The sequence below is a fragment of the Peromyscus eremicus genome, chromosome 6 (assembly GCF_949786415.1).
Source record: "Peromyscus eremicus chromosome 6, PerEre_H2_v1, whole genome shotgun sequence".
NCBI lineage: Eukaryota > Metazoa > Chordata > Mammalia > Rodentia > Cricetidae > Peromyscus > Peromyscus eremicus.
The window spans coordinates 103,178,865-103,322,588 of NC_081421.1; the positions used below are offsets into that span (position 1 = coordinate 103,178,865).

The 143,724-nt window shown below is 38.8% G+C and overlaps 1 protein-coding gene across 1 annotated transcript; it reads left to right on the plus strand.

The window, feature by feature from the left end:
* Window positions 1–21,835: 21,835 nt before the first annotated feature.
* Dkk2 (dickkopf WNT signaling pathway inhibitor 2) lies at window positions 21,836–120,941 on the plus strand. Its single transcript, XM_059265017.1, has 4 exons — window positions 21,836–22,732; window positions 111,077–111,227; window positions 115,092–115,247; window positions 118,676–120,941. The coding sequence occupies exons 1-4, from the start codon at window positions 22,511–22,513 to the stop codon at window positions 118,924–118,926; spliced, it is 780 nt and encodes a 259-aa protein (XP_059121000.1). The 5' UTR covers window positions 21,836–22,510; the 3' UTR covers window positions 118,927–120,941.
* The last annotated feature ends 22,783 nt before the right edge of the window (window positions 120,942–143,724 follow it).

Here is a 143,724-nt window from a genome sequence, read left to right on the forward strand (position 1 = left end):
AATGCACTTCCATCTTCAACTAAAAAATATCTTTATATTCAGTCTAAATTTCTTACTTCTGAGCCTCATTGTGATGTCATATAATCTCTAGATGTTTGAGGATAGATTACTTATACTTTGTATGTAGTTGTTCAGAAGTTTCATCCATGTCCCATCAGGTCTGATGAACATTTTCCTATCAGGCATGTGTAAGTTATATACTTTGCTTATGGTTCACATTCTGTCTACCTAAGTAGTGGCTTCTACCTGTTGCTATATAAATATTTTAGATTTAATTGCCCTGAAGGAACCAGTCTGATATTCACAAGATTTGTATTTTCCCTGTTGTATATAAGATAAATAAGTTAAGAATACATAGAGAAGTTCTATAGAATTCTCTACAATATTTTTTGTTTATTTATCTTAATTTGGGAAGTAGGGATAAAGATGAGAATAATAAATGAATATGCAAATGCTACTTATCTCTCTTGTTTTCGATGTGTATATTTAAATTTTTCCAGGTATAACTTACTATTATATAAGCACTAAGTTGCTGTGGGGTGTCTTTCTGTATGCTGTGAATATGTGTGGCTTCCATTGGATAATAAATAAAGCTGTTTTGTCCTATGGCAAGAAGCTTACAACCAGGTGGGAAATCTAAGCAGATTTACAGAGAGAAGGGTAGAGTTGAGAGAGACACCAGCTGCTGCCCAAGGAGCAAGAAGATGCCAGCAGACTGGTAGCGCCATGGCCATGTGGCAGCATATAGATGAATAGAAATGAGTTAATTTAACATGAAAGAGCTAGCTAGCAAGATGCTGAAACCATGGACCATACAGTTTGTAATTAATATAAGCCTCTGAGTGATTATTTTATAAATGACTATGGGATCGTGGGGTGGAGAAACTTCTGGTTACACTAAGTTTTTCTGATAACCATAAGACAGAGAAGTCCAGATGGATATGTGTGTAAGTAGATAGATAGAGACATACATTTCACGTAACAATGATCAGTCGTATAACCCCATATTAATAAAATCACAAAATCACTTTCTGCATTTGATTTGGATAAAGGGGTAAAAACCACTTGCATTGCATAGAGTTAAATGTTTTCATAAAGAAAAATAAATAGCAAAATAAAATATCTAAAAAATATTTAAAGTGATTTTTAAAGTAAAATGGCCTCACATTAACACATTATGTCTTTAATGGTGTGATGTTTTACATCATCTTGTGAAGTAAAAAGTTATAGAGTTTAAAGGACGCCCGGTTTTAGTTGTCATTTTAAAGAGGAGATGTTGCTAATGGCGTAGTGTCTCGTGCCATGCTAGTAGCAGAATTCTCTTGACTCAAAGGGCAAGCTTTGTTATTTCTAGGTAAATAAATCAAGAAGACACATTGAACTTTGCATTGTAATGAATTTCATTGTTGTACTTACTAACCATGGATCTTTTATGTAGTAGACTATACATTTGGCTGTCAGGATTACTGTCAACAATGGTCCTTCTGCCTATATGCAGAATGTCACTCTTTTCCCATTCCTTTATTCAGTAAACATTTTTAGCATTATGTACATCATGGCTACCCACTGAGTACAACCACATGGATGACATACCCATTGTCCTAGGGAGACACTGAGCTGGTCACACATTCATAGATTTGCCCAAGTTTAGAAGGTAACAATTTTAGAGGCTTGTACCACATCTAACCTAAAGCTTTCCTGGAATTAATGCTTTCAGAATCTCCACGTGCTGTGCCCTACTCATTCAGGACTATGTAGTTCTTCACCTCCCGCAATGTTTAGTTCCCTTGTCCTCAGTTATTTCTTCCACACCATTATTAAAACATTGTTTAAATACTATTGCTCTTGGAAGCATTCTTTTAGCTCTGCAAAAGCTCACTGCATTGCTCAGGAATATGAAATGTTATTATGATGATATATTATCATAAATACTAGGTTCAAATGAACTATCATCACAACAGCGTGAAATCACAAGAAGGCAAAGCCCCTACATCAGAATTTTATGATTGAGTTTTTTCCATTGCTCTGTGGATTAGTCATTGATGTTTTTCCCATCCTACAAATGTCACATGGCTTGCATTTGGAAGAATATATCCCCTTCCTCAGAAACTGTATTTCTATCATTTAAATTCATCCATGATTGTTCTCTGCAGTGATTATTTTAATATTCACCCCATAGAACACAGCGACAGGTTGACAATAGTTCCTTTGAGGTTTGTTAGTTTTCTGACTTATTGCTGTGTGGATGAGGAAATTTGAGTCTCTCGGTGTGGGGTCTGAAACCTTAATCTTTGCCTTGCTCGGGAGATTAAACAAACCACGGACCTCAGGTAAACACCACCTGCCTCAAAGAGTGAAAACTTTGAAGCTCAATCTATTCCCGAACTTTTCAACAGTCTTTGAACGTAAGAAAATTATTTTCAGGTTTGAATTTTCAAATTGGTTTATGAATTAAAATATTGTCATAATCACCTTAATAGATTGGGAATTCCAGGCCATGTGAGAACCCTAAAGAATGATAACACGTGTGCTATATGGTATTTGTCCCTTTCGTTGACTGGGATACATCTCTTTTCTCTTTCATCTTCTGAAATGGCATCTTGGACTCCATGGCTTCATCAGTACGCTTTTTAGCAGAGATTATTTCAATATGTCACCCTCCAGAAAAAAAAGAATTCAAATCTTGGAGAGCTTGCATTTTTTTTTGCTTTCGTTTCCTCCAGAATTGCTTTGCATATTAGGTCATAAAGATTTCCTAAGCTGAGCCAGCCACATTCAGTTGGGGATGGTTATCGTTTCTATGTTTTAGATAAAATTATCTGTAGCAATAGGAATATGTTTTAAATTATTTATGATGTCTTGAAAAATTATATCCATTGTAACATCAGAAACAATTTTGAATTTTTTCGATTGATCTGTGGATTAGTCATTGATGTTTTTTCATTTCCCTTTCCCCCTTCCCTGAACTTTCTGGCAAAGCCAACATCTCTAAGCAATTATCAGAGTGAATGTGATGTCTGGTTTGTTTCTAAAGGCTTGATTTAATCCTAACATACATACGTACACTTTGTTTTTCTAGATACTATAGTGTTAATATTGATTTTAAAATTTATGACATATGATAACTTTGAATGTGTCTCATGAATCCTTTGTGATACTTATATTTTATTTTATCCTGTAATGCAAACCAAAGTGATCACTGTAGAGCATTTATCACAGTGCTCTTTTTAAAAGGTATTGTTACTATCATATCTATCTACTATTCATTTGTTCATTCATTCATTCATTTATTTGGTAGGTGTGTCTTAGGTAGTTAGGTTGGGTGGTAAGTGTCTTTACCTGCTGAGTCATCTTTCTGTTCCTCAACAGAACTCCTAAAAGACAAATTAATGATTCCATATTATTTTTTTTCCTTAATACTGTCTCATGGTTTATTCTGTCTCTCCAGTAGAATGTCTCAGTATGCCTGTGATAATCAGAATAGTCTTTTCATTACTTTGTAGAGTTGGACAGCATTAGTCTTTGTCTTCCTGCCTCCATCTATTGTGAAAAGCATCTTTCCTTCTGGGAAGCTAAAGTGATGATGACTCTTAGCATCTATTTGTACCAGACACACCTGCCTCAAAAGAGAACAGGTCATGAGCTGTTAGAAAGGAACTTGGAATTTGGAATGGTCAAGTGAGCAAGCTTGTTGAGACCTGAGTCCTAAGATCCTAGAAACCGATGAATGGGAAATGCATTCAGCTGGAGTTTAAGTGACAGAGAGAGGAAGCCATGCATCAGCAAGGAGAGGTGGTGTTTCTAAAGGAAGCAGCAGGGTGAAGCAGCAGAGCAGAGATCAGACCCAACTCATGAGCAACAGGGGCAGTGCTGGAGCTCAGCCCCAGGCCTGATGCTCAGCTGAGCTGCTCTTCATCCTCAGATGCTTGGGAGCCAGTCATGTTCTAACCACTGGATTTCTTCCATTTCTCACTTCAAATTCATTATGCAAAATTCAGAACAGTTTTGCTGTGTAACCTTTTAAGCCACACAGATAGATTTATAAAGGAAGAATAAGAGAGATAAAATACAACTTTATAGTAGCTATTAAAATTACCCTATTCAAAGTATGTGAATAATGAAACATATAAATCTGAAAAGAAACTTTTCAGTCTTAACACATAGATCCTTACCAGGGAATGGTAAGCCTTTATTTTCCTATGATACCCATCACACAGTAAGTCCTATCAGATATTATAAATTCTCAAATATCGTCTCCCAATCAAACTTGGAATCTCTCCTGACTGTTCTCTTCACAGAGCCTTCCTTTACAGGCTGTCTTTTTTTTCAACCTCACACCCTCCCAGTTGAGATAGTTTAGCAATTCTAGGGATTAAGCCCAGGGCATTATGTATGCTAGGCAAAGGCTCTACCACTGAGTCACATCCTTAGGTCCCAAGGCGAGCTATTTATTCCCGGTGTTTCCAGCAACATCCTTCCTTGCTGCCAAAAATACATCTTTTGTGGGCCCAAATAGAAGATAACAAATTGCTGGTTCTTGATCCCCTGTCCATTGTTGAGACATGAAATGAGAATGAGAAGTGAGGCAGGCAGGAGCTGGGGGGTCATTCTACAGCGAAAATCCAGAATGCTTTTGCTATCAAGAGGGTGCATGCTACTGGGAAACCTGAGTAAAGATAGCCCCTGTATCTTCCAAACTTTCACCCGTTTCTATACTACTTGAATTCTAGTGCTTGTCTATTGGTGAAATTATTAAGGCCACTCCACGTAGTTAAAAGGAGATTTATTTAATGGCATAACTTACAAATTAAGGGATAGGTAGGTCGCTGGGTCTGGGGAAGGTGTATCGCAGTTCAGCAGTGTTCTCTGGAGCTCTGCTTGGCCCACCTTCACCGTCCAGGGTCCCAGACCAGAGACAGCGCCCCCCCCATCCAGATCTCGGGTCCCCAGGTGCCTCCCTTGGCCCCACCTTGTAGGCGTGACAGTTCCCGGAGTCTCCATGGGGGTTGGAACTTCCAGATCAAAGCTGGAATGGTTAACCACTACATCTCCCCCTTTTTGTCTAAATAAGAAAGTTCTAACCTAATACAAGACTATATACAAAGGAATGGTTATCAAATATTGTCCAGGAATAATGAGGGATAATGACCTAGATAAGATGGAACTACAACCAATGCAAACAATATCAAGCAAGAAACACATACTAAAATCCAGAGAAGTATAGAGCATAGGTAAATGGCATGTTACAAAGATCGTTCCAAAAGTTGTCCTATCCTAAAGAACCTGAATCTAATACTTAATATGTTCTATCTACTAAGTTGTAACTATAACTGCTAGTCTTCAATCCCATCAAAGACCTGAGAAGGAATATAATGGTACCTGAGAAATGGTAGATGGATGCAAGCAACTTTCGGGAATCTTGCAAGAGTAGACCGAGACAGCTGGCAGCCTGGACAGTCACCTAATGTTTCTCAGCATTGTTGGTGCATTCAAATTGGCTACAGGCCTAAAGTATCTGACAGACCATTTTCAGAAGCAGGAATTCTGAAAGACCATCTTACCCTGTCTTGGCAGAGTACAGTGGTCGCTTTCCTTGTGTCCCACTTGTCCAGAAAGGACAGCACTGCATTTGTACTGTCAGCCATTGAGGCAAGGGCAGTTCTTTGACCAGTAGGCCATTTTGTGCCAAGAAGACAAACTTCCAAAAGGAAATGTCTTAGAAGCCCAACATTCTCTCAGGATCAAATTGGTGCAGCCAGGAGCAATTGTGTCTCACGTCAACAGAATTCTAAGTTATTTAAATGCCATATTCTCTAGGTCTATGAAGTGTTTGAAGATTACCTGTCCATCTGACCTATGTATCTGTAAATCTCGATAACCTAACTAACGTAACTATAGAGATGACAAGCATAGATGATTATAAATCTATAAGTCTTATCTACCGAAATAACCTAAGGACTAAGGCTTCACATAAACAAGGTAAACAGTCTATAAGCAAATGTATGGTAAAGAACGATGACTTTAAAATTGTGACAATACACAAGATATTTATAACAGAGGTAGGAATATATAGTGCGATATGCAATATGACAATAATCTTAAATATATATCAATATACCGAATAGCCTAAACAGAAGTAGAACATACATAAAGTATGACAGATATAAATTTACATTTGTATCAATATACAAATATTTCAAATAAGAGTAGAAATATATGTACATTATTAACAAATATAGTTCTGTATTTGTATCAATATACAAATTATCTTAAACAGGAATATAAAAATAGTTTACATTTGTGTCAACATATAAGAATCCATAACGGTGCAAATTACAGTGCAAATTATCTAAGGCTGCTATTTTACTAAATTTGTTTACTAGTATATACAATAATCTACCATAATATCTTATACCTATCCATTCGAAGTCTCAATGGGGGTTGGAACTTCCAGATCAAAGCTGAAATGGCTACCCACTACACCTGCCTCAACTCTAACTTTTTTTTGTTGTCAGTCACCGGTTGTTGACCAGAACATTATCTTCCGGATGGGATCTACCAACACAAAGGCCTTTTATCCTATGACAGCCTCAGGAGCTTAAACTTCTTGTGTGACATGATTCAAAGAGCGTTTAGAGAGCTCTCCATCCTGTAAGACATTCAGTCTCACAGAGTTCAAGCTCATTTTTTATTTTAATTTTTAAAGAGATTTAAAAACTTCTATTTATGTGTATGAGTGTTTGCCTGCATGCATGTATGCTGACTGTGTGTGCTTATTTGCCTATGAGGCCAGAAGAGGGCACCCGATTCTCTGAAACTGTAGTTACAGGTTACTGTGGGCCACCATGTGGGAACTGGGAACCAAACTCAGGTCCTCTGTGAGAGCAGCCACTGTTTTAACCACTGATCCATCTCTCCAGTCCCTTAAGTTTTTTTTTTTTTATTAAACACAAATATTCCCTAGAATAGTAACTTAAGCCACTGAGAGTTGATGCTGTACCAGGGATTAGTTGATGGCTAGTGATAAAACAATTTTCTGAGGGATAGTGTCTAAAGGAGACAGACTATTAAATACTCTTTATTGGTACAGCATCAAAGATTTACTTGATCTAATGACATGGTTTTACTTACAGTTTTCCTGCTTTAAGACTTTTTGACAATGTGTAACTATAATAAAAAATATAGGTGAATTTTAAATGAAGAAAATGACAAGAAAACCAAGATTTTTTTTTATTCACTGGAACTGAGAAAAATGAAGGGATTTCAAGTGTCAAACCACAAGGAAGCCAAGAGAAGGTGGCCATCCATCAGTGTTGGAACGTGTTAAGACCCTGTCAGAGAAAGATAATGGCATTATCTTTATAAAAATGCACTTTACAATAACAGATGTTGAGATCATAGCATCATTATTAAAGAAAAGTACAAAGCAGGTATAGTTTAGAGAGTATATTTGAAGAAGATGAAATATATCCTCTACATTCCAGATACCCATCTGCCTAGAAAACAATTAAATCTGATTAAAAAGTGAGCTATGTAGATGGCAGAGGGACAAGCCCATGCCAAGGTGACAGATGAAGACACATAGAGAGGATCCAGATGGGGCAGAAGGAGCCACAAGGATATCATTGCGTTTTTTAAAACAAAATGCTTTGTATCAAATGATGTCATCCTCTGAGCTTCTAAAAGTTTAGCTATTATGTTTTCTAAAAACATAATTTAGGGGACTGGGACTGTAGCTCAGTTGGTAGAATGCTTACCTAACATTCAAAAGCCCTGGGTTTGAACCCCAGCACCATATAAACAGGACGTGGTGGTACACACCTGTCATTCCAACACTCTGGATATGGAGGCAGGAGGATTAGAAGTCATTTTTCAACTTCATAGGGAATTTGAGGCCAGTCTGGACTATATGAGGCCCTGTCTAAATCAACGAATGAATGAATCAGTCAATCAATATTTGCTTTGTAAATATAATTAGGTTAACAAAATCTGGGCTATGGTTTACCTCTGTTAGATACCTTTAACTGTAGATGTAACCGTCTTATTAAATAAGAAACACAGAGCCAATACAGAGATGAAAGCCAAGAGGTCAGAGCAATAGCTAAGAGCTAAAAACCTTAGCCTTCACTGTCGCTGTTGTCCTACCTCTCCGAAAAAGACCTACTTCCTGTGTGTTTGTGCTTTTTATTGACTTTCTGTTCTGCCTTCTCATTGGTTGTAAACCCAAACACATGACCTCCTCGTCACTGCCCGTCTGTACAGACCTCCAGGTCTTCTATGGTTGGTATTGAGATTAAAGGCGTGTGTGTCCATGCTGGCTGTATCCTTGAACACACAGAGATCCACTTAGCTCTGCCTCCCAAGAGCTGGGATTAAAGGCATGCGCCACCAACACCCGGCTCTGCTATGGCTTGCTATTAGCTCTGACCCCCAGGCAACTTTATTTATTAACATACAAATAAAATCACATTTCAGTACAAATAAAATATCACCATACCTAACTATGTTAAATTCCTCCATTTAGATTATCCTTTTGTAAGTAGATGTGGACTACTTCCTAGATTGGTATTTTTCCCCCATGTATGGTAAAGGAGTAGCCATAAAAATATATTGTGATGAGCTCCAAGGGTACAGAACTGCCTTCTGTGGCTTACAGCCAGACCAGAAGAGAATGGGGAGAGAGACCATCACTTTGCTGCAAATATGCCTTGAAGTGGGTGAGTGCAGACAACCTCCCTCTAGTGTCCAAGAAGGAAAATGTGCAAAGGACACCACTGGAGCTTCTTGGAAATAGTGCTTGCAGGGCAGCTTAGACCTTACCATAACTATTGGGAGCAACGTGGACCATTCTTCATCTGACTCCAGTAAGCTCAGGGGGTTGATCTGTTCTTTACGACTTAACATACTAGATACTGAACTTTATCTGAGATCAGCTTGGACTGCTGTGTATCTGGTTGTCATCTGTAATTAAAAGGATGTGTATGATCACTTGCCATGTAAACATTTATCAATGCCAAATTTTGTGCGTGGAACTAAGGTATTCTGGAAACAATATTTTAAGGACAGAAAATCAGAGTTCCTTTTCTTGTATCTTACAATGTATTTTGGATTTTCTGTTGTAAAATTTTGTTCACAGCCCTCTCTCTACACCTAAGTGATACAATGTATGTATATTGTCTGGTTCCAGAAACATGTGAGTGCAGAGGGAACAGAGTTCATTTTCCAATAGCCTAAGCACAGCATGAGAAAACAAAACCACAATAAGAAATAAAATGATATGCCCCAAAGTGGGTCTTACACCATTTTCTTATTTGAGTAGTCAATTGAAAATGAAAGAGAACTTTTAATTAATAAATATTTGGAGTCTTTTACTTGATTGTTAAAAAGCCAATCTTTTGTCTCCCCTGGGACATTATCGGTCAGTGTTTTCTAGATATTTATTATTAAAATGTTTCAGCATTCAAATAATAGTTGAGTATGCTAACATCAAAACAAATAGAAAAGAAATAGAAACAAGCTGCAAAAAACTTAAATAATATTGAAATGCCTATAATAAAAGGTTTAAATATATGCTTAACCAACCTAAGTTCTCTGATTCCTACTTCCTGTCTACAGCAGATAGCTACTACCACACCCAGCTTTTTAGATGTGTGCTAGGGTGTGAGTTCAGGTCTTCACACTTCAGCTGCGAGCCCTTCACCGTCTCCTCAGCCCAGAGGTTGCCCTTCATTCTAGTGTTTGCACTGGTCATACATATACGAGCACAATACAGCTGGGCTATATTTTTAGGCAGTGGGCTTTTCTTAACCATGTAACTTGGAACTGGCTGTATGTGACAATTATTTATGGCATACTCTATCACTATCTCCTTCCATATTTACTTACCTGCTTGCCTGCTTATCCATTTGTCCACGTATCTCTTATGGGTTTTCATACTATGCAGTTTACATTGTATCTCTACATCTCTTTGTGCCTATTGTACCCTCCTGTCTCTTCTCTTCCTGTTCAGTAGGTTGAAACCCCTTCCAGTGAGTTCCCATTTGTTTTTCTACCAAGGCCCTCGAAAGTCACACCCTGTTATTTTTACAACAAATACATGGCCATACTGGCCATGCAGGATTGGCTCACATGTGACACCAAACCTATCTTCTGTGCTTGGGGAGGAGATGGTAGTCTCCAAACACGACAACCAGGAATCCTGACTCTCAGTCACAAGAAGAAAAGAGGCTGAGGGAAATGGGATTTTCTTAGCCAAGGGATTTTCTTTCTCAAGTTCAATGGTCTAACTAGAATACACTATGATATTCATCTTGGAAGAGTTGTTCTTGTGAAAGTTTTATGGTCTGTAGTTTCAACTCACTATGTTTCTGTTGTTCTAGAAAAATTTCATAAATTATTGCTTTTAGTGTTTCATTTGCTGTATTGCTTGGGCTTTTAAAGCTTTTTTGAATATCTTTGTTTCCTATCTTCTGCATTTATTATTTCACATAAACCCCATCTCCTCCCCTCCTCCGGATTTTGCATTTTTCTTGTCCTGCTTTCCATTTATTTTTTTTTTACAACTTTACATGATACTTGGTTTTTTTTTGAGTTGAATATTTATTTCTGTATAATTCCTTCATTCTGCTGTTTTTCAGTTTCAATTTTTCTCAAGCATACCAGAAAAAGTCTTCTGCTAATTGGCTTATGATGCTTGCTCATGGTTTCAATAGTTTTCTCCATTTCTTTTGGAGTGTTTTGAAATTATGAGGTTACTGTTTTGTGTGCTTCCCAAGCACTGCACTTTGTCCTTCCTATGGTGACTTTTTTTTTTTTTTTTAGTTATTATCCCGATTTTCCTTAAATTAAATTTGTACAAGGTTGGGCCACAGTCTTTTTTGGTTGCCCATTTTTAAAACATGTTTTCTTAACTAATTAAGAGAAGGTTTACCAGAAATACATTTCTGGTGTTATTGCTCTTGGTATTAAGATCCCTTTTTTTTTTTTTTTTTTCGAGACAGGAACTCACTTGGTAGCCCAGGCTGGCCTCGAACTCACAGAGATCCACCTGCCTCTGCCTCCCGAGTGCTGGGATTAAAGGCATGCGCCACGGGATTTTCAAAGGTCTTGTGCTTTTGCGATCTCCCCTTCCCTTCCTTTTTCCTTCTCTGTCTGTGTTGTCCTTGGCCTGCTGACTTTACAGGGCAGTCCCAGCAGTTTCTCCTCCTCAAGGCGCACCATTCATCTGATGTCCACAGAAGCCACCCACTCCTGGTGTGGGTGAGTCTTTTTCAGATTCTCCGGGATCTCCGCAGGGGTCCTGTGGGAGACTGGAGGGATGACTTGTTCTTGGAACCCCATTAATTGCCCTCAAACTTCTCTCACAGAAACTGTCATCTTGCAATTTGTGATTTGGTTTCCCTGGCTCTAACCTAATGTGACCGTCGGTGTTTCTCTTTGTGTGTGGTCGTCTTGGTTCTGTTACCCATGTGTCCCCTTTCTGGTTCTATGCTGCCCATTGCTGTGGGGATTAGAACTGCTATGCCATAAAGTTTTCCCAGGTTCTAAACATCCCTCCCCGTCCCGCAAGCCCGGGCCACCCTGTGCCCATGCCATTTCCCTGGACGGTTCCTCTTCATCAGGAGTCATGACGGAGTGCGTGAGGAGTGGGCAGCTTATGGAGGTTGATTTTGGAAGAACCAGGATAAAATGATGTAAAGGTGTGGGGATGATTGACAGCTGCAGCAGCTACAGTAGGGCGGGTGCTGCTGGTGATAGATTTTGTTGTTTTCAACGGTAGCCAAAGAAAGTCTGGATAACTTGAAGCATTTTACAGTGTCTCAAGAACAACCTTAGCACAGACTCTGACACAGACAGTCACCTGTATGTAAAGCTTCCTGAGTTTACGATTGCTGATCAATTATTTGAGGAACATTTCTAACCCTCTATATGGGAGGAATAACTGGATTTATTCATTTACTCTTTTATTCATTTAACCTTTGATAACTGTGATATAGTAATGACCTTTTAAATACTTTTCTCCAGAAAAAATTATTTGTTCATAAGCTCCTTATCGTTAGTCTTCATTTTCACAGGAGAGCATTAGTGCATGAACCTGGGGCTCTCACAGTATTTCCCACTGGTTTAATGACCTGACATTTTTTTTTAAACCTCATTGTTACAGTTAGCAGGAACTCTTTGGCTTCCAGGGAATAATATTATAGTGTGTTATAATTTCCATCCCCAACTTACATAGACTTACTTAAAAGCATGCCGTAGAACGATATTGTTTCACATATTTTATTTTATTTTATTTATTTATTTATTATTATTATTATTATTTTTTGGTTTTTCGAGACAGGGTTTCTCTGTGTAGCTTTGCGCCTTTCCTGGAACTCACTTGGTAGCCCAGGCTGGCCTCGAACTCACAGAGATCCGCCTGGCTCTGCCTCCCAAGTGCTGGGATTAAAGGCATGCACCACCACTGCCCGGCTTGTTTCACATATTTTAATATTAAATGGCTACTCAAATAAAATAAAGTGGTCATACTATATTCAGGAAGAGATTTCCTAGTAAATGTCTTGTATATTAGCATATGTATGAGTCTCAGGATTTGTCTACATTTGGCTAAAGGAAATGTAAGAGTTTGAGCTGTTATATAACTTTTGGTTGAACCTTATAGCTATGGGAATTTTAAATAAATTAACCCATGAAGTATTACAAATCTATAAGCAGAGAAATTCATGTGATTCCATGAATTTGAAAGTAGCACCGAGAAGGTTCCGGATGTGCTTTGCTCTGTGATGTCAAAAGTTGTTCTGCACATGTCTGGCCTCAGTGAGTTCCAATCTAGTGAGACTCTGTTTTTAAACACCGAAAAATAAAAAGTTTACCAATTCTATTACGTTCTATGATAATATTTATAAAATTTGAAGTATAAAGGCATTGATTGAAGATTTAAGAATTTCATTTTAATTAAATACACAAAAGTGCTGTTGGAAAACAAGGCTGACATAATTTTATCAGTGCTATGCACAGTTGCTGTGTCGTAAGAGAGATTACTTGATCTTTGGCACGTATAAATCTGCACATATATTCTCAATAATATCCACCAACATGTGTTTTACGATTTTAGATGGGATCACAGCACAAAAACCAATACTCAATTTGAACTTATTAAACCTCAGATTTCTTGATAATTTAAAGACTTAATGGTCAAGTGTGCATATGTTAACAAATGATTTCATGAACAGTTTCAGTGAAATTAGATATTCCCCCTGCTTTCACTTATTTAGTGCTGCCTTGAACTAATTAAAGGTGCTGTGATTCCAGGCAACTATTAATTTACTCAGCAAATTGAACAAATCAAATTCAATAAATGGACAAATTAAGTTAGCAACAGAATGACTTGCTGACTGCTAGACCACTCACTTTCTGATTGCTGCTGCTTTGTTCTTTGATCTGCGATGATTTCATTTTTGTATCATGTACTGCTGTTTTATTGTTTCCATCCTTCATTAGCTAGGAACTCTTTAAACAATGTAGAAATGACCTTATCTTCTTGGAAAATAGTTTTCATTATTTGATTTCACTTTCAAGGCCCCAGTGGAATCTTAAAACCACACTTAGACTCTGTTGATTGAGCTCAAATTTAGCCACAAGTCACATACAGAAAGAATTTGAAGAACTGAACATCAACACTGCTCTGGAGGTCAAAGAGCAATAGAAAGACATTTATATAGCACATGTTAATAGATATGAAACAAAGCTTCTCCATTACATATCAGAGCTGGGGTAGAGTGCTATACGGATTTTGTATGAAATGTTAGCTTTTCCCAAGTGCTTTATTACATACCACATTTATAAATCCACCTGTGGTAGCCTGAGTTGTGTTCTCTTCTCCAGAAATTTACATGTTGAGGACCTAGTTCCCGGTATGTAGCCAGACTTGGAGACAAGGTCATCAAAGAAGTAACTAATGAGGTGTGTAACTGGTGTGTCCAAATATGAAGAAATTTGGGCAAAGACCAAAGGATGACCATTTCAAGACACAATGAGAAAGTGGTGATCTAAAAGCCAGGGAGAAAATCCTCCAAAGAACCCAAAGCTTTTGATCTTGATCTTTAAATGCTAACTTTCAGAATAGTTATGAAATGAAGTTCTGTTGTTTAAGCCACCAAAGCATGAGAAGCACTGTGTTATGGCCATCTAATCTACCATGCTTGAAGTAAGGGGTCTTTTCCTGCCGGGCATGGTCATTTTTTTTTCTAAGAGTTTTACTATGGTAGGCAAAATATAACGCTTGTGCTTATCTACTTAGGCATGTGCAGCTTTCATAGTCAAAGGAGGAACCTTATTTTCCTCAGAAGAGTCCATGTTGGGACACGCTATAAGAATACAAAGGCACCACCCTTTGTGTGCATTTCCCTGGGACCATATTCTTTGCTCAGTGTTATTTTAATGTTAGCTTATATGCTCATTGTTTTTGAGGTATGAACTATGGGACCCAACTAAGAGATAACGCATGTCATATGTTTAACAAACCTGGCATATAGAGTGGCAAGCAGTTATGATATCTCATTATTATTATTTTCATTTTTATGTATTCTTAATCAGTTATCTATAAAACTCCACAGACTAATTGGTATTATCTTGACTCTGTTACATTCCAAACTATTTCTGAGCTTGAACATTAGTAATTTATATTTTTATAGTCTGAAAAGCTGAGATCTAATTTAAGATGATCGTTCAAAGGGAAATTGAATACATTTTATATTTTCTGTTACTAAATCCAGTTGTACTTCAAATACAGATGTCAAATCACTACTTGGAAATTTTCTCATTGTTTGAAGATAATCTCATTATTTTTCCTCTCTCCCTCCCTCCTTCCTTATTTCCTTCCTTCCTTCTTTTCTTCCTCCTTCCTTTTTTTTTTTTTTAGTAGTTCTTACTACAAATGACCAATAATTTCTGACAGAATGAACTTTCAGTTTGAATACTTTCCCCATTTGAGTAACATTCATTTTGGGAATGTTTTTAATAATAATAGGGCAGAAACAAGCCGGGCGATGGTGGCGCACGCCTTTAATCCCAGCACTCGGGAGGCAGAGCCGGGCAGATCTCTGTGAGTTTGAGGCCAGCCTGGGCTACCAAGTGAGTTCCAGGAAAGGCGCAAAGCTACACAGAGAAACCCTGTCTCGAAAAACCAGAAAAAAAAAAAAAGGAAAAAAAATAATAGGGCAGAAACAAATCCGTCTTGTGATTGGCAGGTTGAGTTTAAAGTATTTTACCTACTCACTGTGGTTCTCAGACCTGAGCAGTCTGGTTTCTGACTAAAGCCACCTGTCCATCAAACATTGTCCTCTTCCAAAAGGAACAACAAAAAAGTAGGCATTTTACGCCTATTCTTGCTGCTTCCTCTTTAAAAAGTCATATAAAAATACAGCTCTCAGCCAGTTCTAGCAAATGCAGGCTACTCAGAAGGCTGAGGCAGGAGGGCCACAAGTTCAAAGCCTTCCTAGGATAAAGTTCAACCTAAGCAATTTAATGACACCCTGTCTCAAAATAAAAGGTAGAAAAGTGAGACTGGAGATGTGTCTCATGGGTAGAGCACTTATCTAGCATGTACTGGACTCATGGTTTCAATACCCATATTACAAACAAGAAAGATCACAACTCCTGGCTTTTTTGTGTATAAATTTTGCAGAGCCCTGGAGTTCTAAGGATCCAAGTCCAGACAACTTTAGTCCAGATTATCTAAAAGTTATTGTTTCCCAGGATGAGATTTCTTAAACCGTACTTCACAAATGATCAAACCATTTCTGATAGAATAAACTTGAAGAACAGAGGACTCACTCTTCTTTTTCATGTCATTTGTACCTTGGTACTTCCATACTGTTTTCTTTTTACTGTTGTTTGAGACAAGGTTTCATGGTGTAGGCTAGGATAACCTGGAACTCACAGAACCCCTACTACTCCAGCCTCCTGAGTGCTGAGCTTACTGGTGTGAGCCACCACACTCAGCTCTAGTATTCTTTCCAAAGATGAGTCTTAACTCCACAGGAAGGATAAATGTATTACCAGGAAGGACATTTGTTGTATACAAACAACCAAAAATGTGTATCAGAAGAAGAAATTTAGATTTGAGTATGTGGAAATTGTTTCTGATTCCAATCCCATGTACAGTCATGTACATGCACGGGGATAAATACAAGTCTATCTACTTGAGTCTTAGGTTGCATTATTTGGATAAAAAAATACTTGTGTTCAGACTGCAAAGGAACAAGCTACAGAGCAATTTTCTTTCATTTGGATATTAGGATGAACAATGGGAGGATGACTGATTTTTCAAGGTTCAAGTTAACCAGACATTGGCCAAGCAGCTATGCTTTTGATTGTTTCTTTGTAGAATCTTCTGTTTCGTTTGTATGTGTTGGTGTCAAGCCCAGGGTAATGACTCACATGTACGTGCTGAGGTTACCTCATCTTTTGTCCATCAGATGAAGGCAGGATGCAGTTAGTGGTATAAACTAAAGCAAGCATCAAATATGAGATTCAGGTTTTTTTCATATCTAAATTTATTTCCAAGGTTGTTAGTGCTCATTAACATCTATTAAAATCAGTTTAAACATTACTGATAGGAACATATGTTGTTGCTGTTCTTTAGGCAGGATGAGTAACTTCAAATTCACATGTATTAAGAATCAAAGGGTGAGTAACAGTATCAAGTGGTTTGGATCACTATACGTTAATGAAACTCCTAACCATATTTTCTGGATTCTTAACAACCACCAAGATTCATCGATATCACAAAGGTCTTCCATATCCATTTTGTATATACAAGGAGATTTGGAATCCTGTGGGCCTGCAGTATTGTAGCCTCCCTTCCCAAGTTGGCCAAGATCTAATACTTTATTCTTAATGACCTTATTGTGGCTATTTGTGAGGGTTCAAACTCAAACATGTGAAGTATAGGCCATTCTTAAGATGTATGTGAAAGTACTATGGGAAGAAAGTCTCTAGGGGATGTCTTTAATCATCTTTATTTCTACAGTCACATGACTTCACTAGCTTGGAAGCTGTAGATAACCTAGGAGAGACTGAATTCAGAGAATTCTGCTTCTGACCACCATTGTGCAAAATTTTAATCTGAAATCGTTGGTTGACCCAAAGGACATTGACACTACCCCATTGGCCAGTACTTTTGGCCGCATACCACCCTCATACCAGCTGTGCTTCATTCCTTGTTAAAGAACAGACTGGCTGATGCCATGCAGGTGTCTGTGACTTCTTCCCAGAGGCATGGTCCACCTCCTTCCCCCTATTAGGGATATCTTTCTCTTTTATTCTCTCACATCTCTCCATTCCCCCACAATCCAGTGAGCAGCTATCCTTCTTTGAGAAGATTATCACGAGTTATCATGCAAATTCACCCACTGCCCCCTTCAGTCTGTAACTCTTGCATTGACCATGACCTGTACTGACATAAATGCTGAATTATTAATATGCTATGAGTGTAATACAGAACAGTTTAGCCAAGAGCCATCTCTGCTCTGCTTGGTTCAAAATAAAAAAAGTTATTAACGGAAAGACAGTTTCAACAGTGGGCAAGAACGGAAGAGAGCTCAGAGCAGCTAACCCTCACAGGTGCTAGAGGTAGATGTCAAGGGCTTGACAGTAGGCTGTAAGCTTCAACAATGTCACGGACTCCATCCATTCACCTCTGTTTTCACATGGCCCCACACTTACTGAATGTGCAGCAATATCCTAAGGGACTGCTAAAGGAATCATTAAGGGAAGTCCTAATGCAGGAGGCTTGATGATAGAGTGCAATAGTAAGGAGCTGCAAATGAGAATAAAAAGGGCAAATGCTGCTTTAGGGTTAAGTATTAGAAGGAAACCTGGTTTCTGAACAATTGCCGAGAAGTTGTTTCTTTTTTAATGGAGCCAAAATGGCTCAAAGCTAGAGGAAGAGAGAGGAGAGGGCAGGTGTAGCCAATGAATAATACACACTTTCTTCTGGGCAGGAGAGATCTGACTTTTCCTATGTACAATCTTCTTTTGATGCATTTTCTCTCTAGTCATGTTATTGCCCATGACCTAAAAATCAGTCCTCCCAAGTGAAATATGATGGTGTTTCTTCCTATTTAAGAAAACACAAGGAGAAAATATGTGTAGATTTTGACAGCAGCCCAAGGCATGGGCTTATTCAGTTATTGATTTTTTTATGTTTGTATCTCTTTGTATGTATAAATTATGTGTGTTTGTGTATGCCAAATAACCATATAGGCAGCATTTTGGTCACCGATGAAATCAGTTTTTGCTCCCTTTTTAGTCTAAGGTGTGGTTGTTCGTATTTAACTGTTTTATTCCCTTATATTTGATTTCATCTAATGTAGGAGAATATTTGCAAAAGGAAATTTTATGTGAACTTTTTTTTTTGGCCGAGTCTCACTGTGTATCCTTGGCTGGCCTGGAACTCACTATGTAGATCTGAGTGGCCTTGAACTCACAACGATCACCTGCCTCTATCTCTTGGGTCCTTGTGCCACTGCCACGCCTGATATGACCATGTGAATCTTGAGTTTAACTGTACTTTTGTTTGTTCCTGGAGTTTATTTGTATTGTGTTGGCTTCTATATAGACTCACTATCATGGTCCTCAGATCAGAGGGATTTATTCAGTAAGTACACTGTGATGGACATTAATTTTCTGAACAGAGTGCATATGGAGACATGTGTGAGTGTGTGTGTGTGTGTGTGTGTGTGTATATGTGTGTATTATATAATTTTGATTGGATATAAAGTGTGAAGTGACAAAAACAGGCAATTATTCTTCATATTTTTCTTTATTAACTTGATTTTTTCTTCAACTAGGGTCAAATTTTATTTCTTTTCAAATGTACGTATGGCGAAGTGTTGCATATAAATTTAAATACATTGTTTTTCTTCGTTTTGCTCTAAAATATTTGTCAGAGGTGGTTCAGCTAATAAAAGAACCTTTTGTATGAGTTTTACGACTGGAGTTTGATTCCAAGAGGCCATGCAAAGATAGAAAGACTGAACTAACTCCATCAAGCTCTCCTCTGACCTCCATAGATGCCATGACACATGGATACCCCTTATACATGCACTGATAACAAGTAAAAGTTGTAAAAAAAAATTCTTTAAAATATCTGAATCAATACATTTGTAACTTAACTTCTTGCATTTTTGTAATGTTTCCTGATGGGTGATGTTGCTCTGTATGCTGTGAATGTGTTGCTCTTATTGGTTGATAAATAAAATGCTGATTGGCCAGTAGCTAGGCAGGAAGTATAGGTGGGATAAGCAGAGAAGAAGAATTCTGGGAGAGGAAGGCTGAGTCAGGAGACGCCAGCCTGCCATCCAGGGAGCAGCATGTAATAGCACACAAGTAAAGTCACAGAACACATGGCTACATATAGATTAACAGAAATGGACTGAGTTTAAGTGTAAGAGCTAGTCAGCAATAAGTCTGAGCTAATGGCTGAGCAGTTTTAATTAATATAAGCTTCTGAGTGATTATTTTATAAGCAGGTCACGGGACCTGAGAAACTTCTAGCTACAGTTTCCTGACTGGCAAATCAAATCAAAACAAAAGCAAAAAATACTATCCATTTGTAAAGACTAAGAGCTTATTCACAACATACAGACCATTCTTCTGCCTGTCTTCCGGCAAAGACTTGCTTATCCTTAAAGACATACAAATTCATTCTTGGGCTCACACAGGCACACACAAGTTTTGCTACCAAAAATTATGTGTCCATGTGTATTGTTTATTGTAGTAAGGCCATTCACCAAGAGATCTTCCCTTTAGACAATGTTAGATGTTCATTTCATTATCTTTTGTGCTAGACGCTATGTGATTTAGCAAATATCCAGAGTTTATTTATCTTGATGTACAAAGACTTTGTGCTTCTTGATACACTAACTCCTAACCCTTTCTTTCTCCTAGCCCTTGATAAGTACTATCTTTAACTATCTTAAATATGTATGGCCGATGGTTTTCACTGGCATCATTTCTTCAAGAGTTATCCATGTTATTCTTATGCATTTTAAAAAAGAGAAGCAACCATTAACTATGAAGACCTAATGAAATCGATGGCAGTTTTCTGTAATCTCAATACTTTGGAGGGGGAGGAGGAGAAGGCAGGGGGATTACTAGATTAGAGTCAGCTTTAGCAATATAACCAGAACATGGCCTCAAAAACAAACAAACAAACAAACAAATTTTACTACAAGGCAATAGACATCCAAAGATAAGACATGCTTTATTTCCTGTTTGGTTGTATATTTTAAAAACAACAACAACAAAAAATCATGGCCACCACCCCGTGTTCATGGAAAGTTTCAGGACAGGCTGATTCACAGGTCGGGAAAGCAAAGTGCGTAGCTGCCTCTGCCAGGGACGCCCCAGCTCTGAATGCACACCTCAGGTCTTAGCATGTTTGGTGGAAAATACTGGAGTCACTAACCTTCCCCTTAGCGACATGTTAAATTCGGCTCCTGGACAGACTGATATATGCCAGAATCAGGTTTGACAGAAGAGAGTTAAATCCAAAAATTCCAGAGTGTGCTGCTGGAATCTGCTCCTCACAGAAGGCCACCCCACCCCCCCAACCCCCGACTCCAAGTTGTGGCTCAAGGACACTGTTAGTGATTGCACGAGGGAGCTCCATCTAATGAAACAAGTAAAGACCTTTGCTCCATCACCCTGGACCACCAAACTTCTCCAAACCCAGAGCTTGCTGGCAATGCTTGTCTCCAGCAGTGTTTGTGAGCCGGGCTGATGGCTGCGGCTGGCGCCCCCAAGTGCTGCAAGCCGGTAGGCGCGTCCCGGTAGTTCCCTGCGTTGTCCGTGGCTTTTTTAGAAAAGCCTCAAGGACTGACTCAAAAGGCTATCCAAGGAAGGAGAGGGAGGGCGCAGCGCAGGAGGCAGTACCAGAAGCTTCCGGCCTATTTAGCCACTCACCCGGTTCCCCATTAGGCTTTTTATTCCTGCCTGGGATTTCCTCTTTGCAAAGAGATCGCTTTGGCATCATAAAGGTGCCTCATCAGGCGGTGAGGTCGCACACCCAGGGATATTATCCCCTTCCTCCCACTCCGTGGATAGACAAATGTGTAATATGTGTGTGGGAACAGGCAGGGGATGAGGAAACCAAAAAGATGCCAGCACTTCAAACGGGAAAGAATGGTCCCTTATCCCTCTCTTTCCTCAGTTCTCTGGTCCCGGTTTCTACAGATTCCCTCCCCCCGCGCCCCCCCCCCCGCGCCCCCAGGATCCGATGTGCACCCACATGATACACCTACAGCGGTCAGCCTCACACAGCACATTAACCGAGAGGCAACAGGCTAAAGTCAAACTAGGCTGCACACAATCCACCAAGTTAACTTACAGATGTTCTCCAGGGCTTTTCCAGAGCTCCTAGTTAGAGGCTGGAGCTGGGTGGGAGAATTAAGAAACGGTGGTTGGTGGCAGTCATCACAAACGGGGGACAACTTTTCCTCTTCATTTTCTCCCATTTCCAAACTCCCAATCACTCCCAGAGCAGTGATCAGCCACGAAGAGCTCCCCACACGTGGCTCTGGAGGCGAACCCCAAGTCTTCAGTTGCAGGGTGAAGGAAGGGTGGGAGGGTAGGAAAGGTGGGGAGGAAGGGGGGGCAGTCCCAGAAAGAGCGCCTACTGGGGGGAGGGGAGGCGGGAGCGTGGTGGGGGGAGTGAGAGAAACGTTTTCACTCTTTGTCACTCTTGAATTGGGGGCGGAGGAAAAACCCACTGTGGAAGCTATAAAAAGAGAAGAGGGCGGGGGAGAGCAGAGAGAGAGTACTGGCCCTCTGTGCAGCGCATCACTGCATCGCTGGCAGTGTTCGGTGTGAACCAAGGGACAGCTCTTCACCGCACCAGTGGGAGTGTGCGTTCAGGGACCTCGGCTAGCCTCAGATCTCCGGAGTCCGGTCGGGGGCGGGTGACTCTTGATCACCAGTTATAAAGCGTGCTGACTTGGAAGAGAGGGAATTGAGTGGTGCAAAGGTTGAGAGCTAAAGCCCAGGAAAGGAAGGAACAGCAACCGAGGCCGAAGGGAAAGAAGCTGGGGAAAACCCAGCTTCGTGAGCCGCTAAGAAGAAGGATTCAACCGCGGAAAATCGGGCGAGAGCTCAGAGGTGTAGAACTCGGAGCGACGCCGGCCGTGCGATCTGCCGGGCTGGGTCTCCTAACACCTTGGGTCACGCCTCCTTGGCGAGAAGGCGCCTGCCCTTTGATTGCTTCCAGGGACTGCAGAACTTCCTGCCCGCCAGAGGAGCGGGTCTCTGTAGGGTCGCGTTTGCTCCCCGCTGGAAGCTCGAGACGGAGTTCTAAAAGTCCTGGGCTCCTGGTCCAAGAAGGGCTGGGGGAACGGTGTCTGTGAGGAGCCCACGCGCCCCACGTGAGGGGTTGAGTGTCGGCGTCCTCCTCTCTCCTGGCATTCACATCTCGGGGCTCCACCCCACCACGGGAACCCCTCACCCGGAGATGGCCGCGTTGATGCGGGGCAAGGATTCGTCCCGATGCCTACTCCTACTGGCCGCGGTGCTGATGGTGGAGAGCTCACAGCTAGGCAGCTCGCGGGCCAAACTCAACTCCATCAAGTCCTCTCTGGGAGGGGAGACTCCTGCTCAGGCTGCCAATCGATCTGCGGGCATGAACCAAGGACTGGCGTTCGGCGGCAGCAAGAAGGGCAAAAGCCTGGGGCAGGTAGGAAACCCCCTCAAACACACTTTCAGCCAGGAGAAGTAGGGACCAGAGCTTTTGCGCCTGCAGTTCGCCTTTACGCCCCCTGAAAGAATCAAAGCCTTACCCTAGCCAGGTGTGGCGCTTCTGGCTACTTGGGAGGGGGTTCATGAAGCTGGGTCTGCATGGGCACCCCGACCTGGGCGATTTGCTGGTCTCTGGGATATTTGTCTATAGCGGGAACGGGGGTAGATTTGCGTTGAGACATGGGTACTTTACAAGATCTAGTGCGTTTCTTTGGCAGGGTGGCCAGAATGGTCCTTCCATCTAAGAAGCGGGTGCAATGGATGTGAGCAGCAGCTGGCAAAGCAGCTGAGATGTGCCTGCTAGCCTTGATTCTAACGCTTTGGGTGTTCACTGGTTTAATCTTCACAGCTCTGGAAAATAGGGCCTGTTGCTTCCCCATCTTCAAATGAAATGTTTGTGTGCGCCCCAAACTCACAACTGGTGTTAAGTGTCAGCGCGGGATGAACAGTTCAGTGAGAAGATGAATCCCAGGCGCCCAAAACATTTCACACTGCCTAGAAGGGGACCTGCTTTCCTTCGCGTTCTCTCTCTCTGTCAAATTTTTTGCACTGGCAAGCAAGATCTCCAATATACTCGCATTTTTTTTTCACGCAAGTAGAACTGCGCATAAATCAACTGTGAGGCAGAAAATAACTAAGGGACAATGACAGCCTCTTAGGTGCCTGCAACACAGCAGCGATACCAAAACTGATTTTTAGAGAGGGAACTTGCCACAGGTGTCTCGGTGTCTGTCGCACAGGCAGATAAATTGACAGTCATTTGTGAAGGGTCGCACACACCCAGAGCTAAGCAAGCCTGCGCACTGGGCACCAAGTGTGGTCGGTGCGCTGTGGCCAGGAGAGGGGGCTCTGTGGGCACTGGGAACCACCACAGCTCCGCCAGTTTGCCAAGCAGCACAAGCACCTCGCACAAGTGTCAACCACAGGGGGAGTTCCAAGCTCAGCAGATGCGGGTTTTTCGGGTTCCTCAGAGTTGAGGCTGCACCCGCTTTCAGCGCGCTGTCTGCAGCTGTGGCAGCCCACAGCCCAGGAGGCAGGGAGAAGACTGGCAGCTAAGGCTGGACAGCCAGGGAACTCTCACTCTGGCCTGAACTTGGCCCCCTACTGCCCTCTCATGGTCTGCAATGCCTGGTGTGTGTGTGTGTGTGTGTGTGTGTGTGTGTGTGTGTGTGTGTGTGTGTGTTTGGTTTCAACTCCTCTCTCAAAGGACTGCAAAGTCTTCAAACTCAGGACTTTAGAAGAATTTACGGAGAGTAAAAAAAAAACAAACTATACATATATGTACATGAGTACATACATACACAATCTTTGCACATCCTATCTCTCTGACACACACATGTACACCAACATAGCCACTTCTCTTACTATTTCTTTTTCCATGGGATATACCCCAACATTTTTAACAGCAATTAACCTAACATTCTCTTTGGAAGTTCATCACCAACGGGGGCCATCATGAGCTGGGGTCCTTGCTGAGAGGACATTTACAGATAATCTACTGCAGAGTGCTCACTTCTAACTCCATCTTAGTTTGAGGGAGCTTTAGCTCTCCCAAGAACAGAAGGACATAGCTGCTCTCTCTTCTAATCAGTGCGTATCCGGAGAGTCTACAATGTACCTTTACTTCTGACATAACTTTGGGCCCCAATTCCTGATGGTCCTCTGTCAAATCACCTGTTGTGCCTTACAGACAGGACTAAAGAACGTATCTCTGAGTCTAATTTACCCTTTATATTTTGCTAACATTTTGCTATGGCTTATCTTTTCTGTTTCTGAAAGACCTTCTTAACTATGTTTTTTTAAAGAGTTTGCAACTACACTTCATCCCTCAAATTGAATATCTAATTATTTATTTTACAAATAAGTTGAATTCCTGATATGCCCTTCAGAGCTTTGCATAATAAAATATATTCCATTTTAGGTTCTTAACTATAACTAAGAGATTCTTAAAATGTGACAATAGCTTTGTGAAAAAGTCTAACCAGCTGGAATTAAGAGTAAGCAAAACAAAATGTCAGGGTATGTGGCAGGAGGAGAGTCGATATCCAGGAGGACTTATCGTATCTATTCTGTCTTCTCACTTGTGGTTTGGTCTAAAGCATGTATTCACATCAAAAGAGAAGTGATTCTTCTTTGAAGAAGAGAAGTGAATTATTTAACATTTATTATTCTATCTTCTTTATTCCATTGAATATGTAGTCTCCAAAAGTCTTAGTATTCATAATTTCACAAATAGGATATAAATTAGAAAATCAACCCAAGAGAAATGACGCTGCTTTTTTTTTTTTTAAGGTGGGGGCGAGGGGAAATCTATAGAACAGTGATGTCGGTGCCCAGAAAGTTTTGCTTGCCATGATAGCAAAGTTCAGTTGAGAAGACTGAAAACAAAGTGTCAGCTGCTGAAAACAGCTGTTTACATATTACCACCCAAGGCCTAAGAAGTTCAGTTCTGTCTATGGCCTTTAGTGGTGACTGGTGACATTGAAATATCTATCTTTAAGATACAGGGGGAGCTTTTCTAGGATAAAACCCCGCTCCAATCGGGAGATTAGAATCTGAGTCTTTGATCTTCTTTCTAGTAAACTGAAATTTAACAACTATCTATTTTAAAAGTTCAGAATAGGGAGCTAAAATGAGTTAAAATGTAAATTTTATTGACGTTGCAGAATGATTTTTTTTAAAAAGAAATATAATAATTTTCATTAATCCGCAAAAGTGAAAATGGGACCGAGGAAGCTCCAGGGTTTCCCAGAATCGGTTCAGCCCGATTTCATGGAAGAGAAGCGTTCTTAATTTATAGATTCTTTCTTGTCTGTAGGAATTGTGGGTGGGTTGTAAATTACTCCTAGAAAACACACCCTTGCATTTTCAGAAAGAAAGAGCACAGAGGGAAAACACACATTGCTGACCAGAGGTGTTGTAGGGCCCTAGTGTCGCTGATGGTGGGAACTGACACAGAAACACTTCAGCTTTCTTTCCAAGACACCATGATGGCTTATGGTGGGACCTGACAAGGAAAATTGAGGGTGGTACTATGTAGGTAATTGGTACAAATTAACTAGGACAGGTGATTTTCATGATTTATTCAGAATTTTTAACTTAACTTTCTCTTCTGGCACTGTGAATGGGTTTTAAAAAATAGTGCATGCCGTATACGTGTACAGGATAAATCAAGTTCCACAACTGATACGTATATCTCTGTATTTCAGTTCCTACGGGGAGTATTTCACATGTTTGAAACCAGAAGTAATTTTAAATACTATCTTCAAAATCATGGAAATAAATACGCTTTTATGCTATTGCCTGATAGCTCCTCTACCATTTTCCATATTGAACATTATGGGCCACCTCTGAAATGAACTTAAAAATATACCAACGCAATTAAACAATCATTTTATCCTTTACAGTTCACAGTGTTTTGTGTGTGAATGAAAAACCTTCTAGATTTGTGTTTCTAAGCATTTCTGTTACATCTTATTTGGTCTTCTTAGTAGATGTATTTAACTTGAATGCAAGCTATACAATTTCAAATATTTCTAACAGTGGTAGGTAGATTGATCAGTGACAAAGGGTTATATTTAAGAACTTGAAGACCATTGTTTTTACATATTTGTAAAAAAGAATCTTCAGCTAGTTCAATGTAATCCCGATTCTGTGACTTTTGAATAGAACTTGGATACTTGAAGGGCAGTTGCTTGGATGAAATTATGTTTTGAGTAAGGAATTATTGAAATTCACTGAACTTAGAACTTGGGAGACTTGGTTAGAGATCACTAATATTGGTAGATTTCATTTTCTTTAATAAAAATGCGGTATCTATTTGCACTTGTGAAGAATCATGAGAGCACCCACTAAAATAAACTACACCGTCGTCTTTTCTTTGTAGCGGCTCACCTCGCTTTCTGAAATTATCCAAGATTTATTTTAACCCTAGCCCACCTTCTCCCTGCTAAGAAATAAATAACCTGCTAATACTTGTTGGATATCACAATTCAAGTGTGTCATTTTGTAGTTAAGTTTTCAAAAATAATTTAAAATATTTTGAAAGAATCTACATTTATATTCCATCACTTTCATGGTAAGTCCTACACAGTTGGGAAGGTCACCATGACTAGCAGGAGAAGCATTTCAATGATAATCTAAGTATAAGCATCCATCATTTTATTTTTGTGCTAGACAAGAGTGAACAAGAGGACAAGGTGACTTAAATTCACTCCAGCTGTGACTCTTACTGAGTGTAGACTTTTTTATTATTCCGTCGGATACAGATTTCTGCCCTCTTCCCTCCTTTCCCGACTGTTTCAAATCTATGGTTAAAGTTAATGTCATAGAACAGTAACAGCATATTCCATCTCAGGAGAGTGTTTGTGTCCACTCTTTTTATGCATGCAATCGACTAAAATGTGCGTTAAAGTCATCTGTGGAGTTTTAGAAGAGATTTATAGTAATTATTAGATTTGGCATTTAAAGTCAGCCCTCTCATGGGTAGTTATTCCTTAATATAAAGATAATGTCAATGTGAATTACAATCTTATTTCTTCTGGTGACTCCCTGAAAACGTATTAAAGTTGATTTGCTTCATTATACCTCTAGTTGCTTGTATTCATCTATAAAAAGAGATAAACCCACCTCCTGTTATTTATCTGATAATTGGTAAGATTTATGTCACAAATTGTCTGCATGAGTCTCTTAGTAATTTTTATTATTTTTCATATATTTTAATCATATTCTTTCATTTTTTCCAGTTCCTCCCAGATTCTCTTCACTTCCCTATCCACCCAACTTAGTGTTCTTTTTCTCTCTTTTTCGACCCTCCCCTAAAATCAGAAAATCAAAACAGACTGAAATTAGTAACAATTAATGGATTTATTTTTGCATTCTTTGGCATTGCATTTTAAGGTTGCATAGAAAGATTTAATATAGAATGCATAATGAAATTTAGTATTAGTGTTTCAGGTAAGTTATCAATATTTTCTTCTTTTTTTATCGTCTGTGCATAGAAATTGGAACAGAGCATCTTATTTTCCCTTGTTGTTGGTTTTACTAAAACAAATCCAAATCATTCTTTCAAACAAAGAGGTCAGTTGATATAAAATTTGGGAAGCTTTTTTTCCCCTTTTTTAAAATAGGAACATCTGTCCACAGGATAAAATGTCACCATCCAAATATTTAAAATAATGGCTTTTCAATGAGTGTTTCATGATGACAACTTTGGGTCACTGCCTACTTTGGTTCTGATTCAATAATAAGAAGGCCGCAGACAACACCAATATCTAGTCAGAATCATTCTGGAGTGTTTATGCTGTGAATTATTTTCTGGTTAATGGTAAATTGAATCAGAGAGATCTTTAAGATTAGTGACTTCAATCTGATACTGAAATTATTGTACTGTTAATTAAGTAACTAGCTTAAACTATAATAGCATTGTTCCACAACCACTGAATCTATAAAGCAGATTATTTTTGTGAGATCTTAAAATTAGTTTTGATTTAGCTTTGGACTACAAATTAGAATTGCAGAAATCAAGTCAATAAGACTACATGGAAATAGTAAAATTTTAAGAGATTGCTAGCTAACTTGCTTATATAACAAAGTAACAGGACCAATGTGCATTACTTCTTTCAAACCTTTAGCAGCATCTAATTTAATTGATTTGTTAATATATTATAATTTGGTACACATAATAATTTAAATTCAAGTATCTCACAATTACCCATTAAATGGCCCTATCCTGTACAAAACAAAAATTTAAAAAATCAATGAGTGAATAAGTACATCACATGATGAGATGAATCAAAGCCTCACAATGAGGGAAAGAGATATCAACTTTCAATATTATGATTTATAATCTGGATAAGATAAAGCACATGTTCTTTCCCCTGGAGACAAGAAGAATTAGTTATTATCAAATGTATTAATTTCTTAAACAGCTTGCAAATACTTAGAGCACATATTAAATTTTACTAAGAGGTACTATTGATTGACCATTTTGTGTCAGACATGACTCCAAACCCCTAGTTGCATTAACTCTTTTGATCTTCTAGACAGCTCAAAGCTAACCTTAATATTCTTACTTTTCCAAATGATGAAGATACATGAAGAAAACATGGGGCTAGATGGAGAGATGGTTCAGCATTTAAGAGTGCTTGGTGCTCTTCAGAGACCAGACTTTAGTTTCTAAAACCCAAGTCAAGTGGCTCACATTTGCCTTATGAACACTTCCAGGGGATCTAATGCCCTCTTCTGGCCTCTTTAAGTACCTGCACACAGGTCACACACACACACACACACACACACACACACACACACACACACACACACACAAATAAAATGTAAACAATAGCTGGAGCTAGAGATTATGCAATTTGTATCGTTTATAAAGTGGTTAGTGCAGAAATCAAAATTCCTGGACCTAGAATGTCTGATTTTTGAGCTAGTATATTTAATCACCAGGCTCTGATATTAGTATGATAAGCTTATTCTTATTCTGTATTTAAGAAGAATATGTAGCCATTTTTTCTAGTGTCTCTTATATTGGGTAGTGATGTGGGTTTACCCACAGCTGTGTTAAAACACACAGTGAAAACAAGCCATCTGTGGCTGCCAACTGCTACTCACTCTAAGTAGTCCAAAGCTTGTGACTATAAAGGCAGACAACACAGCAGTATATTTTATCTCTGTCTCTACTTACCTCTCACAGATTTTATGAGTAAGGAAAATTCATGTGTGCCCAAACACTCATACACCCACAGCCACAGCCATACACAGCCACACACAGCCATACACAGCTACGCAGCCACACACACACACACACACACACACACAAATAAAATGTAAACAATAGCTGGAGCTAGAGATTATGCAATTTGTATCGTTTATAAAGTGGTTAGTGCAGAAATCAAAATTCCTGGACCTAGAATGTCTGATTTTTGAGCTAGTATATTTAATCACCAGGCTCTGATATTAGTATGATAAGCTTATTCTTATTCTGTATTTAAGAAGAATATGTAGCCATTTTTTCTAGTGTCTCTTATATTGGGTAGTGATGTGGGTTTACCCACAGCTGTGTTAAAACACACAGTGAAAACAAGCCATCTGTGGCTGCCAACTGCTACTCACTCTAAGTAGTCCAAAGCTTGTGACTATAAAGGCAGACAACACAGCAGTATATTTTATCTCTGTCTCTACTTACCTCTCACAGATTTTATGAGTAAGGAAAATTCATGTGTGCCCAAACACTCATACACCCACAGCCACAGCCATACACAGCCACACACAGCCATACACAGCTACGCAGCCACACACACACACACACACACACACACACACACACACACACATACATAACCACCCCTTTCCCACCTAGGTTACAGTAGTGCCATCAGCACTACTTGAGTAGATTTTATTTTCTCATGCCAATAGCACATGTCCCTCTACACATGTTTCAGAACATAAACACGTCCATGAGACCAGGACTCCTCCATGGTGTTTCTTCTAGGGCATCCCTTATTCTCATGGTATATGGAGGGAATGATCTATATTTAGACTTTTTATTGCTTTTGCTTTTTCCTTGGATTTCTTTCTCCTAGCCTCCTGCTAGAGTATCAGATTGCCCTATAGTTTCCTAACTGGTTTTGAGTGGCAGCTCACCACTGCCTAGCTGAATATTTTGGAAAGTGTCATTTAGTGTCTCTAGCTCTTTTTATATATGTACAATCAGCATGATGACAGCATCATGATAACAACAGGTAGCCAATAATAATACTAATTAATGTGAATGGGTAAGAATGAGAATCACACAGCCTAACATGTATAAAAACATCTTAGAATGCTGATGTCATTACTTCAGGCTGTACAGAAACAGGTACAATCAAGTATCCATGCACCAAAGAAGAGTCTGTTTAATCTTCCTTAGCAAGTACAGGAAAAGTGACTAAACTATGTGGTGTGCATGGAGGGAAGAATTAAACTCATACGAGGCTGAGAACCACAAAAAAGACCAACTAAGCAACTTAGATATTGTCACATTTTTCTCATTGAACACTGGCATTAAGTGTGACTACATCACTGTCATACAAGGGAAGCTAGCTCATTACTGGTTAACTGGCAAAATTATGGAATGAATATGAAAGCAAGAATAGCTCAGACTTCAAGGATACAATCATAATAAGTTGGGGTTTTAATACCCAAGGCAATATTAGTTACTTAACCACAGGAATCAAAATAATTGAGCATATTCGTAGAGTCTGCTCCAACAACATTAATCTGATGCTATTTAAAGCTAAGACAGTCTCTCAAGTGCAAGACTCTCAACTGCTTTTGAGTGTCTGGACCCACATATTGTGCTCAGAATTCAGAGCACTGACGTTTGTCTTTGCATATCTGCTGCCTCTATCAGAAGGATCCATAAACTGGAGGTGTCTTATTTCCACACCATCTCCTCTAGCTTTGACATTTCCACCTTGAATGATGTTTTCATAATTCATACAAATTAGAAGCATTTTTAATAATGTTGAGAAATAAATCCAACTCACAGAAGGGTGTAATAAATAAATTTCTTTTAACAGGGCTCTTACAAACAATAGTATCAGCTGATAGTGTTTCTATCTGGTCAAGGATGACATATAAGCCTTCATCCAAATGGGAGCGCAGAGGAAAATTTCAGTTTCAAACCACCTGAAACTGTGGTCGTCTGCAAACGATGGTGTTCTCTTGCACAGCCTTTAAGTGTGGCTTGATCTGCATTTGTGGTGGTCTAGTGAAACCTAAAGTCCTTGTCTCCCCAACAATTATCTTTGCATTCTAGGCTCTGCTGTTAATTCCTTATGCTTACGTTTTCCCTCTATCTCAATATTGTGCTGTTTCTGTTTTCTCTATTTCCTCTATTGATTGCCAGCTGTAGCCATCTACCTGTAAACATGGGCGCTTCTCACAGTCTCTTTCTGTTTGTTTCTCTCCTGCTTTCACTCAATGAAAGATAGGACCTTCCATTTTTAGAGTCATTTGCTACTTACGCAGATTTCTGCCTTCCCCTCAAGTTTGGAAACCACATCGGAAATGACAGCAACAACAAATGAACCCTCAGTAACGAAGTGCAAAGCTTTCGCTCCTAACATCAAATTGCCAGCACTTAGGCCACCAAGCACTCACCTTTGTGTAACTGTCTCTGTCCTGGTGATGAAAGAGCTAGGGGGTGCCTACCAGGATGGGTGCTTTGCTTTTGTCTTTTTAAAATCTCTCTTGTTTTGAAATCTTGGGACTTACATGATTTTTAACTTTGCTCTGTGGTGCATATGGCGTTTGTTTGATCAGAATGCACACATAGCGATGATGATTTATTCCTATAAAGTGTTCCATATTATAAAATGTCCAAAAATAGTTTGAATAACAGATTATTTTTCTGTATAGCTTGAATGAGATAGTAAAGAATGACTATTATTTTTCGCTCTATCCTATAAGATCAGTTGTTATTTTCAGTGTGAAGACTCTTAACTTTTTTTTCAAATGGACTGACTCTTAAAGAATGCTTGAATATTTGATAACCAAATAAAGTCACTGTTATGTGTTTAACCATTGTTAAGATGGATGTATTTATAGAAAAAATCAAAATAAATTTCATCATCTACAAATTTAAATGCTGCAAGATCTCATACAAGAGATTAAATGAATACCTGAGTCGCACATGGGCAATCATTTAGTTTTACTTCATCCTCTTATATTTGAGGGAGTGAGGTTGAGCTCAACGGTGCACAGATGGTACCCACGGCAAAAGAATTCTCACTAGATCTTGGCTCCTCTGACTCTAATACAAACCTTTCAAATAAGTAAAAGCCATGTTTTCAGTGAACTTTGTGCCATCTGAGCTCTGTGTAAGAATTAAATTCATTCTCTTGAGTTGATTAAAAAAACTGGTGGGAGACAAATTATGCATAGTTCTTTCAACGGTTGCAAACTTGTGTATATTCAAATGTGTTATCAAAGATTACAGTGTCGTGGTGACAACTGTATCTGTAGCTTTTCAACAAAATTAATGAAGGGAAATGGCTGAGATTGTGTTGTCCTCACTTCTTTCTCAGGCTTGACACTTCATAATGTGATTAGCAAGAAGCCTGGCTGATCCGCACTGCAGTGGCCAGCATCACAAAGGAAGCCAGGACGGATGCTACAGAGGATGCAAATTACTTGACTTTGGTCCAAGCCTCACCAGGATAGGGGCCAATGGCTTTAAAACTTCTTCCTGAGTCAGAAATGTATTTTACAGTGTGATCCAGTGTGACCTTCTACTGTCACAGTCCTCCAAAATGTTTCAAGTATAAATTCAATTATAATTGGCAATGAAGTACATTTAAAAATTTCATTTTTTCCTTTTTTTCTGTCCCATCTTATCATCAATTCCTTCTCTTCTTCTTCCTCTGCCTTCCTCATCCACCTCTTTTACAAATGCTGGTTATCACAGCTTGAATTAGTGATTAAAACCTATTGTTTGAATGTCACTGAGCCAATAAACTATTAGTTGTGTTCCTCAGCGACCTCAGGCACTATTCTTAGCAGCCAGCATCATTTTCTGAAGACATTCAGAATTCACCATGGTAGTATTAGAGAGAAAGTCTTGTGAAGAGAAGCATCCATCTCTTAAACTTCTTCCATTGTCTTATAACTCAGCCAGCCATGGGCCCAGATATGCTGGATCTCTTCACTTGCAGATATATTTAATGTCTTTCTCTCTCACTACCAGCAGATGTGAGCAATAGTTATGGGCCTTTGCTATTTCGACATTTCTGGCAGGTATCTGTAAACCCTGTATTAGCATCCTATTTCTATGTACAGGTCATCTGCACTATCCTACAGTTTTTCAGAATTTGCTATTGAAGATGGTTACAATTTCTACCTGGCACAGGAGGTGAATCAGAAAGAAGACACATGTATAGTAGTCAGAATTACCAATATGTGTTGGACCTTAAGAAAATCAGTTAACACCCAATGCTTTTTTATCATTGCATCTTCAGTAGTTTTCTGTTCTGTCTTTGTAAATCAGAAAGTGTTACCTCTTTGCAGTTAACATCATTAAAAGCTGCTTTAAAGAGAAACATATGACCTTCTCATCTTAAATTTATGAATGTTAATTCCAAGTTAGACAATCAGCCCAAGTAAATTATGATTCTGAAATCATGACTATAGTTTCCACACTGATGATTAACACTTTTTTTTTTCTGGAAAAAAAGGTATAGGTATAAGAAAATAAAAGTGGAAAGTATTTTCAGGTTTTAAATTATTTTTATTATGACCTATGGGTTTGGGTTTTCTTGAATTTTCTTTTAAAATCTCAGTGTCATGGTAATATATTCACAGTTCTGATAAAACACTTATTTGTTCATATGCTTGTTTCCTACAAGCAGCTTCCCTGCCTGCCACTACAATGCTCTGTCTGTGACTTTCAAGAAGAGCCTGCTTTTCTTCCTGTCATACCTAAGATGTGTTCCTTGAGTGCTATATTTTGGACCCATAACAGACCACAGGTTTAGAATGCATAAATTTCAGGGAAATGACTCCTTGTAAAGCTGAGCTTCATTAATGTGAAGCAACATCGACCAGGACAGAAGAAAAGTGGGTGGACTGGGAAGAGGTTCTTTTTCAAAGCTGTTGAAAATATATTACTCTGTTGAGTAATATCCTCCTCAATTCCATAGTAACTCATTATCCATGTTACATGAGCAGGCATCTCAGAGTCATAAATATAATGGAGACACACACACACACACAAATATTGGGGTTAAATTTATTTTCAGAAAATTGATATGATTCTTTAAAAAATTATTATTAGTTTAACAGACCTCACATTCAGAACAATTTCAGTGTCACAGGAAAATGGAGCAGTGAAGTAACGTGACAATAGACCTTTAGCCTCTGCCCTCTCCAAGTCGTTGCATTTCTCACTCTCCCCTGTCCCCTGCCAACTAGTGATAACTTTGTGCTGTCCAGAATCTTAGTCAGGTGGAATCATATAGCACGCTGCTCATTTCTTTTTAAACTTAGCAACATGCATTTAAGTTTCTTCCATGCCTTTTCACGGGGGTTTTGTAAAGTAAAATTGTTCTCCAAAATAAGTAAACAGTCTTAATTCAGGTTACTGGGAGCATAATTTATGACTTCTGGTTTCCTCGTTAAATGAGAACATGTAATGGCTTTTATAAACATGATCATTCTTCAATAAAATAAAGAAAATAAAATGATTACAATCTACTGAAAAACCATAAAATGAGACTCTACACTGGCAAAAATACAGGAAAGTAATCTAGGCTATTTGGTTATAAGTTTAGATTTTCAGGCACAGATCTATGTATTTATTTTCTTAGGAGTTATATATGTTTGGACAGCTGATAGATGACTTAAATCAAATATATTCAAAACTAAATATTATTTATTTATTCAAAACTTACTTTGCTTATTATACTCCTTACAAATTTTGTTATTGTCAATATCCAACTAATTATTCAATCTAGAAACATGCTAGGGATTCTCTTTTTTATCCTCCACCAAGGCAATCCTCCTTTAATTCTCCTATCTTATTGCTAGTCATTATTTGCTGCTTTATTGTCATCTAGTTGCTGTCTAGATTCACAGGACATCAGTATCATTCTCCATAAAGTATTATCAATGTTTTATACTTCTGCAAGATGTCTTCCACATTATCTCTGAATGAGTTTTCTAAAGTTAAAATCTGATTATCCTATTCTCCATCATCTGACCATTTCTAAAGCATAAAAGGTAACCTTAATGTTTCATATGGTTATATCACTTCCCCCATTTAGTCCCTCAAATTATATAGTACATGAGTGGCGGAACTGGAGTGTAAGTCAAGCAGTCTTGTGGCTGAGAATGCAGTTCACTGTTTGAGTGCTTGTCTTAAATGCACAGGGTTCTGGGATCAATCCACAGCACTGCAAAAATTAAACAAAATAAAGTCAAATAGTCCTCCTTGAGTCTGTATAGTTTATTATTATACTGTGCCACCTCATATACATCAGAGGCCAGAGAAACAAGTTAAAGATCTTTTCATTGATACACCTGAAAATTCAAATGTAATTAATTCTTTAGGTAAATCAATCAGCTCGTTAATTGCTTTCTTTGTAAGTGTCTTAGAGTCTTAGACACTGTGATTTCAGTTAACCAGCATTTATTAAGACACATATGTTATGCTGGGTCATTCATATATGTAGCAATGAAACCAATGTAGCGTTCTTGAGGAATCCATTGAAATACTGAGGTTGACAGAGGTTCCCAGTTTCACGTAGTATAGAAATGGCCCTGGAAAATTTAATGAGTTTTCATCAAGCTTTCTAGGGATGAATACTTAATCTGACTCTCTTAGTTATCTATCTCACTTCAATTATCTAAAACTAAGTCCATTATCCCTTCTGTTACACATGAATGACACAAATCTGGATATTAACCACTGTGAAAATAATCTTTACTTATTAATATAAAATGCAATGAAGCCATTTTAATCATTTTTGACAGACTATGCTGCAGATGCATCAATAGACAGTGAGAATGACCTGTAGGAACAGACTGTCACTATAAACAGCCATCAAAGATCTGATTGTCCCTGATACTACAGTGATAAATAAAGAAGTGAGCTCTGCCTTTTATTTCCCAAATATTTTATCAGGAGTTAAAGTTTAACTGTTTTCCTCTTTGTAAATGTTTTGCTGTTCCCCAAGAAAGTCTGATTCTAATTTGATAATTTACAAAATACCAAAGAAACTTTAGTGGGAGGAGGCAGCTTACAAGGAATTAGAAGTATGAGAAGAAATAACGAAGATGGAGTGTGAAATCTTCGGGGACCTCAGCGTGGGTTGATGGAGGCAATGGCAGCACCAAAGGACCCAAGATCTCACCACTGGGAAGTGCAGGAGCAGTATGTGGGCTGAAATACAGTACAGAAAGCAATTTAATAGATACATTTTAAACTTTGTCATAGATTTTTTTTTTTTGAGACAGGGTTTCTCTGTGTAGCTTTGCGTCTTTCCTGGAACTCACTTGGTAGTCCAGGCTGGCCTCGAACTCACAGAGATCCGCCTGGCTCTGCCTCCCAAGTGCTGGGATTAAAGGCGTGCGCCACCACCGCCCGGCTGTCATAGATTTTAAAAAGTATATTCACATATATTTTTCCAAATTAGCTACTATGAAATTTCTTTCTCATGACGTTAGAATGTAGACCTTTGTTCTGAAACTGACTTCAGAAGAAACTCACATGTTTATTTTTTCTGAGCCCTATAACCAATGTCATGCATATTGATTAGTATATCACATTCAAAATACCTGTCTCATAGTGGCTTTTTGTTATTTTCATAAACTCAATGCCCATACTCAATGATGTCTATTTCCAAAAACAATTCCAAAAAGTTCCCCAAGCCATTCTGAGTCAAGGCAGTATTGTGACTGTAATCCTCTCAATGCCAGTTTAACACGGAAAGCCTCATTCGGCTTTATAAAATCTGAAACTTAAAAAAGAAGATCTCAAGTATTATCCTGTAAACTGGTCTCCATTAAAAAACCTGGGAAGAATTTTTATAAGATGCTCTCCATTTCTGAGAGAATCACCATGTTCCAGTGTAGGCTAGAAGTATGTTCCCCACCCCAGGCCCACTCTCCCTGAAAGAGGCAGGAAGAGGTCACACCCAGTATAACTCCCCGGAGTCCAATCTGGTGACACAGGGTACTTCACGTGTAACTTGTTAGTTAAAACACATGCACCAAGAAAAGAAAACAATGTCTGTAAGAAGATTTTGGGTTAGTTTTTAAATGTAAACATATTATAATTTCAGAGGAAATCTGGAATTCTTAACTGTGTAAAAATGTCTTTGGAATTGCTTAACTAACACAATGCTTCCAAAATACTTTGGAAATCCTTGTAGACTTCCTTGCTTGTCTATTTGCTCCACAGGTATGTTCTCCAACGTGTTTAAAAAGGGAATAGCTTTAAACAAGAAAATCCTCTTGAAGTGACATTTCCAAGGGGGTCCTAGCCACAGCAGCTGCAGGGCATTGTAGCTGAATTTTAGGGTCTGTTGGTTGTTAAAAGCATGAGGGACTGATGTGCAGGTCTTAGGGTACAGGTCACCCACTAATTGATTACAAATTGCACTGGAGTGTGTACTGTGATTTTTCTTGTTAGAAAGTACAAGCTTTCAGTACAAAAGAGAAACTATATTTGATGGCCTAGAGCTTACAATATGAAGGACAAAAAAAATACAGCAGTGGTTCATTGAAGACATGAAAAAAGAATAGTGTGGCTCAACCACACCAATAATTCTATTTGAAAAAACATATTTCACTTCTGGGAAAGCCAAGAACTGGATGGAGAGGATGCTTTGATGGTGGGAGGAGGAAATTCTGGAAATTGAAGGAGCTGTTTAAAATATCTTAAGAAAGAGCATGGCCAAAGCAGTGAACAGATTATTGATTTCAAATCCATGCTATCAGGTTTAGCAAAATGCCAATAGTAATCATCACAGTGGGCTTGACTGCAGGGCTCCGGAGGAGTGATAGTCTGCAGCTAAGATACATGAAAGGGGTAGGAACAAAACCACGGACAGCTGCTTGTGACTCAAGCACACACAAATCAAATAGAATAAATGCAAACCATAGTAATTGTTTATCCATGCATAAAGCAGCCTGGCACTAAATGTGGTCTCACTAGAAAAATCCTTTGTATTTTTAGCAACACCCTCCCAGCTAGTGTCAGTATCATCAGATATCTGAGAAGAAGAAGTAGATGTCTGTCGTCTAGAAGCTGTACGCAACTAACATTGGTTGAACACCTATATTTTCCCAGGGTTTTTCTTTAAATCTGGCTTAATCTCTCTCTACCCTACCAGCTTCTGGGTGTCCTGTAAAGCACTCACTGAAAATCTGAAGAAGGAGGGAACAAAGGCCTCTGATTCTCTGGAGGTTCAGCCTTACGGTCAGAATTACTTTTTTCCATTTAGATACAAGATGCTTTTGCTTTGTTAGGTTAAATGGAGGGGCAACTTTGTTCCTCATTTTTGTAAAAGTGGAAAAGGTTGTTTTCACCATACTGGAGCTTTGGTTTGATTTATAAATTTAAATAACTTTAATAGAATTTTGCCTGTAAACTTTGAAAATTATTAATGTTCCTGTCTTCTATCCCTGGAAGACAATTATAAAAAGGATGCATGTTCTAAATCTCCATAAAAATTAGAACAAACAAAACAAAATATCCCCAAAGGCTAAGCGAAAGAAAAAAAACATAATATTTTAAATACAAAATAATTACTCATACCTACTGAAAGATGGGTTATTAAATAGGTATATGCTGACGGTTTGTAGGTGATTAACCCTTAAATTCAAACAAGTATATTGTTCTAGGTGTTAGTGATATGTGTGGTGGGGTAGGGCAGTAAGTTCTGACGATTCTATGGAGTCTGGATTGTCCTCCATGTTCTTTTTTTTTCTAACAGGAAGTGAAGGTGTGGGCCAAGAGTCTTGTTATGTGTCTGATGAGCTAGAGAAGAGAGCTATTCCCTTACTGGTCTGATTGTTGCAAACCCAGGCACAGGAACACAGAGCATGTTTGGAATTTGCACATGCTTAACACCTGGAATTTTCCAAGAGTACAGTCATACTTCATCCGTCACCAGAGGGAAAAGCCAAATGCCGATCTGAAGGAGGACTTCTGAGGCAATGCTTCTGGAGCTCACAATATACCCTCCTTGTCATCTCTCAGACATAAGCCTTTAATCCCCTCTTCCTAAAATTGTTTATTTTAAAATGTGAGAAAGTTTGAGGATGTCACAGCCGAGCTGTGAGCTTTCTCTTTAAAGACTCTCATCCTTCAAACCCATCTTCAGCAAGAAACTGGCATTTCATGTGCCGAGCAGATGGTGTCAGGCAGCGCTGGACGGCCCTCGGGTGCAGCTGGGTGGATCTGGCACACAGGTGTCCTGATTTGGACCTTCTTGCAATTCTGACACCACACTCCCCTCCATGGGGAAGTATGGCTTGACAATGATGCTATTTTCCCAGTACAACAGCTTTACCTCCCTAACTAAATCAGCTTGGACCAACCTAGGTGATAATGTAGCTCTGGCTTAGATGGAGCATGGACAGAGGATGTGGATGGTTTGGTCTAAGTCTCAGGACCAAGTGTTTGGTATTAATTTCTTTGTTTATATTCTGTATTGTCCACTGTGACTTATTCCTTCACCTCTTAGAATTTGGGGTGCTTCTCACCAGGGCGGGGCTGTCCCACTGAGAGAAACAATACTGCAGTACTCAAAAAAGCAAGCAAGCAAACAAACAGCTAAAAATTGCACTGGAATGGGTGGCTTTTGTAATCATGGGTGATGATTGAGCAATCCCATGCCCAGCATAGAAAGTCTTCAAGGGTTTCAAATAAGTCTCATTTTTCAACGAGGAAAACAGGACAGGTTTATTACACATTTCACAGCATTTGACAAACGCTACTGTGAAAGTAAAAGGTTCATAAATAGAATAACAAAGAGACCTACTGTCTGCTCCTTCTGCATAATCTTTTACATAATCATTTCAGTCTCACCAAAACTATTTCCCAGTGCAGAGCCCAGATGTTTTTAAACTGTGGCTTTTTTTTTTTGAAAGCAATATTTAAGAACTTTCCCGTTCCTTTCTATCTTTGTAAGAGCTGTTAATAGTGCGTATAGCCAAGTGGGAAAAAAGTAATTTGGAGATGCAAAAGGGGAGTGGTGTGGACCACAACTCAGACATGCAGATTTTGCTTATGTCCTGCTTCTGTTTCTCTCTCTTTCACAAAAACACAAATTTGAAAAGTACGTCTCATTACTTAAACCTACCTATTTTCATTCAACTATGCCATGCAGAGTCAAGGGATCCTGCTTAAACTAACAGGGGCAGATAATTGGCTGCACTGGGAACAGGAAGTTCATCTTCTCTAAGTGCCTTCATCCCTCTCTTGCCCTTATTCTGGAAGGATCATTTACTATTGAAGAGCAATCCTGTTTCTCAAAAAGTGTGGGTTGTTGAATAAAATGATGAGCTTGAAGTTCATTCTGAACCACATTACGAAGCACAGTTTCATTTTAAAAGTTGAGTACTGAGGGAAATGGATGACCAACAAAACAACATAGGCTTGTTCAGAATAAACCAGACAAACTCATCATATGTATTATTTCTTGTGACTTAATGATAATTTAGATTTAAATGCCTGTATGTACATACCATTGACTCTCATATTTCTAGGCATAACTCCTTTCTTTTGAACTCAAGTAGCCACATAATAGATACAGGAATCGATAATTGCTTCTGAGCACATCCAAAAATCTATCTTTTTCCTTAACAATCCCTACCCCTGATTTCTGTATCACAACTGCTGGAAGATCTGCATTGGTAATTGCTCTACAACAATTGTATCCATCTGTACCCATTATCCATATTCCACCCATTAGGAAAGTTCTTTAGCTAAGAGTTAATTAAGTCTCTTAGCTCTGTCTTTGAAATACATTCTTAGATTTAAAAGGGCCATTATCTATTAAGGTATGACTTCATATTAGGCTACAGGGAGCTACCCTAGGGATTTAAATCAGGCTGATGAGATACACACAGGACAAAGCAGATCTTTCTAAGAAAATAACCTCAGATAAATGTGAAAAACATCTTTATTTTAAAGTCTTGCATCTGTTCTATCTGTTTACATTTATAACATTTAAAAATGGATATTCTAGAAACCAATTAAATCATCAACTCTACCACTGCAAAGCAGAAAAAGTACTGAAATATCATTTGTTAACCATATCCTATAAAAAGAACGGAATGTGAAAAGCCTGTTCTGTGGTGGCGAGAAAGAGAAGTGTGAAACATTGCCTGAAGTGGCGAACCGACATCAAAACTCATACACAACTATCTTCTTGATGTTTTCCCAAATTAGTCTTCAGTTTTCGTGTATGTTTTAGTTTCTCTGTATCTGGGCATACATCCAGCTAATGTTAGCAGCTAAACAATGATGATTGTGTATTGGTAGATTAACATCATGAAGTGCTATGGTAACATATGACTCAGACCCTAAACCAAGATTTCCAAATACCTTTGTTCCAATTTGACTCATTTAATGGGCAGGCCTTGCTTAGGGTTAAGGAAAATTATCTCACTTAAGAAGTGTCAGGGCATCTTCATCACATTCCTTATTGTAGATAATAATTTTTTATCTTAAGTATTAAGTCTCTTCTTTAATTCTACTCATGTTCTCAATATTTATTCACAGACATTTAAGAAAATTGTATCTCATCTGAATGATTAGAACTATTTTCTTCTGTCTCAACCTCAAGTCAATCTCGCATCCCACTTCTAGGAACCAGAATTTGCATGCTTAGGTGAAAAAAAGTGCAGGTTGTCAAGTGGCACTGTGGCATTAACACTGACCAATGAAACAGACCAGAATACATAGATCTAAACCAACACATAGATCAGTGAGGAAGTAAGGCACCATTTAAAAATGATGCTGAAAACATTGGGTAGCATGTGAGAAAAATTATACCAGAACACTATCTCATAATTTTACTATATATAAAAATTGAATCTAACTCCTTTAAAAAATAAGAATGTGCTGGGCAGTGGTGGCACATGCTTTTAATCCTAGCACTCAGGAGGCAGAGCCAGGCAGATCTCTGTGAGTTCGAGGCCACCCTGGGCTATGTACAGATTTCCAGGAAAGGCGCAAAGCTGCACAGAAAAACCCTGTCTCAAAAAACCAAATAATAATAGTAATAATAATAATAATAATAATAATAATGTACTATAAAAAGGCAGAAAATTGGCACTAACTTGGATTTGTATTTAGCACAAAGAGCCAACCAAACTTTTGTATGACTAGAAATTACTGTCCAGAGTATACAACAAATCTCTGTAAATCCCTAGGCATTTCTTTTAGGCATTACTAGGGAGATACATATTTCCCTAACCATTACTACAGAGATAAACAATTGTAAAACTAGGTAAAGCCCCATGAACAACCATTTATCAGACCAATAAAAGTAGCTAGTAAGTATTAGAATAGAGCCCTAATTGTATTAGTTTAAAATAACAAATGAAAATTGAGATATAGATCCTTCAATTTACAACATTAGATTTTCAGGTATTAAAACTGGTAACATGAAGCAAATAGGTGTATGTGTGAAACTTTAATACATGGTTCATGAGGATGAAACTGTTTCAGTCATTTTGTCATGACTTGTAACCCTAAACACTGAAATACTTACTTTCATATTTGATGACCTAGGTAGGGTTCTTCTGAGCATATTCAGAAGCAGCACCCAAGGTTGACTATGGAAGTACCACTTGTAATAATAAGACAGGAAACTGCCTAAAAGTTTATTGTCTACAATGAGAAAATGTCTACATAGGTTATGGTATAGTCACACCATGATGTGTTGGGGGATTGAACATGTGTAAGTGAATTACAGGTAGAGAGGACTATAATGAGGATCAGAAATAAAGCGACTATGGCATTATATGTAGCATATTAAATTTTCAAATTAGTTAATAAAAGAATAGTTAATATGGAGAATAGTGTTAATTTTGGAAAGAGTGAAGGGAGTTGGAGTGAGGAAGGTATTTCTAAATAGAAACAAGATACTAGTACATCCTAGTTCTTAGGTTGGATGGTGGCCTCATAGTCTTAATTGTTAACCTAAAACACTTAAGAATACTGTTATGATAAAAAAAAAATCAACACAAGGAAAGCATCTGTTACTAGGCAACATGGGCATCTTCCACTCAGGTATGTTAAGTGTGGATGAGAGCATGAGGAAATACCTTTGAGCACATGGGAGTGCTGAAGCATAGCTCTTCAGAGTAGATGGTTTCTGGTGTATGGTGAAGGATGGGGAAGGACTCAGTTTTTTTTAAGGGGATGGCCACTGGGATTTTGTACATGCCCCAATGAGTATATGGGCAACACATTTGGACTTGGTGCATATTTTTTTCTCTTTTTTTTTTCCGTGGGTGGGGAGGGCACAAAGGTGGAATGTGGACCTGGTGGAATGTGGACCTGGGAAGACTAGGAAGAGAGTGTGATCTAATGGGTTGCATTGTGTGAAATTCCCAAATATTGAATAAAAATATTAGGTTGGGAGAAAAGTGAGATTGTTGTAAAAGTATTTTTAGAGGCCATATGTTGAAAGCATCATGATAAACAGTGTTGGGGAAAGTTGGGTGAAAGAACTTGGAACTTAGAGAATACAGCGAAAGTTTTTATGAGTCTCCTCCCTGGCTAGTGATGAATCTCTTTCCCATTCCCACACACTCCACCCTCTGGAACATTCTCCTGACATATAAATCTTGTATCCCTCTGATTCTTCACCATCTCTGTCAAAATGATGTCCTGAGTATTTTCCACCTACCCTGGAAACAGCCTTTTTTCAGAAAAGCATTCAAAGCTCCCAGAAGCAGCCTCCTCTGTAAGGCATGCCACTCCCCTTTTGCTGTTGTTTCCCAGGAAACTATAAAAATATGGAATAACTTATAATGAATGAGGGCAGAGAAAAATTGTGAGCGCCTAACACTGAAACTGACATAAACATGAAGTCTATCAAATATGCTTACAAATAATGCTCCTGAATCGTTGTGCTGAAATGTTACTGAACCCGCTTCTTTCTTTTATGCAGAGGGTAATAATTCTTAAGTTGCAGTAAAAAAAGTTAAAATATTTTTAAATAAACTTTAAAGTTTACATAAAATTACATTACAGTATATGAAGTATTTCAGGAGGAATACTTGGGCAGTCAGCTGAACTGGTACTTTCTTCATGGACATCAAATGTTACCTGAAAAAATGGCAGGCAAATACATGAAGGGTGTCTAGACTGGAGTATTTTCTCAGAAATGAATAAAGCAAATCTACCACTTCAAAGACAACAACTCGCAGTATTGGTCGCTTAATTTGGGCTTTCAGGCTCTACACAATCATATGAACCAATATTGTGCAAGTGATCAGCAGATGCTGACAGAAAATCAGACTGAATTGTGGGAAATAAGATTTTACTCCCATGTATTCCCTCAATATTTATTCAGGAATTTTGACATGATGATTGTCCAAGAACCAGCAGCATAGAAAAGGCATAAATGTCCCCTAAATAAGCTTGAACATAACACTATTTTTCTAAAATTATAACAGTGAAAGGTTTTGTAAAGATAGTGATAAAGGCTAGGGATTTGGGAGGCAGAAGCAGGTGAATTTCTGTGAGTTCAAGGCCAGCGAGGACTACATTACAAGTTCCAGGTCAGCCAGGACTTCATTGTGAAACACGTCTAATAAGAAGAGAAGAAAAAACAAGAGAAGAAAAACACTGGTATATATACTTGTAGGTTACTTTGATCTAGAAAAATAGCAATAAAAATTGTCTATTGCCCCATGGTTTTCACATTTAGCTGTTTTGTTAAAGGTTAACCTGCACCTTGAAAAGGAACCATGGGACATTTAATAATTTTTTGATAGACAAGGATTTACTCAAGAATCATGATTGTAATTTAGATAAAAAGGTAATCCATTGTGTACACACATTTAAGTATTACAGGGTCCTGCTTTTTAAGAAAACAGTTTACTGGTAGATAAATCAAATAATTTAAATGAGAGGACTAACACACACACACACACACACACACACACACACACACATTATTTGAGTTTATAATGTGATGGCAAACTTCACAGATGGCAAAATTATTTGGGACTCCCAAGAAAAATAAATCCTTCGAACTACAAATTTTAGGAAGAGAGGGACAGTTACTATGGGCTAAAATGTTATTACTCTATAATTCTAGGAGCATTCTCACAGATTACAGAGATCTAGAAAATGGACAGCCAATAGTCATTTAAAGGAATACTTCAGCTTAGCCAAGAAGGCAGAGATTATTTTGTGTTCAACAGAATGCCTGATTCCACTTTGATCTGAACGCCAGTACATCCTTTCCAATACTGTGTCAAAGCAAGGGTTCAGATATTTATTGGAGTGAAAAAATGTCACTGTCCCTTTGCCCCCACCCAGCTGCAAGGTCCCTTGTTGAAGTGCAATTTCATGAATTTATTCTCAACTAAAATTTCAGTTTCCTGCACTTTCCAGCTGCAAACTCCTACCCAGCTTTGTTCAATAATTAATACATATGCTTAAAATAAGAGCACATCTCCCCTCTCTCCTACCAGCTGCACATTTCTAGTATTTTTTTAATGGATTTTAGGGAGTTTTTTTGTTTGCAATAATATTTCAAAAATATAAACCAGTCCAGATTCTCCCATCCCTCTTTCCAAGCCCACACTGCTGTGCCAATTCTCAGGGGTTCTGACAGCTGCCAGTGGCAATCACCCCAAGCTCTTCCTCAGTTGAGCGTTACTTTTGAATCCCACTGTTTTTTTTTAGTTTTGAACATTTCAGAGCTTAAAAACATGACAAAGTAAGCATTAGTCAAGGAAGTGCACATTAAAAACTTCTTGTGAAACGATGGGAACTTTTTTCTGTGCTTGAATATAACAGCAGAGTTTATCTTTTGAATTATTGCTTAGTTATTTGTTATTTCTTCATTTTAGACATGTGTTTGTAAACATTTTAGGTGCCAGAAAAAATATATTTGGTTCATCTACAATAACACATAATGTTTATGATGATTTTCATTAATTTATTAGATTTGTAGGCAGAAGATGTCTTGCTGTTCAGTCAATTCTGAAAAAGAATTTCAAATTATCAAGTATTTCTGATATTGAAAAAGGATTGGTATTTCTGTTAGATAACCCAGTATTATTTATTTATTGCTATTTTATGTGCCCTCCTACGTAGACTTCTGAATAATAAAATCACATCTTCTGTTTTATTACTATGCAAATATTTTTATTTGACATGACTTTTTTAGAGTTTTAAAGAGTGAGGACTTAGCAACACATGTAGGCCTAAATGGATTGTGGGAAAAAGTGGGTAACTCAATGGAAGCATTCTCCTCAGCCTCTGGGTAGTCAGAATGTTGAATGCTCATGGTTCCACAACACTTCAGTTGAGTCCATTGCTTCTGAGTTCTTGTCTCTTGCATTTGAAGAGCTTGAGAGATTGAAGGCAGAGCTCCTGCATAACATGGCTGAGTCCCCAGAAATGTTGCCAATAGGCTACTGGTCTGGGGTCCATTTGTAGATTGAAAGCAGAAACTGGTGATGCTTGAGATCAGTCAAGTTGACCACCCTAAATGGCCAGGTGCTTCCGCTTGGTTTGGGTCATGTCCTCATCCTCATATCCTCATATCCCCTGTATAGCTTCCAGGTAGTGGGTGCTCATTTGGAAGACATAACAAGAACCCAAGAGCCAGAATTCTCTTCTGATATGTTCTGTCTCGTGCAGGGACATTCTCAGGACTGCAGCTTTGTGGTCATGGATCTAACTGACCAAATTGTCTCACTAGTTCTCATCAATATAAAGTCTAGAGGAGGTTCTATTTGAGTGAGTGTCTGTGTGCATGTGTGTGAGTGTGTTTAATACTTCTTGTGTGTGGAAAACATTCAAGATGCCTTGGCCCTTTCTCTTGATCCTCCATATTATGGTTGTGATAGCATGCTCAAAATTGCAAATTGATTATTTCTTTTAAAAGAAAGATGGTGGTTTTGTTTTTCTCATTACAGATTTTCCTGATGATCGACAATCTTTCTTATCTTAGTCTGCCAACCTATATCACTTTCTCAGAAAGCCTTTCATAACTTTTCACATCAAGATCCCCTTCTAGATGTCCCAACAGTACCTTGTATCTTTCTGAACATTTTGGGTCAATGTTACTGAAGAATAATACTATACTCTCATTAAAAGATCCTATCATGTTCACCATAGCAGACTCAGTGCTATTGATCTGCAACCATTGTGTACCCACAATAGCAGGCCTATAGGAAATGTCAGCCATTACTTGAATAAATGAGTAAATGGATACTGAATTACAAATCCCAAATTCTTTTTGTGAACCAGAAAGTAGAATTTTTGAAACCTACATGGCCTACTCAGGAATGAGTGGTTGTCATGATCTATTTCATTGTGCCTTTGTTTTTCAGAGGCAGAAGCATCAGTAGGAGCATAACTTGTAGAGCACTGGAGTTGACTCAACATTCTACAAGAAAAGGAGTAATGGGTCAAGGGGAGAAACAGGGTCATGTTTGGGAAACTTTCTCATCCTGACAATTGATGTGTCCCAGAGAACCAGCACAACTGTGCAACAGTGAGCAACTGAGTCATTCACTGTTCTTTCCCTCCATTCTTAGCAACATCTAATGTATCATTAGATGCAAATGACATAACACGGGTTCACTCACTGCACACCACCAGCTCCTAGATTTAGGTATACTTGACAGCTCCGAGTAACCTAAGGTTGTGCTAGGCCAAGTTAGCTAACCTCTTTCCCAGACCCAGATCTCAAAGTCACCCACATGAGATCAGACATGCTTCAGGATGATGGCAAGACTGCTGGTTTGAAATGATGGGAGTCCTTGGGTTAGAAAAATAATCTCAACCTGTGAGCATATCTCCAGCATTTGATTCTTTCTCAAACAATTTCTTTTTTTTTAGCACAGTAACATAGAAATTATTTGTATTTTAAAGCAGCCCACTTCTTTATTGCCATCTTTTAAGCTATAATAACAAAGAATTTAAAGTGTTGCATGATTGAATAAAAAAAAAAAACACAGCTTTTATGGCTCCCAATGCTCGTGGCTCAGAATGGCATAGACATTCCATGCAGGAGCTCCAGCTTAAGCAAAACTTTAAAAGTCAACACAAGTCATCATCTATTTTTTTAAAAAATAAATCCTTGATAATTAATTGGAGAAAAAGTATTATTTATTTAAGAAAAGCAAAGTTGCTATAAGAATCACTCCTTCAGGGTATGGGAATGCATCTGTGCCATCTATTAATCCTGAAAATGAAATTCTACTTTAAACAGTATCTTCCCTGTACATCTGGGACATTGAAGCCCCCAAAGGCTGCTCAATGTATCCATGTTTGACATAATTATCACATTAATATTCTTGAACTCACCTGACTACACCTCTTTTTAAATGGGTGCATTTATCATCAGGGAAATTAAAGCTTTAATTTAAGTAGAGCTTGGACAAGATGCTGTGCTTTCTAAGCAAAATTTGAGAGCAACAATTTGACTCTCATTCAACAGTAGCTATTTCCTCGATTTTCACTTGAGTTGTCTTGTATCCTTCTGCACAGTACACAAGTCACAAATCATCACCTACCTTTTCCTTTGTCCTTCACTTGAACATGACTGAGAGATGCAGTGGACACAGGGACAGAAGAAAATCTTAAAAAGAAAATATATCCGCACTCAACTCAGCCACTATGAGACTCATATAGAATTTTATCTTGACAAGTAAGTGCAATTAACATGATCTTGAAATCACTAAAGATTTCAACCAGCTCCTAGAAATTTGACCCAGGCAAACAAACTTTCACGGATACCAAAAGATTGTTTGTTGAAGGTCCCCCACCCCTGCCACCTTTCCCCGCCCTCCCACAACCAGGTGCTATTAAGCACAGAGGCAGGATCTGAGGCCAGGGAGGGCTCCCGCCCCAGAGCTTAGTCAAGAATTCAGAAAACCCGACTGTTTTGAACTTTCTTTGAGATGTTGAAATTCTTCCTTCTGAACCATGCTGCCCCTATTACCAAAATCATACATGAAAACATAATTACCATTAACAATACAGGGAAGACTATTTGTCTTTGTAAAAGTCATTGTAGTATAATTCTGGTTCAAACTATAATTTTCCGGCTCTTTCATTCTGATTTCTAACTTCTGACTTTTAAGTCATTAGCTACACTTTGGGTCTTTGGTTACCTGCTAGCACTTCAGTACTTACTTACTTACTTTTGATGTTTTCTTAGATGTTGCTGCTGAAGTCATGGGTGACATTAATTTTAAATTCTCAATGTTGTTGCAGTTCTAGCTTTTGCATATAAGTTGTTTTAAAATAAGATAGTAGCCTTTTCTTGAGAATTTCTCTGCTGGGCTGTGGCCAGAGCTAGGGACCCATTGCAAAGTGTTATTTTAGGAGGAGTTGAATAAGATCATCCCAGGAGGGTAGCTCAATCTGTGAAGGGAAATCCTTCACAGAGCTCTTCAGCTAATTGGGTGACCATGGTCCAGTTTCTTGCTTTATCTAAAGTGAAAAGGATGATCAAAGTACTGGCCTCCAGAAACCTCTTCCTTCTCCTTTAAAGTGAGCAATAGGAGATTGAGGTCTCTCTAAAACTCCTTTTCTGTAACACGATATCTTAGTAAGATCTCCTTTTGGCTCTAGCTTGGAAAGTTTTTCCAGTTTTAAAACCCCTTGTGATTAGATTGGACCCATTCACATATTCCACTCAAGTCACCAAACCAGATCAGTAAAATCCACTTTGTCATCTAAGACAGCATATTCACAATATTCAGATATCAGGTTATGAATGTCATTGTAGTCCACTATTCTGCTGACTATATGTGACATTTAAGTGGTTATTTTGTTTTGATACATTTTCTACAGTTTCAAAGGATCATAAATTATGAAACTAGGTAAATACAAAGGTTTTATTGTTAGATTTTTTTTAGTGATTTTATCTGCAGTGAATTATCAGGATTAAGTTGACTTATGGTACAACACATGATGAACACTCTCAATTGGAGTTCAAAATCACAATTGAAGTTTTCTTAGGAACAATTCATTATCTATCAACAATAGCCAACACAGACCTCCAAGGTAAATCACCACAACAATAATATGTCTGTGCAACAGATAAATGATCAATAGATGAATTGATTTACAAGTACTGATTTACAGTAAAATTTTGAACTGAGACAGAAACATATAATAGTATAAGCACAAAAGATGGGGAGTTGCTCCTGGGCAGGGGGAACCAGGAAGAAACTGGTAGAGATCTGTAGTGGTCCTGATGATCAGTCATCTAAGCTGAATATTGAATGAAAGACTGAAGCTTTTGTAGCTACTAGCTCGTTCTTTCTTAGTGCCCTTCACAGTATCTTGCAGCACAAAGAGAACGATATGAAAATGTGAAGGCAGAAACTTATATGCCAATGGCTATCAAAGATTGTTAGAAGACCACCAGAAACTACAGTAAAGTCACAGGACAGTTCCTTCCTCAGGTACATCAGAAGGAACCAACATTGCCACAAGTTTTTAATTAACAAGCTTCTACTGACTTGAGCTAAGAAGACTCATTTTTTGCCTATCCACATCCTGTAATAATTGCCACAAATTAGATATCATCACCCCTATAGAATGTGATTATCTGGTGATCTTTGATACACTTTGTACATGTTATCTAATTTAATGACCAATTAGAGGGACAAAGCATGAGCATCATCTCCATTTTCAGAAAAGGAGGTAAAGGTGAAATCAGGTGATCTAAGACTACACACTTAGTGGTAAGTGAATTCAAACATGTCTATGTATTTCAGAACCTGTATTGTTAATCAGTGATACTGATTAATTTGACAGAAAGTATTGCCAAAACTTTGGGACAGTAAGTAGAATGGTATGATAGGACTGATTTTAAGCTTGGAATGCTAATCATAATTTGCTTTTGACTCAACATTTCTTCAGAGACCAGTCATTTACACTTCTCTCTCTTTTTTCTTTTCCTCTTTGGCATGAGAACTCATGAAGCCAGTAAAGCAAAAGCATGTGAAGCCCTCCAGCAGATAAACATTTTCCATTCGCATTTTTCAGAGAATAAAAAAGCCAAATTAAAAAGAAAAACTAAATGGCAAACACTGTAAAGCCATTCCTTCCTTCGTAAAAATAAATGTTCAGTCAAGAGGTCTTTCATTTGGAAATTGGATCCAGCTTCTGCTTATGGGCAAAAGCAAGTAAATGGATGAGACAGTCACTAGGTCTGCTGACTGTAGAGCCATGGGACGAAGCTAAAGGGTTCAGCAATACTAAAATGAGGGCTTAACGGGGTTGAGCAATTTGTTCACGTATCTCCAAACTGTGTGAAATCCAGTGCTGTAAAGGAAGACTCTTGCAACTAGTTCAGAAAGATCTAATTCAGGACAGACCCCCCCAACCCCTGCTACCCAACACATGGTTTTGAAATCGAAGATTTCTTTTCTTTGAAGGAAGATGGAAAAGTCATTATGTACCCAAGTGCAAAAAATTAAGTTCAGACCAAGATTTTCATGGAATGCAACATTTCACTTCCTGCTTAACTTTGATTGAGTGACTGCATTTCTTGTCAATAAAGACAAGTTAGTTTTTCAGGGTTAAAGTGTACAGTAGTTGGAAGGATGGAGAAATTGGAATGATAACTATCTCACTTTAAGTGAAAATGATTTATTTCTGCCTTAATTCTGGAATAATTGATTTTTTTACTAATTATCTCAGAAATGGTCTTTGAGGCATTATTCCATGCATTTTTTTCTCACAGAGAATGAATGAATGTTCATTATCTTCTGAAAATCAGGCAGCATATCATATGGTGTAATGGATGGTAAGTTATGGTCTAGCCTTTGTGACTTTAAAATCTGCAGCTAGGATACAATAGGCAGAAACTACAAATAATATACTCTGTCCTGTGCCCCAGGCAGGATTGACCCTAAGAGGTTTAAGGATGCTATCTTCTTTTACCTGACAATCAATATGTAGTTGATGTAAACATTGTTGTGGTTTGCCTGGAAAGTGTGTATCCTCACAGCTACCTCTGCCAGAATGCTTGGTCTCCAGCTTCTGGTGCTGCTTTGGCAGGTTTTGGAACCTGCCCAGCTGGCTACTAGGGGCAGTCCTCTGAAGGATACACTCAGCATAGGTTCTGGTCTAGTGCTCTTTGCTTCTTGGTCTGGCTGCTTATGTGAGAAGCAACAGTTCTACACTCGAACCGCTACAAAGCCACTCTGCCTTGGATTCCCTGGAATGATGAGCTGTACTTTCTGAAACCATGATGAAACCCTCTGAAACCCTGAGCCAAAATGAGCCTTTCACTGCTCAAGGTGTTATTGTTACGTATTTTTTCACAATAATGAGAAAGTAAATAACATGAACTCGAATTCTGCTGCTTCCATACTATTTTTGTTTAACCATGAAAGAAGGAATATCATCATATGAGAGCTAAATTGTTAATATAGAAATTCTTGTAGAAAGGCAGGAGAGATAGCTCAGAACTTAAGAGCACTTGTTACTCTTGCAGCAGACCTACAGTTAGTGCCCAGTATCCACATGGTGGAATACAACCATCATAACTCCAGTTTCAGGGGACCTGATTCCCATTTATGACCTCCACAGGCACTAGGAACATACGTGGTACACCTACATACATGCAGGCCAAACACTCATATATATATATATATATATATATATATATATATATATATATATATATACATTGAAATAAATGAATCTGAGAAAAAATTAAGAACAGAAATTCTTGTTGAAAAGAAAAAGCTTTAGGATTATTCAAGTCCCTATGAACATCATGTGGTTTAATTCAGTGTATGTATTCTCCTATCAGTGTGACTCAGAGATGCCTGGCATCAAAGTGGCATTATAACCCTGTTCCCTCTGCAGGTTATGGAACAGTATTCTTGCTTGACTCTGCCCACCTTCTCATGGTTGTAAGTAATTATTGGCATTTGATGTTCTTTTCTTGTTGTGTGGGTTTGTGATTCAGAGAAGTCATAGTGCCGGCCTAAGTGAGGCTTAACATAAAAGAGAGGAGAGAGAGAGAGAGAGAGAGAGAGAGAGAGAGAGAGAGAGAGAGAGAGAGAGAGAGAGAGAGATTTTAAACTAGTCACGTCTAGTTTTCCCAGGAAGTGTCAATTTTACGACATGACAACCAGTTACCATTGGGATGGTTCATGTAGCTATGGAGTTGAGAATATTTACCTCATTTCAGGGGTTTGAAGGGAGTGAGATCTAAACTTCCCAGCTGTGTGGCCATGGACAAGAATTATTCACATTTCAGTCCCATGTGTAAAATAGAGATATAAACCTTGTGTGAAACTTTATGAGACAATGCATACAGTCTGATGTCATCCCTGGCACACAATGGACCATAGAAATCTGTCCCCTTTGTGGTTTGGTTTAGATGGGTGCGTTGCATTGCAAAGAGGTCACTATTTAGGAATCTTGAGACAATCATAGAGCAGGAAAAGCAGGAAAATGGAAAAGATTAGGATGTAACAGACTGAAAAGGTACTAAATAGTTACCAAGAGTTCCTAACAAGTTGAAATATACAGGGTAAGTTATCCTTTTGCCCCATAAGTGGAATGCTCCAGTATGAATAATGGTTCAGGTAGTTAAAGTGCTTTAGGGCCTAGTGTACAACAAAGTTTATCTTATGAACTCATAATCATTTTGTCCAAATGTTGTAAACAACATTCTTTATTATAATTTAAATAAATGCTGTACTATTGATGAATTAAATAGAAACACTTTAATTTAATCTCCAGTCATTAGCATCATGTCAAAACTAGTACCTGTGGTTTTCAAATCCATAATACCAGCAGAGAAGAATACACAGTAAAGCAAAAAAAAAATTGCTATTAATCAAGACCTGTGATTCTTTAAAGTAATAACACATTACATGTACAGGCAGGCTTAAGTCCAGTAACTAATATAAAGTGAGCTTTGGTTCTGGCTCCTCCTAAGACTGCATTGTTTGTGGTGTTGGGTGTTGCTGTTCCTGCTTTGATCACAGTTACACATTTTCCTCCAATTGCATGCTCTTATCATCACGTTCTGTATTTCTTCTCACACTGCATAGTCTCTTATCACATTTATTTATTCTCATAATGATAAGATCTCAAAACAATCTCCTTCCATTCACAACACAGTCCTTTCCACCAGAAGGGTTGAAATCTTAAACAGACTCTAAATAATCTAGTTGGCACTAAAAATCACAATTAAATGTGTTTGTAGAACACAACAGTTTAAAAAAGATGTGAAAAGACAGAAATTGGACTGAGATTATTTTAATTAGCTACTTGTTTCATTACACAGCATTATCATTTCTAACTAAAGAAAGGAAATCAAATCAGAAATAAACTTTGGTTAAAATGATAGATACACGTATGCACATTTATATAATTTTAAATAAAATTTTCTGTATGAAGTATGGGCACCACTATGGCATTCTGAAGACCCTATTGTACATGATGATGCAGTACCTGCTTGGCAATCTTCATGCTTCAACTGAAATTCTCACAAGAGTTCTAGGAGGTAGGCATAGAGAGGGAATAAAGTGAGGTGTCAATGAACACATCCTTGAAGCCAATTCTTTTTGTTTACTTTCCAAAAAGAAACTTAGAGCATCTGATTCCACGAAGATGCCTATCATGCCGCAGTGGCTGAGTCAGTGATGTTATATTTTTTAAAATTTATTTATTTATTTATGTATTTATTCATTTCTGAGGTTGCTGTTTTTCCTGTCCCTGTTTTTTGATAGAGAATTTCCTGTGAAGCAAGGCTAGCCTCCAATAGCCTTTCCTGCCTCTGCTTCTGAGCACTGAAGATACAACTTTGAGGCTCCCAGGTTTTAGAGCCTCAGATGTTCTGTTGTGAAATGCCTCAGTATATTCAGAAGCTCATTTCTATCAGCTATAAAATCCCATACTTGTAAGATGATTAGCCTGTGAGGTAACATGAAATTAGTTGGGAATTCATTGCCTCAAGTGAAAACTTTTTTAGTATGGTCTCCTGTATTTTCACAAATAAACAGATGTATTTTTTTTTCAAAAATGAAGGTGTCTTTTTCTGACTTTACAGCTATACCTATCCCAATACGGATCAGCTTCAGGGACTGTGACAGCACATTGACTATGCACTTTGGGGATGAAGCATTACCACTTTGATAAAGAAATTTGGGTACACAATTTTTTTTAACAGAGTCTCACTATGTAGCATTGGCTGACACAGAACTCTCTGTGTCAGTAGTAGACCAGACTGGCTTCAAACATAGATATCCACCTGTCTCTGCATCCCAAATGCTGGGATAAAAGACATGCATTACCATGTCTGGCCTGATAGATCTTTTTTTTGTTTATATCTTTTAATAATGTTTTGAAATTTTTATACATGAATACTGTATTTACATGATTTCCAACCCTTCATTGTCCCTCAACTCCTCTCCTGTCCCCAGTCCCCTCTCAAATTATGGCCTTCTTTAATTATTATTATCACCACACACACACATACACCCCCCCCCCCCCGCTGAATCCATTTAGTGCTGTTTATATGTATGTCTTTAGGGTTGACCACTTGAAATTCAGTAACCTTTGACCTATGAGAGGGACTTGTCCCTGGAGAAGACTGATTCTCTCTTTCTCAACAGCCATTGATCACCTGTAGCTCTTCATTTAGGGGTTGAGCCTTATGAGACATCCCCATCCCAGCTGGCCTATCAATCAGTACTGTCAATGTGCAGGTTCCATCCGCTTTTTTTTAAATCCAGAAGTATTTAAAGCAAAATTGCTTATTTGAGAACAAAAATGGGGGTATCATCTTCAAAGACTTTTGTTTTAACAGTTTTTAAGGTAGGATGGAAGGTGATGAGCTCCACATATCATTTGCGTACATCTGTGCCCTTATGGTTTGCTCCTGTTGGTCTCCCTCCCTCTTCCCCTCACCCATCTTCCCTATTGCTGTCTTGCTGAGTTCTTTTCTTAACCCAAAAATTTCTCTTCTTTTTCTTTTCTTTCTTGCTTCCTTCCTTCCTTCCTTTCTTTCTTTCTTCCTTCCTTCCTTCCTTCCTTCCTTCCTTCCTTTCTTTTTTTTTCTCTCACGCCATGGATTCCACCACCCTATCTTTTTCATCCCTTTCTCCCTCCTGAAAGATTTCTTTCTTCCCTCTAATGGGGACATATACATGCACACCCATGCAGCACATAACACACGCACACCTATTAAACCAAGTCACATGAAGGCAGCTCCCACCCCGCCATGTTGCTCAGCACAGCCGAGAGATTCCATCTTTTGAAGTCACAACCCAATTGATTAGAAAATAAATTGAAAATACAGTGCCTTTAAAAATAGATTAGAAGAATATGATCCAATTATTTTGTTGAAAAAAAAAAGACACAGTATCTTGTTACTAGAGAAGAAAAGAGAAAGTTCCTTTGCTCGGATATTTTCTGTCCTCCATGCCAGTTGCTCAGCATTCTCCTGCCTCATCTATTTAAATATTCACCAAGTTCATATGCTCAGTGATTTCTGGATCTTCCTTGTTCTTGAACAGTTCTGACAGCTTTAAGACTGTAATTCTAGAAACAGGAGCCTGCTGCTGAGCATATGCATGTGTTTTCCATTATATCCTCCAGAAGAGAACAATAGCTGGGTAAGATTACACACTAATGGAATCCACTTTCATTAAATAGGTACATTTAGTCAGTTATAATTTGGTAGACCATAAAAGAGAAAAGGAAGAAGCTATTTAAAAAGAGGAAGGCAAGTGTAAGGCTATTAAAACATTTTGGAGTGACTGATTTCAAATTCATTCATAATTGTAGACCTAAATATTTATTTCAGTATACCTAAAGTCTTGTAGATTGTTGAGAATAAAAGTTAGATTTAGGTTACGACAAGCTTTATTATGGATGTTGTTGGTTGTAGATTTTCTATGTACCTGCTCCAGTTAATTTTTTCAGATAAAACTATAAAGAAGTTTTTAGTTGATTGGTTAAAAAATAGTTGAACTCCATGGAAATTTGTAAATATATCTCTTGGGTGTCCACATAGCTGTTTGGCCCCAAATTGTCTTGTTGACACTCTAGGTGATCTCCTATATCAAGGGAGGGATTTAATTTCCTTTCATATCTGCTTGGTGTTTATTCCATAGTCACATACAGTATTCAGCTAGTAAGAATTCTAAAAATAATTCCACAAGATGTACAAACAACTGAATCTCCTAACCAGGAGAGAATGTTTGGCAGTACCTAAAGTCTTGATAGGAAGTACCGCTCACCCAGCACTTACTGAATAAACATTTATAGGGAGTCTGCTATCTGTTGGGTCCTGTGCTGGGTCCCAAAATTCTAGAAAGGGCTCTACTTTGCTTTATAAGAATGATTGGAATAGTTATTTTTGCAACTCGTAGAGCTATAACCAACAGCGGGCATTGTGGAAATCCAGTCTTTGCCCGAGTGCCTTTAATCTCAGCACTCAGGAAGCAGAGGCAGGTGGATCTCTGTGAATTCGAGGTCAGCCTGGTCTACAGAGTGAGACCCAGGACAGGAACCAAAACTACACAGAGAAACCCTGTCTCAAAAAACCAAAATAAATAATAAATAAATAAATAAATAAAATAAAGAAAAGAAATCCAGTCTTCAACTCTGTATATGTAAAAAATTTGTAAACATCACAGATTTTATAAAAAAAAGAACAAATTTTTATTAATAGAAATATCTGGGGGTATATAAAATGGTGGAGGAAATGGCTTAGCTTCTACTCACTTCAGTGATTATTTTCAATAATTTATCTGGAGCCAAATTAAAATTAGATTTTTCTGAGTTACCCCTGTCCTCCAAATGTTGGGCTAAGTGTACAGCAGAGAGTTTTCAGAGTCTGAAACCAAGCCCACAGGTTGTCTCCTGTCACAACTGCCTGATGAGGGAGAAAGCCACTTCATGCAGCTGTTTATCCCCTCTTACTGGTTAGGCAAGAAAACAGGTCACCAACAGAACTATGGAAAGCTATCTGTGTGGTGCGACCCTGCAATTTTGTCCATGAGGTTGATCACCACATCTTATACTTTCTTTGAGGTCTAGGGCCCAGATTTCAAAATCTAGATGTGGATGTGGCTTCCAAGGTCTGTCAAATTGAAAATCTATGTGATGTCACAGAGTTTACTTTAGAATTATAGGATCAAAGGGGTTTCATATAGCAACCTTTCCTTATAGCACACTGACCTCCCAATCTGATGTCTCTCTACTAGGAGTGTATAGTTATCTACCTGGAAACAGAATGGAATCCTAGTCAGAACAATTGGAATAAGAAATCTTCCAGTTTGTACCATTTTCCCTTTGAACTGCATATTCTTGCATAGATTAAGCCTTACACTATATTAAACTGAATTACACATATTGCATGTATGAGACAGTCCATGGTTATCAAGATGCAAAATTAACAGACATTCTAATACTCATTGTCTTTAGTTTATATGATGAATGAAATACATTTGAAACAGACTTAAAGTAATCCTTGGGCTGGAGAGATGGCACTCTCCAAGTGCATACTGCTCTTGGAGAGGACCCAATTTTGATGCCCAGCACCAATGTCAGGCATATCACAATGACCTGTAATGATAGCTCCAGGGGAAGCTGATGCCCCTAGCCTCTCCACCTGTAGGCCTGTGCACATTAACGCCTCCCAAACACTCACTTGTAAATAAAAAATCTTTAAAAAAAGTTCTTTGAGACAATTTCACACCTCAAGCTCTCTCAGTATTACATAAGTAAAAATTTAGGATAAATATTCACATGCTCAATAAAACTAAACTGTGGAAGTAAAATTCTTTTGAATCCTTAGTATGGAAAGTTCTGTAGGTTCTGGCCTTGGTGACCTCATTCTGTACATGAGACTGGTTTGTTTTTCAGTTACATTATGAAAAGCTGTGCAAATTCATTTTGGTGAATTTATTTTCTGAACTTTTGTCCTTATGAAGCAACAGAATACTCATTGAAACTTTAATCTGAAAACAAACAAGGGGAGAAGGGGTAACAAATAAAACATCGGCGATATTTCCAATACAAGGTTTTAATTAATTTGTTATTCTTGAATAATGCAGCCCAATCAGGAAAATGAACTTGTGCTCAAATCCATGCTATTCATATACTGTCTACAGCTAATAGGACAGAGAAAAGATTGATGAACATACTACTCACTTCAAGTTCTGACTGAGTTCTCAAGACTTGCCCTAGGAAACAACATTAGAGGTATTGCTATTGTTTTTTTCCTTGTTGAAGCAAAGTTTTACTCTGCAATCCAGGCTGGCCTTTAACTGGCTGTTCTCCTGCCTCAGGCCTCTGAATAATTGGATCACAGGTGTGTACTTACTAATTTTAATAAAAAATTTAATAATATTAATTCCCAGAATTACTAAGAAATTGGATTATAGGAAGTTAATATCTTAGGTAATAGTTTTAATATATATGTACACACACATATAATTAACATGGTTACAGTGTTGTCGAGAAGCTATGAAGTTATAGTTTTATAAAGTACTATACAGTTTTGAGAAAGCTTCTATAGTAGAATGACAGTTGATTTCAGTAGAAAATTGAGTGAGGGTATAAGTCCCGCCATGTTCTAGAAGGTGCTGGTGCAGCACACCTGTAATGGTTGGGAGTGTCAGTTCTCTAGTATTAGCTGTGCAGGGCATCCACCAGGGGCATCAGGATTCCAGAGAGAGCAGGAGGGACCAGCAGCAGCTGTGAAAGAGTTCATCTTAAGTTTCTTAGCAAGGTCCTCTTGTTCTTCCCTGGTCACTGTCCTATTATCTACGCAAAATCATGATACTTAATCCTAAAACAGAAATGAAAACCACTTACTATTCTCTCACGTCCATCTTCTTCATTAGAAAATCTACTAACTGTAACCGCTTTTGAAGTATTTAATGTACCTTTATCGTAAACTTAAGTTGTGAATTTCTCTGAGTATTGCTGTACGTATGTGATTGTTTTGATAGACTTTCCTGGAAGAGAAAGGAATGGTTCTAAGACTGGTGTGTAAGTATACTCTGAGAAAATATACCAAGTGGACAGGGACAACACACCTTCAGAAATAAGCAGCAATGCATGGACATTTGTGCATTCCTGAGGGCATGGATTTTGTCTTCTGCATGTTGGTATAGCTGAGCCAGGGAGGGGCAGGGAGGAAGAGAGAGAAAGGAAGAAAGAGAGAGAGGGGCCTTCTTTGATGAGATGAGGAAAGGATGTATAATGAACTTAGTCATGGAGAGCCTCCTAACATACTGTCTGTTGGCAGTTTACAGAAACCACAAATGCTTTTTAAGTCTTTCAAACCAAGCTACTTCAACCACTAGATAAGGTTATAATGCATGACATTATTATGCCGCAGGCTTCTCTCTCTCCAAGTCAATATCATTGTTTTGATTTTGGCTGGGGAAGTTCCTTTGTTGGTCAGCCACAACATTTCCATTAACTCAAATAAATTCCCCATCTCACCACTCCTGTTAGTCTTCTCCCTGCCCAAGCAGAATAGATAACATTACAAGTGTTGCATGAGACATCAAAAACTGAGATCATTTTTCCACAGCTTCTGATCCCTGGATTGTAAATAATTTCAGCACTATTAATAACATTTATGTACAAGGCAATGAACTTGGGGAGACTTTTAACTTTAACTAGGAACCAAAGTTTTATACATTATATTAGAAATCCTTAAAAGGTTTAAAGAAAATAGAGGAATATGAGTTCTTTTAGAAATTGCCTTGTGAGAATTATGAAATTTCAATTTCTGTTTCAGATTTTTAAAAGAGTGGCCACTGAGAGCCTGGGCAACCTCCTCCTTAAGCTCATAGCAGCAAAAAGAATATCACCCAGCCTGTCATCCAAGTGGCCAATGTAGTTACAAAGCATTATTCGTGAAATTGATTGATCTTCTGGGATATAATGGCAATATCTTCATAGGTAAAGTCAATTGGTATTTCATGGTCTGAATAAATGAGAGGTAGTTAGAAGAATTCAACATTTCATCATGTACCAAGTATAAAGACAAATACTTTGTCTGTAGCATCTCTTTAACTACTGATAACAACTCAGAGAGCTAATAAAATTATTCAAATATCACAGAGTTATAGGCTTTCTCAGAGATGCTTGACCACTCATGGAACTCCAACATTTAAGCAAGACAGTAGAGTTTGTACTCTGAATTCTCTTTCCATTAGACAGCTGCATTGGGCCTACTTTCTGACACAAATGACGTTAGAAAAGTCTATTCTCATTCTGTGTAATATCCACATAATGTTAAGGAAGAGCCTATTGAATTCATATAGAAATCTGGTTCTTTTTCCAGAGGACATAGGGGCACCTGGTATATACCAGTTAGATAGCAGTATGATGACAATGATAGGGACAAGCATTAAGAGCATCATTTGTTGTGGAATATTAGTCTAAGATGTGTTAAATTAGTTTATGCAGTGGAATATTTATTTAATGATGCAAAGATATGTTGCATTCTTTTATGTTACATTTGTTTAACTCTGTAAAGCTGTGTTACTGTGCCTGCCTAAAACACCTGATTGGTCTAATAAAGAGCAGAACAGCAAATAGCTAGGTAGGAGAGAGGGATAGGTGGAGCTGGCATGCAGAGAGAATAAATAGGAGGAGAAATTTAGGTTCCAGAGAAGAACAAGAAGGGAGAAGAGTGAGAAAAGAAGATAGGAGGAAGTCAGGGGCCAGCCACCCAGTCATACAGCCAGCCACAGAGTAAGAAGGAAAGAAAGATAGTAGAATAAAGAAAGGTAGCCAGGCATGATGGCACATGCCTTTAATCCCAGGAGTTGAAAGGCAGAGGCACATGGATCTCTGTGAATTCAACACCAACGTGGTCTACAAAGTGAGTTCCAGGTCAGCCAGGACTGTTCCACAGAGAAACTCTGTCTTAAAAAACCAAAAAACCAAAGGACAAAAAGAAGAATGAAAGAAAGAAAGTGAAAGAAAGAAAGAAAGAAAGGTAAAAGCCAAGAGGCAAACTGTAGTTAAAGAGAAGCTGAATAATTTAAGTTAGAAAAGCTGGCTAGAAACAAACCAAGTTAAGGCCAGGCATTTACAAGTAAAAGTAAGTCTCCATGTATTTATCTGAGATCTGGGTGGTGGGCCTCCAATGAGTAAAACAAAACAAAACAAAACAAAAAACAAACAAACAAAAATCCCACTACAATCATTCTTCTAGACACTGGAGTGCATTCCATATAACCACTCACATGGACAGGGCTTTATTGTATCCCTCCAGGGTCAGTTCTGATGTTCTGGGTACTGGGTGTAGTAGAGGGAATGTTCTTTATTCAGATATGGCAATGCTGCCTACCATACTGCCTTTTCACTGATTTGTATTTATTAGCTTAGCAAAGACTCTGAGAAGTTCTGCAGTGAATAAGCTTATCTTTATTTTAGCCAGTATATCTGAAGTTTACTTTAATGTACATCTTCTATTTTACTTAGGACTTGTCAGTATCTCCCAGAACACACAGTGAAATCTATTGCTTCAGACTTTCAATGAGAGATTGGATCCAGAAGTGAAATTTCAATGGTCGGGAGAAGTTGGGGAGGGCAAAGGGCATGGAGGAGAAATATGTTAGCACAGGTTAACACTTATAAACTCCTACCCTGCTATTTCCCTTAGGACTTAAGCAAGTGACTTTCATTTTTAAAAAAATCTAACTGCCTTCTAGATAATGAGATCAATTTTAGAGCCTCATGATAGGATGGAAACCAAAAGAAGTGATGTGGGGAAGCCTGAGGAACAAATGGAACAGGATCTGACATGCAAATGAGTTGGGATTGGCTTTCCCTGGCCATAAAAGCATATACCTGGTGTTTCATAAGGCCATTTGTTTGTGAGAGCTGCAGAGAGCTGGTGTTTGAGTCTCAATAACTCAGGGGCTTCGAAAATCACAGGCACAGAAAAGTTGCATTTTGACATGTACACATGCATCCATGTGTGTGAGTGTGTGAGTGTGTGAGTGTGTGTGTGTGTGTGTGTGTGTGTGTGTGTGTGCATAAATGCATGGATTGATGAGTGTGAGAGGCCACAAAATGAAATAAGCCTTATTTAAATTGAGCCTGAGGTCTACATGCAGTTGTAATTTGGCCTTATTACATAGCTGTTGCTTATTTGAGATTTCAGAAATAGAAGTTAAATTCAAATTAGAGAGTTTTCTGAAGGCCAGGCTGTGTTTGAACTGGTTTTGTTAATGGAAAGGGAGTCCTTGAAGGCTCTTGAGAAGTGAGATGACATGAAAAGCAGTGTTTAGGAAGACACTGTATGGGATACTCCAAAGGATGGAGGTCACAGAGGGATCCATGGTGTGGATGAGCACACAGTACAGCCTGTGAAAACCTAGGGTTTTACAGTAGTTGGATGGAACAAGAAAGAAGGGTCGGAAAGGCTACTCTGGGGAAGGGGAGACAGTTTTTGAACTCAGGTGTTCAAACACCTATAATCAGAAGTGGGGATGATAAACAAGTGGGATTTTGTAGGCATAGTCCCTTACTTTTGTCAACATGCCAAGTACAGACACTTAATAAAATAAGATACAAAATTCACTGTTTTCTAGGATTCTTTTCACAAAAATTCTGTAGCAGAGCATCTTTTTTCTTTTATGTACATTCTATGCTTACAGAACAAAATGTTTTCACTGAAGAGGTAAGAAGTCTGATGTCTGCTCTAGGTGTCACCTTGCCGTCATAGCTGATGATGTCACCATCTTGCCATCATAGCTGATGTTACTGATTTCAGCTTCCCATTGACAGTCATTTTCTTCACGTGTGCAGAAGGCAAAAAGAAAAGGATGACCTATTCTTTAGAATCCAGGTGTCTTTCTCGTGCCTGTTATGACCCTTATCCATCATAGTCAGTGCTCTGGGAGGCCTTAGGGTAACAGGTTTCTGGAAGGAGACTGAAGGCAGTCTCCACATCTTCCCGGAGTCTGCTTTCTCCCATGTCATTAGCTACCAATCAACCATGGTGGATGAATTCACACCGAGAGATCCTACATGGGCCTTGGTTGTGGGCACGTATTCCTTTGTTTTCCTCTGTTTGGATGACAAGGATGAATTTCTGATCCACAGGTGAGTAGCGCTGAGGCTGCACTCTTCAAGATTCTGTAAGCACACTTCACGTGCATTCTCAAGTTTAAAAAAAAAAAAAAAGATCTTTTTGTTTGTTTGTTTCTTTCTTTTTTCCGCCCTGATCACCTCAGGCTGCTGTTCCATCTGGGTCCAATCTATAACCCTGGGTCTCCTGATGTGTGAACTATGAGGCACATGTGGCTATTAATTGTCATCATAGTGTAATCTAGGTGCTGGGGTTTGTCTTTGAATTAGCTAAAATCAATTAATTTAAAATTAAATAAAAAACCAAACATGATTTCCTTTTACAAAAAGTATCTAATATTTTTCCATTAAATACAACTTCATTGTTCTGGCAGGCCGACATTGTGTTCAAGATTTACTATTTGCACAGAGGTGGACTATAAATGTGAAATACACACCAGATTTTGAAAAGTTAATGTGACAAAAATGCAAAAGCATCTTTGTATTCACCTACTCTTCAAATTATATTTAAGTTATAGAGGATTAAGCTATATTTGTTATTATTAAGATCAAAATAACTCATTTCTTTAAACTAGACAAATTGAAATTACTATGTGGTTCCCACTACATAATAGTCCAGCTTTAAGCTTTGCACACACACACACACACACACACACACACACACACACACACACACACAAGCTCAACAACCAAATGAACCTCTCCAAACAAATCATCTTCTTTAACAGTTAAATTATCACTCTGTTCTTAAAGAAAAGGAGGTTTATTCTACAAGAGACTTAGTCAACGGGTACCATTAGCTCAGGAATACTTGGCTTCTGGTGATATTTCCAAAACAATTGGTAGGATTTTTACAGTGTGATATAATGGAATATTCTCAAGTATTTCCAGACTAGGCAGGAAATATTACTATAATTAAGTAGTTATCACATACCAGATACATTTTGAATATCCTAGTCAACTTTCTCTATAATCTCAAGGGAGGGCAACACTTTGATATACTTTCATTTTACAAACCAGGAAACTGAGGCCCAGAGAAATTACTTGACTAAAGTCACACAGCTGGTAAATATAGAAGGCCAAATCAAAACCAGACTTGTTCATTTCCATTGTCCATGATCGTTCTGGCACACTATCCAATAAATATCCCCACTCCAAGGCATTTTAAACAAAATTTATGGGGAGACTTGTTGAATTTATTGGATTTTGATTCTAAAATTTTCTTGAAGAGTAGGTGGTCCTCAGCATGTCTTCTTCCTCCTACACCAGTGCCTCAGACTACATTCCATTTCTTCCTTGACTCCAGGCGTAACCACTTTGAAACAGACCTAGAAAAGACTGGAGCTTACCACACTTCCATTAGAAGTTGCTTCCAGGGTGGCTTGTCAGGTCAGTTCCAGGAAGGGAGAGGCAGAGGCTTACTGGAGTCCATCCAACAGCTCCAGCATACTGCCTGCGACTGAGCTAGCCCTAAACCCAACTGCAATCTTATCCAATCTCATCTTCTACCTTTAATCCCACCAGAGAGTATTGTTTTCCTTTGTAAGCCGCTGGTCAAGAATGAAAACAGCAGCTCACGATGCAAACAGTACCCAAGTCACAAGTGGGATGGAGGTCCTAGACCTGAGGGTTAAAGACTTCACAATGTGCCTTCTAGTCTTATTTTCAATCTAGACATAATTTGATCCTTCTGAATTTGACTCTGACTTACCACCAGTGTGGCTTTTCATGGGAGTTTAAAATGATGTTTACACACATGTTAACATTCTTTGCACTAGATTTTGTGTATCCCTTGCTAAATGAGTTGGCAATAAAGTATTTTTAAATGCAGGTAGGCTCTGCAATTGAACCCATGCTAATTCTGGAACTATGTACAGCTGTGTGACATTAAACACTGAAAGAAGAGTGACAAGAGCCTCCAGGGTCATTGCAAAATTTGTCATGGTTTAGCAGTCTTTACTTATTGCAAGGAATCCTTTGTGTACATAGTAAATACTGACTGTCTAACTGAATATAACAAAGCAAGAAATGCTTTTTACTATGTGCTCTTTATGTTGCCATCTAGTCTAATACTTTCTCTGTAGCTACCTTTAAAGCTCTTCTGAAACAGACAAAGTCACCTAGAGTTTAACAGCAAAGCTTTCAAATCAGACCGGTCTGAGTTTAGCTGTGTGACTGTGGTCTACTTTCTTTACTGCTCAACACCTCAGGTACATCATCTGCAAGAAAGGGGAACTTCATGCCAGTTAGGTTTTGAGGTATAGGAAAGAGAGATCAACTCTTAAGTGATCAGTATTTTTTTTTCAAGGAGAATCGATTGCAAGGATATGAGGTAGCTATAGGATAAAGTTCAAGTAGAGAACCAAACTCATCTTTGAAAGGAAAGGACATGAATTCATGGAGCTTTAGGCTTACTAAAATCAAAAACATATTGGCATTATTGGGGTGCAGTTACAACCCCTGCCTCTCTACTCAACACATAAACTCTTCTGAGTTCTGGTGGCTAGTTGGGGGTCACATGTGCCTCTCCTTGGTCAGGGCAGGAAAAGATGGAGTGCTCTACTGATAATGATATTAGATTTAAGTCAAGGCTGGAGGCCAAGTTTTCAAAGGTAGTATCAGGTGATATAAGCAAGGACAGAGATTGTAGATCAGAAAAACAAACAGAAATGTTCGGCAGACTCCTTACTTGGAGTTATTAAGATGTTCAAATGGGATAATTGACTTAGACACAGGCAGTGACAATACCAAGTTGCCAACAAAGATAATTTAAAAATATATTAGAAAGCTCTCATCATCCCATCTATTCTTCTCTAATATTGACCAGATTTTCAAAGAGCTCATTCTACACACATGTTTGTGAATGTACATGGAAAGCATTGGTTTTCAGAGATTGATCTTGGATATAACTTAAAAAATTCCTAACAGAAAATTTTAACAATTTGATTGCTAGATGAAGGTATTTGAAAAACAAAATGAGTAATAATTATGTTCCACAGAGTTAGCATGCAATTATTTAATTCAGAAATCTGCCTTTGCTATTTCAAACATAAGCCAACAATAAATCTCACACCATCTATTTTAGTTATGGTAAATCATAGGCATATGTGGTCATGATTATGTCTAATTGTGGGATAAAGGATTTAATTTTAGAGCATGAATGAAATATACTCTTGATTTTGAGCACGATTGTCTGGGAATAATAGGGGAAAAGCTAACAGCTATGTGATAATAAATTCTCTTTCTGAGAGAATGATAAGGAACCTTTAAATCAAGGATTCTGATTCTTAATAATGGCTTTAGATTCCCAGGTTCTCCATATTTAGAATGTACCAGCTGCATCCAATTAGAAAGACTGTAGACACTTCTGACATGAATCAACTGACGACAATGACAGTGATATGTGTATGTGAGTAATTATTTCAGTTGTGTGTAAATAGAACATCTGGAATATTTTCCCAAGCCATTAGCTTACAGAGGAATACGTTCTTTGATAAACTTATTCCACAAGAAGATTTCCACTCTGTACTGAAAATCATTCCTCTTTTAAATAATAGGAAGAGAGAATCTATCATGTACTTGGTCTGGAATTGCTTAGGAACTGACTGTGATCTGAAACTTTCTTCTTTCATTCCACAATAGACTATGTCTTCATTATAACTGAACAATCACACTGCAAAAGCAAGTCTCAAACAGATCAAATGAGACTCAAAGTTACCCCTTCTCTCTGAAATCTTCTGTGAAACACAAACTACTTATACAATATGGCATTTAGGAGCAAAAAATCAGCTTCTGTAGTATGTCTCAGCTCAGAGAGACTCCCAGTGCTAAGGTAAGTAATTCAAAAGGTGAGGTGGATGCCAAAACTCTCAGGAGTTCTGTTCATGAATATGAGGAAGTTGAACAATCTGCCATTCTATAACCACACTGCACACAGTACACTGTAGATCTTCAAGTCAATCTGAATCTCCATCAGTTCCGTTCTGCAAATACATTAGCATGCACACATTGCAGCTGAGTCACCATGAGGGGAACATATATAAGAGGCATGCCAGATTGGGGATCTAAACAGACTCCTAATGAGAGCCACTGTTCATTCATTCATTCCCTCCCTGCCTCCCTCCTTCCTTCTTTCCTTCTTTTTTTAATTTTGAAGTTATTGTAAGTTTGGTGTGAAGTTATAATAAATGACATGGATAAACTGATGTACCCTTCTGAAACTTCTGGACAATAAACAAGTAGGACACTGGCATTGAAGAGTCAAACTATTTCCATTCCTAAGAGCAACTATCAGGTTGACATCTCCAGTTACATTCACTTCTCTCTTGTCCTAATCCCACCATTTCAAGAACGCTGTGCAAATGAAATTGTATAATATGTAATCCTTTGCAACTGACTTTTCTTCTTCAGGGTTTTTATGTATATTATAGGTTGTGGGGGGGTAGCAACAGTTCATTCTTTTTATTGTCAAGTAGTATTTCATGTATGAATATAAATTTGTTTAATCATTTACCTGTTGAAGGATATGTATGCTTATTTTCAGTTTTGAGCTGAATAAAACTGCTCCAGGGATTTAACGTTAATAGTCATAGAAGGATGATTAATACTAGCTAAAAAAGGGAAGCACCACAAACTCACCTTTCAGAAGCATGCTGTGATAGCTAGTTTTGTGTCAACTTGACACAAACTAGAGTCATCTGTGAAGAGTGAAACCTCCATTGAGAAAATGCCTCCATGTGGTCCAGCTGTAGGCAAGCCTAAAGGGCATTTTCTTGATCAGTAATTGACGGGGAAGGCCCAGCCAATTATGAATGGTCCCATCCCTGGGCTGGTGGTCTTGGGTGCTATAAGAAAGCAGGGTAAAGGAGCCAGGAGGAGCAAGCCAGTAAGCAGCACTCCTCCATGGTTTCTTTATCAGTTCCTGCCCTGACTTCCCTGGATAATGAACTGTCATCCATTTATTTAATTGTTGCTGCCTTTTAAGCCATGGCTGTCAGAATCAGCAATGGCATCTCCACTGCTACCAACAGCGGTTGGACCGCAAGGGCCCTAACTGTAGGGAATTCTGTTCCCCCAGGCTCTGACTCTTGCAAAGCAAAGAGGTGAACTTAACTAACATCTGTCCCTCTAAAGAACTCAAGATTCAAAGGTTAAGGTGGAATTTTGCTCTTCAGAGAGGCTGAATAGCAAGTACCTCACCTCCTCTCCTGGTTTGCGTCCTCCAAAAAGCCCTTGTACATCTCCTCGCTTCTCATTATAAACCCTTCTCCATCTGGCTCCTCCCTACCACATCCTGTCAGCTAATTGTGGCTCAACCTCCTGACCGCAGGTGAATTTTATTTAATCAAACACATCTTTGCACCATTAAACAAATGTTCCAGAACATAAACAAAAGTAACACACCTCAAAATAATATCCTACAACAATGAACTACAAGTCGTAAGATGAAATAAACCCTTTCCTTCCCAAGTTGCTTTTTGTCATTGTGTTATAGCACGGCTATAGAAACCCTAACTAAGACTTGGGTAATATACACAATGTGGTATATATGCAAAGTAGCACATCATCCACAATTAACAAGGAAGAACAGCCTGAAACAAGGTATAACAAGGATCAACCTCAAAACCATTATGCTAAGTGAAAGAAACCAAGCATATAGGACACATGTTATATGAAGCCACTCATATGACTTGTTGACAATGAACAAATTCATGAAGACAGAAAGCAGAAAAAATGGCAAATGCTTGTGTGAAGGGAGTTATTGAGTGTGGAGTTTCTATTTGAGATGATGGAAGCATTTAAAAAAAAAGAGATTGCTTTAGGTTTTATGCTTAAATTTAAGTCTATCATTTATTTATTAACTTTGAGTTAAGATTTATATCAAATTATGTTTTGCTAATGTACATTAAGTTTATTGAAAATACTGTGCTTCCTAATGGAAACAGTGACACTAAGGTATGTCCTTTCCTCTTTACTCTCCTCTGTGTAAGCACTCTCTCTGCTCATTGCTTTACATGTTTGAAACTATATTCTCCGAGTCTACCTTTATCTTTTTATAGCTTCGTTTCAGCACCTCCATGCGGAGATCTGGTGCTTAGTATAAATACGCACTAAGGATTCATTTTGCCCATGTATTTACAGAACAACTAAACTGGCATTTCGTTGGTCAAGTTGCGTAGTCTCGTGATTGTCACATTAACTGATGAATGAATCCCAGAGAAGCTGAAATAAATAAATTATTTCTGATCCTCTCTTTGTTGTACAATACACTTAGGATCGGCAGCCTTGTTCATCAGAATTTATTTCTGTTCTATCTTCCTACAATCCTGCACATTAGGGATTGGAGCCACGAGTGACTTTGCAGTTAGCAACACTGTTGATGAGAGCAGTTTTTGTGCCATCAAATTCTGGGCTTGCTTGCTTTCGCTCTTCCTTCTCCACTTCATTTCTCCTTTCCCTTCCTTAAATTTTCTTTCTCTATATCCCCATGCTTCCTTCCTTCCTTCTCAAAAATAAATAAATAAATAAATAAATAAATAAATAAATAAATAAATAACCTGAGAATAAAACATCAAGAAAAGTAGATAATCCCTAGCCTAATGAAAGAGGAAGAAAATAGACAAATACACATATGCAATAACCATAGACTAGAGTAAGTATTGTTTCATGTGGTTTTATCCATGTTGCACATATGGAAATACTGCTTAGTTGGGAGCATTCACTGTATCTATTATAATTGATCATTGTAGTGATGTTGATTGAATTCAATGAATGAATTCCATTCATTTATCAATTTGTTTAATAATTACTCAATACAGTAACATGTGTGGAATTGTACTAGAGGCTACTACAAACCACTGTCCTAAATTTTACAGTTTCTCCTCTTTAGGAATTTAGAATTTATCTAGAGATATTATGCATAAATAGATATTTATTATATAAGCATTATATCAGAAAGATGAATCACAAATAAAGGTAAAATAAGAATTGTTCCCTAATGAGGAAAAAATATCTCTTCTTTCTGAAGTGATCATGGAAAGCACCATCTGAAAGTTGGGCTTCACATCAAACCTAAAACAGGAGGGGGAATTTCAAGGAGGCAGAGGCTATGGGGGAGGGGAAGGACAGTGATAGGGAAGAGAGACTCAGCATGGTGAGTGCAGGAAGAGAGAAAGAGTAATAACTAGCCATGAGAGTTAAAAGGAGAGACTGAAATACACAAGAACTAACATATGGGAATACATTTGGGAAGCCTTATTTATTCTTGATCCTGCCAAAGGAAATCAGTAAGAAAACAGTCTTTAAGTAGGTGAGGGCAATGTTTTCATTTGTGTCGGTGTGTGTGTGCCTGCATGGAGATTATATATATACATATACATACATACATACATACATACATACATACATACATATGTGTGTGTGTATATACACATATATATGTATATATACATATATATATTCTTCTTTTTTATAGAAAATAGATTTTCTTCACGCAGTATTTTAATCATAGTTTCCTCTCCCTCATTTCCTCCCAGATTTCCCTATCTCCCCACTCATCCAACTCCATGCCTTCTTTTTCTCTCTCTTTAAAAAACAACCAGGCAAACAAACAAACCAGAATAGAACAAAACAAACAACGAACAGAAAAAAAACTAATTTTTCCTTTGTGAGTGGCTATCAGTTAGAGATAGCCTCTTCATTAGGGATAGAAATTCATGTCTTTGCCCCATGTGTAGCTTGCTTTCCAAAATCTTAGACTGGAGTATAGATAAAATGTGATGTGTTTTTAAGGAAAAAAAATGTTTCCAAACATTGGCTAGTGTAGCTGGAGAATTTTTCTCCAGCTCCCGCCACCAAGTCCCGCCAGTCGCAGAGCCCATTTATAAAATAAACACACAAACTCTTATATTATTTAAACTGCTTGGCCATTAGCTCAGGCCTGTCATTGTCTAGCTCTTACTCTTATATTTAGCCCATTTCTATTAATCTTTGCTTTGCCACATGGCTCATTGCTTACTGGTACCTTACATCTTCCTTGTCCTGGCGGCGGCTCCAGGCAGTCTTTCTCTTCCCTTCCTGTTCCCTCAATTCTCTTCTTTGTTAGTCCCGCCTATACTTCCTGTCTGGCTATTGGCCAATCAGAGTTTATTTACATATAGTGATATCCACAGCAGGCTAGAAATACTTGTTTATACAATGTGTCATCATGAAACCATAGAGATTTTATTGTTAATTCATTTCTCCTTAAATTTAGACTATTCCTTCAAGTGTCCATAGGGCACATTTTTGATCATTTTTCCATTACTTTCCCTCAGATAGCCTGGCCCCTGATAATTAAGTAAAGACAATCAACATTTCAAATAATTTTTAAATGGCTTTTACAGATATCCCTTTATTCATAGTGGAGTTACAGCCTGATAAGCCTATTGTTAATTGGGACTATCAAAGCAGAAAATGCATATAGAGCACCTAGCTTCCTAACCAACATAGATTGACTGACTACACAGTGCACCAGAGCACCTGTTTCCTAGAGGGGTCACATAGCTGATGCAGTGTGACTGTTTACTCCTAGTAGCCAGCACTAGGGGAGTCTATGCTCTTATACTGGATGATTGATCCAGGAATCTGTCACTCTTCCAAACATGCTACCTTCTAAATGTGCCACGGTGCCTTGGGTGCTTTGTACCATTTTAAAACTGAAAGATAGCAAGTCAGATTAACATACACCAGGGACTATCCTAAACACCAAATGTATGAAATTAAGAGGAAGTTCTTTTTACTCAGCTGGGCTGCAGTGCCAATGTTGGTGTCCTTATGTCTGTAGAGTCCTTATTCATGTCACCTGCCTCTTTCCCGTGGCAGACAATGATAATTTTTGCTTCATAATGCTGTTGGAAGGATAAAAGGAGATTGCGTGCATTTCAGATGAATAACCAATTATACATTTTATGTTGAAATGAAAATACTAATTTAACATTAATATGCTCCAAAATGTGTTGAGTTTCGAATAGCATTGGCAATAAAACAAAACAAAATGATACACTTGTCTAACTTTGCAGAAATTATCTTCTTTAAATAAAGTTTCTCTCCAGAGCTCTTGTAACATTCTTGAGAGAAGCTTTCCATATTATAGATTGGTAAGTCAATGATCATAATCCATCCACCAAGATGGAATTTCTGTGCCTAGGTTTATGGATGAGTAATTTAAGACTTATGATAGTAAACGATTACACATGACCATTACTATGGATTGTTTCTGATTGATCAATGGGACTGTTGACAAAAGTCTTATGTGGTTAAATGTCAAGGTTGAACAAACAAACACCTGGATACTATGATATATGAGTAAAGACAGAATTTGGATTTGTGAAAGAGTGCAGTGAGTTGGAGGAAGTGAGTAGTGAGGCTGACATCTGCATGTGGATTGCACACTTAGACTAGAACCCTGAGCACGTGCAGGCCCTCACAGTGTTGGCCTCAGTCAGCATTTCTGTCCAGCCATGATGTGGGGCTCCTTTTAGGATGCGTGGTGAGCATGTAATTTACCGTGGACTGGCCTATTTATGGTACACCAGAGGATACCTTGCTGTTTTTCCCCCCACAGCTATTAAATCTTAGCGGCAGTTAGAATCCAGGATGCAGAATGACTATGTGGAAGCTGACAGGGTGCTTCCTACACTCTTCCTGTCTGAAAAAAGTGAGATTAACTAGACTGCTTAGAATGTAGGGAATGGAAAGAATGCATATTTTCAATCAGATGAATTTGCTTTCGTATTGTGCTTCCTTATTGAACCTTTAGGTTTTACTCTGCAGACTTAATAATATGTAACTTGCATGGTCACTTTGAGTATTAAATGGAACAATGGATGCAAATATATAAATATAATGCCTACATTTAGTACATGGTTACATTCTGCCACCCTCCAATTTTACAGCCCTTCTCAATCCTGTTCATGCATGAAGGTGTCAACAACAGCAAAATTAGAGTTTGATAGATTCTCAAGTGTGAAGAACTGATGCTAATTCACATCATACAACTTCTCATCTGTCAGGAAGTACAGAAACAAGTACTGTTGTAAGAGCTTTGCATATATACTGTGATTTTAGTATTTATACTAATAGGAATCCTAGCTGGTGAACATCTTTACAAGCATTTTTAGAGATATAACATAATAATAAGAGGGGTAGTAGATATGAAGGTACTTATGCTTGCTTTATAACCAGTGCTTAACCAGAGTGTTTGCCCTGTGAGAATTAAGCTCTGTCTTAAGAGTCCTTATACTTTAAAGGTAACTTACTTTGCACTTAATAGATAGTCTAGAAACATCAGAATTCTTGTTCTTTTATTTTGGTTGAGGTTTTCCTTGCTAATCCTAGAAAGATAATGACATTCTATAGATGCTGCTTCTTTCATCAAAGCACTCACCAATACTTTGTCATAAAGATTTGTTTAGGTAAGAAAGCACAAGAGATTTCCTTTGTAATTCATGAATAACTTTGGAAATTGTGTTTCTGTGAATTGGTCTGTTTGCTCGTGTAAAGCTATGGGCGGGAAGGACATAGAAGGGAAGGGGGAGAGAGAGAGTTTCAGATGTGAGAAGTTAGTTGTGAGTTACCCTTGAAACAATACAATTTTGCTTCAACAAGTTTCACTACAAAAGATGCTGTAGAAAGAAGTCATAGTCTGCACTTCTACTTACCTCGACTAATTAATTAACCAGTGTTAGAAATGGATGCTCCGTAACTACACACTGAGAGTAGAAAGCAAGCAGGGTCAGGTTACTACATCTGGAGTACTTGCAGTGGTGGAAAGTAAAATAATGAGGATGCCAACTGGGCCACCCACTGCAAAATGTGGGTGACCAAATGAGCCAACGGAACCTCTAATGAGTATTTACTACAAAGGGCTCTGCATGCAAACTGCTTCCAGACTGTTGTGATGCCAAGCTTAGAGGATTGAGTGTGTCCGTGGTTTTTGCTGATCGGCAGCCAAGGCATCTAGGAACACAGGAGGGGGTCTTTTATTAAGTATATCAAGAATATTACTTTCAGACAAAAAGAATGCAGAGAATGTATCAAACAATTTTATAAAAATAGATGGAAGACAGTAGAAATAATTAGTAATAGCAACATTCATATTATGCATGGAGGGAGATTTAGTGCATTTTTCAGATTTATGAGCTTTATGTGGTCGGGCCTATGTTATAGGTAGTGGTGTATACTTATTTGATTTGTGATTTCAGGGGTGGATATTCCTCTTCTCTATTCCATCTGTGTGTCCTTTATTCTATTGTCTTTTGTCCTTCCAATACTAGCAGAGGGAAGATATAAGATTCTTAGTAATTTATCTTCAAATACATTGATTAGAAAGTAGGTGGCTAACATGGCTTTGATAATACATGAACTATGAAGAATATAACAATTTTTTAACAAGAGGTAAGTGTGTAATACAAAGAAATCAGTTTGAGAAGGAGTTGCTCATTATCATTAAGAAAGTCAATGTCCTAGTTTATCTTGACTCGTGCATTCTGTAGATCTCATCCTCTATATAGTTCCCCAACAAGAACATCAAACAAGAAAACAGTTCTGCACTATGACAAAACTCAGTCCTGGGAGCAGCTGTAAGATGGCTGCCAAATAAATGTTTACATCAGTACAGCAAAACAAAGCCAAACAAAATCCAATTTGTTACATTTGAAACGTTTAAAACATAATAACAGTAGTTATTTGATTCTCTTTTCTGTTTCCAGATAATTGCATTGACATTTTGGAAATTTCACTTCTGGTCCTTTTCAAAGATGTGTTCGCTTGCATTTAGTGGCAAGATTTCATAAGAAACACTGACAAATGTGAATGGTGGCCACTGCTTTCCCTCTCATGAGGAACAAGGGAAACACGAGCTATGGACCTAGAGTTTATAACTGCATTGCTTGGAAGATTTCTCCAGTAACTGCTAGAATTTTTCCAGTTCCACAGATTGAGACAAATAAACCTTTGTATCCACTAAGAGGAGTTCACAAACTAGGCCAACATAGTAGTACAAAGACTGAATTTGAACCAAAGCCCATGCGCACCACTTGGGCCAGTCATTTGAGAGGCTCTGTACTAGCAAAAGGGTTTCCCTGGGAGGTCTACTGGTTCCTGTGCATGGGGGAAAGACAGCAGCCACAGGATCATCACAATAATGACAGTGGTATTTACAGCTATGGTTGAGGATCTGCTCTATGCCAAATAGGAAAGTCACTGACACATCATCCAATCAAATGAAAATAATAATGGCAAAACTAGGTAGCCATTACACATTACTAGACAGATTGTATTTGATATACACCACACACACACACCTCATTCATAAAGCTCATAAATATGTGTTACTGTTATAATTAGATAATCCCTTATAATACTAGAAAGTATTTTCAGTTCTTTACATTAATTAATTCAGTCTTCACAATAGCTTTGTGAAGTAGGTGGCCAGTGTCTCAGTGGAAAACAGAAGTCCAATAAACAGTAAAGATCATGCATCTTTTAAACAGTAGGGTTGGGGGTTAAACCCAGGTTCTCTGGTTTGAGTGCACTGCAGTTCAACTCAAGATCAAGATGCCTGATTAAAACAATAATGACGAAGCAGAAGGTCAGTGCATGCCTGTAATGCTAACACTTGGAAGGCTGAGGAAGGGGGATAAAGCTTTAGAGACCAACCTGAGCTGGGTAGGAAAATCCTATCTTCAAAAGTTAGTAGTTGGGTTTTGACTCGCACCAATTCCTGAAAATGTAACTCTCAGGAAGACTCTCCCTCCTCTGCTCCTCGCCCACTGTGGGTTCTCCAGGTCTTCAGCTGCTGAAGGAGGAGTCTCTCATTTTCAAACTGAGAGAGAAACTACAACTGAGGGGGAGGAGAAGGAGAATGGGACCGTTGGAAATCCCGGGGTTTTTCTGTGCCCTTGAGGGTTCTGGGCTTTCCTTTTGGCTGCTCCTTTTCCCTCTCATACCAGTCAATTACACAATGGTTTGTCTTTCTACTGTTGAAAGCCAGAAGCAATATCACATCTGAAACAATCACTCAACGTAAGTATCAAAGCTTTCAAAGTTTGTGTGGTCAGAAAACAGAAGAAGTAATGGGGTGAAAGTCTACCAAAGGGGAAAACATACTGTCCTCTTCTTTTAGTATTGATTTTCTGATCTGGCCTCTACTGAAACATGACCCTGGGCTCAAATAACTTGCTGATTTTCAGAATGAAATATTTCGTGTAATTCTGGAGTTGAAATGGGACTGAATTTCTGGGTGCAGGGCCAGGAAGGATAACAAGTGACAGAGCGAGCATGACAGAGAAGGTTGGGCACTCCTGGGAGAGTTGCTTTAGACAGTGGGGGAACCCAGAAAAACAGTCACAGATCAAGAGAGTTGCTAGTCCCTGCAAGAAGCTGTGTGAGATGGGGAAACCACTAGAGTCCCAAGCTGAAGCCTGAAACTTGAGCAAAAGCAGAATATACAGGAATCCCGGATTTGATTCTGAGCAGAGATCATAAAACTGCTTAGTTGAGGCAACTGACTCTTAAATTAAAAACAAAGGAGGAAACATAAATCAGCTGTATCCTCCAGGAACCACATACTTAATTCCAGAATGGAAATGGGACTTCTTTAGGTCAAACTTGAAGATGTCTCTGTGAATAGTTTTGTTTGAATATGAGCATTTCTCAAAGTTAAGCAATAAGCTTCTGTGAAATCTACATGGGGAATGTGGAAAGGAAGAGGAGAGCTATATGCTTGGAACAGTATCATTTGACCTACTCTGGTTGGGACAGTCAGTGATAGTGACCCCCACCTTCTGACGTGAAAGGTCTGCAGCTCTTCAATTTTTAGCAAGCCCTAGTAGCTCAGAAGATTTGTAGAATTTACACAGACATTCATAAGGAAAATGAAGACTCAGTTATTCCCTGTCGGGCATTTTATGTATCAATAAAATCTTTAACAACTTGGCTGAAAGTAAACAATATTTGTGACAATTTTAAGAGTGTATGAGGCAGGGTCTCATTATTTTGACTCTTTTTTAAAATCTTGATCATGAACCTCAGTGGAAAAGATGACTTCCACCTCTCTGTCTGTATGATATGCATGTTCTTCTGCATGCTTAGAGTCTAGTGCAGAGCCTGCTGGGGGAGGAGGAACTGTGCCACCTTGAGCAAGTTCCTCAATTATTTTGTGTTTATCATTCCTAAGGATAAAAGAATAACAGTAACTTACATAAGTCTACCTGGGGAGTTCTGCAAAATGTTGTGCATGCAGTGTCAGACTGGGCTGTATTTGATTTAGACCATTTCAGATCTTAGGTCATACTCAGAGGGAAGGTATCTTGCACTTCTTCCATCCCTCACTCCTTTTTTTCTTATCATCCTTTCTTTCCTTCCTTGTTTTTTTTTCCTCTGACAGATATTTGTCAATTGTGTCAGGCATTGTGTGCTAGATACCAGGGTTAACAAAGGTCCCAGTGAAGAAGACAGATCCAGGACCTAGGACCATCCTCTTTATAACCCTTTTATGATGACTGAGCAAGCGACCACACAATGTCTGCACTTTGATATTCTCTCGCGAATCACTTTGCTGTTTTTTTTTTTTTTTTTTTTTTTTTTTTTTTTTTTTTTTTTTTTTTTTTTTTGCATCAGTCATGAGGATGTCACACATGCATTATGCATTTCCACTTCCTTAAGTTTTTCCTCAGCTTGTCTGTACTTCAGCCGGTCCACTGCAAGGCAGCTTTCAGATCTTGGCTCAAACTTATACTCAAGGTTTGTTTTCTCTTACTCTACCTGTGGCAGATCCTTTTGCTCCGTAGAGGCTCAGCATTGGGTTAGGTTTGTTTAGAACATTTTATCTAAGCATGTCACGTTTATTTTATTATTGGCTATTCAGGCTTCAAAATGGTGACGGCCGTAGGACCAGACATGCTTGGTCCCCTGTTGGGTAGCCCGTGCCTGACTCAAGTCCTGGCCAATGGTCAGCTCTCAGTGTTTGTTAGTTGATGAATGAATAAACACATAACTGGATGGACGGATAGGACCGCTGAGGGCTTTTGCTGCACCAGCTCATTTTCTGATCAGTAATTATGAATAATTCTGTAAGGCAGTTCTTCCCTTTAAATTAAATACTTAAAAACAAAAAAAAATGATGCTTCTGTAATACTCAGATTATAACAATGGAGATAATTCTTTGAAGGCAGTTCCTTGTGACCGTTTTTCCACTTGTACCCTGTTATAAACCAGAGAACTATGGCTGCAAAGGCGGGCAGGCATGAGACCGCCTTCAGAGAATGATGATTTCCAGGCCCCTCATTATGATGCATGCTGTTTAAAGAAAGGAAGAACCCAGAGGCTTACAATCTGCCCGTTCAAACACGACTGTTTGCAAACAATGGGCAAGACAGCTGTGTACTTCCTGGCAGATGAGATTTAAATAAAAAACACAAATACATTCTTGGAAAAATTAGAATTGTTAAAAATTTAGGATGGATGGAGAATTTAGACTAATGAGCAAACGCTTAGGAAATTGATGGAGCTGGTGAGCAGCAGCAGCATCTGTGACAGGAGTTCAGAGTTGATGCTACATAGGTTTTGACGTATCAGGCTTATTCTTGCATAAAGTTCATTGTGTGAAAAGTCCAAGAACAGACCGTGGACTGCATGCTTTTTCCTAAATGCCAGAGCCTGATTCTGAAGGGATACACACGTGTTTACTCTTCATGAAAGAATATTAACTCACAAAAGCCAACTTTTTGCTAGAAGCACTGCATTGGCTACTGCTGAGTTGCTTTCTAATAATTCCCATCACCCCTTGGGTGTAAATTAACTCTCTAGGATGGAGTGCAGAAATCCAAATCTAACTTCATTTGAAATTTTGAACTTAAGAATCCTTTACAGGTTCCCAGATCAATTTCAAATCTTACATTACTATATACTCTTGGACTTCACTGGACTTCAAAAACAACCAAAGCCTTTTTCTCTTAGAGGAATGACTTTGTCTGGAAGAAAACCAAAGAATTCCATGAAAGATTAAAAAGAAGGGACATGGGTTCTATATGCACTCAATCTTCCTTTGGATGGGGTACTAAACATTTTTGCTGCTTTTTAATTGAGAGGACTTGGGTAGAACTTGGCTCCATTTTCTTCCCTTTAAATAAAATAGATTTTTTATACACTATATTCTGACTGCAGCTTCCCCTCCCCCAGTCCTCCCAGTTCCTCCCCATCGCCTCTCCCATCTAGATCCACATCCTTTCTGTCACTCATTAGAAAACCAATAGGCATCTATATAATAACAATAAGTACAACAAGATAAATAAAAAACAAACAAATAGGAATATGACAGAACAGCCAAAGGAGAAAAAGAGTCAAAGAAAAAGCACGTGAAATTCATATAGACACAAAGACATGCATGTTCGCTCACATAGAATCCCATAAGAACCCCAAAGGAAAAGCCATAATACAATGCAAAGAAATGAAAGGCCCCGATTTAACAATATGAACTAAAGAATTTCCCAAGATACCATTGAGTTCATTTTCTGCTAGACATGTACTACTGGGCATCTGGCCTATCCTTAAGAGAAGTTTGTTTCCACATTGAAACTTCCTTGGAGAAAACTAATTTTTCATTTGGAAAAATTGGCTTTCAATTGGAGACAGTTTGTGGGTTAGGGATAGGGGTATGTGTCCACTTCTTTCAGCTCTGAGACCCTATCTGGCCAGACATATGCAAGCCCTGGGTATGCTGCCTCAGTCTCTGTGAGTTCATACATGTGCCAGCCCTTTGAGTTCTAGAAGGCTTTGATTCCTTGTTGTCCTCTATTCCCTCTGGCTCTTATACTTTTTCTGCCTCTTCCTCTGTAGCAGCTGCTGAACCCCCAAGGGGAGGCATTTGATGGAGACATAGGATTGTGTTTTCCAAGGTCTCTCACTCTCTGCATAATGTCTGGCTGTGGGTCTCTATATTTGTTCCCCCCGCCTCCCCCCATATCCACTGCAGGAGGAAGCTTCTCTGATGATAACTATACAAGGCACTGATCTATGGGTATAGCAGAGGAGTCATTTTTTTATTGCTACATTTCTTTAGCAGAATAATAGTATTTGCTTTCCCCTAGGTCTCTGACCTATATAAACATGAAACAACAATATTTATAAGATATAAAGTGAGAACAATAAAATATGGAAAGAGAAAGAAAATGATATTTCTTCTGATACCTTTATTTTGTTCAAAATTAAGTAATTCCCAGGTTTTTAAATGATTTGTCCTCAGTTTCCCCTTCAAATGAGAGTCTTCATTTACATTTGACACCAGAACAGCTTATAAAGTTCTAGTACTTCTGATAATTGTAACTCTTCTCCAATTAGTTGTCTGCTATTGTTTGACTAATTGGAAAAGAAAGGAAATAAAGGTCAGTAGATCAATACAATAGGCCGGCAGCCTAGTGATGCTTAGGGACCAGTGTGAACTATAATATTGCACAAAATAATAGATTAAAGGAAACTTCAACAGTATACCCATTAAGAAGCTCTAGTTGCAGGTTTAATGAACACCATAATTTTAAGTGGTGACGAGAGAAAAAAACTATTACTAAATGCTAAAAGGAATAATTCTCCAGGAAGAAGAAAAATTTTAGATGTACATGCATTTAATACCAAATCTTAAAAAATAATGTAGAGATTTGTGTAAGTACTGGGTTAAATTGATAAAGGAAGCTTTGTGATATACATTGTCAATAATTTGTTATACAATTATGTAAGATTAATATTAAACATATGGGAGATTTGACAGCCTAAAACAAAAAAGATTCAGAAAGATGTTTCATATGATGCAGATATTCATCGTCTTCGTTGCTGAGGATATCACAGCCATCACTGACACAGTAGCGACCCACTCTGTAGATTCAAAGGTAAAGAGCATGGAGTTAGAGGATAGCAAAAATAAAGACATCACCTTCAGTTAAGTTGATCAAGAATCAGTTCAAGGTTTGTTGTGCCCAGCTGAGACATGAGGGTCATATCTGCAGGAGGTTTGTTTTCTCACATGGGCCATGACAATGACAGCAGCAAGAGGTGATGTTCAAAGGGGATCCCATTTATTACATCACCCTAGTCTCAGAGAAGCTGAGTAAGACTTCTAGATGCAAAGAGGTACAGCAACTAGCTCCAAGCCACACAGTTTGAAAGAGGTGGAGACAGGAATAAAGTAGTAGTATATGGTCTTACACCTGTACAGTGGACAGACAGCTGGTTTCTTTGATTTGCCTGACTTGTGCAGCATTTTATACATGAGGAGGCTTATATGAGCATAATTTTAGTAGAAAAACATATGAAGCATATTTTGAGTATTTATGAATTTACATGAGGTGGTTATGATTGTCTGCCTAACCTATGCATGACTGTAACTGAATTGTTAATGTCAGTAACACCAGAAAGAGAAAATCCACAGCCCTGTGCTTGCAAAGGAAGTCTGGAATTCCTAACGATTACCAGATTTTTTAAAATTTTGAACAGTCTGTTCATGGCTACAAATACTAGCATTTGAAATTATTTATAAAGCTAAAACATTTTAAAATTTATGGTCCAATGGTTATTGGACTCTTGGAATTCTAACAGCATTTTGTTGTGAAATGTCAGGGTTTTAGAAGTTTTAATAAGATTAAAAATTAACACGGAGTGAAGACATGGTTACTATAATTAAATATTAAATATTGTTCAACTCTAAAATATTTTACAAAATACACAATCCATGAAATGTACAAACTTTTCAACAGATTTAGAGCTTTTTTCCCTGAAAGATTTAATGAGTCCAGAATTACTATTTTAGAGCACACAGAAAATTAGTGATTACTGGATTTCTAGAGAAAGGGGAAGCCCAAAATGTCAAGAGCATTCCTTTATCATATCATGTCAAAAATTATTATCTAATATTGATCCATAAACATTTTCATTTACCAATGTATTCAACTTCAAAGAAATAGGATTTTAAAAACCGAATTTCTTTATGTGTTAACTTATAAAAATATATTTAAAGAGACACAACCCCCTAAACGTGTATACTTACAGTGAAGAATAGATATACGTAGTGACCTTGTCATTAAACGTCTCCTCAACTAGAATGGGCCTGTCACAGCAGGATGAAGAACCCAGTGAAAAAGACAAAAGCAGGAGAGTCAGCCCATTCATTGTCCTTTTACAGTTTAATTACTAACTGTTGTGGGAGAGTTAATTAGCCAGAAAGGGGAATTTAATTAATTATAATTATTTCCTCTAATTATAAACTCTGACTACCGCAAAGGCAAGCTTCCTCATTTTGTAACACTATGGCTGTGACGGGAAATGTCCTGGAAAGCCAGGCACTATCTCCGTGTTAGCTGAACACTGAGTTAGGGAGACATGAATCACTGCTCATTTTGACTGTCTAGACATCCCCAGGTTTTTTTCTTTGCACGGTCTTGTTGATAGGAGTTTAAGTTTGTGCCTTCCCATTAGCTTGCCAGTGAGAAAGGCAAGTTCAGAAACAGCGTCTGAAGCACTGCCGAGGTTGGTGTTGACTGGGGTCCCAGCGCACCTTCCATACACTTTCCCTGTAGCACCAAGGCTACAGATGTCCAAGGAAAAAGGCGTCTGGAGAGTTAAGTCGCGAGTGAGTGAGTGAACAAAGGAGAGAAGGGAGTTTCTGCCGTTCTCTTTTCCAATATCCTTTAATTCTGCACACTTTTATAGTTAGAGACTTGCTCATATGCTGGACTTTTGCTCTTGTCATTATCAAGCGTCGTCCATACTAAAAACAAAAATAAAACTTTTGAAATTCACATTAAAGTCTGATCATTCTGGTCCAGGTAAAGCTACTTGTGGGAATTTTAAATACCAAGGGTCTAAGTCTGGTTTCATCTCTATAGCCGTTTAGGAAATACAAAATAAAGAACTAAGTTGATTTCTCGGGTAAATGAAAAGATTTACAAGAAAGGGAAAGGAGTAACTTCCTTGCATTGAATGCAGCAGCCAACTGTGCTGCTGATGGAATGGAGGCCGGCTTTCTAAAGTCCCTGCATAGGAAGAACAAGGCCAATCAGAACATAAACTTCTGTGAGGTAACCAGACTGCTTAGTAAACAGAATTTTTGTGATGTAAGACTTAGGCTATTTCATTCCTAATGTGCTAGGAAAACCATTTTATATATCTAAAATATTTTCCCATACAGGCAAATAAAATCTCTGAGACATCTTGTGATTTTGAAGAGTCAAGTACAGCAACTGAGCTTATGTTTTACTTCCGTTTTCCGAAGTACTGTTTTCTTGGTAGGATCTAAGTATTGAGAAATTTCAAGAGTGTTTGTGTTCAGGCTTAATGTTGTTCTAGCTCTTGGGTTCTTTATTATTATTATTATTATTATTATTATTATTATTATTATTATTTGTAGTGTGAGAGACAGGTGTGCTCATCCAGCTAAGGCCAGAGGTGCTTATTGGGTGTCTTTTTTTTTCTTTTTTTTTTACTGTCTACCTTATATTTCTGAGACATGGTCTCTCAGCAAATCCAGAGCTTACTGTTTGTAGCTAGGCTGACGGGCCAGTGAGCTCCTGGGGTCAACTGTCTCTGCTTCCTCAGTACTGGGGTTACAGACACATATTTCCAAGTTTTGGGTTTTATGTGGGTCCTAGGGGTTCAAACTCAGGTCCTCATGCTTGCAGAAATAGCATTTTTGCCAGCTGAGTCACCTCTGGGGCTCGTCTTAGGTCCTGAATTGCTTTGGCTCTCACTGTGTTTTATTTAAGGAATAAAAGCAAATACTGGGAAAGTGGACTCTATTAGGAATTAGAGCAACTGGGTGAACTGGATGCCAAATATTAGAAGCAGCTGTGTCCAAGTGAATAATTTTTGTCCTCTGTTGTTAAGATCTTACCAACTCTATCATTTGATCATTTTGCTAGGCATGTATCTGTGCATTTAGAGTTCATGGTGCTTGCTACATACTCAGTGTGGTAGGATTATTATATGGTATCTATGAATAGAGATTAATTATCACATTATAATCTGCTTCTTGAATACAGGTTCAAATTTCATAGGTATGGGTGATGTTTAGTGCAGACAATTCTGAATAAATGATCAATTCTTTGATTTCATCTCATGTTATCAGCTACATTTTCTGAACTCCTTTGACATGTTATTAGCAAATGTGGGCCACATTTTCTGACTTCTGGCCTAATTTTCCTTCGGGTTCAGTATTCCTGTATAAATTCAGTAATCGTGTATTGAGCCTTCCACATGCAGAGAAACTGTGTTGGGCGCTTATTTACAGAGGTGAGGCAAACACCTTAGCCACTGAGCAGAAATTTTCAGTTGTTGCAGTACACTATGGCAAACTCTACAGCAATGAGAAAACAGTTAGATGGAAACATGGATAGGAATCTTCTTTCTGGGACTGAAGTATGGAGAGAAGGCATGGAAGAGAAGATCCCACAGAAGGGCAGTTGTATTAATTTTCTTGTTGTTATAACAAAAGCAATTTACAGAGGGCTCTTTTGACTCATAATTTGCGGGTATGTTCTATCATGCCAGGGAAGCATGGTAGCAGGATCTGGAGGCGGCCAGTCACACTGCATGCACAGTCAGGGAGCAGAGAGATGAGTAGTGGACTTTAGATATCCATCTCCTCCTTTTTATTCATCCTAGGACTCTCTGGTCCATGGAATGATGACATCCACACTCAAAGTGGGTATTCCTACCTCAATTAATCAAACCTAGAAAAAGCCTTCTCAGACATGTCCAGACATTCGTTTCCTGGGAGATTCTTGATCTTGTCAAGCTGACAGCCAACTGTACCATGACATTCACTTAAATCTTCACTGGCCTGTGACATGGCTTAAATGAAGTGTTTCATCTTAATCAGCATTCTAGGAAAAACATCTTACCACTGAGAAATGTTTTAATTTACTTTTGTATTTACAATTATGGAAAATAAAACCATTAGTAAATCTAGGTTTAGCTACAAATTTTGCCAAAGGCTTCTATGGGATGTCATATATTTTGGGGCATTGTTGGGAAATAGTAATAATTTTATTCTTCTTTGGTGTAAAAAGACTAATTGTGGAGAATTCATGGATGGTGTGTTGATCTCTGCTGGGTGTGAGTCCATTGGATGGGAACATATATCCCAGACAAACTATTCTGAGTGTGCCTTGGGCAGTCCTACGGCTTCTCAGCCCCAGGTCATGCTTCTGCCTAGCAAATGGACACAGCAAACAAGCCTGCTTAAAAAAGAAGCTCTTCAGTATGAGATGCTTTGCCTAACTTCAGAAGGGCAGGTTGAGAATTCAGGTAAGGCAGGAAGTGGCATCAGCAACTATTTAGCTGGCTGGGCGGTGGTGGCGCATGTCTTTAATCCCAGCACTCAGGAGGCAGAGCCAGGCGGATCTCTGTGAGTTCGAGGCCGGCCTGGGCTACCAAGTGAGTTCCAAGAAAGGCGCAAAGCTACACAGAGAAACCCTGTCTCGGAAAACCAAAAAAAAAAAAAAAAAAAAAAAAAAAAAAAAAAAACCCAAAAAACAAAAAACAAACAAACAAACAAAAAAACCCCAAAAAAACAAAAAAACAAAAAACTATTTAGCCTTCAGTTCTTTGGGGGGATTCAGTATAACATTAGAAGAGAAAATAACAGTTCATCACGTTTCCAGTAAGTTGTTATTTTTAAGATAATTAGTATTAAAGCCTAGTACACTGTGTCTTGTTCTTATTACTTGATTTATGAATAAAACAAATTTCCATTGAGAAGACATGTTGAGTTGCCTCACTGAACAGTTTCCCAGGGTTCTTCAGTGGAAACAGAGCATTGTTCTTAATTATGAATGTGTGAGGTCATGGTCCACAGTGAGGAAGCCTTCCACATTGTACAGAAATGCCTCCATTCTACTGACATGCTTTATACACACCATGAGCAGCCAAAGGACCCATTTTTCTGACACACAATAATGGTCATTTTTCAAATGTGGTTTAGACTGCTATTTGAAATAATAAAGTGGTGCTTAAAGAATAGCTCTTGATTAAAATGAAATACTAATAATCATCTCTCTTGTCTCTTTGGTATTCTATGATAGAATATATAGGTAGACTAAACGTATAATAGAAGGCAAGTGACAATAATATTAGACCAGGCAAAATGAATCAAAAAACCAAACTAGACCACCAAACCCAGAACTGAGCCCTTAGATATCAGCTCACCTGTAAACTGTCTTGCTTGTGATACTTTTGATGGTGCATCAGTGACAATCACGTCTGAAAGAGGAGGCAACATTTCTATATTGCAGGCTAATTTGAACACAGTAAAGCTTATAAATTGATGGGAATTGTTACTCGCTTATAACACACTGTGAATAAAATAAGTCGGTTGATTACTGGATGGTACAAAACATAGAACAGTAGTTATTATTGAACTCATTTTGTGTTTGTGGAAATCTGAGGTTTATCAGTAATTTGAAATAAACAACACTTAGTATTAAACCAAGACCTGGATTTTCCTCATCACATTGCACAACAAGACTTTTATACCGTAGTGTGTGTGTGTGTGTGTGTGTGTGTGTGTGTGTGTGTGTGTTCCTGGTGGCATAAGCCTGTAATTCTCACTACTGTGGAGTGTGGAGGCTGAGACAGGAGAATCACTAATTCAAGGCTAGCATGTGTCACAGACTGAGTTCCACGCTGACCTGAAAAACTTGAGGGTAGTACTTTGTTTAAAAAATAAAAAGTAAAAAAAAGAGGGGTTAAGTGGTTAAATGTTTGAGGCTTGAGGCTAACATGTTCAGTCCTTAGTATAAAAATCACCATGCTAGATGTCAAGAACACAGTGATGATTGACACCATAAGTAAGGTCCATGAGTAGAGGCTTTGTGTCCTATAATTTGTGACTTCAAAATGGCAGAATAAGTCTAAGGTATTCCCTTTCCCTGGGGAACATTGTGAGTCTGACAGCTTGTCCATGGATACTGAAAAAGAAGGATGGGTGGGAAGTTACAAAGCTCCTCCTTCGCATCTGCATAGGGATGCAATGACCCACAACCTTGAAATTATGAAAATGTAATTGATCCTTCAAGTGGTAATCATTAAAACATTCTCTGCCCTCCATATAATGGAGTTCTTTATACTTTGTTCTTACAGGTATAAAAATAAAAGTTGGTAGAAAAGGAGCTACAGTAGAAGATGCTGTAGCCACTTTACTTTGTGTTACTGGAGTATTTTTATCTGTTTCATTTTCATAGAGAAAGATGAGGTCTAGATCCCTCTGTAGAGTAGCAAACATAGTGATGAAGAGGGGGGCCCAGTGCTCTATGCTGGTTGCTCTGGAAACAGCATCTCAAATCTTACACTAACATCTGGTATTCTGAAGCTTAACAGCTGGTTATCCACAGAAAATGCAAACAAGGAGTTGAAACACAGATGGGAATACCACAAAATAAAAGAGGTTACCTAGGAGGGATCCTAGAAAATAACTAAGCTAAAGCAGGAAATTAGATGAAATTTGCAAAAGTATATCAGGGATTGTAAAAATAGATAAAAGAATGTTGACTCTAGGATATAAAATGAAGATTCTGTGCTTAGCATTTGAATTATTTTTTGTAAGATGATGCATGAATTTCTAAATGGTCTTGTAATAAAAAAAAAAAAAACCATTGCCAGATATTGTGGTAAATGCTGAAAGATCAGAAAGGCAAAGGAACAAGCTACTGCCACGTCTTATCTCTAGGACTTCTCAGCCTGAAAAAGCCTCAGCAGCTAGGCCTCTGGCCAAATGAGCTTCCTCAACAGAAAAGGCTTTAGTTCCTGTCTCCTCACACCTTATCTACCTTTCTCCATCCAGCCATCACTTCCTGGTATTAAAGGCATGTGTACTTCCCAAACAAAGGCATGAGATCTCAAGTGCTGTGATTAAAGACATGTATTTCCCAAGTTCTGGGATTAAAGGTGTGTGCCACCACTGCCTGGCTCTGTTTCTCTTCCAGGGTGGCTCTGAATTCACAGAGATCCAGACAGATCTCTGCCTCCCAAGTGCTAGGATTAAAGTTGTGTGCCAGCACTGCCTGACCTTTATGTTTAATCTAGTGGCTGGTTCTGCCCTCTGATTCTCAGGCAAGCTTTATCTGATACACAATCCATGACCACGTAAGCAAATTGACTACCACATGGTATGAAAAGTAATGACCAAATTTTAGAGAATTTAGGCTATTAAAAATGTTGACATCTTTTTAGAGCCTATCAGAGGTAATGACTGTGTATATGTACAATTCTTTTACAGTGCAAGAAAAAGCGTTTAGAAAAAAGAAAATATTCAGATCGTGCTCTAGAAGCGATTGACAGATAACTCTTGATTTGTTTGCATGAAATCATGAATACTGATGTTATATTTTAAGGCTTTGAAGCCAGGTTTTTATTTTTGATAAAGTTGTTTTACTTTGTTGAGTCACTGAGCATATTAAGGAAGGAGTCATAGTGAACATTGTTAACCTCTATCTCTGTTAACTTAGCCAGCTCATAATGCTGTCATTTTTGTAAGTTCAAGGGAAGTCCTGCTATACCCATTATAATAGCAGATGACATTAAAATGGCATAACAAAAGTCTTTTCCTCCAGAGAAGAGAATCAAAACCACAAGGAGATTGTCTTGTACATTCAGACAAACCTGCAAAATTAACTTCACAGAAAGTTAAATGTAAGACTTATTCTGAATGGATTTACTGGGAAAAAATCAGAATAGAAAGGATTTGGACATTTATGTGATGCAGAGAACAGAAAGCAGCCATTCGTTTTGGAAATGGAATGTGCAGCCCCTCCAAGCCATGATTTTCTGCCTGCAGCCAACACTGGATGACCACATGTCAAGGACTGAGTAACAGAAGGGGTCAAATAAGGAAGAAGCTTACATCTACAGTGAAGACTCTGGATGTAGCCTGTATAGTCAACGATACAGCAAACATACAGTCTTCTCCAAAAGAGCTTGTTTTTAATGGCACTCTTAAAAAAAGAACAAATTGACTCTGTTATTTTTAAATATATATAAATATAAACAAATATAGTTGATTTGTCTACCATTTTAAAATGCTTTCTAAAATGGTAGACAAATCAACTATATTTGTTTGAGCCATATTTTAAAAAATTCTTAACACTTAAATATTTTTAAAATATTCAAGTCCCAATTTCTACAAAGTAGAGCTAATAACTTCTAAAATTTTGTCATATTTGTTCAAAACAAAATGTTTAGAGCTTAATACGTTTTACTTCCCTACTGTGAATACTCTGAATTTGGTTTCTTTACCTTGCTGGCTCCTCTCAGCTCCCATAGACACTAGCTTTGCAGCTCTCTTTTAAACCTTGGAAACCTCCCTAATTTTTAACTAGCCTTCTTGAAGGCTAGTTAGAGAGTCACGAGGAAAAGGTGGTTTTATCCTAATCTTAGTGAATGTGAATACAGGCATAAAGCATGTGATGCACAAGAAGAGATCTATAAAACACTTGAAGATGTACAGGAAATATTTAGTCTTGAGGAACAATTCTTAATCCTTGTTTAGAATGCCAGTGGCACAAGATATTCGAAGGCATTGTTAGAATTCCAGAGTGACATGCTATATAGTACAGGAAGAAACCTGAGGATAGAACAGACAAGGATTACTATGCTGGGAACGTGAGGGGAAATGGAGGACTCACTTGAGACAGGAGGGAAACAAGGATGTTACGTACTGGAAGCTCAGAGGAAATGGCTGTCTGTACACAAAATCCTACAGAAAGGACAGAAAATTATACCATGCCAGGGAACCCCTTACACTTAGCCATTAGACAGCTGAGAAGGTCTGAGAGATGCATTTTCTGTTGCCCATATTGGCATTGATTTATAGCATTTCTGTAATGCAAAAGAAAAGCAGATGAATAATAAATAATTCCTGGGAATATGGTAGCCCACCCACTCCCCACTAGCAATCTTAAGAGATGGCTTCTAAAAACAAAAACAAAACAAACCCAAACCTAACATTTTTCAAGCTGACCTTCATTCTATAGATGAGAAAGAAGTCAATAGCCCTAAAACATTAAACATATTAGCTGATAACAATCATATCTTGAACCCCAAATTCTGTCTTTCAATTGCATAATGACTTTGACCAAAAACTATTCTTTCTCCTTTTTTAATCCACAAACCATTTGTACGAAAATTCCTACTGGCTTGCAAGCCATTATTTTTACATTCATAAGCACTACAAAGCTTTACCCCCTCTGATCATTGTGATTTTATTTGATATATGTGAAGAAAATAAATAGAAGTCATAACACTGTGACCAGAGCTATCATCTTTTTATCCAATAGGGTTTTTTTTTTCCTTAAAGGTTGGAATTGCCACCCACGTACAAAGCAGAAATGTAGAAATGTGTGTGTAATTCAAGTCACCTGGTTCCAGGGGCGCTGCAGGTGTTTGTAGCACACACACCCTTTACTGGAAAATGGTTTCCTGGTGTTGCTTTGGTCCCAGTGTCACTGCCTAAAGAAGGAAATCTCAGACATCAAAGGAAGAAAGATTAAAGGATCCAAGCACTTTAGAAACAAGACATCCTCAGCCCCACTGTTGACTCCTGCAATGCTCCACCTCACCCAACCTCAAGCTTCCTCACCAGGAGGGCACAGGCAGATCTGCTGGGCAGATGTTGGAATGCTCATCTACACACAGGCGCACACATGGGTGGTGGTCTTGAGTTGATGCTAAATCATTGGCATTAACTTATACAGAAACCCAAGAGAGGAGTGGATGCCGCTGGCAGTATAATCAGTGCCTTGAAGAAAACCTCTTAGTGCTGGTAGACTATGATGCCAGCCTGAAACTTGGCTGAAGGGGGACCAGTGCAGAAATCCCTGCCCATAATACAAAACACGTAGTTTGCTCTGTGGCCATGTACTTGAAAGTACTTCAAGTAATACTAAATGAAGCTCACCTTTAATTGTTACATAGGCGAGTTCATTTACCAGGTAGTTAGTGATTACTTTTTGCCAGGCACTATGTCAGATTATTATGGGAAATGACCTCTGGTTGGTGCTGACCTACAAACATACATTATAAATATTTCCCCCAGACATTTGAAAGAGAAAAGCTCAGAGGTGTAAGAGAAAGTTCTGTCTTCAGCAGGAAATGAAAATTTCATCTAAATGGTAACTTTTAAGCTGACAAAGTACATTTAACTACAGATTTGTGTCTGTGTGGTGATTTAAACATAAAACAAAAGCAAAAACGAACAAGAAAAATCTTACAACACAGAGAATGTAAGTGCTTCCAACGGGCCTACTTTGTTTGAATACAGAAATTTCTGGTTAAATTTAGCAAAATCTAGAATTAGGAAATTAGAGTTGAGACAACTCACTACAACTCACTGAGTCTTGAAGTGCAGCATGGAGACAGTGACATCAACAATGTTTGGGAATCTGTTGGCAAAGTGAGCTTCTAGTTCACTGCAGGCATACTGACTCACAGACTTTGAAAGTGGAACCTTCAGTCTGTGTCTGATACATACAACTCATTGTGTGGTGAAGGTGAATATTTGAGAACCTCCAGTCTGCTTAATGAATTTAGAATTTGAAAAGCTAGATTCTGTTATTAGTTTTTATATGAGCTAACCATAGGCCATTAACAGACTCTGAGGTAGGTCTCCTCAACTGTACACTAAACATTTCTGGTGAGCCTTGAAACATGTTGGAACCAGAAGGGGTGGTTGAACCACTGTGAGTGTGTGAATACATTATCTCTTGGAACATTCATCTAAAAGTGATTAATTTTATGTTATATGAATTTTATATTAATACTATTTCAAAAATACAACTCAACTCCCTTTCCTAATTCTGTGAGAGAATATGTGCCATCCACAGGTGCTATGCAGATGTGATTTCAGGTGATGGTTGTTCAGACACAACACAGATATGGAGCTGCTTTTGTTTTTCTTTTTGCAAGTGATGCCAACAATGCAATATTGTAAAGAAAACACTTTTTATAATGGAATTATCACATGGCGAGGTTGGGGTGGTGGAGGAGAGCACTGGTTATTGGAGTTGTGTTTAATGTCCACATGTGTAGTTGGAGTTTTCCTGTGTTCTGGCCTGCCGATGGTTGGAACAAGTCTCTTCCACTCATGTCCCCCAAGTAAGCACACAGAGGCTTATATTAATTGTAAGTGCCTGGCCATTAGCTCAGGTTTATTACTGACTAGCTCTTACACTTAAATTAACCCATAATTCTCACCTATGTTTAGCCAGGTGGCTTGGTACCTTTTCTCAATTCTGCCTTGACATCTTGCTTCCTCTGTGTCTGGCTGGTGACTGCTGACTCAGCCTTCCTCCTTCCAGAATTCTCCTTGTCTACTTATGCCGCCTATACTTCCTGCCTGGCTATTGGCCAATCAGCATTTTAATTATCAACACACATTCACAGCATATAGGATGACATTCCACAGCACACATGTTGTGATATAATCCTTGTTATATCACATGTTATATATGCACATCATAGTTATTCCAAGACCCGAAGAGTAATAAAAAGAGACAAGACACTCTATATGCTTAGAAAATTATCACCCAGCTTGGTCATATCAATTCTTCTTTTTCTACATCAAGGTAACAGAATTCCCATGTACTAAGGGTGTCTCAGCAGTGCTGGGGTCATGACTCTCTAAAAGTGTGGTGTCTTGACTCTTCCCTGTGTTCTATTGGTCTCTGTGGGGCACTAACCCTCCCTTAGTCATGCTTACCTCTACTGAAGTGAGGCCTTTAGGAAAGTCATCAATGGATTCCAGTGGCTAAGGATGTGTATGTTTCTCTGTTGGCTACTTGGGTGATTTGATCTTTATGGATTGAGGAATACATGACAGTCTAAGAACTCTCTCTCTCTCTCTCTCTCTCTCTCTCTCTCTCTCTCTCTCTCTCTCTCTCTCTCTCTCTCAGCACAAGGGATTAGACCCAGGGATTTGTTTATGTCAGGCTGATACTTTGTCACAGAGCTATACCTCTAAATCTTACTATTGGTTCCGAGACATGGTCTCACAAAGTTGCCCATGCTGATCTTGAACTTAGTATGTAACCAAACAGACTTTAGATTTGCGATCCTTCTGCCTCAGCATCTTGAGTAACTAGGATTATAGTCCCGTGCCTCTAGATAGAGTTGAGAATATCAATATCTAAGCCCAGTTAACTCATAACTATCTCTATATAGTGTGAATATTCCAGATTCTGGAACCTCTGAAGGTTCTTTTAAGATCAAAAGTCTTTCTAGCCTGACACAGCCTTTCAAAGGTTGCCTTCTCTCCAAGTAGAAGATGAAGCCAAGGGACAATTCTGATTGCATATTCCCAGGATTCTGCCCAGGCTCTGTGTGCAGGAATCAAGTTATGTGAGGTATGTATGGGGTTGATTGAGTTTAGATTAATTTTCACTTTTTGTCTATATTTACACAACTTCTTTTGTTTTTTATGGAAATTTCTAGTAAACATAAAATAGAGGAAATAGTGTGTTTGAACCCTCACATACTGGTCCTGCAGTTTTGACCATTTTTAGCTCATTGCTATCATATTTTTTCATCCCCAAACACTTCAACCACATCTTTAAAAGAAAAAAAAAACTTTAAAAATACAACCAAAACACTACCACTGAAACTAAGAGTTAGCAATAATTTTTTTTCATGTTCTTCTATATATAGGAAAGAGAACTAATAATTTTTCACAAGCTTAGAAATCAACAAAGAAAATTGATTACAATTAACATTTGCAGTTTGTAATCAAGATTGGAGCTTGTTCTTATTTTTCTATAAAGTAACTCACACAGTAAAATGTCCAGGGAAGTTGTGAAATCATTTTGTGAAAGGCGCATCTGTAAAATATCTGCAGTCTCCAAGCCTTGCTATTGTCAAGGTCTCATGGAAATAGGAGCAGTCTGCAGTGAAGCTTTGTGATTGGGGCATCTGTTAGCAGGAGGAGACATTTTGGCCTGTGAGATGGTGGATTTCAGGATCTGTGGCTGGGCTGAGGTTACGTGGAGAGTTACAGAACTCTAGTAAGAAATGGGAAAAGCTCATTGCTACCACACCCAGGTTATGCACCCAAATTCCCAGACAATTTCTCTATTATTCTCAGCTAAACTTGTCTTCAATGAAAACCATACCACTCTATCACTCCAAACATGTTTTTTGCCTTAGAATGGGTATGAGTTGAGGATTCAGCATGGAGCCAGCCAGATGTTGCGATGTGGGTGTGTTGCTTCTCCATCTGTGTACATGCAAGAATGTTTATTAATATCTAAGCATGGAGGGATCCCACACTAGACATGACAAAATGACACACATGGATGCTAAAGTCCTTGGCGTTCTCCAAACATGTGCTGGTAGTTTGAGACAGATAATTAATTTGTTAGTATTAACTTCGCAGACAAAAAGGTCTATGTACAGTTGCTGTTAAATATTAATTATTGTTTTATAACAAGTAACAGGCCGATTACACCTTGAATTGATCATTCTGTGGAACTGTGTTTTGAAATCCACATTTTGTACTGGAATAATTTCCAGAAAGCAAGACTAGACATTTTAAAATTGAGTTTGTTGATATTTATTAATGGCTTCTGTATAAGAAAGACATTCTAATGTTTCTTGGAAGCACAACTTGAAAGTGGTAAGGATTTCTGATCTTTCAGTAATGAAGAGACAACTCCAGTTCTCATTGCTACGGGATGAGTGGTTTGGTTTCAGGGACTGTCTTGGCATTTCCATCCATCCTATTTCTAAGCCCAGTCAGCATTTGATCAGCGTGTACAGCGCTGTGCTCCAGGAGGGCAGATGAAAAGCAGTTCGCAAGTGGATTGTTATGCTTTTGATCTATTCTCAGACAGGAGCCTGGCTAGTGTTGGGTTTTATAATAATAATAATAAAAACGCACTTCGTCTAATCTTAATGTGGAAACAACTTGACTTGTTTGTATGAATGAAGTTCTGGTGATCTCATTTAAACCCAGGAAATGTTGTAATCAGATATAATCCATCCTGCGTGATACCTGCTGTGCCCAGGTGTGACAGTCTTTCCTCTTCCTACAGAATTAGAGAATCCAACACTCTGATCTATTCTATGCAGTCAGAGTACACAGGAGCCTTACAAGTGTTCAACCTTTTCAAAACAGACTGACATTCTGTGTGGAATGTTATTGTCTGTGTAAGACACATTCAACCTAGAAGGCAGAGTTTTTATTTCTCACCCCTCTGCCCAGCAAATAGTCTCAAAGTATCTTTCTCCAAGTATCAAATGTGAACTCAGATGAAGCTGAAAACAATCTTTTGCAAATTTCTGTATGCTATTAAATTTAGAAGCAGGACCTAACACTTATGGAATAAATCTGATAAATATGGGCATGATTATGGAAGTTGAGGGGCATATGAACATAGAAAATAGCTGAAAAGTATTTTGTTTAAGACCTATGAACTATATATATATATATATAAAATGTTTGGTGAGAGCTGACACACAAGTAATATTTAACTAATTTAATGTGTCTGATAAGGGATCTACCTTATTGAGATCAGTTTGTTCAGTATTATAATTAGTTGTTAAATGAGAATTTTGATTCTTGCAAAAATGAGAGTCTTGGAGAGCCCTTTTGTTAAGTCTATACAGCACTAAAATGTGGGAGGATGCCATCCTGAGTTACATTCTTCTTTGCAATAATAATCCATAATGGTGATATCTAACTAGGAAACTATCGCATATGATACATAATCAAAAGACAATATTTAGAACAAAAGCAAAGAAACTATAGAAGTATTTAGCGGTGGGAGGGAACCAGCTCCTTCATCCAAGAAATATCCACTGTGAGTGTTCCAACCTAGCAAAACTTTTAACCATTTCCAGAGGACAATTAGGAAAGAGATCAGGGCATCATTACCTTTATAGTAGAGACAATCTACAGTTGCTTAGAAATGAAGGGTTCTGCTTTCCACTATGGATAACTTATACATGAAAACTAGGAAGGCTATAAGGCAAGGTACTAATGATAGCACTCAGGAAAGGGGAGTTAGTGGCTCAGTGAGACACTTGTATCTCATCATCCAATGTCCTTTCTTCATATATAGGAAGAAAGGACATTGGATGATGTTCTTATATTGGAGATATATATATATATATATATATATATATATATATATATATATATATATATATATATTCATTCCTAGGCTATAAATGGTTTCAGTAAGATTTGACTGACTTTAAATACCAATGTGAAAATACATACAAACTCATCACTAATTTTTGGGCTTTTTCTTATTACCATTCCTAGTTGATTATAAATTTGTTTTTGTCAATGTAATTTTATAAATTTTTAATCAATGTTACAACAAAATCTCATTAACTCAAGAGAAGACATGTTGAGGGATTCGAATTCATTCCAAATATTATGTAACCACTGGGGAAATGGAGATAAAAAAAAGTCCTTACTCAAAGAATATAAAGAAAGTAGACAAAGAACTCAACAGAGTGTGCTCTATGTCCTGGTACAGATAAGCACCCTATATCAGCAATATAACTGTCAAATCCATCTCCACTGGAGGTGGCTACTCAACCTGGAGGGTTGCCCAAAAGTGAAGTAAGTTGATGTAATTTTTGAGTGATGAGCTAGAAATACCCTAATGATGAAATGGGATGGAGGAAAGGTGTTCTTGGCAGAAAGAATGTGTTTCTAAACAGATAGCCATGAATGGGGTTGACTAGAGGATATGCATATAGCCCATGTAACTGGAGTGCAGGACACAAATCCTAGGAAGGTAGATGGAAACTAGATTCACCAAGCCAAGAACAAATGTTTCCTGGGAATCTTAATTGCAATATAGCTTTCTTCTTCTTTGGCTAAAATGATCAAACAACACTGGACAGACTTTGTATAGCATTCTAAATATTGCTCTGGACACATTTGAATGTATGGCATGAGGTGAAAAATTTTTTTAAAGTGAAAGATTTTTAGAATGACCCTAGCATTGTTGTCTAAAAATTCCATTTGCCCTTTTCATGAACCTCCTGCTGGTAAGGGAAGCACTCTGGTTGTTTCGAGGAGGCAATACAAGCCCATCTCTATCCCTGTGGGAACTCCTGTTTCTTAGCTGCACTCTACTTCTTCCTTACTGCCTTCTCCTGTACTCACGTTTTTAAACCCCATACTTTGTTTTATTGTCTCAAAGGCTGCTGGAATGTAAGGTCAGACATGGAGGTGTTAAAAAGAGTTCGATGCCAGTACATCTGGGGATCCTTAGTAATGCCCAGGGGCCCACAAATAGAAGCTGCAGAAATACAGAGGAGCATACTCTTTGCACAGGCAGAAAGAGCCAATGGAATGAGGGGAAAATGACTTACACCCAAAACATTATTTCTCTTTTTGTCGTTTAATCTAGTAACAAATATTCTGACCCCCTTTGCTCTACTGAGAATGCTTGGGTCACCACTCAAAAGCAGATGCCCTGGGATGTGGGTGGTGTGGGGGGACCAATGTCTTCAGTATGTTCTCTTTGGGATTACTAACACATTGAGAATGTCATCACAAGCTGTACCACATTTCTGAGGCTGATATTTGAACACTAGGGTCACCAAAACCCCAAACATCCATCATCTGGCATATGATTTCCTTCCTTTCCAAAGCTTTTGAAAGAAATTTTTCATAGAAACTGATGCTAACCCCGTGAGTGATGTCTCTATACCATATTGTTTTGAAGGCACATATCTCCTTACCTCATGTGTGCTGACCTTCCTTCATTTTTTCTACACAGTAAGAATTTAAATTGGTTCATAGGGGTATGAGACTGAGAACTAAGTCCATATGTATATCGAGATACTGACTTTTTTGGAAAAGTGCTTTATTTTAATAAATAACATGTGCTAGTATTATTGTTATTATCAGAAACTGAAACTATTCTCCAGTCTAAGGCTTTTCCACTCAGTCATCTTTAAAATGTCTCAAAAAAAAATGACCCTGGCCACTGTCACATTTCATCTGTCACAAAGCCAAGCACTCCTCCACTGGGAGGCTTTTACCCTGGCATGAAGTTGACACTCTGAAATTGCTTCAAACACTCACAGTTGTCTTGGATTGTGGAACTCAGAAGTGATTCGATGGACAAAGTGAGTGTACTTTGCATGTCTTGTGCATAGGTTGCTATGTGGGATCTGTTCTGCCTTCCAACAGGACAATCCAAACATCAGAGAACAAAGGCAGGACTTGAACACAGATCCTTCATTAACAAGGTTCACAGGACAGACTGGAGATACCAGGGTGTAAACACCATAAATTCAGGCATCAGGCTGAAGCTGCAAAAGACTAAGGCTGGTAAAATTCTTATCATATGAGACAGCTTCATTTCTTTCTCTTCCTAATGGGCAATTGGCTTATTCTAGTCCTCCATCTTGTGGCTGATAGAACAAGGTAGATACATGCTCCTATATCTTGGCTAGAGATATAGTTCTGGTCTAATTGCTTTTCCCATACTTCCCCATGGTAAAAGGTGAATCACAGCCTTGCCCTGTGTTAGTAATAAAAGGTTTCTCAGTCAGTGCAATCTGATGCTAGCTGCAGAGTCCAGCTCTTGCTGTAATGCTCTGTATAGACATTGGGAGAGCTTCTCCTCAAGTCATTGCCTTTCCACACTGGCACACTGGGAGGGATAAACGTTGTGTGTCATCTTCTTTACAGGCTCTAAGCTCTTGTAGGAACAGCTTATCATTTTCAGCATTTACTCATAGCATTCTTAACAGATATGGGGAAAAGTTCTTGTGCCTTAAGTTAGGTGTTTTTCTGGGCTTTTCTTTTCATCGTTTTGACCAGAAATGAGCAGTCTTTCAAATTTTATCTGCTTGTATCAGCTGTTTCCTCAAAATTAGAATAAAATGTAGCCAGTGGCTACTTGACTTCGTCTGGCCTAATTCCTGGAGGAAATGAAAGAGAATTCAACAAGATTAGAGAGGTACTCCCATTTGACTGTTCTGTATCAAGTGAAATCAGCCAAGATACTAACAAACATTAGCCCAGTCAAGCAATTGTTAAAGCAATGCATTGTGTGTATATGTATGCTTGTGATAATATGTTTTGAATGTTTAATTGAAGTCTTATTGTTCCAAGAAGGTGAAATTTATGAACTCATTCAGAACACTTTTCTTGGGGAGCCTTTACTTGAAGCTCTTGTAGGAAGCTTTGGATTAAGGAAAACTGTTTTTTCCTAAAACAAAAACATAAGGCATACCTTAACAAGTAAGAAACTCTGTTTTAAATTTTCAAATACTAGCTTTTTAAATAAATTGTATTAATTATAATTGGAGCTGCATGTATCTAGTGCAAATTATAAAATATTTTTAAAAGCTTACATGTAACCTAAATGTTCTCTTTTGTTCTATTCTCAGTATTAACCTTGTCTACCTTCCATGGGTAAACTATCACATATTTCTTTGGTACATTTCTTGAGATAATTTGATAGGATTTCTACACACACATATTCATGTATGCAATTACACACACACAGCACTGTCATGTCATCATTTTCTAAATTCATGATAATGTAAGCAAACATTTGGTCACCAACACATTTGACATTTAAATTACCAAGTATTTATATTTTGAAAATAGTTACAGAAATAGTTACCAACCTTGGTCTGTTTTATTATCATGAAAGTCTTTTTAAAGCAGTAAGTTAATAGTATATGTTTTCATATCCACCTAAATATCTACTTTTAAATATAAATGCACCTTTCATTGAGAAATGAAAAATGCCATACTAAGAACACAAACTAACGGATATTCACATGACCTGTCTTTCATATATTGTATGGGGATGAAAGCTATTTGTTTTGTGTCTCCCCTCAGGATATAAAATACAAAGGAAGCTGCATAGTTATGCATTGCCAACATGACACAGGTGTATACCACATGAGGATATGAAACAATGCAGCAATAATGGATATGCTGACAGCTCTGAGTCCATCCACAGTGTCTTCTTCCACAGCACGATGGTGTGTGTGTGTGTGTGTGTGTGTGTGTGTGTGTGTGTGTGTGTGTGTGTTTCTCTTCCTTTACTTTTTGTAGAGCTCTACTTTTTGTAGAGCTCTAGAAAATTCCCAAGCTCTCCCCCAAGCACAGTGGATGAGTACTAGGAATAAAAATGAACCTTTCTGGAAATAGTTGTTGCCAGTGGGTCACTTTCTTAGACTCCCTTGTTGCCATGTAAACAATGCCCACTTAGACCCTTGTCTGTCTGGAGAAGGTGTTGCGTTCATAACTTGTCTAGTCATTTGTGCGATACCTGCAAAACATGGACCATTAATCTATGTAACATCTCTGAAGCCATGCCTCTTCCCATATCCTCCCTTATTGTGTGTTCATCAGAATAGAATTTATTAAAAGACATTCCTGGGCCCCATCCAATCTTAGAATAGAAATAAAATGTCTGGAAAAAAAATTCCATGAGTATGTAGTTTTTAAAGGCAATCTATGGAATGCTCATGATTAAGTAAGCAGGTAAGCATTGTTGAAGTTAGGGAATATGTGCATTTTATCAAGGGACATATGAAACTTACCAACTTATCCTAGAGTCATAAAACAAATTAATCTGGGGGCATAATTCAAATAGTACAATTATAAAATCTGTCTTACCACAATATATTTCTAAAGACATGAAATCAGGCAAATTTGTAAGACTACGATGACATTTTTTTATTATTGATGTCAACCAGACATTTTGAAGAGAACCTAAAGTTGGGCACTTTACTGCTCTGTTTAAGTCTGGACAATTATACTCAGGTAGTCACTGAGTTATAAAGGACTTGGTAATAGACACACGGAACACACAGGACTCGTCAGCTGTGCACATGCTGAGGCATTGCTGTTGTCACAGACAGGAAGTAGTTTGCTCTATACATTTTGAATGAGAGGGAATGGCTAAACATAATGAAGGGAGAAAAGATGAAAAATTTAAAAAAAAATTTGAAGATCCATGTAAACTGCATCCTTTAGGTTTCCGTTAGTTCTCTGACCAGACAGAAAAATTAGTTCTCCCATTCACTCCATGATGGGTAGTGTATGCTACAGTGGAGAATATGAGATGTGTTCACACAGTTTCTTAGAATCTCTCTTTTGCTTAAAAGAGCAACATGCAACTAAGAAATGCTAGAGCTGGAAAATAATCTTCCCCAGGGAAGAGCATACCAATTAGTTATCCAATACCAAGTGGTCAGCCCTAAAGACATGTGAGTATTGTATGAGTACCATTATCCAGCCTGAGCAGGTTATATTTAGTAATATATGTACACACACACACACACACACACACACACACACACACACACACAAGTAGCAATATCAATGAAAAAGGAGGCCATGAATTTGAAAGAGAACAAGAAGGGTTATATGCCAGGGTTTGGAGGAAGAGAAGGAAAGGGGGTAAGTGATACATTTTTATTATAATCTCAAATACAAAAGAAGTTTTAGAAAAATGACAGAGTGGAGCACAACAAGCCAGAGATTACCTAGTCTTTATTCTACAGAATTAACTTTTCCTCTTGGGACTTGGTGGGGATTTCTGAATTAATTGGGGAACTAATGTATTTCCAAGCTACTAGAAGAAATCCATGATTCCTAGTTAATAACCCAGGCAGCATTAGCAGATATTCTCCTGTCTTGTAACCTTTGTGTCAAAATTCAACTTTCTATCTTTTCTTTAAAACAAATATATGTAATGGGATGAACAGCCTAAGTTATTTATTTATTCTTCTTAGGAAACTAAATTTAATGTAGACTCAGTCATGTTGATCCAGTGGCTGTTTTGTTATTGTTTGGTTGGTTTTTCACTGTTTTCTTTTCTTTGGGGGATTATAATATAATTACATCATTTCTCCATTTCCTTGCCTCCCTTCAAGCCTCCCCATATACCCTTCTTTGCTTTCTTACAAATTCATGGCTTCTTTTTTATTGATTATTGTCCATGCATCTATGTATACATATATGTCCTCAAATACAGCCTGCTCAGTCTGTATAGCGTCACCTGTATTTATGCTTCAAGTGTGATCATTCAGTATTAGGTAGCTAGTTGGAGAAAGACTACATTTTCCCACTCTGAGCATTCCTGTAGTCCTGTAGTTCTGTAGGTGTCCTGTAGTTCCTTATGTAAAGTTGCAGCCTTGTGGTCTTTCCCCCTTCCAATTTGGCACATCTATTGTTGTCTTGTTCATCTCATATTCAGGCTGTTATGTTGGTGAGACTTTGTGGGATAGCTCCACATCTTCAGATACAAGTGTAGTCTTCAACTCTGATCCATGAAACATCTCATTCTAACAGAGAGAGAGAATTATATAAAACCACGACCAGCCAAACCATGTCCAACCAAAGTGCACAGCTGCATATCCCAGTTTCAACAGATGAATCTACAAAACAAATCCTGCACCAAGGCTCAAGGAACATTGTGTAAGAGGGGGCAGAAAGAGTATAAGAGCCAGAGGATCAGGGAGTTTCCTGTGAGATTGTGTCTCCTAGCAATGCCGGAAGCACACATAATTTTAATTAAATTAGCTTCCAGATCCTCATCATCCATGGTTCTTCTTGAAATTGCCTGGAGTTACATCTGAGGTTATGAATCTTTTAACACTTTATAGATGGAAATATAGGCAAAAATTCTTAAACATTTTAATGTTATGTATTTGTGTGTGTGTGTGTGTGTGTGTGTGTGTGTGTGTGTGTGTTTGTGTTTGTGTTTGTTATAGGGTCTCATATAGTCCAGACTGGCCTTGAACTCATTATGTAGCCAAGATTGGTCTCGAACTTGGAATCCTCTTGTTCTGCCTCCTTACTGCTAGAATTTTGACTTGAATGGGTTTTTTTTTAAATTTTTTTCTTTATTAAGAATTTTTTTTATTCATTTTGCATACCAACCACAGATCTCCCTCTCATTCCTCCTCTGCTCCCCCTCACCCCCAGTCTTTCCCCAACCTACTCTCCATCTCCTCCTCAGAAAAGGTAAGGCTTCCCTGTGGGAGTCAGCAAAGCCTGGTACATTCAGTTGAGACAGGTCCAAGCCCCTCCCCGCGCATCAAGTCTGTGCAAGGTGTCCCACCATAGGTAATGGGCTCCAAAAAGCCAGTTCATGCATCAAGGATAGATCCTGAACCCACTGCCAGGGGCCCTTTAAACAGATCAAGGTATATAATTGTCTGGCTTATGCAGAGGGCCTAGTCCAGTTCCATGGAGGCTCCACAACTGTTGGTCTAAAGTTCATGAGTTCCCACTAGCTTGGTTCAGTTGTCTCTGTAGGTTTCCCTATCATGATCTTGACCCCCATTGCTCATAGAATCCCTATTTCCTCTCTTCAGCTGGACTTTCTGGAGCTCAACCTGGCATTTGGCTATGGATCTCTGCATCTGCTTTCACTAGTTACTGGAGAAAGGCTCTATGATGACAGTTAGGGTACCTACTGATCTAATTACTGGGGTAAGCCAGTTCAGGCACCCTCCCCACCATTGCTAGTAGTCTAAGCTGGGGTCATCCTTGTGGATTCCTGGGAACTTCCCTAGCACCAGGTTTCTCCCTATCCCCATGAAGTCTCCCTCTATTAAGATATTTCTTTCATTGCTCTCCTGTTCTGTCCCTGTTCCAGCTCAACCATCCAGTTCCCTTATGTTCTCATTTCCCATCCCCTATCCTCTATTGCCCCCCCCCAGTTTACTCAGGAGATCTCAGAATGATTATTTTTAATATTCTCTCTGAAAATCTTTTCCTCTTTGTGTTATCATTGATTTAAAAATGTTTGCCACATTTATTATTTATTTATTTTGTGTGTGAATGGGCATGTATGTGCCATATCGTACATGTACATGTGGAGGTCAGAGTACAGCTTGGGGGAGTCTGTTCTCTCCTTCCACTAGGGATGGAGCCCAGGTCATCAGTCTTGGTGGCAAGTGCCCTTACAGGCTGAGACATCTTGCTGGCCCCTATCCTGAATTTTGAAGTGAAGTCGTGGAAAATCTGGAAGCAAAGCATTCAAAGTTGTGATGATGACTTCTGCATTTCAAAATTTAACTGAATGTAAGCCACAATATTTAATTGAAGGGGAAGTGATCAGGGGAAAATACACTGCAATTAATTTTTATGATGAATATACTGTTTTTTATCTATTTTATTGAGCCATTTAAAATTACTGGGAAGTTAATGTTAACAAAATATTTAACGTTAAGCATTATATTAATGAGACAAACAAGAAAACACGTGTTGACAAATTTTAGATGTTGAATGTGTAAGAGCGTATTTTCAGAGTAGCCATCCACACATTTGCAGATTACAGATCTAACTCTTAGAAGTACCTGGAAGATAACTGGTAGTCAGTCCACCAGGGCTCAGTGACAGCTGACTGCCGAGTGCAGAGCCAGACGGCTGTTTGAAAGAACCCAAGCTTTCATAGCACCACAAGAGTCTGACCTCTTTATCTCAAACTTAATACAGCGCATTCCTCCCATCCTGACTCATGAGTCCTCAGAGGTGCTTACCCAGAGATAATAGTGGACAGAGGAGATAATGAGCACTTTGCCCATAGCCAGACTGGGGTAACGTCCACACAGAACTCCAGTGGTGCAGTTTTCCCATGCAGTTTTGAAATGCATGCCTTGGCAATAGTGTGCCTTATGTACTCGAAGAAATAAACATCTACCAGGTGGGGGTGTCATAACCTGGGAAATTAACCTTTCCTCTAAGAAGTTAGGAAAAGGCTGTGGGTTCCCATATGTGACGGCCAGCCTTGCTCTGCTTTGACCGCAGAGCCCCAAGATATGTCCCTATCCCCAGTCCTCCGCTGTTACGTCCTCTATCCACTCAAATGTTTTTCATTCACACAGCTGGGTTGTCCCCACCCCACCCCCAACCCCCACAGGCTGTCTTCTGCCTGCCCAGCTGATGACGTTTTCCTGGCTCCAGCCAACTTCCGTGCTTGTTACAAACAGTGCTCAAGGGGACAAAAGATTGTCTAGATTAAAACAACAACGAAAGTAGGTCGATCTTGCAAGAATCCGGATGGGTGGCCAGCCATCCCACATGAACAATGTGTGATGTTTCTGTCTCTTTCAATCCCACCCCCAACCCCCATCATCAAACAGGAAAAATATCATTATTTTGAGAATGTGGGAGGTTCGGTTGTGGCCAAAGATCTATTTGTTGGTCAATGTTGTAGAGAAACCTGAAGCAATATTCCTCATGATTTCAGAGAACTGATCTAGTGGTTACGTTTCAAAGGGATGGGGAGTTAAACAAAAAACAAACACAATAATAAATTCAATTCTATATGTAAAACTGAATTAATAGACCCTTACTCTTGGAATAAGTGAGGGCAAGTTTTGACAATAAGTGAGGGGGAAAAAAGACTTAATTGTTTCAGATAAGATGGAATGGCTACATTTCCTTTTTGCTTTGCTCCTTAGAATTCTATTTGTCATTATTTGCATGGCAGGCTTCTGCTTATAACTCTGCTTTACAATCAGTTAAAACCGATGTCAGGAACTGGAATCATTGTTATAGCTTCGGCTGTGTTTCCCTACAGATTTCTGAATTTCCAACAGCTGCTGCAGGACAGGCTGTTGGCATTAGAAGAATGTGGGCAAGTTTTCCTTCACAATCTCTGTGTTCAGCACAGAGGTCACCAATGCACAACCTCATCCCTACGGGTGTGAAACCTTCCCCATAATATGCTCTTGGTTCTGATACCTCAGGCCTGATGCCATGGCAAGTTCAGTACACTCAAATTCTCTACCATTGAGCACACTATTTATCTCTAAAAGTTACATAATGTCTTTTCCTCACTTTAATGCTATAACTATAAATAATTATTCCAAACTAGCATGGTGGAAGTGGACTTTAAACTCTTCATACTAAAGAGAAATGTTGGTTTCTGATAGAATTCAATTCAATCTGTGTCCAATGTGTTTACTCTTTTCTTTTTTTAAAGCTCCTGTCATGGTTATAATGATCACTGGTGTAGCTATTTATAGAAGTGACTTTATATTTAGACTAAAAAGGGGCAAGACAAATGTCTTTGTTTTTGGGCCTGATCCTGGACTGCTCTCATACATTCTTAATTTATGGCAAATCATCTCCTTTTCTTAGGTGCCCCTAATTAACTTGCATCCTAACCATGCCTGAGTCTGGGTAGTGAGTGATTGTGAATGCTGACAAAATGGGATTTCTAATCAGTGCTGGAAGTAGTTAGTGGAGAGAGAATGTAAGTCTCATTCTGGTTCTTACACTTGGCCATTGGTTTTCCAGTACACTGCCACTGGTCCTCACACACCATGGTTATCTAGTCTCTTCGCCTAAAGACCAAGTCAAGAAAGCTGTAAAAACACCACTGCTATTAATTGCTGCAGTAAGAAACATATCAGCCTTTTACTTTTAAATCTCTAAAACAAGTACCAGGCAAGCATGTTATTAACATTAAATTGAAACTTTGGCTAAGGCTCTCAAACTTGCTCTATGTTTACCACAATGCTACCCTCAAGTGGGAGCCAAGTGACAGCCTTTCGAGACCAAAGTAAACGGGAAGTAAAGATCCCCTTGTGAAAGTTCCTAAATGGCAGTTATATTTATGTATATTTTTCTCACCAGAAGTCTTTTCAGTCACTCCTATGCCCATCATTCTGTCAGGCCTCCTGTTTCTCTGTCTGCCTGTTTCTCCTTGCTTTCCTACTGTGACACAATTTAATAATAGAAAAATAAACACAAAAGAACACCTCTGAAATGACATGACTGAGCCCTCATGGTAGTGCGGAAATACCTTCATCCAAAATTCAAAATTGTGGGCTTGGGGATTTAGTTCAGTGGTAGAGCACTTGCCTAGCAAGCGCAAGGCCCTGGGTCCTCAGCTCTGGGTGGGAATTCAAAATTGCTGAAATGTGATGCACCAATGCTGATACATATGTATTGTTAATATGTTAGGCCTATAGTTTATGTTTTGTTTTCTTGATAATGATCAGGCTAAAAAGGCTTTATGCCTCAGTAAATCTGTGCTGGGGACACTGATTTTTGAAAGCAAGGCATGTCTCCTAAAATCATTTGCTTCTCTCAAACTCACTTCATTCAATTTATTATGCCCCCTTTTTGAAAACATTAATGGAATATATGTGTGTTCATATTCATATATTTTACTTCATATAGTTTACTGTGGCCAAAAGTTTTATGAGCTTTGGAGAAGTTGTATTTTTATTTAAAATTATTAAACGTCGCTATCAAATTTTCAAACTCTTCCTTCTAGAATCTTGGTATGGGCATCAGTCCCAAGCACAGAACATTTATAACATTTCAAAAACATCCCAAATACTGTCTTTGCCAATGCCACTGTTTCTTCAACCTAAGAACATTTTTCCGGATAAATAAACTAAATTTAGCAATCAGCTTGCTTCTCCAATGGGGTCTGTTCTTTATGGATGGAGCACAGTGTTACTTCTAGTCAGAACCGTTTGAGAGTTTGCTGAGTTGTAAATAGCACATGATGTTTTAGGTGGCACATGTTTGTTTCGGACGAGAGAACATGTCCTATTTTTGAGAAAGGAAAGACTTGTAAGACATCAAATGTTTCTTGCAAAACAATTTGATGAAATGAATGTAAATGAATCAGAAACATGTGAATTGTGTTTCAATTAAAATTAATGACTCTAAATAGGAAGACGGCAACATGCCTGGGGGCAAGAGTGTGGCAAGGCCAGGCAGGAAGTGACATTGGTTTGGTTTTCATCAGTCTTGGGTTCTTGAAAAACATCCCACTACCGTGAATTCAGCTTCGTTCAGATTCTTGAAAGTCAACCTAGGAATCCTAAAGTGGACTGATAGCACAAATTCATCTTATGGATGCATGTCACTGCCACTGTGCAATCATTTAAAATCGCTTTCAAAGGGACATGAGTGGCTCCCAGTGCTACTCTTTCAAGGGTAAATAAGATGTTGTAATGGTGATAAAATCCATTTTCCCTCAGACTCACACATAAACTTCATCTCTACTTCCTGTCTCTAATTGAAGATGATGAGACGTACCTGGCAGATATGGAGCAGAAAGTGGGGAGGAGGGAGGGAGGGAGGAAAGAAAGGAGGGATGGAGGAAGGGAGGAAGGCAGAGAGGATAAAGGAAATACGCAATGTGCGGGGTCAGGACATCAAGTGGGATTTCATAATGAAAACACCCAAACCAAAATAATTATTTTAGAGACACAAACATCTTATCCACAGTTTCATCCTTATATCATTTGTGCACACTTCAAAGCAAAAGTCAAAGCTTTCAAAACTAAGATTTGTATTGGTAGTTAAAAATTAATATATTTCTCGAAAAATTGGAAAAATAAAATAAAAGGAGGCAGGCCTGGTAATGTTTGCTCATAATCCCACTGCTTAAAGACAGAGGCAGGAAAATTGTCACAAGTTTAATGTTCAAGACTAATCTGGTCTAAGGTGAGTTCCAGCAATCATAGGCTGAGTAATTAGACCTTGTTTTTTTTTTTTTTTAAAAAAAAAAAAAGGTGGAGGGGAGAACCTATCTCAATGCTCAGTCTAAGTGTGCTGTGTGTTATCACAGTCTCTGAATGTGTACATGATAAATGTTCCATGAACTTCCAAAAGGCAGGGTGTATGTAACTGGAGTCCGTACTTTACTTTTATTTTGGGAGTTACTATCACACACAGCTCAAGTAGTTTTCAGGACTTACTGATGGTGGAGAAATGCATTAATAACCTGTCTTTTCTGAACAAACTTAAGGCATGGTTGCTATAGTTGTTACAAGGAGATCGTGAGAAGATGCCTTGTTGGGCTTCCAGAGAACTCTCAGTAACTAAAGTCCAGCATCCTTCTGGTTATGCGGACACTGCTGTTGCTCTGTAGAGGAAGTAGGGATGAGGGCAAGGTCCTTTATTTTGTTTTTGTTTTTGTTTTTGTTTTTGTTTGAGGGGGGGTGTTGTGTGTTGTGTGCAGATCAGGTTGTTTCTCAGATCATCTGTAAGAGTTTCTCCTTACCTTTCACAGGCAGGAATTGTGAGCTTTTCTTAGAAGTGTTTGTTCTCTGGGCAGATACCAATCAGCACAACCATTTGTCTGTTTTACTCCTCCTCAGTCTCTCAGTAGCAGGTGGGAATGGAGTGGTGAGGCTGATTGTATATTCTGCAGTTAGTGGCGATTCAACAGTGACCTTTTCCTGAGCCCCTGGAGTCACTTGCAACAGGTGCCTACCAGTATGCAGTATAAAGGTGGCCAATGAAAATGCATGGGGCATGTTAATTTCAAGGTGCTTTTTTACTTCAGAATGATTTCATTCAGGCACTGCAAATGTGACTTAGTTTCTCTTAAGGTTGCTGCCGGGATGCCTTCTGTGTCCAAGGACCTCACACCTTTCTTTGTTGGCTGTTCTATCTGATGACAGGCCTACCCTTGCAGCAGTGATAAGGAGTGCGAAGTTGGAAGATACTGTCACAGTCCCCACCAAGGATCATCAGCCTGTATGGTGTGTCGGAGGAAAAAGAAACGATGCCATAGAGATGGCATGTGTTGCCCTGGTACCCGCTGCAATAATGGTAAGAGATCTCATCAAGTGTTAAGCAGCCTCTTTCGTTCTCAGAAGCCTTTGTGCTAAGGTGATTTAATGCTTCTTTATCCGGACCCCTGAGTTATAAGCCTTTTGGGACTGGGAGGGTATTGAGATTAAAGGCGTGTGTCTCCAATGCTGGCTGTATCCCTGAACACACAGAGATCTACCTAGCTCTGCCTATCAAATGCTGGGATTAAAGGCATGCACCACCACCACCCGGCTTTCCTATAGCTTGCTAATAGCTCTGACCCCCCGGGCAACTTTATTTATTAACATACAAATAACATTTTAATACAAATAAAATATCACCGTATTTCCCTTTTCTATTTTAATAAAAAGGAAAAAGGAAAAAGCTTATAACTAACATAAGAAAAACTATATACAAAAGTACAATAACTATATACAATATATACAAGTAATAAATACCTAAACAGTGTCTAGTCCATTTGTATTTGACAAATTCAGAGACATAATTCCATTATCTATTTTTATTTGGTAAGTCCAAAATGTATCTAATTCACTTTCTATCCTAATTAATCTTCAACTATAACTAACTAAACTTCAACTCCTTCAGAGACCCAAGAAGGAAATAATATTAGCTAACAAAAATAAAAACAGGAAGTACATGCAAGCAACTTCCAAAAAATTGTGAGTTGACAGAAACAGCCAGCTGCCTGGACAGTCATCTGAGGTTTCTCCGCAGTGTTGGGGCATCATCTTCAGCCTATAGGCTTAGCATATCTGACAGACTCATTTGTGAAGTAGGATGTACACAAGGTCAACAGTTCAACCTCACATTGGGTGAGAGCAGTCCATGTACCAGAAACATCTGAATTCCACTAGTGTCATGTTATGATTTAGGATTTTAAATTCTGGAAATTGTTGATGTTTTTTGAATTCAGCTGTCCATTCTTCTTGGCTATGTGTGTATGTGGCTTCATCTCAGCATCCCGTTCTTCTCCACATTCCTCTATTAAATGCCATTCTACTATTGAGAGGCATGAGCTTAGTTACTCTTCAAGAATAACTGTTTCAGCTGCTGTTCCATTGCACATCAGAAGCCATCTGCCCACTGCCTGTTCAGCTGCCTTCGAAGAAAAGGGCACTGTACCTTTTCCGGATTGCGAAGGCCACTTCAGGGATGGTGACATATTGTCCTGGCCTCAGAAGATGCCTTTTGATAAAGCCATAACCACATTTGTTTTGGCAAGAATCAGTAGTCCTTTGTTTCGGGTCCTGTCTGTCCTGTTTGTCAGCAGTTGATTTGAGGATACTTTGTTGTACAGTGGCTAACTTTTGCCACAATGAAAGTTAACTCCAATTGCAGTTTTTTCAATGCCCATATTTTCTCTGAAGTAGATTGATACTGCCAGGAGCCGACATGTCTCATAGTCATAACAAAAAAGAAAAGTTTTCTAAGTTATTAAAACATTTTAAATGCCATATTCTGTAGATCTCTGAAGGGTTTGAAGATGACCTGTCTATCTAAAATATATCTGCTCAATCTTGAAAACATACCTAATATGACTACAAGTTCTATTATAATGTCTAACTACTATCTTTCATTTCTTTATATCCTAATAGTTGGTAATAACAACATTCAAGGATCAGAAAATTGCATTACATTGTTAAATGAACGGTATAAGTACAATTAGAAATATACATATAGCATTTTCTAACAATATCAATTTCAATATATATAATTTGTATACAATATAAAACAATCTAATCCAATGTAAAGTATTTACATTTTTCTTTTCTTTCTTTCTTTTTTTTTATTTTTCCGGAGCTGAGGACCGAACCCAGGGCCTTGTGCTTGCTAGGCAAGCGCTCTACCACTGAGCTATATCCCTAACCCCTGACAACAACTTGTAACCAACCCCCCTAATCAATGAAAATTATCCCAGACCCCAAACCCATTAAAAGACCAAAAAAAAAAAAAACCCAAACAAACAAACGAAAAAAACCTCCCACCCCACACCACCTCTTTGGGAGTGTGGGCGTCGTATTCTTAAAATTGCTTCCTGTTGGGTATGGGCAAAGGTATCTTTATCCTGAAAGAAAAATTTTAGGTTAATTGTCAAATTCTAGGAAAGGTAACTATATCCTTCATTATCCAGTCTGTTTATAATGCCAAAGTTCAGGGTTTATCTCAATCCTTATTCAAGTAGCCTTTGAGACTGGATCATCTCAGCTAGCCCTCTCAAAATTGCTCTGAGCACTTTGTAGTTCAAAGCTGATCTGTAGATGATGTTTGTCAGCTTAGTGATGTTATTATTGTCCACGTGGAATTGTTGTTGTTGTGGGGCCCCATCTTCTTCCTGGAGACTTCAGTTGATGTTAGGCCTGGCCGTGATTTCCTGCAGAAAACTGATAAGAGACTCGAACCCAAAGACATATATATGCAGCTAATTGAAGCCTTTTTTTCTTTCTAGAATTAGTTAGTACTCTACATGACCATTCATATCTTAACACAGTTTAAAATGTATATATATATATATATATATATATATATATAAATCTTGTAAATTTTGATATAAAATTCATACTTTAAGAAAAGTTTAAAGAATCAGAATAGAATAAAGAGTTGAGATTAGTAATAGAATAGTCCCTTAATTAATTTGGCTTTTCTCCTGTCTCATAGCAGAAGATGGCTCTTTTCTTCTGGCATGATACAGGGAGTTTGCATTTTCCTTTTAACAACATGCTTGAGTTTAAAGAAGGAGAGAGCCATTCTCCAACTCCAAAGTCAGCTTTAAATTTTAATTGAACTGGGACTATTAGAAGACCAATAGTGTTAAATCTTTAGAGAAAAGCAGAAACAAACATTTAGGAAGACATAAAATTTTTTAGATAATATATCTCCTAAAAGACAAAAACAAAAACCTTTCCCCAAGATTTTTTTGGGATGTTCCTTTTTGGCAAGTTATTATCTAATTAAATGAAAAGGCATGTGTTACTGGTATAAGTTAGTTTAAATTGGATGTTCATGCTAGTTGATGAACTATCACCTCCTCTAATTAAGAGGTCTCTCTTGTTCAAATTGAACCTTTATCAATTAATGGTACCCACACACAGGAGTTTCATATTATAGTTATTATGTCCTAGGGCATCCTTACTAGGTGAGGGGATGACTGGTCCACCTGCATCCTGGCTGCACTTAAGCCTAATGAGCTGATAGTCAGACATCTATTCAGCACTAATAATGTACTGAAAACAATCACAGACACTTGATTAAATAATTGCAGAAGGTGGTTAGAATTACTAGTCATAAAAAATGACACAGTCAGGCTCATATTGTCATGCCTTCTCTGGTCTCTAGGAATAAACCTACTATGAATATCTTAAAGAGGAACTGAAGGGGCAGACAAAGACCTCACACCATGTGAGAAGTGGGTAGGTTTGACTGAGATTGTTTAGCTCACAAACAAAAAGGACCTTGGACATGTCCTTGGTCAGATGACTTTTGAAAAAAGAAATAGTGGACACTGATTTAATTCTACACCACATCACTATTCTAAGTACTTTGCATATACTTACAATAATTTGATGAGATTCATTCTGCCTTTATTCCTAATTTGTTGTTCTTTGCACCATGTCATTTGATCTTAAAAAGGAAAAATTCAAATCTAGGAAGCTTGGCTCCAGAGCCAAATTATTCTATCCTTAATAAGTAAGTGAATGAATGAATGAATGAACTAACAGATAAAAAGATAGATACATAGTAGGTAGATTAAGAAACAGACACATAAATGTCTATACACAGATATAAATGTCCTAACACAGACCAGGATGAACATCACAGGTTATATCACCAGTTATAGTGATCTGTTTACAACTTCATTTCCAGGTATCTGCATCCCAGTCACTGAGAGCATCCTGACCCCTCATATTCCAGCTCTGGATGGCACTCGGCATAGAGATCGGAACCATGGTCACTATTCCAACCATGACCTGGGATGGCAGAATCTAGGAAGGCCACACACCAAGATGTCTCATATAAAAGGTAGGACTCCCTATACTTCCATGTTTGTTTACTCTTTCTTTCTTTTATAAAGAAGTAAAAGAAAATATAGTGTCTTAGGGTTTCTATTGCTGTGAAGAGACACTATATTCACAGCAACTCTTATAAAGTAAATCATTTAATTGTGGTGGCTTACTTACAGTTCAGAGGTTCAGTCCATTATCATCATGGCAGAAAGCAAGGCAGCATGCAGGCAGACGTGGTGCTAGAGAAGGAGCTGAGAGTTCTTACATCTTGATTCACAGGCAACAGGAAGTGATACCTTGAGCATATATGAGACCTCAACACCCACGTCCACAGTGACACACTTCCAACAAAACTTACACCTACTCCAACAAGGCCACACCTCCTAATAGTGTCTCTCTCTTTGGGGGCCATTTTATTTCCAACCACCCCACATAGTTAGTTAATTCTCTTTGGTTCTATGAATCCATTATGAAAATGTTCATTAATGGGCAATTTTAAACTGAGTTTATTAATTTTTAATTTTGAAAATGCTGGAGATTTCATAGAATTGTTGAAAAGTATATATTATAAGAAAGGCAGTAGCCTGACCTGCCATGCTATTTTCTAAGCATGCCTCTCTTTTCATATGAAAACTGAGATGAAATCTTCTAAACAAACTTGTATGGTCCAAACCTATCAGAGAAAGCATTGTGGGAAATGTATGAGGAAATATTGCTGCTGGCAATTCAATTCCTGCCCATTTTTTCACCTTTGCAGATTCAGGAAGTAGATTTCACTAAGCAATCATATGACATGCTATTCATAGCCAACCTATGAGAACAGTTGGTTTGTAGTGGAGTGAGGCATCAGTATAAAGTCCTCTTCTTCCTCCTACTCACCAATAACAAACTTGAATAGTGGGAAATCATTTTAGCAATAGTAAATTATTTTACTAATAATAAAATTTTGAAAACATGAAGTATACTTATACTCAAAGGAGCTTTTTCCATGTGTATCTGTGAAGTATTCCTCTTTCAAGATGTCCATGATTAAAAATGCCCAGTGTTCTCAAGAATTTTGTAACAGATAATCTCCCTGTTGTTGAGAATTTTTGATGACCTGCAGTGCTCTGGGAATCCATGATGTGAAAACCTAGTTTCCTTTTGTAAACTTGTTATTTCCAAAGCTTCTCTCACCACAAAACTATTTGCCCACTTTTTCATCTTCTAAAGAGCCAGGCTCCTGGAGAAGATCTGACCTACTGGTGTAGCTTGGACCAATAGTGGTCATATGTATAATGCTAAAAACGTTGGCAAGTAATTTCTCTTGTTATTTTGCTTTAACTACCAAGACCCTGAATTATTTCCCAAACCTCTTATTTCTGTTTTATCAAATTCCTATATAGCCATTACGTGTGTCTTTCCTCATTCCAATAGATATCTACATCACAGTACTATTCAAAATCTACCAATTATTTCAATCTAACTAGAAATCTTGTGTTGTATTGTAGTGTGAATCCTAATTGGTCTTAATAAAACCTGGAGTCAGCTATTGGGGTAAATGCTGAAAGATCAGAGAAGTAAAGCCACTAGAGAGACTTCTTATCTCTGCCAAATCCTTAGACCAAAAGGTGCCGAACTCCTGTCTCCATACCACCTTATCACTTCCCCTCTCCCCGTAGCCATATCACTTCCTGTTTCCTCTTCCCAAGTACTGGGATCAAAAGCATGAGTTCCCAAGTGCTGGGATTAAAGGTGTGTGCCACCACTGCCTGGCCTCCAGTGATTAGCTCCGCACTCTGATCTCAAGACAAGCTTTATTTGTTAGAGCACACAAAATAACACCACATTGCATGGCTAGTGAATTGCATCAAAATTTTACAGTGCAAGTAGTTACATCAAGGATGCTAGAGAATCCTTTAGACCACAGGTAGTCACATGACAGACTTTGAACCTAATCTGCATCACTGGATTTTCTAAATAATGGTTCATAAAATCACAAACTTACCCATTCATATAGACTTTTTCTATGGCTAAGTTTTACAGATCATCTAGCCTCAGAACCCTAATGTATTTTTAGCTGGGCAACTAACACAAAAGTCTGACAACTCCTGCCTTACACTGAAACACAAATCAGTATAGCCAAGATGTGTGTGGGAGGGTGCTGTTTGGTGACTTAATCTTTCTGTGTGTGCACACACTAACCCGATTTGGAATCTCACATGTTTTTAACTAAGTTCTTGGTTGCTCCTGAGCCTGATGGCTCTGAGCTCAGCTGGCTGTCACCTCTCTGCTCTGTTCTATCTCACAGCTTCTTGTAGGCTGTATTCCCTACCACTCCTTATCAGATGCGTTTGGCTGGGTTTAAACCATTCCCTACTCTCACTGCCTGCATTGGTATTCTGGTATGACTGTGTTTCGGTTCAATCTCCAGTTGCTTCCAGGTGGGGCTGTTAGGTTCTGGCTAGTGAATCGAGCCCCTGGATGCTGACATCACCTGCTCCTTGGGGGTCTCTTGGCCTAAATGTGCTAGTAAATTCCTGCAGCTGATCCATCTCTTATAATTCTTAGTTCAACTACCACACATGTGACCAATTCTCTGTATTAAATAACCTGTGCTAATAATTCTGCTTTCACAGCTGGACTCAACTGATAAATGGTGTCAAGAGTCCCTGAAAATTTCAGCTTTTTTGAGTCACAGCTTTGTTTAAGCCTGTTGAAAAGATATCAAGTTCATTAGTTTGAAACCAAGTTTTTCTCCCCTAACTCACCCCATACGTGAAAAATCATCAGGAAAATATCTAAAGTTAGACCGTAGACTGGGGAGTTGACTCCATGGTTAAATTGCTTGCCATGCAAACTTGAGGACAGGGGTTCCAATCCCCAGAACCCCTATAAATATGAGGTGAGGCGTGGCAGCTTGTCTGTAATTCCAGTCTCAGAAAACTGAAACAGGAGATCCCTTTAACAAGCTGGCTAGCAAATCTCGCCAAATCAGCTAGCTCTGGGTTGGACTGTGAGATCTTGGTTCAAAGAATAAGATGAGAGAATGATAAAAGGTGCTTCCCAGCATCACACTTGGTCCTTCACATTCACATGTACACACGTGCTTGCACACCTCTACATACATGCACTCACACACAAGCAAAAAGCGTGCATATATGTACACTACACACATTAACACAGAGAGAGAGAAAAATAGAAAAAGGTAGACTATGACATTGAAAATGAACACAGTCTGGCTGTTCAATAAATGCCATATTCAGATGGTAGAAAACGGAAAGAGACAAAAGCAAACTTATGAGAATAAAGAGTTAGCAAACTGGTAGGAATCCAAGATTTTTCATTATCGGTGGCCATATAATGCAATATAATATAAGTGAAAGCATTTCCTGTGATTCTGATTGTAAAGGAGAAATTGCTCTCAAGCACCCGTGTACTCCTTTATGCTCATGCTTTCTGTAGGACACGAAGGAGACCCCTGTCTGCGATCATCAGACTGCATTGATGGATTTTGCTGTGCTCGCCACTTCTGGACCAAAATCTGCAAACCGGTGCTCCATCAGGGAGAAGTGTGTACCAAACAACGCAAGAAAGGTTCTCACGGGCTGGAGATTTTCCAGAGGTGTGACTGTGCAAAGGGCCTGTCCTGCAAAGTATGGAAAGATGCTACCTACTCCTCCAAAGCCAGACTCCACGTGTGCCAGAAGATCTGACAGACACTGGGAGAGTTAGCCCTATCAGACTGTGAATTTGTGTATTTAATGCATTATGGCATGATGGAAAAATCCAGTTTGGAATGTAGAAGAAGGAGGGATGTGGTAAGAATCTGGAGCACAAGAGAGAGGTGGGACTGAATGAAGTAGAGACAGTGAAAACCAAAGCACAACCAGTGTTTCCATTATGCAACTTGTTTATGTAAATAATGTACACATTTGTGAAAATGCTATTATTAAAGAAAGCACACCACGGAAATTACTGACAAATGCCATGGGATTTTCCAAGAGCTTGGCTTGAGCTAGAGCGGACATTTCCTTCAGATTGGCAATGGCTATAAAAATAACCTAAAGCCATATTTCTGCTCAAAGTTAGAGTTTAATAAATTATTCTCATTGTCCCTTGACATAAGATAATTTCTAAAACATGGAAAAGAAGATAAACAGGAAGTGAAAATATGCAACGTCATTAATTTGCATCACAAAAAACACCTTTTAATTTGGAACTCTGCTTTGACTTCTCAAATAAAGGCCTTGGTAGACAAGAGAAAAAGGCAGTCATTATTTCCCATATCACTTCAAGATACTGGCATGTCTTTTAGACATTAGAAAAAGATAAACATGTGTCTCCTCATACCACTCGTTTCTTTTCTCAAAAACTTCATTTCGCCTGAATTAATGAAGACAGATGTAAGACAAAAACAGATCCTGCATTGTGAAGGAATGGCATTTTGTTTCAAATGTATGCCTATCTAAGCTAGAGCTATTAATTGTGTGGTACAAGCACAGGGCAGAATTTTCACAGATTGCAAAAACATTAAAGATGTCCAACACATGTGGGGAACTGAATAATGGAGTAACTATTGTTTTGCCAAAGCTTTGACATACCCTACATGTGATAGAACTAGACTGCTAAATTCATTTATCTTTGCATAGTTAGAGACCAGTAGGGTGAGGCTGACACTAGGGACTTGAATGATATTTGTACTGTGTGGAGCACAGCAGGGAAGCAGAGGAAACCTCATCATTTTTCCAGGCTTTAATTTCACGTGTCTGAAGCACAGGCTGAATTTTTATGGCTGACACCAGAGGCTCCACAAGCAAACTTGAAGCTCTCCATAGGGTTTGTTCTCCTCATTATACTTACCATGCAAATGAGTTCAGTGCAGTGAAATTTGCCCTCCCTACCCTCAAAATATTGCATATTTTTGAGGTTGTAAAATCTAATATGAGAGGCCCTTAAAGAGTGGGTTCTCTTAAGCCAAGTAATACAGGAAAAACCAATGTCCTCCCTACGCTTTGAACTGACGATGCTTTCAGAAGTTTCTGAACTAGCCTCTCAATAGAATTTCTTTACCAAAGACATAGTTTCTATTTTCTGCAGCTATTGAGAGAGTTAAAAAGCAATAACAAGTAAAATCAACACATCTCCAATCTATAGAAATTCTCTGAAACCACTTTACTACTTTGTGATTTAATACAGTTCTAAATATTATGTCTAGAGCACAAAAGACCAAAAAAACATAAGGTTATCGTGCCATTACTTAAGGTCTTGAATACCCACATCACTTTCTTGCTTTACTTAAATCCCATGTGCAATCTCAAAGTACAGCCCCTTAGGAGTTTCAGATTCTGACATGCATTTTGCCCGGATGATGATGATTTGTGCTCCACATATGTATCCTAGAGCAAAAAATCATAAGCTAATGTATCCAAAAGCCAAAATTTGTTGTATGAGCTTGGTGAGGTGAAAATGGAACATTTTGGTCAGAATTTCCTACACAGCAATGACACAATCCAGTTCCCACATTATTTCCTTTATATTCACCCTCTCAAAAAATTATTATTTGAAATAATTTATTTACAGGAAATGTTAATGAGATGTATTTTCTTATAGAGATGTTTCTTACAGAAAGCTTTGTAGCAGAATATATTTGCAGCTGTCGACTTTGTAATTTAGGGGAAATGTATAATAAGATAAAATATATTAAATTTTTCTCTTTCAAAAAACTGAATGCAAAGTGCCTTGTGTCTTCCTATGGGGGGAAAAATGCTCACAGAATCCTAAGTTCTTAGAGTTTCAACTGGGTGTGGTATGAGTCTTCACCCTGAAAGGGAGTCATCTGAATGTCAGCTCCACGGGGTGGCCCAGCTTATTGTTACCAAGACAAAATGGCTGTAATTGCTATTATAAAGTTAAACCAACATACTCCCACTTGTGATTTCATCCATTCATTCTTCCATTGCCTTCAGGACCCTCTTTAAAGAAGAGGTCTCTACAAACTTCTTCAAAAACACTTGAAGACAGCTGCCATAGTCCCTGTAACTTTCTTAGGAGAAATTTTCCAAAATGGAGACCCAGTGTGTTTAATGTATTCGTTCACTTCTACATCCGATGAAATTGCTACAGTTGTGGAGGGAAATCAATCCATTTATTTGGGCCTGTATTAACCCCAGTCTACTTCCTGGCAAGTTGGTTTTTCTTCTGCTTTCTGAGCCTTAAGGGTCAGGAATGTTTGATTGACAATGCTCAGCATGAGACTGAGGTGGATGTAAAAGCCCATGTTATATTGTGTGTAGAAATGCAAAAAGCAGACATTCTGTGACAAAGTGGGATGGTTCACATGTAGCTATAGCTGCTTAATGAAGCCAGAATAGTCCCAGGGCTGCAGGAAAGAGTTAAAGATCTCAGAAGCATGACTGAACAATTCCCACATCATTTTAATCAGTCACTTAGGGTATTCTCAGTCATTCATTCCCTCAAATTGAGACCATTTGTATTTCCTTGTGAAAATGTATTTTTAGACTCCAGCAATCCTATGAGTGACATTCTTTTTCTTTTCCACTAAATGACATGCTCTGTGAAGGGACAAATGTCCTCATCTTCCTTTCTTAACCAAGAAGTACCTTACTGCCTTTTATCATTTGGGGAAAAATTATTGAATTATATTTCTTTCTTCCTTCAAATTCAGGCTAGTTAAGAACAAAGGTCTTTCAAAAGGCCAGATGACCTACCAGTACTCTGTTGTAGATAAAATTAATATTAGAGAATATGACATATGTTTATGGACAAGGGTCTTTCCAAACACTAAGCACTGGTATGAGACACTGGGCCCGTGACACTGAACTACATCAGTCCTGTGCTGTGTGAACTTTCCCTCCAAATTTCCAACATGCACAGGCCGATCAGAATGGCACACTTCCTTCCAGAGTTAGCATCAAAGGTGAAGGAGTGAAAAAGTGAGCTATGCATTTCCCGTCTAAGAATTTTGTTTAGAATTCCCCTACACTGGAAACTCATATTGAGAAGTAAGTGAGGGATGTAACGAAGTGGACATTACTACTAAACTCCGTATTAAATAAGTACTCAAGTTATAAAAGAAAACCACCACACCAAATACACCATTCCCCCATTGCATCCTGTTGTACAAAACCATCCCTGTATTATGAAAGCTGTGGCTTTAAACTAAAATGTGACCTGCTATACACCAATGCAGTACCATGGCTTGAATATGACTTGAGTCCCATTCAAAATCCATGTGATGGCAACTTGATGTCCTGAGGAGCAGTACTGGATGATGGTGTCGATCTTTTAAGAGATGGGCCTAGTGGAATACCCATGAGTCATTGGCGGCATGCCTTCAGGAAGTGTAGTAGGACTCAAATCTCTCTTGGTTTCTGGTTTGAGATATACCAATCTGTTTCCAGATGTACACCCCCCGTTATTATCAATTATCATTATTATCAATGAAGATAAAGTACCCAGAGAGTCCTCACAACATGCTTGTATTATACTGCTGGACTTTCAGCTTGCAAATTGGATGAAACTTGTTAATTAAACCAATTCCAAGATTACTTTGTTTCCAGATCTGGAAAATAACTCCCAATTCTTTTTTTTCTTTTCTTTTTTTACCATATCAACTATGTCTGTCACATCATCTAACATAACCTTTCAGAGATTTTGCAGTAAAAATACATTAAGTATCCAACAATAGAATTCACAAGTGTATTTTAGTAACAATAAAATTATAATGCAGAGAAACCCCACATTTGAAAACTGAATCTCTTCCATTAAAATTCCTTAGAGAGGAACTGAACTTCAAAAAGTAAATTATCTTGCATGTTAAACTAAGTCAAAACAAGTTGAGGTTCAAAGGAATTAAATTGTGCAATCATTATCTGCCTTTTAAAATGAGTCCCAAACAACCAAACTTCAAAATCTTCAAGTTAATAGCCAAATTTCCTCATCATTATTCTGTATTCTGAAGGGTTCCTGGTGGCTAAACTAGAACTCCTTGAGCAGCTGTGGCCAAGATGTTCTTTTAGCTGACGATCCAGTAGGACATCAAGAATTCATTCATTCAGTCTCTAACACTGCCAGCCATCAATAAAGTCCGGTGAATTTTGAGGACACAAAATGCTAAGCCAAAGGTGCTACTGCACTGAAAACAAGATGTTCTCTGGTTCTTAGACCTGATATCTCTGTCAAATTCCAGTCAGCACAATAAGGCTTAGGAGTTCTCAAAGGCCCCCATAGAGGTGCATGGGATTGAGTGAAGATAATGCACTCATATCATCAATGTAATTCTTCCCTTTTACTTTGTGAAATTGTCTACTGATATAAATCAGGTATCTGGAACTATGACATATTGAGATCTATGTGTGTGTGTGTGGGGGGGGTTGTTCCACCAAACAGATAAGGCTCTCTCTCTCTCTCTTTTTATAATATTTTTGACATTATATTATAATTACATCACTTACTCCTTCCCTTTTCTCCTCAAAATCCTTACATGTATCCCCTTGCTTTTTTTCAAATTTATGGTCTCTTTTTTCTTTAATTTCTGGTATATATATATATATATATTATTACATATTATATATCTTACAAAATATAATATATTCCTAAACACACAGCTACAACCTGCTCAATCTGTATAATGTTACACCTATAGATATGTTTTCAGGGCTGACCATTTGATACTGGATTACCAGTTGTGCTTTTCCTTGGGGAAGACTACTTCTTCTGCCCTCGGTGTTCCTTAGTTGCCCCTGTGCTGGCTCTGACCTGAAAGCCTTCTCTGTGAGGACTAGCTCTCATGATACCAGAAAGTACAATGCAAGCTTCCAAAGGAGGGAAACAAGTAACAGTCCTATCTTACCATGGAACCTATGAACCATATTTATGCCCAGCACAGCATGATAACCCCAAGGGTGCAGCTGTGGCACATACACTTTGGCAGCCAGTAACCAACAGCTTTCTAATTAGTCTTAAGAGTGACTCACCACAAGGGAAAGCATGCCTGGTACTGGAAACCTAGCCAATTATCCAGGCTGGTGAAGTTGCTGATGCTTTACTAAACCTGCATGATGGGTCTATGTTTGAACACATGGCTTGGTGAGAAGAGAATCTACCCATACAATCTTGTTCCTTTTAAGAATGTGTAGGCTCTGAGTTATTTCTTCCTTTACAAGACTGGTCAAGTTTAGGGATTTGCCATGGTGGTAATCTTATTAGTGTTTACTTCTCCTATGCCTAGCATACTCAGAGTACAGCTAGTGCTTAACTGAAAATAGGTTCTGTTGAATGACATAGCCTCCATAATCTCTTACGAGCTAACATCTTTTTTTTTTTTTTTTAATTTTTATTTTGCAATACAATTCAGTTCTACATATCAGCCACAGATTCCCTTGTTCTCCCCCCTCCCGCCCCCTCACCTTCCCCCCAGCCCGCCCCCCATTCCAATCTCCTCCAGGGCAAAGCCTTCCCCACAGACTGAGATCAACCTGGTGGACTCAGTCCAGGTAGGTCCAGTCCCCTCCTCCCATGCTGAGCCAAGGGACCCTGCATAGGCCCCAGGTTTCAAACAGCCAACTCATGCAATGAGCACAGGACCTGGTCCCACTGCCTGGATGCCTCCCAAACAGATCAGGCCAATCAGCTGTCTCACCCACTCAGAGGGCCTGATCCAGTTGGTGACCCCTCAGCCATTGGTTCATATTTCATGTGTTTCCGTTTGTTTGGCTATTTGTCTCTGTGCTTTATCCGACCTTGGTCTCAACAATTCTCTCTCATATAAACCCTCCTCATTCTCGCTAATTGGACTCCCAGAGATCCACCTGGGGCCTAGTCATGGATCTCTGCCTCCAGATCCATCAGTAGTTGGATGAGGTTTCTAGCACGACAATTAGGGTGTTTGGCCATCCCATCACCAGAGTAGGTCAGTTCGGATTGTCTCTCGACCATTGCCAGCAGTCTGTTGTGGGGGTATCTTTGTGGATTTCTGTGGGCCTCTCTAGCACTTTGTTTCTTCCTATTCTCATGTGGTCTTCATTTACCATGGTCTCCTATTCCTTGTTCTCCCTCTCTGTTTTTGATCCAGCTGGGATCTCCCACTCACCCAAGCTCTCTTTCCCTCGACCCTCGCCCTTCACTACCCCCACTCCTGTCCAGGCTGTTCATGTAGATCTCATTCCATTTCTCTGTCGTTGGGCGATCCCTGTGTCTTTCTTGGGGTCCTGTTTTCCAGGTAGCCTGCCTGGTGATGTGAGTAGCAGTCCAGTCATCCTTGTTCCACATCTAGCGTCCTGTTATGAGTGAGTACATACCATGTTTGTCTTTCTGAGTCTGGGATACCTCACTCAGGATGATTTTTTCTAGATCCATCCATTTGTCTGCAAACCTCATGATGTCATTGTTTTTCTCTGCTGAGTAGTATTCCATTGTGTATATGTACCACATTTTGTTTATCCATTCTTCAGTTGAAGGGCATCTAGGTTGTTTCCATGTTCTGGCTATTACAAACAACGCTGATATGAACATAGCTGAACAAGTGCTCTTGTGGTGTGGTTGAGCATTCCTTGGGTATATGCCCAAGAGTGGTATAGCTGGATCTTGGGGGAGATGGATTCCCAATTTTCTAAGAAATCGCCATATTGATTTCCAAAGTGGTTGTACAAGCTTGCATTCCCACCAGCAGTGGAGGAGAGTTCCCCTAGCTCCACATCCTCTCCAGCATAAGGTGTCTTCAGTGTTTTTGATCTTAGCCATTCTGACAGGCGTAAGGTGGTATCTCAGAGTTGTTTTGATTTGCATTTCCCTGATGATTAGGGATGTTGAGCAATTCCTTAAATGTCTTTCAGCCATTTGAGTTTCCTCTGTTGAGAATTCTCTGTTTAGTTCTATAGCCCATTTCTTAATTGGACTGTTGGGCATTTTGATGTCTAATTTCTTGAGTTCCTTATATATTCTGGATATCAGTCCTCTGTCAGATGTGGGATTGGTGAAGATCTTTTCCCATTCTGTAGGCTGTCGCTTTGCTTTGTTGACCGTATCCTTTGCCCTACAAAAGCTTCTCAGTTTCAAGAGGTCCCATTGATTGATTGTTTCTCTCAGTGTCTGTGCTACTGGTGTTCTATTTAGAAAGTGGTCTCCTATGCCAATGTGTTCAAGACTACTTCCTACTTTCTCTTCTAGCAGGTTCAGAGTAGCTGGATTTATGTTGAGGTCCTTGATCCACTTGGACTTAAGTTTTGTGCACGGTGATAGATATGGATCTATTTGTAGCCTTCTACATGTTGATATCCAGTTTTGCCAGCACCATTTGTTGAAGATGCTTTCTTTTTTCCATTGTGCACTTTTGGCTTCTTTGTCAAAAATTATTTGTTCATAGGTGTGCGGATTAATATCAGGGTCTTCAATTCGATTCCATTGGTCCACATGTCGGTTTTTATGCCAGTACCAAGCTGTTTTTATTACTGTAGCTCTATAGTACAGCTTGAAGTCAGGGATCGTGATGCCTCCAGAGGTTGTTTTATTGTACAGGATTCTTTTGGCTATCCTGGGTTTTTTGTTTTTCCATATGAAGTTGAGTATTATTCTTTCCAGGTCTGTGAAGAATTGTGTTGGTATTTTGATGGGGATTGCATTGAATCTGTAGATTGCTTTTGGTAAGATTGCCATTTTTACTATGTTAGTTCTGCCTATCCATGAGCATGGGAGATCTTTCCATTTTCTGACATCTTCTTCAATTTCTTTTTTCAAGGACTTAAAGTTCTTGTCATATAGGTCCTTCACTTGCTTGGTTAGTATTACCCCAAGGTATTTTATGTCATTTGTGGCTATAGTAAAGGGTGATGTATCTCTGATTTCCTTCTCCGCTTTTTTGTCCATTGTATATAGGAGGGCTACTGATTTTTTGGAGTTGATCTTGTATCCTGCTATGTTGCTGAAGGTGTTTATAAGCTGTATCAGTTCCTTGGTGGAATCTTTGGGGTTGCTCAAGTATACTATCATGTCATCTGCAAATAGGGAAAGCTTGACTTCTTCCTTTCCAATTTGTATCCCCTTAATCTCCTTATGTTGTCTTATTGCTCTGGCTAGAACTTCAAGTACTATATTGAATAAGTATGGGGAGAGCGGACAGCCTTGCCTCGTTCCTGATTTTAGTGGAATTGCTTTGAGTTTCTCTCCATTTAATTTGATGTTGGCTGTTGGCTTGCTGTAAATTGCCTTTATTATGTTTAGGTATGTTCCCTGTATTCCTGATCGCTCCAAGACCTTTATCATGAAGGGGTGTTGGATTTTGTCAAATGCCTTTTCAGCATCTAGTGAGATGATCATGTGGTTTTTTTCTTTGAGTTTGTTTATATGGTGTATCACATTGACAGACTTTCGTATGTTGAACCATCCTTGCATCCCTGGAATGAATCCTACTTGATCATGGTGGATAATTGTTTTGATGTGGTCTTGGAGTCTGTTTGCCAGTATTTTATTGAGTATTTTTGCATCAATGTTCATGAGGGAGATCGGTCTGTAGTTCTCTTTCTTTGTTGTATCCTTGTTTGGTTTGGGAATCAGGGTAATTGTAGCCTCATAGAAGGAGTTTGGTAATGTTCCTTCTGTTTCTATTGTATGGAACAATTTAGAGAGTATTGGTATTAACTCTTCTTTGAAGATCTGGTAGAATTCTGCACTGAAACCATCTGGTCCTGGGCTTTTTTTGGTTGGGAGACTTTTAATGACTGTTTCTATTTCGTTAGGGGTTATTGGACTATTTAAATAGTTTATCTGGTCTTGATTTAATTTAGGTATGTGGTACCTATCCAGAAAATTATCCATTTCTTTTAGGTTTTCCAGTTTTGTGGAATAGAGGTTTTTGAAGTATGACCTGATGATTCTCTGGATTTCCTCAATGTCTGTTGTTATGTCCCCCTTTTCATTTCTGATTTTGTTGATTTGGATGCTCTCTCTCTGTCTTTTGGTTAGTTTGGATAAGGGCTTGTCTATCTTGTTGATTTTCTCAAAGAACCAACTCTTTGTTTCATTAATTTTTTGTATTGTTCTCTTTGTTTCTATTTTATTGATTTCAGCTCTCACTTTGATAATTTCCTGGCATCTATTTTTCCTGGGAGACTTTGCTTCTTCCTGTTCTAGAACTTTCAGGTGTGCTGTTAAGTCACTAGTGTGAGATTTCTCCAGCTTATTTATGTGGGCGTTTAGTGCTATGAATTTCCCTCTTAGTACTGCTTTCATAGTGTCCCATAGGTTTGGATATGTGTTGTCTTCATTTTCGTTGATCTCTAGGAAGTCTTTAATTTCTTTCTTTATTTCTTCCTTAACCCATTGGTGATTCAGGTGGGTATTGTTCAGTTTCCATGAGATTGTAGGTTTTCTGTAGTTTTTGTTGTTGTTGAAATCCAACTTTAGACCATGGTGGTCTGATAGAACACAGGAGGTTATTCTAATTGTTTTGTATCTGTTTAGATTTGCTTTGTGACCAAGTATGTGGTCGATTTTAGAGAAGGTTCCATGGGGTGCTGAGAAGAAGGTATATTCTTTTTTGTTAGGATGGAATGTTCTGTAGATGTCGATTAAGTCCATTTGAGTCATGACATCAATTAAGTCCTTTATTTCTCTGTTAAGTTTCGATTTGGGGGATCTGTCCAGTGGTGAAAGTGGGGTGTTGAGGTCTCCCACTATTAATGTGTGGGGTTTTATATGTGATTTAAGCTTTAATAATGTTTCTTTTACATATGTGGGTGCCCTTGTGTTTGGGGCATAAATGTTCAGAATTGAGACTTCATCTTGGTGGATCTTTCCTGTGATGAGTATGTAATGCCCTTCTTGATCTCTTTTGATTGATTTTAGTTTGAAGTCTATTTTGCTGGATATCAGGATGGCTACACCCGCTTGTTTCTTAAGACCGTTTGATTGGAAAGTCTTTTCCCAGCCTTTTATTTTTAGGTAGTGTCTATCTTTGAATTTGAGATGTGTTTCTTGTATGCAGCAGAAAGATGGGTCCTGCTTTCGTATCCATTCTGTAAGCCTATGTCTTTTTATAGGTGAATTAAGTCCATTGATATTGAGGGATATTAATGTCCAGTGATTGTTCATTCCTGTTATTTTTTGGTGGTGATGTGTGTGTACTTTTCTTCGTTGGGGTCTACTGCTGTGGCTTTATCTATTGCCTGTGTTTTCGAGGTTGTATCTGACTTCCTTAGGTTGGAATTTTCCTTCTAGTGCTTTCTGTAGGGCTGGGTTTGTGGATAAGTATTGTTTAAATCTGGCTTTGTCATGGAATGTCTTGTTCACTCCATCTATGAGGATTGAAAGTTTTGCTGGGTATATTAGTCTAGGCTGACATCCATGGTCTCTTAATGTCTGCATTACATCTGTCCAGGACCTTCTGGCTTTCAAAGTCTCCATTGAGAAATCGGGTGTTATTCTGATAGGTTTGCCTTTATATGTCACTTGGCCTTTTTCCTTTGCTGCTCTTAATATTCTTTCTTTATTCTGTACGTTTAATTGTTTAATTATTATGTGGCGAGGGGACTTTTTTTGGGGGTCTAGTCTGTTTGGTGTTCTATAGGCTTCCTGTATCTTCATAGGCATTTCCTTCTTTAAGTTGGGAAAGTTTTCTTCTATGATCTTGTTGAATATATTTTCTGTGCCCTTGAGTTGGTATTCTTCTCCTTCTTCTACCCCTATTATTCGTAGGTTTGGTCTTTTCATGGTGTCCCAAATTTCTTGGACATTTTGGTTCATGACTTTGTTGACTTTAGTGTTTTCTTTGACTGATGAATCCATTTCTTCTATTGTATCTTCAACGCTAGAGATCCTCTCTTCCATCTCTTGCATTCTGTTGATTATACTTGCATCTGAAGTTCCCAATCGTTTTCTCAGATTTTCTATTTCCAGCATTCCCTCTGTTTGTGTCTTCTTCATTTTTTCTATTTCCCTTTTCAGGTCTTGGACTGTTTCCTTCATTTGTTTCATTGATTTTTCTTGATTTTCTTTCAGTATTTTATTGTTCTCTTCCAGGACTTTATTGATTTCTTCTAATTTGTTTGCCCTTTCCTCTAGTTGTTTACAGCGTTCTTCACATTTTTTTGTCTTTTCCTCTACACGAGCCTCTAGCTTCTTCATGATGACATTCATAAGGCTATTTTCTTCTGCTTCTTCCAATTTCTGATGTTCAGGTCTAGGTGTTGGAGGAGGGCTAGGGCCTGGTGATGGTGTATTACTATTCATTTTGTTGTATGTGTTTCTGCCTTGACGTCTGCCCATCTCCTTGTGGTTCGTTCCTGGCCTTATTCGCACACTTGGTTCAGAGCTGACAGATTCAGGAAGTCTCTCTCTCTTGTCCAGATGGGAGCTCTCTTGTCCAAATTGGAAGTCCGGGACAGGATGGAAGCTCTTGTTCAGAAGGGAAGTCCGGGGGAGGATGGGTGTTCTCCTCTCTCTCTCTCTCTCTCTCTCTCTCTCTCTCTCCTCCAGATGGGAAATCCACGGCAAGATGGGAGCTGGGGGCCAGCCTCTAAGTCTCAAGAAGAGGCTTGGGGCTCAGGCGGATGGGCGTGGGGGCAGGGCGTGGAGACTGCAGGGTCTGCCAGGGGTCTTGGAGAAGGAGATCCTTCCCGGTGGGGCTAGAAGGGCACCTGCCCAGGGACCAGAACCTGGGGCCAAGTTGGGCAGGTCTTCCCTGGAGTTGCTGGTGCCCAGGGATGGGGTCCAGGGCAAGCTAGGGCACTCACCTGTGCTTCAGAAGGGAAGTCCTGGGCAAGATGGGAGCTGGGGGGCCTGGCCTCTAAGTCTCAGGAAGAGGCTTGGGGCTCAGGCGGATGGGCGTGGGGGCAGGGCGTGGAGACTGCAGGGTCTGCCAGGGGTCTTGGAGAAGGGGATCCTTCCAGGTTGTGGTAGAAGGGCACCTGCCCGGGGACCAGAACCTGGGCCCAAGTTGGGCAGGTCTTCCCCGGAGTGGCTGGTGCCCAGGGATGGGGTCGGGGGCAAGCTAGGGCACTCACCTGTGCTTCAGAAGGGAAGTCCTGGGCAAGATGACTATAGACTCTTAGGCATGTGGTTATCCACTGAACTATGGTAGTCTCAAAAAACCTTCCTCTTGCAGTGGTCCTACCTCTCCGAACTACACGAGCTAACATCTTTAGGTCCATGTCTCTGTGTGATTTTTCAGTGACTCATGTTGTTGAAACATGCATTCCATCATCCCTACATTTGTAAGGTTCATTGACATATTCCTGAACTAAAATTGTTACTAATATTTTGGAAAAATATTTTCAGAAATGACATACTCCAACGATCCCAGGGGATATTCTCTCTGTAGCTTAAATATGGTTTGTGCTCCCAAGAGGCTTACATATTGGGGAATTTGATCTTTACAGTGATGATGTGGGCCATTATCGGGTGAGTGTTAGTTGAAGGTCCTTAGGACATTGAGGTTATGCCCTGCAGAAGGGACTGTGAGATCCTCTGCGACTTTTGGAGGCCACATACTCTGACAGGCACACTGCCATCTCTGTCTGCTCTTTACCACAAGGTTTTTAAACAGATCTGAAATGATAGAGGCACCATGCAAACTAATAAAGTCAAAGATTTCATCTTTATATTGCAGTTAGTATTTTACCAAGAAGGATAGGGAGAAAAAAACTAAATAGCAAATATATTAACAATATAGGAGACAACAATGAACACTATGAATGAAGCCAGAGTAAGGGAGAGAAGAAAAGGAAAATGATTGGTATTTACATGTTAAAGTTACTAGTCAATGAATGCCTCTTAGGATAAAGTTTGCACAAATGGAGTGAACTAATGAGAACCGAAGAACTAAAAGAGAACTGAAGGGGTGATGATTGAAGATCTAAAGGAACAATGAGACCGCAGAAGAACAAATGCATATATTTATCAATGGGATGCAGCTGACTGGAGAAGGTTGGGACAAGATGAATGAGACAAAGAAGGCAGGACTGGGGTCAGATGGTAGAGAACTGTGTTGCCACCATCAGTCTTATTTTGAAAGAGATGGAGCTGGTAATGGCTTTGGAAGGGGATGACATAAACTGGCATGATTTGCAAGGATCGGGCTGATGATCAGAGGTTGGACAGTCGGACACGTAGGCAGGATCTCATGGCTGCATACAATAGTGGGGAAGGTAGAATTCATGAGAAGTGACTGGATTTAGAGTATGGAGAATTACCTGGACTGTTAGACTAGATGAAAGTCATTCATGAAAGCAAGGAACCTTCAGGTCTAGTATGATAATCAAGAACAGAGGAAGAGAAACTGGTCTCAGGAGGAATTTAAACAATCCTCTCTACTCTATAGTTATTATATGAATATTCTATGTATTTAATATATAAAATAATTGCCTTAGTACAGTACAAATAAATGTCTAGAAAGCTGCCCTTAGTAAATCTTTCACATGCCATCCTGATATCTGAAAAAATTCTATGCAGAATGTATCATATTATTAAGAAAAAGTTTGTTAGATGCACTGAAGGAAGTGGTTGTAGAAAAATAGAGGGATATGAGAGCGGCAGGATGATCTAGGGAAGACATGAAACCTAAGATAGAGCGCGGGCCAAGCAGAATTTCAAGTGAGGAAATAAAATGAGATGCATTGATTTAAGGCTGGAAGTCCTGAACGGTGCTAATAAGGAATTTCAATTTGATACAGATGTCAAAGGGTGTCAAGGAAAACTCACAACGAGACCAGTTGACTCACAGCGGTAGGTTTAGAAAATTACTTTAGCAAAGGGTGGAGCTCAGGCAACATTCCCATTGACATCGCTCCAATGAGTTACATTAAAGGCCAATTTGTCAAAGCAAGTCATAGCTCTCTTTGAGCATTAAGTAAGTGTACAGTGCTGGGCCTGGGAATTCTAAAGAAATAACAATATGCAAGTAATTGAAGTGCTTTCATGAGAAATACACTTGCCATCACGCCTCTCACACATACGTCATGAATACCGCAGCACACAGCCTTTTAAAATTTCCTGGGGTCACCATTTCTTAGAGATGCCATGGACTTGTTTTATTTGCTCCACACCTTCCCACTTCACTGCACCTGTTACACTAGTCATCATCTTGTTGTTTAACGGCCAGTCAGCCTCTGGGGTCTCATAACAGATGGAGACCATCAGATCGTCATAGCACATGTAAGATAGTCTAAGTCCTACTTAAGCGTTTTAGACGAACATTGAAATTTAGATCATTTTGTCTTCCATTTCTTTTTCTACCCTGTCTATCATTTCTGCCATCTGTGTTCTTTCTGTTCCAACAGCTGTTGATTCGGTGCCCAGTTGTGTGCCACTCTTAAAGCTGATTTAGACATCAGTAAAACCAAATAATGTCTATGGGAATCTCATATTCAAATGGTTTAACACACATCCATGCCTTGCAACTTTTCAAGATCCTTTTATGATGTCTGAGAAGAAAACACAGAAAAACTCTCTTTTACATGTTCCAAGGGATCTGGAATTCTCATGGGTAGTAAACACTCCAGTATACTCTGGAATTCCATTTGAGACTTAAAAATTAACCTTAGCTATGGAGAGATGGTGTGTGTGTGTGTGTGTGTGTGTGTGTGTGTGTGTGTGTGTGTGTATGCAGAATAAAGGTTAAAGGTCTTTCTTCAATAGTATGACATCACTCAAAATACTGTTTTCAGGTTACAGAAAGAACAGATACTTCATACAGAAAAAAAAGCCCCACAGCAAACGTATTCAGTTTCATAGTAGAAAAGGCTAAAGAGATAGACCATCTGAAAGAAATGGGTAGATAGAGGTGATCCCAGAAACTATTCAAGCATGCAGACTTTCCTCATAGGAACAAAGTTTCAGTAGCCTTGAACAAGCCAAATGAAGGAAGTGCTAAAGAGGACTGAACATGGAAACACTGGATACAAGGGGTGGGATTGTAGGACATCGAGTGACTTAGGGACTACCTAACCCTATTGTTATGGTTCAACATGCTTTTCTGATTATAGCAGTCATTTACTGAGACTCTAACTCTTCTCACACTCTACGAACAAGGATTGATCATGAGAACTCGTCTGTAGGATACAGGCACAGTGACAAAGACAGTAACCCTACATTGATGTAGCGGTTTGAATTTACCTCACAATGCTTCTGTGTCCCTACACTAGTGCTTACAATGAGCCAGTCCTTCCTCCTGGTGATTCTTTACTGTGCACCACACTTCTAGGTTGATGAAGATCTGCAGCACCGCAGCATTTTATTCTTGATAGCAACCATCTTGGAGCTAAGAGAAGTAGAGTCAGAGTTTGAAACCGTTAATGCTCTGAGGCTATGGCTTCAGTAACTTAGGCTGTTTCTGCTTGAAGTAACTGGGCCTTTCATGTGGCCTTCTTGCTGTCACACTGTCATGTGAGTATTGGGTGAGATGCTTAAGGCTGTCTTGGGCCATCCCTATCACTGCCCTGTCCCATCACTATTTCCCAAAGCAACTTTCCTAACTTTCTCCAAAACCAGAGCAGCCACAGCTGAAATTAGGGCAAACATACCTCCCTCTTTCCACCACCCAGTAAATAGTCCTTCTTGGTGGTTTCTTTTCAGAGGACAAATTTAGCCGTATGTCAGTATTCTGGATAGTGTTAACAAAAGCAGTTTGAGGGTATTAATAGTGTGCAACTTGCAATCAACGGACATAAAGGCAATTGAAGGCTAATCAAAAAGTTCAAAGTTTCACAAGGCTAATGAAAAACTGCAATAGGATTTTTCAAACGGGACTTACAGTATGTAGCTAGGAATAGGCCAAGGCCAAGACTCTTAGACAGCCGCTGAACCTCAACCACAGTCTGCTGCTGTGACAGCAGAATTCAGTAGAAAGCCAAATCTGTATTTTAAAAACATTAATGGAAATTATTTGAAAAATTCTGGAAGATTTTCAGACAGTCTTTAAAAGTAGTATTTTTAGAAAATTTCCTTGAAAATATCATTTTCTTTTTCAAAAGTCAAAGATTCCACTGACCTCCTTCTCTGTCCAATGGTGGGCCATCTTCAAATCAATTTCTGTTTAGGGAACACATAGACTGACTAAACATAATGAAAACAATTGACTGCATATCATTCTGTGAGGAAAACTGAAATGCAGAGTGGACAAAATGACTTGCCAAGGTCACTGGCTTGGGGGTCAGAGGAAGCAGAGTTGGACACGTACCCAAACTATGACCTGTAGGCTTGGACTCCACACTCCTGCTTTACCTGAGGCTGAGTTCTATTCCATATGATTTAAAATCATTGTTTTTGTCCCTTTGTATAGTATAGCATGTTTAGAAAATCTATCCATTTCTGGGAGGCTAGAGATTTCTCACCTCATTTTGTTGGTGGCATCTTATCAGCCACCAAGTCAGTTCAGCTCTGTGAGGAGGAAGTAAGACTATTAAAAGCAGTGAATGGGGGCTGGAAAGATGGCTCATGATTAAGAGCATGTGCTGCTCATGTAGAGAACCCCAGTTCAATCCCCTCACTCACACCAGGCATCTGGAACTGCATTAAACTCCAGCCCCAGAGGGCCTGACCCCCTCTGATGGCCTCTGTGAGCACACACACTCCTGTATTCATACTACTACATTTAACCCCAGCCCCAGAGGGCCTGACCCCCTCTGATGGCCTCTGAGAGCACATGCACTCATGTGTACATACTCCCACACAGACATAGTACATAAAATCCAACTTAAAAAAATTAAAAAATTTTTAAGTAATATGTTTGAAGAATACTTTTCACTAGAATCTGAAAGGTGTACACAAAATCAGGTTATTGTTATTGTTTTGTTTTGATTCAAAGAAAGGAAAAACTTGAAGAATCAGTTTCAGAAGAGAAAAAGGCTTTGTCTGGCCATAATTTTCCAACAATGTGCATATTAAACAAGTAAAACTTTAAGCTGGTTTTGGCCAGTTTACAACTGGTTTCTATTTTTAAAAATTCTAAAGCTCTTTATTTCTCATTCGACTGATATCATTTCAGAGATACTAGTATCTTTGAAGTCACTTGTACTTGAAACAAATAATGTGGAAATGATAAAGGCATCTGTTTGTGCTGGATTATCTATCTTTGTCTCCTGTATCCTGGGAGAGTGATGGATACCTGCTTCATGCTCAGGACTCCCTGTTCCTCAAGCATACTGAGTTTGGCTAACAGGAAATGCCCATGGAAGCCCCAAGAGTGAGAAAAGAGGACTGATAATCCCTAACCTCTGATCTTTATCCCTGACCTGTGTAGTTTGGTAGAGGCTGTACTCCACCTCAGCACAGACTGGGGTGTGCAGCACCTAGTGAGTTTCAGCATGGGCTCCTCCGGGCCCAGTGACAGTACCTCCTGTTTTCTCAGTCCTGATAATTCAGTCCCCCTTGCTTCCTGTTCCCAATCCTGGTACCATCATGTAAACAGTTCTCTGATCAGCCCCACACTCACTCTGTGCCTGTTTATCATATGCTCCCTGCCTGATGCCACACTGAAATCTGACTCCGACCTTTCCCCTCTCATTGTTCTCTTTCATCATCTATGAGAGTCAGGACATAACATCATCAGGTTGATAGATAATCAAAACCAGGGCTCTGTCTGGCTTCCAAGAATGTTCTATTTTATCTACAGAGTGCTGCCTTATTTGCCAATTGTAAGAAACTTTGTATCATTTGACAACAGTTAGAAAACTATATGTTTATTCTGTAAAATGTGGATTTTTAGGTATGCCTAAAGAACAAAACAAAACAAAGCAAAACAGAAATCAAAACAGAACAGGAAAATTCTGATCCTGAATTTCTTCTTGATATTAGAGAGTGCGGAGAGAGCTGCATTGCCTTACCTTTTAATTTGTCCACCACCTGCTAGTCCACGTGCCAGTTTCCTTTCCTTTCCTCTTTTAGTATCAATGCAGGTGTTTTCCTTTTTAAACACTAAGGAAGAATTGTCACACAATTTTTTTTTAAAATTTTCTTTTGCAATACAGTTCAGTTTTATATATCAGCCACGGATTCCCTTATTCTCCCCCCTCCTGCCCCCCTCACCTTCCCCCCAGCCCACCCCCCATTCCCACCTCCTCCAGAGCAAAGCCTCCCACGCGGACTGAAATCAACCTGGTAGACTCAGTCCAGGCAGGTCCAGTCAGTCCCCTTCTCCCAGGCCAAGCCAAGCGATCCTGCATAGGCCCCAGGTTTCAAACAGCCAACTCATGCAATGAGCACAGGACCCGGTCCCACTGCCTGGGTGCCTCCCAAATAGATCAGGCCAATCAACTGTCTCACCCATTCAGAGGGCCTGATCCAGTTGGTGACCCCTCAGCAATTAGTTCATAGTTCATGTGTTTCCATTCGTTTGGCTATTTGTCCCTGTGCTTTATCCAACCTTGGTCTCAACAATTCTCGCTCATATAAACCCTCCTCATTCTCGCTAATTGGACTCCCGGAGCTCCACCCAGGGCCTAGCCATAGATCTCTGTATCCAGATCCCTCAGTCGTTGGATGGGGTTTCTAGCACGACAATTAGGGTGTTTGGCCATCCCATCACCAGAGTAGGTCAGTTCGGGCTGTCTCTCGACCATTGCCAGCAGTCTGTTGTAGGGGTATCTTTGTGGATTTCTGTGGGCTTCTCTAGCACTTTGCTTCTTCCTATTCTCATGTGGTCTTCATTTACCATGGTCTCCTATTCCTTATTCTCCCTCTCTGTTGTTGATCCAGCTGGGATCTCCCGCTCCCCCAAGCTCTCTTTCCCTCGACCCTCGCCCTTCATTATCCCCACTCATGTCCAGGCTGTTCATGTAGATCTCTTCCATTTCTCCATCATTGGGCAATCCCCATGTCTTTCTTGGGGTCCTGTTTTCCAGGTAGCCTCCCTGGTGATGTGAGTAGCAGTCCAGTCATGCTTGTTCCACATCTAGTATCCTGCTATGAGTGAGTACATACCATGTTTGTCTTTCTGAGTCTGGGTTACCTCACTCAGAATAATTTTTTCTAGATCCATCCATTTGCCTGCAAACCTCATGATGTCATTGTTTTTTTCTGCTGAGTAGTATTCCATTGTGTATATGTACCACATTTTGTTTATCAGTTCTTCAGTTGAAGGACATCTAGGTTGTTTTCATGTTCTGGCTATTACAAACAATGCTGATATGAACATAGCTGAACAAGTGCTCTTGTGGTATGATTGAGCATTCCTTGGGTATATGCCCAAGAGTGGTATAGCTGGATCTTGGAGGAGATGGATTCCCAATTTTCTAAGAAAGCACCATATTGATTTCCAAAGTGGTTGTACAAGCTTGCATTCCCACCAGCAGTGGAGGAGAGTTTCCCTAGCTCCACATCCTCTCCAGCATAAGGTGTCTTCAGTGTTTTTGATCTTAGCCATTCTGACAGGCGTAAGGTGGTATCTCAGAGTTGTTTTGATTTGCATTTCCCTGATGATTAGGGATGTTGAACAATTCCTTAAATGTCTTTCAGCCATTTGAGTTTCCTCTGTTGAGAATTCTCTGTTTAGTTCTATAGCCCATTTCTTAATTGGACTGTTGGACATTTTGATGTCTAATTTCTTGAGTTCCTTATATATTCTGATATCAGTCCTCTGTCAGATGTGGGGTTGGTGAAGACCTTTTCCCATTCTGTAGGCTGTCGTTTTGCCTTGTTGACCGTATCCTTTGCTCTACAAAAGCTTCTCAGTTTCAAGAGGTCCCATTGATTGATTGTTTCTCTCAGTGTCTGTGCTACTGGTGTTATATTTAGGAAGTGATCTCCTATGCCAATGCATTCCAGACTACTTCCTACTTTCTCTTCTAGCAGGTTCAGAGTAGCTGGATTTATGTTGAGGTCCTTGATCCACTTGGACTTAAGTTTTGTGCACGGTGATAGATATGGATCTATTTGTAGCCTTCTACATGTTGATATCCAGTTATGCCAGCACCATTTGTTGAAGATGCTTTCTTTTTTCCATTGTGCACTTTTGGCTTCTTTGTCAAAAATTATATGTTCATAGGTGTGCGGATTAATGTCAGGGTCTTCAAATCGATTCCATTGGTCCACATGTCGGTTTTTATGCCAGTACCAAGCTGTTTTTATTACTGTAGCTCTATAGTAGAGCTTGAAGTCAGGGACTGTGATGCCTCCAGAGGTTGTGTTATTGTACAGGATTCTTTTGGCTATCCTGGGTTTTTTTGTTTTTCCATATGAAGTTGAGTATTATTCTTTCCAGGTCTGTGAAGAATTGTGTTGGTATTTTGATGGGGATTGCATTGAATCTGTAGATTGCTTTTGGTAAGATTGCCATTTTTACTATGTTAGTCCTGCCTATCCATGAGCATGGGAGATCTTTCCATTTTCTGACATCTTCTTCAATTTCTTTTTTCAGGGAATTAAAGTTCTTGTCTTATAGGTCCTTCACTTGCTTGGTTAGTGTTACCCCAAGGTATTTTATGTCATTTGTGGCTATTGTAAAGGGATTGTCACACAATTTTTATTCACCTGTACTCAAGGGCTCCTGTTACCTCCAACTGGCTTCCATGTACTGTGCACTCTGGCCAGTCAACTGGCTTCCATGTATCACACACTCTGGCCTTTCTTCCTGACCTCACTTCCTGCCTCTCTTGCTCTCTTCTGCCCCTCCAGCCAGGCTTATTTCTCTGGATCCTTAAATTTCAGTCTCCCTTGCTTCAGTCTTTCTGCTTGTGATGTTTCTATTTAGACAAGAACAACAGAAATATTGGCTGCCCTTACTTCTTTGAGAATTGCCAGGTGATATCTTTACAAAATGGTAGTCCTTGCTACTCTGATGTTCTCTATTATGAGAGAAGAATCTCACCTGTGTGCATACAACTCCCATATCTTGTCCTGGTCTTACTTTCTACTGACCTGTCTCTCTTTTTCTAAACTTCAACATCACTACCTTCCAGAATCATCTAGCAAATCCATAAATTTGTACCACCAAGTGAACCACTACTATATGACCTCTAAATGGTCCAGATTGTGATTGCTCCTTCATCCCCGGGATTAGGGGTATAAGAGTTATTGTGTACTATGGAAACCCAAGGATGTTATTTTAATTAGAGTAAAGATGCTTTGTAACCCAGAGAAGTACAATAATAAAGCAAAGGTATTTCACCATGACCATTAAAAAATGTCAAAGAATTGGAAAACCATTGCATTTGACTATACCTGAATTTTTTGTGCTATTAATGCTCATTTCCATTAATGTGAGTCTTTCCCTTTCATAATTTTTTATTTTTCTAGTTCTTTTAATGAGGAGGCAAAGAATTATAAATGTCTTAAAAAGCACATAGACATAATCTTGAACACTTGTTAGGATTTATATCTTTGTATGTGTTTGTGAAAGTCAGTGTGTTTCCTATGTTCATAATGTATATTTTATAAAAATAAAATAAATAAAACAAAAGGCAAACCCTCCCTCTGGTACATGACTCTCAAAGATTCCCCCGAGGAAAGTGAGACTTAATTTAGGAGGGATGAATGGAGCAAGTTGGTCCCATAGGTAGTGCGCAGTACTTAGCTCCACTTCGGCCACTGTAATAATCCACACTCTCCCTTTCTCCTTCTCATTTCCCTGCATTTTAGCACTTCCAGGTCCATCTCTGGAGACCTGAGCATCTTTTCCATGTTTCTGACACTCGTGCATGTATGAGTTGGAGCTGATCCTCCCACATCCATTAGATTTTAAATTTATGGTCCACCAAGACCTTTATAACGTCCCACTCCTCTTAGTAGCCCCGAAGATGCAGATTAAACTCCCCTGCAAGCTCTTCCAAGCTGACCCCAGCGAGTCTTTTCTTCTGCATTCATATTCTATTTCTCACTGCAGCACATTCTGCAGCTCTTGATGTAATGTCGTTTGCTGAGCACTTGTTCTATAGCACACTTTGTGTGTGTGTGTGTGTGTGTGTGTGTGTGTGTGTTCATTTCACTCTCACAATAACTACATGTGTGACGCTCCTCTCTTGAGAGTTCAATTGGTAAGATTTAAATTTCTTCCTAAGTGGCATTAGTAAATGAGAGCACCCACTTGAGTTTCTGAATTTGGAGACTTTTTTCCTTTTGGAAGATTGATTTGGTTACATTGTCCTTTCTCATGTACCCATTGTCCTTGATCTAACTATTGTTCAATAACTATCATTCAATCTAACCTATTTCTGCTTCACCAAGGTATGAGAGCAACCCAAATTCAGTGGAAATCCTACTTTGAACTTTGAGCCTTTCTCCAGTACAAAATGAAGTTTTGTTGTAACATTCTCAGTTCACAGTGGTTTCATAAAAACATAAGTCCATTGCAAATCAAGTACAGACAATGGTTACTTTCACCTGTTAATGATAGCTTATAAATCTATTGAATCTCTGACAAATGTCATCCTCCATTCAACCCCTACAGTGTCCAGGTCTACATGCTAGGAAACAATAAATCTACTTTAGTGATTTCAGAAGCCACAGTTGGTACTCAACAGCTTTCATAAGCGTCTGCTGCTGCATACCAGTTCACCAAACTGACAGAAAGGAGCCATGCTTTTCCACTTTATGAGGCTTTTGCATTTCTATTTTCATATTATGGGATTATTGCAAACAAGGATCCAGTGAAGGAAAACTGAACCTGCCAAGCCTTCTACAGGCGAGGGTAACTGGAAGCATCACTTACTTCTGCGATAGAAGAACTAACTGGCAGTGTAAAATGAAATGCTTTACCTTAATTCATGCCTAGATAGGTAGTAAGAAAGGAGTTTTGTTGGTGCTTTAAGCTTAATTTTTTTACATGTTTATGTGTGTGCCTGAGTATATAAATGTATGTGTACCATAGACAAGCAGGAGTTCATGGAGGCAGGAAGACGGCATTGGAACACCTGGAAATGAAGTTAGAGGTGGTTGTGAGCCAACATTTGGGTGCTGGGAACCAAACCCAGGTCTGCAAAGGCAAAGACTGTTAGTGGCCATTGGGTCATCTCTCCAGGCTCCTATAGTGTTTTAAACTTTATTTTATATTATTTATTTTTAATTGAAAAATAGATTTTTTTCATACAATATATTTTTATTATGTTTTCCTCTTCTCCAACGTCTCCCCAGCTCCTCACCCACCCAAATAAATCCATAACTATCTATTCTATTTCCTCTTCCTAGGGAGTTCCTTCTCTTCCACCTAGTCCCTCACTCTACATGCTAACCACTGTGGTATTTAAAATGAGAGGCATACCAAAGTGGATAGAAAAAAGTGTAAGAGGCCTCAACCCCACACAAAGTACTATAGACAACTAAGGTATGCTGAGAATCTTTCCCAATGAAGAGCACACCAATTTGTTGTCTAATACCAGTCAGCCCTGAATGTGTACATACAAGTAATATTAGATAGATCTAGCAGATTATTTTTAGGAATATATATGTATATACACATCCATATATGCATGTAATAACAATTACCACGAAAAAAGGTCATGAATTTGAAAGAAAGGAGAGGAATGTAGGAGAATTTGGGAAGGGAGAAATGATATAATAACATTATTGTTGTAGGACAATCTTTTTGTACACTGTGAAGATGTGTCTTTGTCGAGGTGCCTTCTGATTGGTTTAATAAAGAGCTGAATGGCCAGTAGAGATGCAGGGAAGAATAGGCAGGACTTCTGGGAAGAGAGAGAACTCTGGGAAGAAGAGAGGCAGGGAGATGCCAGCGAGACACAGAGGAGGGCCAGAGTATAGCATGAAAGAGAGGGAAAAAGCCATGTGGCAGAATGTAGATTAATAAAAGCAGGTTAATAATGTGGGACACTGAACTATAGGGCCAGGTAAGGTTTATTAAAGAATGAACTCAATAAGGTACATCATGACACAGAACTGAGCCGAGATGCCACCACTGGTTCAGCTGCTGGTGCCCTTGCAGTTCTGTGCAAGGCAGATGGAAGCAAGACTGCAAGCCACACTTAATCTGCCTCTCGCTCCTGCTCTGACCAGCCCAAAAGAAAGCTTGTGACCCTTGATCCACAGTTTTAGGGGTTTGCATTATCTTCAGAGAAGACCATGCCCATAAGGCAAAAAAAAAAAAAAATGCTCCATTCAATTGATCATTGAACCCAATGACAATTCCCACAACAGGTTAATTTAAGCTATACAAGCTAGTTGTGAACAAGCCTAAGCTAAAGGCTAAGCTTTTGTAATTAGTAAGTCTCTGTGTTGTTATTTGGGGGTTGGTGGTCCAAGAAAATCCAACAAGAAAGTCCAACTACACATTATAATATCAAAAAATTAAAGCAATTAAAAACTGTGTTTTCATAGAATTTAAGCAAAGGATTCTTGGGACCAGGATATCCATTTAATTTTCCTTTTCTTGTGGAAGAGTTCTCAGAACTCTGATGTGAACAAACAAACCCTGCAATGTTTCAAGCATTATGGAATTCTTTTCAAGATTCTGGGTGTTCTTTGTTAAACCCAATATACAACCTCTGTGATAGTAATGCTTCAGGTTTTTCTGTCAAGAAAGTGAAAATAAGCAAAATGTTCACATATTTGGG

Coding starts and splice junctions, on each gene's coding strand:
- Dkk2 (XM_059265017.1), top strand. CDS start 22,511: ATGGCCGCGTTGATGCGGGGCAAGGATTCGTCCCGATGCCTACTCCTA. Junction 22,733..111,076: donor AGGGCAAAAGCCTGGGGCAG/GTAGGAAACCCC, acceptor ATCTGATGACAG/GCCTACCCTTGCAGCAGTGA. Junction 115,248..118,675: donor CAAGATGTCTCATATAAAAG/GTAGGACTCCCT, acceptor TGCTTTCTGTAG/GACACGAAGGAGACCCCTGT.